Genomic DNA, 125,751 nt, shown 5'->3' on the forward strand with positions numbered 1-125,751 from the left:
TAGTGATAGAATCAGTGTTTAACACATCACAAGAAGCTCTGTGGAGGCCAAAACACATCTTTCGCGCACAGAGATATGTGTATAGGAACCTCTGCTAAGAAATTACTGTAAGGCTGTTTAAGTGACAGAAACAGGGTGTACACATTTTAAAATGCTATGTGGAGGCTAAAACAACAATCACTTCATATAAACATTGTAAGAGCTTCTGTTGTGAAACTACTGCAATGCATTTTAAGAGGCTTTTACATCAAATGATTCTTGCAGAGAAACATGGTTTTTTCAGAGCTTCTGGTAAGAAACGCTGTAACGCTATAGTGATAGAATCAGTGTTTAACACATCACAAGAAGCTCTGTGGAGGCCAAAACACATCTTTCCTGCACAGAGATATGTGTATAGGAACCTCTGCTAAGAAATTACTGTAAAGCTGTTTAAGTGACAGAAACAGGGTGTACACATTTTAAAATGCTATGTGGAGGCTAAAACAACAATCACTTCATATAAACATTGTAAGAGCTTCTGTTGTGAAACTACTGCAATGCATTTTAAGAGGCTTTTACATCAAATGATTCTTGCAGAGAAACATGTTTTTTTCAGAGCTTCTGGTAAGAAACGCTGTAACGCTATAGTGATAGAATCATTGTTTAACACATCACAAGAAGCTCTGTGGAGGCCAAAACACATCTTTCCTGCACAGAGATATGTGTATAGGAACCTCTGCTAAGAAATGACTGTAAAGCTGTTTAAGTGACAGAAACAGGGTTTACACATTTTAAAATGCTATGTGGAGGCAAAAACACATCTTTCCCGCACAGAGATATGTGTATAGGAACCTCTGCTAAGAAATGACTGTAAAGCTGTTAGTGACAGAAACAGGGTTTACACATTTTAAAATGCTATGTGGAGGCTAAAACAACAATCACTTCATATAAACATTGTAAGAGCTTCTGTTGTGAAACTACTGAAATGCATTTTAAGAGGCTTTTACATCAAATGATTCTTGCAGAGAAACATGTTTTTTTCAGAGCTTCTGGTAAGAAACGCTGTAACGCTATAGTGATAGAATCAGTGTTTAACACATCACAAGAAGCTCTGTGGAGGCCAAAACACATCTTTCCTGCACAGAGATATGTGTATAGGAACCTCTGCTAAGAAATTACTGTAAAGCTGTTTAAGTGACAGAAACAGGGTGTACACATTTTAAAATGCTATGTGGAGGCTAAAACAACAATCACTTCATATAAACATTGTAAGAGCTTCTGTTGTGAAACTACTGCAATGCATTTTAAGAGGCTTTTACATCAAATGATTCTTGCAGAGAAACATGGTTTTTTCAGAGCTTCTGGTAAGAAACGCTGTAACGCTATAGTGATAGAATCAGTGTTTAACACAGCACAAGAAGCTCTGTGGAGGCCAAAACACATCTTTCCTGCACAGAGATATGTGTATAGGAACCTCTGCTAAGAAATGACTGTAAAGCTGTTAGTGACAGAAACAGGGTTTACACATTTTAAAATGCTATGTGGAGGCTAAAACAACAATCACTTCATATAAACATTGTAAGAGCTTCTGTTGTGAAACTACTGAAATGCATTTTAAGAGGCTTTTACATCAAATGATTCTTGCAGAGAAACATGTTTTTTTCAGAGCTTCTGGTAAGAAACGCTGTAACGCTATAGTGATAGAATCAGTGTTTAACACATCACAAGAAGCTCTGTGGAGGCCAAAACAGATCTTTCCTGCACAGAGATATGTGTATAGGAACCTCTGCTAAGAAATTACTGTAAAGCTGTTTAAGTGACAGAAACAGGGTGTACACATTTTAAAATGCTATGTGGAGGCTAAAACAACAATCACTTCATATAAACATTGTAAGAGCTTCTGTTGTGAAACTACTGCAATGCATTTTAAGAGGCTTTTACATGAAATGATTCTTGCAGAGAAACATGGTTTTTTCAGAGCTTCTGGTAAGAAACGCTGTAACGCTATAGTGATAGAATCAGTGTTTAACACAGCACAAGAAGCTCTGTGGAGGCCAAAACACATCTTTCCTGCACAGAGATATGTGTATAGGAACCTCTGCTAAGAAATTACTGTAAAGCTGTTAGTGACAGAAACAGGGTTTACACATTTTAAAATGCTATGTGGAGGCTAAAACAACAATCACTTCATATAAACATTGTAAGAGATTCTGTTGTGAAACTACTGCAATGCATTTTAAGAGGCTTTTACATCAAATGATTCTTGCAGAGAAACATGTTTTTTTCAGAGCTTCTGGTAAGAAACGCTGTAACGCTATAGTGATAGAATCAGTGTTTAACACATCACAAGAAGCTCTGTGGAGGCCAAAACACATCTTTCCTGCACAGAGATATGTGTATAGGAACCTCTGCTAAGAAATTACTGTAAAGTTGTTTAAGTGACAGAAACAGGGTTTACACATTTTAAAATGCTATGTAGAGGCTAAAACAACAATCACTTCATATAAACATTGTAAGAGCTTCTGATGTGAAACTACTGCAATGCATTTTAAGAGGCTTTTACATCAAATGATTCTTGCAGAGAAACATGTTTTCAGAGCTTCTGGTAAGAAACGCTGTAACGCTATAGTTATAGAATCAGTATTTAACACATCACAAGAAGCTCTGTGGAGGCCAAAACACATCTTTCCTGCACAGAGATATGTGTATAGGAACCTCTGCTAAGAAATTACTGTACAACGCATGCGTGGTACAAATCGCACAGGGACTGAGCCCTGTTCCACGCGAGCCCAACACAGTCCAACTTTTTCCTGAATGCAGATACTTTATCATGTACCAAAAAGACATGGCACTCCTTTCGATAGATCATTTTATTATTTTTTAAATATTTCCCTGCTTTTTTCACGCCTACTACGCTAACCTTTTCTCAGAGTCTCTCTCTTTTTCCAAAGTGACAGATAAAATCTCTTACTTTTGACCCAAACAGGTGTTACTTTATGTGAATGTATACATTTTTAAATGGTTTCTTAAAAATGTCCTTGGTAACTTTGGCCCAAAGTAATCTGTGATAAACAGTATACTATGTTTCATCTGATTATTTATTATCGTCAAAATAATCCAGCATTTATGTTTCTTAGTACTCGATCGAATTCAAGATGTATAAGCTCAGATCAATGAGGCATACAGGCCATAAATAACAAATATACAAAAAATTGTATTATTCATAAGAATTTAAGTTAATAAAAACACCTAAAACAAAGAATTAATGTATTATTTAAATTTGTATGATGAGTATTAATGGAACGGTCATTTTGTCAGTCATGACAGACTGAGAAAGTAATTTGTCGCCAGGGCCTTACAACTCTACAATGCTTCACTAAAGAGGAGAGAGAGACTTCTTTCGTCTGTCTGCCTCTCCTCCCTCTCCACCACTTCCACTACCTCCTATAATAACAGTTATGTACTGACTGTCCACTGGCCCACTGTATACTGTTTACACTGTTTACTGGCTATATTAGCCCATATATGCACAATCCCTCCCTCCCTCCACCCGCCGGACTGAGGTCTAACATAACTTAATACTTGAACAATGGCTGTAACACTATTACTTCAAACCTCTAATATTGACTTTTGATCTCTTATATTGTCCATATTTAATGCTGGTCTCTAGACTTTATCCTTGCACTATTGGACCTATTTGCACTACCACCATGATGCACAATCTCATCCTGAATCACAGGGTCAGTCCCTGTCCTGTCACTGCAAGCGTCTCATCCTTATACATCCCTTAGTACATTCATGTGGATTTTTTAAATTTTTTTATTTATTTAGTATTATTATTTTTTTATTTATTTAGTATTTGTTCTTTTATTGTCCATGCTATTCATGTGAATTTGCTTTTTTTATGATCCTGTTTATAATGTATGTTGTGTGTGATGTCTTAAGCTATTGGGACTATTGGGTCTATCTATCTATTTTTGACTGGGAACAAAAAATGGTTTAACATGACTTTGAACACAACAGGATTAAATGATGAGATGGGTCTTCCCCTCTCCTACAAAAACAGATCGTGCCTTTTGTCTGTCAATGCGTGAACATGTTTATATTTAGGCTATTTCAATAGATTTTTTTCAGTGAGTTAAGCCAAATAATTGGGTGACAAAAAGCATGCATATAGACTATTAATTTTACAGGCTAACAAATACAGTGTGGGTAAAATCTTAATTTGAAAAACAATGAATGCATATCCTGCCAATCAGATTTAGCACCACCCACAGGGGAACATCGGAATATCAAGTGGTTTTTCTGATTTCTGTGCAAGAACGGGAAAACCAAAAATCAAGTCATAATTTCGTTTTTTAAAAATTACTTTGGAAAACCTAATGCATATGTTTATATGTATTGCCTCATTTATGTATTTCATGAAATGAAAATCGAATGACCAAAACATTCTAACATTATAAAACGCTTAACATGAAAAAAAAAAACACTTAACCATCACCATATTTCTCATGGCCATATCTTGTCATGAACACTTAGCCTGTCAAAAAAATAAACCGAAATTCAACGATTATAGAAGTTCTCTCATGTTAACGTTTTCTTCTTCATTGGCGCCTATGGCGAGGAAGAAGCTTAACATGGTTTAATGTACCTAAACAATGATCAAATTTCTATCTCATATTGCTCCTCATAACCACTGAAAACTGTCAAAAAAGTCCAATTATTATGAACGTTATCTGACTGATAACTGACTGATATCTGATTGATCATTGTTTAGGTAGATTAGTCAGTTATCAGTCAGATAACGTTCATAATAATTGGACTTTTTTGACAGTTTTCAGTGGTTATGAGGAGCAATATGAGATAGATAACCATGTTAAGCTTTTTCACGTTAAGCGTTAGAATGTCCCGGCTGCAGTTGAGGGAAACTGTAGCCTATAACTTCCTGAGCGACTGATCATCCATTTTTTGCCCCCCTTTACATAAATATACATAAATATGACTATGAAATAGATCATGAAATACATAAATGAGGCAATATATATGAACATACGCATTAGTCATTATAGTTCAATAGCCTAAATACATATGTTTTACTTTTATTTATTTCAGGGGACTTTTATTTATTCCGTCTATTTATATGCACGTTATATTCAAAAGAAGTTTTGTTATCTCACAGAATTCGACTAAAAGCAACTAGCAAGCCTGCCTGACATCAGTGCATCATAGCATATCACTATCTGCAAACAAAAGAAAATATGACTAAAACACGATCGCGGCAGATTCCCAGCTCAGCTAGAGCGGGTAACACCAGCACCGGGGAGTGAACCGCGGGGACCGAGGTCACAGGGCTGGAGGCTAACTGCTAGCTAGCTGCAGCAGCTAATATTAGAATATTAGACCCAGCACCGGAGGTCTGATCCCCATGATCTGATCCCGAACCCCCGGTGACTCTCTGCCAGATCAGCAAGCAACACAAAGTTTGCTGGGATTGGTAATGGTGGCTTAATGGTAACGTTACAGCCGTGAACTGAAATTCTATTTCCTCAGCTGGCCTGGTTCGACTCTCCTGCGGCGAAGTTGTCAGCTGCGGGTAGAGACAGAGAGTCAGAGGAAGGCAGGGAGAGAGGGTAATAAATAAATGTGACATTATGAAATAAAATTCCCCCCAAGCATTATCAAGAGTATGTTTCCAGAGTAATTTTAGCTTGGGCTGAAAGCAACACTGGTAGGCTACACTGGCGCTGTTGCCTTGGAAATGACAACATCCGGTCTCTGAATATGAAAATAACAGGCTTTTTTCATTTCTATTTTCGAGTGATTTTATTTTTGTTATATGAAATAGAAAATGAAAATCACAGCATATTTTTAATTTCTCCCATCCCCTTTTGACCATGAAAAGGAAAAAAAAAGCCTTGTATTTCAATTTCAAATTTTGTCTTTTAAAACAAAAATCAAATAAGCATTCGTTTTTTGTTTTTTTAATACTGTTTATGAAATGAAAATCGAATGAACGAAAAAGTACACGGACCGGAAAGGGTCAACCAATCACCCCAATATATATTATTTGGTTTATGTCAATGTGCATTACATTTATTGAAATCAATAATAAGAATTATCATTCAACTACTCTGTACACAGTTATTTACAGTTACATACATTTGTTTGTTTTATGTTTGTTTAGTACATAAAAAAGCTTAATCATTTTTTACTTTAGAGATGACCTGTGAGTTTGATTTCCTGTTGACCTCTGTGTAATCACGCGAAAAAAAAGAAACTCGAGGGAAAAAGAACAGTGGTGTAGACATAGATATAGAACAATAGATATGACATGACGTCATAACAAATGGCATAACTGTCCGCCATCTTACTAGGGTACTGTCGGTACACGATCCGTTCTGCCCATGGATGTTGTCGGTACACGATCCGTTCTGCCTGCACGATCCGTTCTGCCTGCACGATCCGTTCTGCACATGCGCAAGATAATACTGTTTTACCGAGGATACGACCTGCACGATCTGTTCCACGCTAGCCTATGGCTAGCCTCCACCATGGATGTATGGCCTCCACCGGGAAGCTGACAGCTAGATTCAGTCTAAAATAACGTTAACTCAAACGTAATGGGAAAAGCAGGCTACAGCCTAATTAAGACTTCACAGTAATAACAATAAAGACAAGTATTGAGTGATTGTATTTTAAATGAGCACAAGTAAAGTAGAACTGACGTAACAGCTGTTATATATGTTAGGTGTTTGTTATATATGTCAACGTTTATTTTCAAGTTTTATTTTGAGGGTCTTTTAAAGTTATTACATGCTGTCTCAGCTAGCAGTTAGCCAAATTAGCTGTTAGCTAAACTAACGTTAGCTTGCCTGTGGAGGCTAACGGCAGACCGCTACAATCAGCTAGCAGTTAGCCGAATTAGCTGTTAGCTAAACTAACGTTAGCTTGGCTGTCGACCGGAAGCGTGGAACAGATCGTGCAGTGTCGTAAATCCTCGTATAACCGCGCATGCGCGAACATTTTGCACATGTGCAGAACGGATCGTGCAGGCAGAACGGATCGTGTACCGACAGATGTATTACGAGAACTGGATACAGTGTTCGGTGGGAAGCCCCGTACGTTCCAATGAGAGTGCTCAAAAGCGCATAAAGCAAACATGGAGCTCGGCTCTTCCGCATTGTTGGCCCATAACGCTGGTTGGCTCACGATGGGCATGCGCACTAGCAACAATTTGTTTGCGTTGTCGTAGCAACCGGTAGCAACATGCGTGTTCATGAGCTTCTCTGTCGTGTCTCTTACTGGCGAACTCATGAACTCGCCGTTTTAATTGTCTAAAATATTCACTAACGTTAAACATTGTTTTCGTTGTTCCCTATCGTTTACATGCTTAGCTAAATAAACGATAGATGTATTTAGCTAGACAACCAAGGAGATTTAATAATTATGTTGTGCTACTAGCTAGCTACCTACTAACTAGCGCTAGCTAGCTGTTAGCCTGCAGTTTCGTGAACAGAGCTCATCCATGGCTTCAGCTCTCATCCACGTTACAAGCTTTACAGCATACAGCCCTCGGATGTATTATAAGAGAGAACCAAGGCGATGTAATCACTATGTCTGTAGTAACGTTATGTAGGCATATAGCTAGCTATGTATAGATCTTAATACAGCCATGCTAGCTACCCCTGATGTTAGCAACTAGCTAGCTAGCCGATAGCCCGCCAGTTTGGGAAACGCTAATGACGTTACATCCACGTAGCTAACAGGCTTTACAGCAGCTACATACATCCCTGGAATGTATCATGACTTCATAAGATAATACCATGGACGTATTAATAGAACACATGGTGAATTACAACCATTAGCTATATCCATTATTACAGCTAGCTACATGAGCTCGGGAGAACAGTCATGTGAGCGGGCGGGCGCAGTCCCGCGGCTCTGCTCGCGTCCACTACGCGCGTTCATCATGTCAAATTTAATAATTCTGGATTCGCTTCTAGTGAATGTTAAAAATGTTAAAAACGTAACGTTTTAAACAAGGACCCTTTCAGTGTTCGGGCTGGTAAGTTGATATACCCAGAAACAAATTATCCGCTGAAATATAGACGTTTCTTTCGCCATGCAAAGTCTATGTGAAAAGGCTTTCTAGGCCATGGGGTGCAGTACCACCGTTATCCGCTAAGCCCATGGTGGCTTTTAGACTCAGCGTTCTTCCTGGGGGCTTGGTTCTGCCAGCACGATCCGTTCTGCACATGCGCAAAATGTTCATTTACAATTGTCACCTATGGCAGCAAGTATGGTTATGAGCTGTGCAGCACCTAACTGCTTTACCAGAAGGACCGAAGAGACCCAGGAGGCTGGCATCACTTCCCACATGTCAGTAGGAGTAGATAAAGTATTTTTTCTCTTCTTTTTTTTTAACTATAAATACAGAAAAGTTGGTGAACTAGCTAGCTAGCTAGTTACGTTACCTAGCAACTGTTAACGGACCGGCTGAGATGTCAGTTATTGGTGATTGCTAGCTAGCTCTTAACAGCATTTATGAACAGCAAACATTGTTTTAGTTGATTGATTTTTTTTTTAGTTGATTGATTTTTGACCTCAAATAAGACATTTAGTAACGTTAACGTTATAACAGTTTTTTTTTAACTCGTCGTAAATATTACCCCTACATAGACTGCTGCGGCTGATTTCACTCAATCTGTGTTAAGTTTTCAATTAAATTAAAGTTAACGACAAGTACTCTTCTTTACTCCTAAATCTCATTTTATAATATCTCAAGACAAATCCAGCAAGCTAACGGTACGTTAAAGTGTAACGTTACACTAGAGTAAAGTTACGTTACACAAATCAACATTAGCCACATCCAGCAACACAGAGCCCTACCGACCAGCCGCACTTAACGTTACATTTTCACCAGCTAACGTTAGCTCCCCAAACATTAGCCATGTTCAATCCTGCTGTCACTCATCATATATTAACATCTAGTGTTGTCAGCTTACCTCATGCCTTTACACGATTTTCCTTTCAGTAAAGCAAATTAAAAGTTAATAATCCATGTCTTGATGAGGTAAAGTAACTTCAATCCAGAAAGGATTCCTACTTCAGCAGCAAAGTCTCCGCATTACTATCGTAAATGTAATTTCCATAACGTTAGCGCAAAGAAAATTGCGACAAGTCCATCAGCAGTTCTGGTGAAGTCATTATAGTCTTTATCAACAAAAACTAATTGAAGCTAGCAAGGCTCTTCAACTACTCCACTCATCATCAAAACTAACTCCATGCCGGCTGGTTGACAGGAAGAAAACAAACGCTAAACAGGAAGTAGCGGGGTTGATGGGAAATGTGGTCTTATAGTTGAGATAAAATCTACACACATAAATAAATGTATTAATAAATTACAGTTGGATGTTTCTCTCATGTGTCTTATCGTAACTACCGCTCTATAGACCATAATACTGAATCTGTTTAGGATTTCTACGTTAAAAAATATTGTTTAATGTATATTAGCCATTCAGAATACCAAAGACAGTTTTTACATATTAAGTTCAGGCAAAATTGAAAAAATTAAATTATTACCTGCAGTATAAATGCAAAATTATGAGATTATCTTTATAATCGAACAAATTACTTGTTCTCTTGGAGCTATATCAATCAAAATTCCACCAAAATCTCTATTTTTTGTTTCTTTCTAGAAAGGCACAGTTGTCTTACAGTCATTACTTTGAATTAAAACCACTATTGATGTATTGGTAGAAAAATATAAGGATTATAAAGACAACATGAGCCTCTTTCCCCATTGATTCCAATTGAAGCAATTCTAAAACTTAACCCTGGTAAGATGGCCGCCAAGTGGTTCCATCCTGGAATGGCAAGTCAGAATTACATGTCATATCTATTGTTCTATATCAATGGGTGTAGTACAGAGTCGAGCAACTGCTCTGTTCTATATGGCTCGTCTCTCACTAACTAGTGAGAGACGAGCCATATAGCCAAGCGTTTAATGTGTATTTTATATACATAGGACTGTGAACTGTTTTCCTTGTTTACACGCTACGAGTGTGAGTTGGGACTGTTTACTGCTGGCTAAGTGTGGTTTTGTTGGACTGTGAAGTTAGCCAGCTTAGCTAAAACGGAGCCATCGCCAGAGAGACAACGGTCGCATTTTTCGCCTGAGTGAGTGTTCTGCTGCTCATCGCTGCTGCGCCGACTGAGACAGGTCTGGAAAGAGGACACGGTAGAAGCTGTTCTCATTCTACACACGGCACAGGATGAATGCCTACTGCTGGCCTTTCCTTTCTTTTCTTCATGAGCTCCACTTTAACCCTCCTGTTGTCCTCCAGTTAAATTTGACCCATTTTCAAAAAGTTTCTATATACCCGAAATTTGTGTTTCTTTCAAACAAATTGTCAAAGGAAATAATGTTCCATACAACCATTATACAAGTAAAATAAATGATCAGTTCACTACTTTCATTGAATTTGGGTGTTTTATAAAATTGTATAGCAATTGATAAAAGAACACTGAAAAAGTGACACATTTTGGAAAAAGCTTCAAAAACTAGTCTAGCTCTTCGAAAATCTCTTCACACATCTAGGGCCTCCCTATCGACATACTACACCTGCCAGTTTTTGAAAATCTGTCTAAGCCTATTTTTAATGATTTTTTATTGTTACAAAATTCAATACCGTCAATGTTATTGAGTCTAGCTCTTCCAGAATCACTCCACACATCTAGGGCCTCCCTATCAACATACTACACCCACACATTTTTGGATAGCTGGCTCAGCCTATTTGTAATATATTTTTATTGGAAAAAAATTCAATAGCTTTACTGTTATTGATTCTAGTGCTTCCCAAATCACTCCACACATACAAAGCCCCCTGCTGGTTGTACTACAGCACTTAATTTTTTAAAATAGGCACATCATTTTGCGGAATATCTTGGCGAAAAACATTTAATATATGTATATTGAATTTTGTAACAATACAAAATCATTAAAAATAGGCTCAGCCAGATTTTCAAAAACTGGCAGGTGTCGTATGTTGATAGGGAGGCCCTAGATGTGTGTAGAGATTTTCGAAGAGCTAGACTCAATAGCATTGACGGTATTGAATTTTTCCCCAATAAAAATTCATTAAAAATAGACTGTGCCAGATTTTCAAAAAGTGGCGGGTGTAGTATGTTCAGAGGGGGGCCCTAGATGTGTGGAGTAAATTTGGAAGCACTAGGCTCAATAACAGTGAAGCTGTTGAATTTTCTTTTTGTATCCACTTTCGGTTTTGCACTTTGTAGACGGTCCCTAGACGCTCGGCTGAACGCAGAACGCTCACAGGGATGCATTGTATTTATCCACATATGTAGACGGTTCTTTCGGATAAAAACCAGGTTGTAGCTTGTTGTCTACCTTACTACGGTTAGATAGAGCTGCCTATTGTGTAAGTAACACGTTTCTTTTAAGATCTATTGAACCGCAAACACGCGAATCTGCCAATTTCTGTCTAACTTTACCGAAGTGACAACACAAGGGTTAAGCGCGCCAACAAAACAAGCTTGCTTAAAGAACGAACTAAAACAAAGAGTGCACTCAGGTTAACACAAACTCAAAACTAAACTGCCCTGCTCTTTCTGTTTTCTATTTTATTTTTCATATTGGGATTTCTCTGTATTGATGTGAAATAAATCGTGCAGTTAATACAAAATTGAAACTGAGATACTGAGTTTGTGTTGTTGCTCATTATACTGTAAAACTGAATGGGGTAATTAACATATTTTGAGCATTAATATTATATTTGGTTATTAAACCAGGACTCTTAGCCTCTCATTTGTTATTAAAGTCATAACGAGATTCATAGTTTAAACCCTAGACAGATTTATACAATGAGATGTCTCTTTCACCATTTTACTAAGTATGTAGTTCAAGGGGGTAACACTGTGATAATTGCATAAAGTGTTTTTTCATATTAAGAGCCTATGATGAGAGGGTTACAGTTGCATTCAAACCAACTGTGACTTCTCTGCTGGGCATCCTTCTAGCCAATGTGCAGCCGTCAGACGGTGAGCTGGGTGGCCTCCGTTCCTCTGTCGGTTTCCAGCGGGATGTTGGGAGTTGGGGTTTCCCAGAGACTTGGCTGGATCCTGGCGTGCCAGTGCTAATCAACTGGGTGACTTTTTTTCTGATGGCCACGTTCTGCTTTCTGATGGTTCATGCACAAGTTGAAGGAGCTGATGGGATTCCATTATACTGGTATTGTTCCTCGTATGATTTCATGTGACAAATACAATTGATTGAAAACAAAAAACATGTCAGTTTTAATAGAATGTGAACTAAGATAAGAAGAATTGGAACTGACCCCAGCCATTACTCTTCATGAAGGACAAAACAAATAATTTTTTACAATCACAAGTCAAGCCTAAAGTGAATAGACTTTAGGTGGAGTTCTCGGTACAGCATACTTTCATTGACACATCTGTCTTGATCTATTCTGATTATCATATCATCACACACACACACACACACAGCTTAAGTGTTGTAATATTTGGTGTGGATATTAGCGGTCACAAGAAGAGAATTCTTCTTATTTTAATGACCCCCAACTTTTCATCTGGTGCCGCAGTTAAGTCCAAAATTCTTTGATCAACATTACTAGAATATCTAAAATCTTGATTTGTATTTAAATTTAAACGGCATGTTAACATTATTGAGCATTTACGCTCTACATCGGGAAACCCTTAATATTTTAGACAGCTGTGTAGAACACTAAATCAGTGAAACAGCAAAAACTTAACCCTGGTTCTCTGAGTGACTATCTCTCTAAGGGAAATGATTCCCCTGCTGTCAGGGTACGTGGATACCTCTTAAGACAAACCGGCTTGTCCAGCCATGCACTACGATTTACCTATAATGCACCTGTGCTGGCATGGAATCACTGATAGTTTTATCAGTCTCCAAGCAGCCTAGAGCTAGAGAGATATCTCTTCACTTCGAGAACCAAGGTTACAATGTAACCACACATTCTCTATCATAAGGAGACTATCTCCACTCTAGGGCAGCAGCAACTAATCGTTTAAATTCAATCATAGATAATTATAATTAATATTAGATAATAAATAATGATTTAATCTGTCATCTCCGGCAAATTTGTGGCCGTTTTGACAGACAAACTGTTGTGTGGGAGACAGAACGGATGCCAGGCTCAGCAAAAAACAGGTTTATTAGAATCAAACTGACAAAAGGGAAGGAGGAGTGGGGAGGTGGACACCAAGGACAGGACAGAGGGCCCTGGGGCTGGGATAGGATAGTGAGGGAGCTTACTGGGATAGGATGACGAGGGACTCACTAGGATAGGATGACGAGGGACTCAATAGCATAGGGTGGAAAGGGACTCACTGGGATAGGATGACGAGGGACTCACTGGGATAGGATGACAAGGGACTCACTGGGGAGAAATGACGAGGGAGCTCGTGTTGCGGGATCCGGGGCGGTAGGACAGGGTGAAATTAAACCGGTTAAAAAACAGGGCCCACCTAGCCTGTCGGGAATTGAGTCTCTGAGCAGTTTGGATGTAGGGGAGGTTCTTATGGTCGGTCCAGACCAGGAAGGGGTATTTGGTGCCCTCCAACCAGTGCCTCCACTCCTCAAGGGCCAGTTTAACAGCTAGCAGCTCCCGGTCCCCCACGCTGTAATTACGCTCAGTGGGAGTCAGGTGGCGGGAGAAGAAGGCGCAGGGATGGAGCTTGTGGTCAGTGGGCGAGTGCTGGGACAGGGTGGCCCCAACGCCCACGTCCGAGGCGTTCACCTCCACCACGAATTGAAGGGAAGGGTCAGGGTTGGTGAGGATAGGGGCGGAGGTGAACCGAGTCTTGAGGAGGGAGAAGGCTGCAGCGGCTTCCGGAGACCAGTTAAAGGGAACTGAAGGGGAGGTGAGGCGGGTGAGAGGGGTGGCCAGGGAGCTGTAGTTATGAATAAATCGACGGTAAAAATTGGCAAAGCCCAAAAAAACACTGCAGTTGTTTAACGGAGTTGGGGTGGGCCAGTCGACCACGGCTTGGATCTTGCCTGGGTCTGCGCAGAGCCGCCCACTCTCAATAATGAAACCCAGAAAGTGTACGGATGGGACGTGAAACTCACATTTCTCTGCCTTGACGAACAGCCTGTTCTCCAGAAGCCGCTGCAGCACTAAATGGACGTGTTCGGTGTGTTGGACTGGGTCACGGGAGAAGATCAGGATGTCGTCGAGGTAGACGAAAACAAACCGAAGCAAAAAGTCTCAGAGGACATCGTTAACGAGGGCTTGAAAAAACGCAGGAGCGTTAGTGAGGCCAAAAGGCATCACCAGATATTCGTAGTGGCCTAATGGAGTGTTAAAAGCGGTTTTCCATTTGTCCCCCTCCCGGATCCGCACAAGATGGTAGGCGTTTCTAAGGTCTAGCTTAGTGAATATGGCGGACCGGGAGAGGGACTCGAACACGGAATCCATTAGGGGAAGCGGGTACTTATTCTTGACGGTTATGGCGTTGAGCCCCCGGTAATCAATGCACGGACTTATCTTTTTTTTGCCACAAAAAAGAAACCTGCGCCTAGAGGGGACGAGGAGGGACGAATAACACCGGCAGCTAGGTCCTTGATGTACCTCTCTCCGGACGCGACAGGTTGAATAGACGGCTGGACAGGAGCGGTGCGTCCGGGAGGAGGGAGGGTTGAGCAGTCGTAGGGGCGGTGGGGGGGGTAAGGACAAGGCCTGATCCTTACTAAACACCAGGGCTAGGTCATGGTACTCGGGGGGAACTAGGGTTAGATCTGGGGAAGCCGGAGGAATGACGGATTGGGTGGGCTTACCGGGGGCAGGTACTGACAATAGGCAGGACACATGACAGACAGTGATTGCTCCAATTCCTGATCTTCCCCTGCGCCCAGTCCACGTTGGGGTTGTGAGCCAGGGAAGACCAAGAACAACGGTGTTAGCCGGAGAGGGGATGAGGTGGAAGGAAATGGATTCATAATGGTTGCCAGAGGTGAGGAGACGGAGCGGGGGGGTGCGGTGAGTTATAGTAGGCAGGGGCTGGCCATCGAGACCGGTGGCGTGAAGGGGCGTGTCGAGGGGAATGTGTGGAATAGAGGGACAGGAAGATCAAACACCCTCCTCATCTCCTCCTCAAAAGAAGAGTACGAGGAAAGGAGGTGTGGCTGTCCCTCACTTACCGAGGTGAACCACGTGAGCGCCCTGGCGACGAAGCACACCTTGGCCTCATCAGAGCGGAAAGTTACTGTCTGCCTCCTAAACACCAGGGCACACTGCACAAGAAACCCCTCGCAGGTTCCCAGCACGCCGGAGAATTTATCCGGGGGAGAAACTGGGGATTCAAGGGGAGGAGAGGCGACAACGGGCGGAGCCAATGCGGAAACGGGAGACGGGGAAGTGGACTGGGAGGGATTACCAGAGGGACCGAAGGGATCAGGGTGACAGAGCTGAGAGCAAGATGCCGGACCTCCTCGGCCAGGGAGCGGAGTGACTCAGTCATGGATGTAATTGCCAAGGAATGCTGGCCGACCAACGCTCCCTGGGAGGCCACGGCGAAAGACAAATCTTGAGGCAGGGAAGTGAGAGGGCTGGAGGGGGGAGCCTGCTGAGTCCATGTTTGGCTTGATCGTTCTGTTGTGTGGGAGACAAAACGGACCCAAATGCCAGGCTCAGCAAAAACAGGATTATTAGAATCAAACTGACAAAAGCGAAGGAGTAGTGGGGAGGCGGACGCCAAGTACAGGAGAGAGGGTCCTGGGGCTGGGATAGGATGGTGAGGGAGCTTACTGGGATAGGATGACGAGGGACTCACTAGGATAAAGTGGTAAGGGACTCACTGGGATAGGATGGCGAGGGACTTACTGGGATAGGATGACGAGGGACTCAATAGCATAGGGTGGCAAGGGACTCACTGGGATAGGATGATAAGGGACTCACTGGGATAGGATGGCAAGGGACTCACTGGGGAGAAATGACGAGGGAGCTCGGGGAGCGCGGGGAAACCGGGGCCGAGGGAACCGAGGAGGAGGCACTGGGGGTCCGGGGAACAGGCGAGTTGAAGAGGGGATGGTTGGAAGCAGGAACGGAGGCAGGACGGAGCAGAAGCGGAGGCAGGGTGGAGCAGGGAGCCTTGAACTGGGGACTGAATGGTGAAGCCAGCTGACTGGAGGTAACGGAGGCGTGTGGAGAGAATGACTGTAGGGGAGAAACACAAAGAGGGTCAGCAACAGACAAGGACAGGTAAGTACGAGAATTGTATTGCGTGTCACCAGGACGACTGAAGCAACGATCAAGCAAAGATGATGAGTGGATCTGGGGTTCAAATACTGGGCTTGATTGTAGATGGCTGGCAGGTGTAGATGGCTGGCAGGTGTGAACGGCGGGAGAGGTGAATGGAATGACGAACAGGTGTGCATAATCAGCTGGCAGTAGCAGGCAGGAGCAGGCAGGAGGGGGGAAAACACAGGATACACAGAGAGAGGCAGGGCCAACAGAGAAATTGACAGTGGAAAATAAAACAAACAAACTAGGAAACTAGAAAACAAAACAAAGACTCGCAGCCAGCCGACCCCAACCATCACACAAACACACAATTACAGGTTAATTAAAAAACAAACGTAATGGACAGAAATACCTTAACTCTGTTTTCTCTCCGTTTGTCAGAGATCAATGTTGCCAATCTCCCGGTAAAGCTATTTTAAAGCTTACTTTGATAAAGCTTCTGCCCCAAAACGTAAAGTTAATTGTTATAGGGCCACCATTTGGCCAAATTGCACCACATTAGAGACTGCACTCCCCAGGAAAACCCCTGCCAAGTGTGAAGTAGATCGAATAAACACTCCTTGAGATTTTCGAAGGACAGACAGCCAGACATACACACAGTGCATTTACATGCACAGAAGTAACCGGGGTCTTACCACGGTTAGTGAATAACCGGGTTATGCCAGTTCTCCCCATATACATGAGCAGGGAAGAATGACAGGAGTAACTCTACATCCGGTACAGTAGGTGACGCTCTGCCAACGCACAACTGGCTTTTTCTTTAAGGCCCAGACACACAGAGCTGATAATCGACCGTTGGACAGTCTGGCAAGGTCAGTGACTTGAGTCTGTTCGGTGTTTTCCATGCCATTGTCCGTCCGAGGGGCCGTCATCCTTCATTTCGGCCGATTTGACATGTATAATCGGTGGGGCGGGCACTGCCGGCAGTCGGACTCAAATGACCCATCTGATTGGTAGAGTGCTAACCCGGAAACGGGGAGCGGAATGAGCGTGACTAGAGTCTCTCAAAATCTGACGAAAATCTTTTAAACTGACCTTTGTTGATCTGAAAGTCAGATTCAGCAACTGCATGGCCTATTTCTCTTGTGTTGTCTTCCCTTCAACCTTGAAAAAAACACTTTTTTTCAACATTTTTGATGCCTTTTTTTCACAGTTTGTTTTAAATTTTTCTTCTACACATTTTCAGCGCTTATTTCTACGTCCCATATTTTCTGATATAAAACAAAAATTTAAAACGGGTCAATGTGACCCGAAGTCAACACAAGGTTAAAATGTTTTCAGAAACACGTTTCGGTGAACTATTTTAATACAATATGAGATCGTATTCTGAACAAGCCGCCATGACAGCGTGTCTTTGAATTTCCAGAGAAACAAGACCCACGTGACGCGTTCGTCCAATCAGCTGCCGGTTTTCATTTTTGGGCGACAATACAGATTAGTGTCGCCTGCTGTTATGGAGACGTATTACGTCTCGTCTCTTCGGTGTGTTCTGAGGCATTTTTTTGACCAACTTGGGGAGACTGATCAGTCCAACTGCCTTTTCTGCCAACGGTTGGCCGTCACTTGTTGGGCTCATTATATCTGTAACCAGTGTCGGGTGGAATTAGCAAGCTAACTTCGTCAGCTAACTAACAATGTTAGCCAGCGGCCGCAGCGGAAATTGGGGTATTGCCTTAACCCGAATATAATCGTTTTTTTTTTAACTGCATGTAAACACACTGACTGACTGACTGACTGACTGAGGAGTTTTATTGCTTTATAGTTAGACTAGAGCAATGCCTGTTGGGAACAGGCCGGTTGATTGGCCTGGGGTATGCAGCTTTCTCGAGATACTCATCCAAACAACTTCACACTCGACACTGCGCTTCCTTGGGTCCTGCAAGGGACCTGCCATGACATAGTTGCGTCCCCTAGCAATGCTAACAGATAGCTATTTGGGGCCAGGCTATTTCCGGAAACAAGTGTTTATTCCGCAAGTTATATCTGTGATACTTGAAATGTTTGAGTTTGCTCTCTCTGGTCTCTATCTCTGGTCTGCCTTTCTTTATCTCTATTCTCTATTCTTTATTGTGTTCTACTCCTGCAAACATTCTTACCAGTGGTTGAAGTTGACTATAAAGTACTGCACTATACACTATGAGGTACTTGTACTTTACTTGAGTATTTCTATTTTATGCTACTTACTTCAACTACATCTCAGAGGCAAATATTGAACTCTTTACTCCACTCCACTTTATTTGACAGCTCTAGTTACTTTGTAGATTTAGATTACCAATACAAAATATAAATCAACTAATAAATAATGATTTATTATTATAGTTGAAGCTACCCAGCAGTATGCAACATAATTAAAATTAGCTTCACCTTTACCAGCTACAATATTAAAGTGATTAACACACAAATGCCTCAATAACTATAAATCAGTAATGTAATATGTGCGATTCACAAAATAAATAGCAACTGAACAAAAAAACTGCACACATTGTAGAATGCATCAGAGATTGCTAGCTGCTAGGATCTTGTCACGGCTTTCTTCGTACTGATGCAGCATCTTCTGGAGGTCATAGTCAGCTGGAATCACCTGCACACACATGCATTCAGACATAACAGAGTTACAGGCCAGCAGTTGCTGCAGGAGACAAAGAAATACAGATTTGAAGGTCCCTATGACACCAGGACATGCAATAACATCAGTTATACAACAAGTAGTCTCACCAGACCTTCCTCCACAGCGCTGCGGAGGAGGGTCTGGCAGCATTCCAGGATGGGAGAAAAACGTATTCTGGTTTATCGGCATTTCTTTAAACCAATCACAATCATCATGGGCGACGCTAAGCACCGGACGAACATGTGTATGTTCAAAGGTTGTTTTAGTCGCGCAACAGAAAACTCAGATTGGACAGATTGTCTGTCTGGATTTACCCTGCAGAGATCTGAGGAGCAGTTACCCATAGTCCTCATAAATTAGGGTGACCAGACGTTACAATGTATATTTGTAAACATTGTTGCAATGCCTCTTCTTATCTGTCTCGTTTTAACCATAGACAGTGAAAGGGTTTTAACCGGGCACAAATGCTCCCGTTGAGTGGATCTTTTCGCTCATGAACAACACATGGACTGATGAGAGGAACTGCATGACCATTCTCACGTTAAAGGCGCTACTTGTCACACGGGCCAATTTTGCTGACACCTGTGCACAATTTCACAGTAGGCTTTCAGCCAACAAATTGATTCTTGAGCAAATTCACTCCTCTAACAAATATGGAATGACTGTTTCCAATAGGGAAGCTATCTGCTCTATCAAATGAGATTACATTTGTGTGTGTATGTTATTGGTTAGAATAACACTGGTAACACTTTACGGTAAGGGTACAGAATTATCATGAATTCATGCATGAATTAATTGATGTATTATTATGCATTATGTAATTAATGATTTATGCATTACTGCATTCCTTAATGGTATTTATCCTAGGGGTGGAACGGCACGTGTATTTGTATTGAACCGAAACGGTACGGGCGTCTCGGTACGGTACATGAATTTACACGGAGAATACACGGTATACAAATAAATAAAACTTGCAAATTAATTAATGTAATGCGGAACTACCGTTAGACACACGGTTCTTTAGGGACACCTAATCTGTAGCCCTGCCCTGAGCTCTGAAGCTCCCGAGCTCCGCCTACATGTCGAGTCAGTCGGTCCAGTGAGTCCACACGAAGCAAACTAGTTCCTTCCATATTGACCCTTTGCACGTGACATCACGCTCCACTCGCGCGAATTATGAACGCCATGACGGACGGCGGAAGAGCTATGCTGTAGATGGACGGCAAGCTAAACTCGTACGTTTTCGTTCGTGTTTGTGTTCTCACATTCACAATCTGCAGAGTAATCCTCAACAACACAAGCATACAGAGTAATCCTCACCAACACAAGCATGTGTATGTATTGCCTTTCTGTTTTAAATGAGTGATAAATAAAATTATCCTCAACCAGCTAGCTGCCGTGCTAACCAGCTGTCCTGCTAACAGGTCCAACCCGATGATGACCCACATAACTAGCTAACATCGGTTATTCACTGACCTAGCTACACATCCAAAACAGAAAGCCGTTCCCTTGATCATTTAACTTAATACACATACAAAAAATATCGGTTTAATTAAAGATGACATGGCACGGAAACTAGCTTCAAAAACGAGTTAATTGCGGGTCTGCGGAGCTCCTACCCCGGCTAGCTGACGAGCTAGCTGCAGCTAGCTTTGGACAGCTCGCTAGCTGCTACCCATCACGTCGTAATATCCACCCGGTCAAATCTAAACACAGCCTACACAGCGAATATAATCACAGATAAGAAGATGGCTAGATATTACAGTTATGTGTGGTTACTACTGATCATAGACACTCTGTGATTTACTGCATGGATTAACGTGTGATAGATAATTAATGACTGCACTTCCCAGAGCTGGGATGCGTTCAGGCATCCATTAGATAGTTGCATTGGCACACCCAGTGAACAACGGTATGTGGGTGGCCACGACTGACCATGTCCTCTAAAAACATGGGCTACGTGTTATATAAATCTTTACTTAAGAAAAGAATAGATGTTAATACAAAATAAACCCTAGATTGATGTCTTATCTTTGCCATTATGAGGTACCTCCCCCCACCGTTAGCGTAGCATCGCGTACCTGTAACCCAACCAGCTACAAATAACTGGTTAGCATTCAGACTTTTAAAAGTTGAGATCAGCACCAGTGTATGGGGATACCCCGTTTACCACAGTGGTACAGATCATGTGGACTGAAGTTGGGCAGACTCTGTGATTTAATGAGGTCCGTGAAAACGGAGGGAGAACGAATTAAGGGTCGGTATCCAATCCTGCTATCTCCAACTTCTCCAAATACTGCTCTTTGTGAGCACCTACCAGATGCCCTACCTCGACTGATAACGGCACGACAACTTGTTGTTCAATAGAAGAAGCCATATAAAGCCATAAATACAGTTTATTTAGTGTTATGTATTTCGAACTGATTGAAACTATGAAACTTTCCGATCGTCCACTACTGTTTAGCCTGTGCTTCCGCCGTCCGTCATGGCGCTGTCACGTGGTCGTGTGACGTGTTTGCAAAGGGTCAATACAACCAAACACGGACGTAGCTGTATCCCTTCTCGCCTCGACCACAAATGGCCTCCAGGCCCGTTTGCTTCGCTGTTTGCTCCGGTATTAGCTGTTAGCTCCGCTATTAGCTGTTAGCTCCGCTGTTAGCTGTTAGCTTCGCCGTTAGCGTGTGAAGCTAACACCAAAACTCGTCAACTGCTCTGTGTAACCAAAGCTGCTCTTTTAACATCCCTGCTCTGTGCATTCACATATGAGAGCAGCGCTTGTCTCCCATATCACACTACTAGCTGATTGTCTTATTTTGTTTACAAGTTACAGATGGAGTCTGGAGATGATGCAGGGTAGCCTACTTATTGTTTATGGTTTACATCTTACTTTATACACTTCAAGCTGTTACAGCTAGCTCAGTGGACAGCCTGAGACATGCACAATAAAAAAATTGCCTTCTACATTTTTGTTTTGCTTTTCCCTCCATTGTACCGAACCGATGAACCGAACTGTGATTTCTGTTCCACCCCTAATTTATCCAGTTTGGTAAATCCCACGATCTCTACAGCTAACGTTAAACAATGAAGGACTAGAAATCCTGTTTTTGTTTTTTTTTTTTATTTGAGAGCCAACACACAATATGAATACAGTTTGATTTTAACTTTTATTTTGTTGTTAACCGCTGTCGTATAATCGCACTCGAGGGTGTGATTTAAAGTCATTATTGGCACTTGTGCAAGCACGTCGGTCCTAGCCGCACCAATGTCATGCCAATAATGAAATCACACCCTTTCGTGTAATATTGCTTAAATGACCGAAGGGATTAAGTGGAAACGCATTTGGTCATAGGTTGGCATGCTACGAGTCAGTGGAAAAGGTCCATCTTTGTGGTTACTTGAAACTAGAGATGTTCCAATACCGCCTAAAATGCTGGTATCGGTAAATACTGGAGTTCATGTGATACCACGTAATTTAGCCAAGAAGAAAATCTACTTCAAGTAGTTTATTCATGCTCTTTTTTCTGTTATGACTCACTGTCAAAGCAGATAATAAAAGAAAGTTCTATGGCATTTATTCTCTGTATGTATTTGTTTATGTTTTACAAAGGTTTTTATAGGACAATTAGCAATGATATCACATCCATGCAGGGTTAGTAGTATATACAGTAGCTGTTAAAACATAATAAAATTAGGGCTGTCAAAATAACACGTTCATTTCGATTAATTAATCTGAGAAAAAATAACGCGTTAAAAAAAAATAACGCAGATTAATCCATTCCACATTGACGTTTGACCCGGAGCCGTTCTAGCCACCATTGGACTGTAAAATGAAGGAGGGAGACGAGAATGTGCTGCCTGGATCATTGATAGGAACATTTACTTGTAAAAATCTTCTTCCTGCCAACCCTGGCTACCGAAATCTGGTGCCACTGATATGTCTGCGCTTCTCTCTGATGCTCTGAAGACGATTGTAGGCGGCAATCTTCGACTTGATCTTATCCGCCGAGAGGCTGAGCAGGGGAATAACTTGCCAGACAAGCTTTCCATTCACTATTAGGCTACAGATTTATTTTGCACTAACACAAACAAGGTTCTGCTTCCAATACATCCCATAATTGTGTTACTGGTATACGAAATTGTGTCCAAAGTCATAAACAGCATAGAAAGGCAAAAAACCAACGTGAAAACAGCGGTCAGCAAAAATGAGACTTCCCCCTTTCACCCCCTCTCTTAGTCACAAAACCAGAACAGGTGAACAGATAATATTACTTTGCTTCCTCCGCCCCCACCAGGTGCCTTGATGACCAAAAATGTCCTTTCAAAATAATAGAACTATGCCTGGCTCTAACATTCCGGCCCCTAATTATTAGTTAATACACAGTAATAATTACATATATATTACACATGCAGGGGAATACACAAAAAACGTATTTATAGTCCATCATACAAAAAGTCATCCAATCTTCTGTCTTCTCTCAGAAGCAAAAAGTCAAAAAATAGTCTAGTCAAATCAGTCAAAAGTCATGTTATCAAAGTACAGCAATCAGGAAACAGCTGACTCCTGAAGAAGGCAAATCTTGGTTACAGGCCTGCATATACAGCTGGTTTGGGTCTTGATCCGGACTTGTCTCACGAGTCCTCTTCTGTCTGGAACCACTTCTGTTATCCTTCCTATGATCCAGGAGTTGCGGGGTGCAGAATCATCCACTACAAGTATGATGTCTCCAGGAATGAAATTCCGCTTGATCTTCGTCCATTTCTGTCGTTCCTGCAGTTGTGGTAAGTACTCCTTAGTCCACCTTTTCCAAAACAGGTCAGCCATATATTGGACTTGCTTCCATCTTCGGCGTGCATACATGTCCTCCTTCCGAAACAGTCCAGGTGGTAAACATGGTTTAGTTTTGAGAAGCAGAAGGTGGTTAGGTGTTAATGCTTCCAAATCATTTAGATCCATGGATTCCTTTGTGATCGGTCTACTGTTCAGGATTGACTCAACTTCACAGAGCACTGTGTGGAGTGCTTCCTCATCTAGACTTTGTGTCCTCAAAGTAGAGTTAAGAATCTTTCTGACAGAACGGATCATTCTCTCCCATGCTCCTCCATGATGCGATCCAGTGGGAGGGTTAAAGGTCCATTTTATTCCTTTCAATGAGAGCACATCATTAATCCTTTCCATGTTCCACCCTTCAATGGCTCGCCTCAACTCTCGCTCTGCACCAACAAAGTTGGAGCCGTTGTCTGACCGTAGCTCTTTGACCTGCCCTCGTCTTGCAATGAAGCGCCGCAAGGCATTAATGCAAGAATCGGTATCCAGCGAGGTGGCAACTTCAATGTGTACTGCTCTTATTGCTAAACACGTGAAGATGACTCCATATCTCTTCACATGACTCCTCCCACGCTTGACCTCAAACGGATCAAAGTAGTCAACTCCAACATGACTAAAGGGAGGTTCTTCTGGAGAAACTCTGTCTACCGGCAAGTCAGCCATTTGCTGTTGACCTACAGCTCCATGTAGCCGACGACAGACGACACATCTTGCCGAGACTTTTCTTATTAAACCACTGGCACCAGGGATCCAGTATCTCTGGCGTAGCCTTGACAACATATGATTTCTACCTCCATGGCCAACCTCTTGATGAATATGTCGTAAGATGAGATCAGAGATATGAAGGTCTTTAGCTAGTATGGCAGGATGTTTTGACTCTTCAGGCATGGCAGCCTTACTCAGCCGTCCTCCAACTCTTAACACACCATCTTCCAGTATTGGATTTAGCTTATAGATGTGGCTGTTTCCTTTCACAGCCTCTACCTTTTGGAGATAGGAGAATTCTTCAAAGAACCTTCTTCTCTGACAGAACATGATTATTTTGATTTCAGCTTCTCTGATCTCTCCCAAAGAGAGATAACCACCACAGAGTTTATGCTTGAAATCACCCGTGCCCTTTTTCATAAGCAAAGCCTTCCATCTTAGGATCCAGCCCATCACTCTTGTTAGATGTGTCCAAGACGAGGTACGATTGATCAAACATGTCACTGCATCGTCTTCGTCCTTGACTGTAGAACATTCAATTGCAGCTGAGATCTTGATTTCAGGGTCTCCAGGTGGAAGTTCTTGCAACATGTCTGGGTTAACAGGCCATTCTTCTTCTGATTGCAAGAGAAATGCGGGACCAGATATCCAAGTTTCGTTCTTTAGGAATGGCTCCGCCCTCACACCTCTGGAGGCAAGGTCTGCAGGATTATGTACAGTGTTCACATATCTCCATTGAGATGCCTTAGAGACCTTGAGAATCTCTGAAACCCTGTTGGCCACAAAGATTCGAAATCTTGAAGTTTCATTCTTAATGTATTTTAGTACAGAGGTACTGTCTGTCCAAAAAACAGAGTGTTGAAGCTGTAGTCTTATCTCCTTTCTCCACAGTTTGTCCATGCGAGCTGCTACAACAACAGCTGTCAGCTCCATGCGTGGGATTGTAACAGGCTTTAAAGGTGCCACCCTGGATTTTCCCATTATGAAGGCACTGTGTGTCTGGGAGTGTTCATTGCGCAACAGCAGATAGGTAACAGTACCATATCCTACCTCACTTGCGTCGGAGAAATGATGCAACTGAGCAGTGGTCGCTTCTCCAAAATTCAGTGGTTTTAAACATCGTCTGACGCTGAAGCCTTCCAACTGATGTAGCTCCTTCAACCAGTCCATCCACTCCTGAGCAACCACTAGTGGTATAAAGTCATCCCATCCTAGCCGGTTCCGGCACAGGTCCTGAAGAATCCTTTTAGCTGTAAAAACCACAGGGACTAGAATCCCCAGAGGGTCATAGAAAGAGCTGACAGTTGAAAGGATCCCTCTGCGGGTCAATGGTCTCTCTTGAATGGTTATGCTGAACTTAAAGGTATCAGACTGGATGCACCAACTCACTCCCAGAGCTCTCTCAACCGGTAGTGAGTCATGGTCTAAATCCAGGTCTTTGACTTCCTTTGCTCTCTCTTCCTCAGGTATTGAAGCCAATACCTTGCGACTGTTGCTTATCCATTTTGTTAGATGAAAGCCACCTTTGGCACAGATGGTTTTAAGGTCTTTATAGAGGGACACAGCATCCTGTTCTGAAGCCACAGAAGCAAGGCAGTCATCCACATAAAAACTGTACATGATGGTCTCAAACACTTGCTGGCTAAAGAAGTCTTTGTTGTCCTCTGCGCACCTTCGGAGAGCAAAGTTAGCGCAGCTTGGAGAAGAAGTTGCCCCAAACAAATGGACAACCATCCTGTACTCCTCCATACACTGACTGAAGTCTCCACTAGACCACCAAAGAAATCTCAACAGGTCTGCGTCCTCCTCTGGAACTTGAACTTGGTGAAACATTGCCTCAATGTCAGACATCAGAACAACAGGCTCTTTCCTGAACCTGGTCAGGACTCCAATCAATGTACTAGTCAGATCAGGACCATTCAGTAGTTGTGCCTTGAAATGATGCGGCACAATCAAAGACAACTCTGATCTTTCCTTTCTTCGGATGGTATACACCGTGGTGTGGGATATACCAAACCTTTCCGTCGCTGCGTTCAAGATCTGTGGTTGGCACTCTCTCTGCATATCCACTGGATACAAGTTTATTCATGAAAGCAGTGTAGTCCTTGTGAAATAATGCATCTCTGATAAACCTTTTTTTCAGATTAAGGATGCGTTGTTCTGCAATCTTACGGTTGTTAGGCATGCTTATCGTTCTGTCCTTTAGGGGTAAAGCAATACTGTAATGGCCATCAACTAATTTCACAGTATCGTTAGCCATTTCCAAGAACTTGCAATCTTCCCTTGAAAGTCCTGGCTGTTCTTCCTGACTGCATTCTGGAAAGTCTGTCTTGAACTGTTGTTTCCAGAGTTCATCAAGTGTCACAGCAGAAATTCTGTTGATGGTAACTGCAGACTGATACACTGGTCCATCAGAACATTCTCCACCAAGTGGTCCATTTACCGTCCAACCAAGCATAGTCTTGATGGCATACGGCCCTTCATCCACACTCCGGATGACTTCAAGTGGTTCCAAAGCTCTGGGCACATTCATGCCTATCAAAAGCTCCACATCTGCATCTATCTCAGGCAAGTACACATGTTTCAAATGAGGCCATTTATGCAGATCTTTCTGTCGGGGGATGTTACTCCTATTCATAGGCATCCTACTTTGTGTGAAGATATCTGGCATTTCACAGTACCAGCCACCGTCCAATCCAGCCACTTCCAAGTCTGACACAATACTACTGTCCACAATTCTCTCTTGGCCCATGGTGCGCAAAAGAATCCTTGTTTTTCTCCCAGAGAGATTCAGTCTATCCCTCAGACCCATTGTGCAGAAGGATGCTGAACTGCCCTGGTCCAAAAAGGCATATGTTTCCACTGTCCTTTGACCTCTCCTAGATTTGACCTTGACTGGTACGATGGCGAGCTTAAAGTCTTGTTCACCGGCCCCAGTAAGACCACTGGTTTGGACTGCAACCAAAGAACTGCCCACTGCACTCTCTGAGTTGCTCCTGCCTTTGTCTGCATGTGCTCCCTTGTCCGTGCGGTGAATGTGAAGCATACTAGGGTGTCTCAAGCCACATGTTTTGCAAGAGAGACGTTTCCTACACTCCTTACTGATGTGACCAGTACGCAAACAGCCGAAACAAACTCCATTCCTTTTCAGGAATCAATCTTCTCACTTTGAGCTCTCTTTTCCAGTAGAGTACAAAACTCTAGCATGTGCCCACCCTTGCAGTACAGGCAAGTCTTTTCAGTTGAATATCCATCTTTAACCTTGTGTTCTGTTAGTGTTTTTTCAAATGTAGTAGCAGCAGTGGCAAAGCTATGTCCTGTAGATCTAAAGTGAGGTGATTTTGTCCTGCTGCCTTCTTTATTTGACACCAACATTGGAGCATCCTGTAGGTTTCCAAACACAGGATCTGTTATGATTTTCACATGGTGCTCCATAAAAGTCACAATATCAACAAACCTAGCTCTCCGGCGATGCCTTTCCTGAATGTCACATGACACTGTTCGCCACTTGTCTCTCAATTTGTAGGGCAATCTTTTAATCACAGTGATCATATTGGCAGGAGTATTCAATTCACACAGACTATACACCTCCTCCATGGCGTTACAACATCCACGCAAGAACAGACTGTATGCCCGTAAAGCCTTTCCATCTTCAGATTTTATTGCTGGCCATGAAGAGACCTTATCCAAGTACGCAGATGCAATCATGTGCTCATTTCCAAAGTGTTCTTGCAGTAAAGTCTTTGCATTTGTATAGCCTGAGCCACTCATGTGTTGACAGCTTCTGACAAGTTGTTGTGGTTGCCCCCGGGTGTACTGTTCCAAAAAATGAAGGCAATCTTCAGCATTGTCAGTCTTTTCTTCAACCAATTGTTCAAAGGTTCGCATGAAAGCATGGTACTGTAGAGGGTCCCCATCAAATATTGTGATCTCTCTCCTAGGCAGTGATGCAAGACATTGCTGATGCACCAGCATTGCTGTTATCTTATTCTGGTTTTCCATTATAGACAACATGTGGTTTTGGTCACTGTTAGTATTTGTGGAAAAGCGTGTATGGACATCTCTGTGATGAGACACTGGAGGCACTGTAGTACCAGTATTTAGAACTGTGCTCTTTCTCATAAGCTCTAGGGGCCTCTGCTGGTGATAATTGATATTGTCTGCCCTTTTTTGTTTTGGCATTCCAAGGTGTAAAACAGCATTTCCACTTGCTGATTTTTCATCTTTTCCATGTTTATGTGGAACAAAAGCATCTGCATCAATGTTAAGAACTTCAACAATGTTTTCCCTTTTCTTAAAATATGATTCCATGCCATTAGGTAGCTGAGAAGCAGCACTCCTCACACCAGATCCAGAGATCCTTAGAACATTTGCTTTTGCCACTGATGTGGCTATATCAGCTTCAAGCTGAAGTTGTTCTTTTCGTTGTCTTAATTTCTCTTCCTGTTCCTCAAGAGCATGCTTTTCTTTTAGCAACCCTTGACGGGCAAGCAAAGCAGCCGTTTCAGCCTCTGCTCTTAGACGTGCAGATGAAGTGCTAGAAACATTTGATTTTGAACCTTGTTTGTTGCTGCTTAGGTTCGATATGCTGTCAGATGACAATATGTCATCTAGATCATGTTGAAAAGATGGATGCTCTTGTCCCTTTTTCACATCCTTATGAATCCCACTTTCTTTCACTGACAGAGCTTCCTGGTGACACTCAACATCATGAGTTAGCTCTGAAAGAGGCCTGCCAGGTTTTGGAAGCCACACTTTAACATCCTCAATAAATCCTTGATTATATTCAGTGATGCTGGTGAACCATACATTTTGTTTTTCATGTTCATCAGGTGGGATTAAAGACATCAGAGAATTGTGCAATGCGGTGGCACTTTCAGATAATTGCAGCAGAACATCAAATTGTGCCTTAACTTGTGAAGCATTTTTATCATCTCTCATAAGCTCTTTGAGAGACCGTATCTGACTCCCACGCTTAATTTGTTTACTTCCTTTTTACGCTGGTTCTGAATTGAATCAATCTTGCTTGCCAGAGCCTTTTCAGTCAGAATACTTTTTCTTTTCTATTTTTTTCAGGTGAAGATGAACCAGCCCTTGATCCACTCATTTTGTACATGCAGACAGATGCAAATCACAGTATGAATCCAACGAAAAACCAACAACATCAAAAGCCACAGCAATCCCATGCAGGCACGATATAAGAACCAACACGCTGAAGTCACAACACACGCAAGCCAGCTGTCCGCTCCAAACACAGCGGACATAAACCCGATCAGCGGCAATCAACCTGCCACAACAACACCACCACCAACATCAACAAGTGGCAGAAACCCGTTCAAACTGTGTTTCAAATAAACCATAACACAGTACAAAACACAGGTTACATACCGCTGTTTGGGTGTGAAGCTGTCGGGCATCACCGTTCTCCGCTAATTACCGTGCGTCCGTGTGTGTGTGATGTCAATGGCCGATGATCCATTATCTCCGCGTATGGCCATACCACCTCGGATAAGCGCGTTTTCTTTTCTTTTATTCCATCTCATGTTTTTGCTGACAAATGTAGGCGGCAATCTTCGACTTGATCTTATCCGCCGAGAGGCTGAGCAGGGGAATAACTAGCCAGACACGCTTTCCGTTCACGATTAGGCTACAGATTTATTTTGCACTAACACAAACAAGGTTCTGCTTCCAATACATCCCATAATTGTGTTACTGGTATACGAAATTGTGTCCAAAGTCATAAACAGCATAGGCAAAAAACCAACGTGAAAACAGCGGTCAGCAAAAATGAGACTTCCCCCTTTCACCCCCTCTCTTAGTCACAAAACCAGAACAGGTGAACAGATAATATTACTTTGCTTCCTCTGCCCCCACCAGGTGCCTTGATGACCAAAAATGTCCTTTCAAAATAATAGAACTATACCTGGCTCTAACAACGATACAGGCAACACAAACACAGCTGCACGTGACGCTAGTTAACACTATACTCGACAGCAGATAACGTTAGCCTACCGCTAGCTAGTAGCTGGATTAAACACGGTTAAAATGCTGACAGCTAACGCTAAACGGTGTAAAGTTTGACTGTGTTTTACTGTAGAGGATTCAACACCGGTATGTAACAATCTGCAGCTGCCGTCGGAAAAACAACACAGACTGTGCGTTCAATGAAACTGGTAAACTACAGCGTCGTGGTGCATTTGAAGTTATTGTAAATGTCCTTTTCCCATCTGGTGGTTGTTTTTGTCGTTCAACAGCAATTTACTAGTGAAATAAGTTATTGTTATACATTATTATTAAATCATTTAATTCTGACCATATGGCCTTAGCAATAAACAATCCGTTCTTTAATGTCACCGACTGTTGTTTAGTACCCTTTTTTTTTTCTTTTCTTTTCTTTTTTTACTTTCTTAAAAAGAATCGGTTCAGGCACCATTAATTATGTATGTGATTAATTTCGATTAATTAATCACAGAGTATGTAATTAATTAGATTACATTTTTTAATCAATTGACAGCCCTAAATAAAATATATGTATTTTTTTAACACACTGGTATCAGATCGGTACTTGTTATCGGCCGTGATGCAAGTTCAGGAATCGGGAAGAAAAAAATTCTATCGGACCATTTCTTCTTGAAACTACCTGGACATATCTGTGATACCGACACAAAGCAAACCAAAGCACCTGGCTTGGATGTTAATAGTCACTCACCAGAACAGGAGCAGGAAGAGGGGAGGAGCTCTGCTTGATGAGCCAGTCCTCATACAGCTGGTGGATGGACTCCAGATACTCCTGGTGGACAGATGGAACAATAGTGACCAATACACAAAATGTTAATCTTCACTCTCTCTAGAAACCCATTAATTTCTATTTTTACGTTTTTGATTGTTTTATGTGTTCTGTGAAGTTAAACCATATGTTTGGATTTACGTCCTCACCAATGGAATGACTTTCTCCTCCTCTCTGCATCTCTGCTTCAACCTTTCATGGCAGGTCTGAGGAGACGTCTGCAGGTACACTGGAAAGGGGGAAAAAGTCACAGAACATGGTTGAGAGGTGGGTTGGGTGTAGAATTAAGGCCAATTTTAACGTTAATCTTGATCGCTATAAATATGCGAGTACAGTTGATAGAAAAAAAAAACAAGCCGAATCGTCAACACAGAGTTGCCCCCCGTGTTCTGTCAGTGGCCCGGCTGACTCCTGCCCCCCGGTGTGTTGTTGGTGGCCCGACCGACTCCTGCCCCCCATGTTTTGTCGGCGCCTGAGGGGCTCTACCTTCATCGACCTGCTCGGCCGCCAGAGGGATTCCGCCTTCGCTGCCAGCCGCCAGAGGGGTATCGCCTTCGACCGCCGGCTGCCCCTTGAGGAGGAGGTACTGTTGTGGTTATGTATGTTTCTGTTTCCTGTTTTATTTTGGTCTGTTTTCTGTTTTGTCTTACTTCCTGTCATTTAGTTTTCCCGCCCATGTGATTGTCTAATGCGTTCCACCTGTTCCCTACCCCTGGTGTCACTTGTCCCGTGTTTGCTCGTTACCTTGTGTATTTAGTCTTTGTGTTCCCCTTGTCTTGTGTCAGATCATTGTATTGTTTCAGTGTGTCAGTTCTCAGTCATGTTCAGTGCTGTCTTCTCATCCAGTTTTTTGTCCCTAGTTCCTGTTTGTTGGATTACTTTAGTTTTTTTTGGATATCCGTTTCCTTGTTTTATCCACATTCAGAAGTAAGTTTTTGCCTGCTGCATTCAGGCCTCCTTTTGTTGGTGTGAACCATGTTTTTTTGCTTAATAAATCCTCAAGCTCAAACTTTCTCCTGCCTGCTCTCTGCTTTTGGGTCCTCAAATTCCCCGAGTCATGACAGCAAAAAGTAAATGTAAAAATCGAGAATCGAATCGAACCTTAGAATCGAACATTTAATCAAATCGAGGATTTGGATTATCGTGACACCCCTAATAGTCACTGATATGGTCATAACCACTACAGTGCTCAATTACCTATTTTTAAGGGGGAATAAACTTTAAGTTTTCGTTGCGAAGGAATGACCTGTCTTTCTGGAGGACATAGCTAGAACAGCGGGCGCTCGGTGGATTGTTGTGGGGAGCGGGAGGCAACGAAGGTGGGGAGGAATCAGAAGCAAAGATGCCGGTCGGGCCTGCTAGTCCAGCTAAGGGAACTACCACACAGACCGCCACTGCCAAGCCTCCTACTCACCAACACCAGATTGATCACACACAAAATGGATGAGCTACAAATACACACGGAACTGCTGTGTGATGATTATCACAGAAGCCTGGCTGAACACAAAGCACACACAAAGAGAGATAGATACAGGGTAGGTGAATTTAAACAATGTCTGAGTTGAAAACACATCTTGTTGTCACGTAAGGGCCCTGTTCATGTTGCACAGACATTTTAATTGCATTTTGTGTCTGTTAAGAGGCACATAGGCACTCTAAAACTTGCCCCGACAACTGCCGTTTTAGCTAAGTGGAAGCTTGTAGACGTAGCTGCAGCTACTCCGTGTTGACCGCACCGATTCGGCTCGTTTTCGACTGTACTCGCATATTTATGGCAATCAAGATTAACGTAAAAATTGGCCGGAATTCTCCTTTGGGTGTGGGTCAATGCGAATTGCACATGACCAAATATTCTCTATAGTTAGCTAGTTATATTTTATTATTATTTCTAACATTTTGGCCCATCCCACATGAGATTACAAAACACCACAAACTTACTTAATTATCAAACGTCTTCCTGTCGCACATACAAATCATTCGGAGAAATACATGAATACAAATATATACATACACACACACACACACACACACACACTCTCGATAAAGAGCTTTTTTCCTCTTCTCCCAAGCTTTCTCAAGATAACTGGCTAATTTATACGTTTCATATGTGAACAGCCATCTCAGTCTTTGAGCATCATCCATATTTACCAAATCAATCTCTGCTTTTATCTTACGAAACAAAAAAATCACGCTGTTCACAATAAAAAGGACAGTAAAAAACAAAATGTAACTCATTTTCTACATCATTCAAATAACACATGGGACAGATCCGTTTTTCCTCTTCTAAATTAACATATCGTCCTGTTTCAACAGTCAAAGGCAAAAACCCAGATCTCACTTTAGCACAAAGATCTTTGCCTTTTTGACAAATTATATACAACATAATTCTCTGTGCCATATTCCGGTTTTATCATCACAAAAATACGCAATTTTGGCTTAGCCCATATATCGTCGGCCCACTGCTTTTTGTCTTAGGCAAACAGATTTTTTTAAACAAACCAATATTCAGCTTTTCATTATTTAAAAACAACTCCATAATTACAAAACAATTTGCATATATCGTTAAACCAAGGACCAAGAATGTGTTTATTCCAGAGAAATATTTTCCTCGTCCATGGACGCGAGGTTGCAGTCCATCGAAAACTCGCCCGTTTTCGTTGGGTCCGCGACCGCCGCCATCGCCGTGGCCTCCATGTCTCTGCCGGCGCACGGTTTTCCTCAGCCTGCCCCTAAAGCCCCGGGCGAAGCCAACTTTTCCCTGGCCACCTCTGCTCCGGCCCCGTTTATAGGTAGGCCTTATATTCCCGTTGCTGCTAACTCTCTGCCCGCTTGCGTGCCAAAATCCTGCAGGGCAAGGATGTCAACTTGGTGAGCCTAATTCTGCCTTCCCCGGAATGCGAGAAAAATCTGGTGTCTGGGGACAGGTTCTCTGCAGTGTTCAAGTCCGCGGACCCCAGGCTGTGGTGGATCTCGAGCTCCTCGTGATGCTCGTGGGAGGCGCGCAAGTTGTTTCTTGCTCCGCCTGCAGTGCTCCAGGCCATATGGCCTCCCTCTGCCCCATGGCGCCTTTTCGCACCTCTCAGCCCCCTCACCATGATTCCCCGCCTGGTGTGCCTACCAACCGACAACAGGTTTCTCAGAGTTACAATCCTCCCATTTGCAATAACTTTATTGAAGGTGTCCGTTCTTTTCCCAATTGCATTTTTCTCCATGTCTGCAGCGGTTGCCGGGATGCGCACCCCCGGTCGGGCTGCCCGCCCGACATTCTGACCGTGCATCCATTCACTCCATTAAATCTTTGTAATTTTGCAAATGAATTGGCTTTTCATTCTGACTCTGTGTTCGTGGATCACCTGCTCTCTGGGCTTTCTCAAGGTTTTAGAGCGGGTGTGCTCGCTGTTCCTTCCGTCTCGATCGTTGCTAGGAATCTGCTTTCCGCATTCTCCGACCCTGATACCGATTCCCGGCTGTTGGCGTTGGAGGTCGATAAGGGGTACGTCATCGGGCTGTTCAGCTCGTCGCCGTTCTCTGTGTTTCGTGTCAGTCCCATCGGCGTAGCTACTTGGAAATATTCTGGCAAAAAGCCTAATCTTTGATTTGTCGGCGCCACACAATGGGCCTGTCGCGAGCATCAATAGTCTTTTCTCTGCATTATGCCACCGTGGATAACGCCATTAGATTGATTAAGTCATATATTAAGTCACGTCATGACCGAAAGAACAAGATCCAGGGTACAAGCGGCCGAAATGGGTTTCCTCAGGAGGGTGGCTGGCGTCTCCCTTAGAGATAGGGTGAGAAGCCGTGAGGAGCTCGGAGTAGAGCCGCTGCTCCTTCGCGTCGAAAGGAGCCAGTTGAGGTGGTTCGGGCATCTGGTAAGGATGCCCCCTGGGCGCCTCCCTAGGGAGGTGTTCCAGGCACGTCCAGCTGGGAGGAGGCCTCGGGGAAGACCCAGGACTAGGTGGAGGGATTATATCTCCAACCTGGCCTGGGAACGCCTCGGGATCCCCCAGTCGGAGCTGGTTAATGTGGCTCGGGAAAGGGAAGTTTGGGGTCCCCTGCTGGAGCTGCTACCCCCGCGACCCGATACCGGATAAGCGGACGAAGATGGATGGATGGATTCTGACTCTGTGTTCGTGGATCACCTGCTCTCTGGGCTTTCTCAAGGTTTTAGAGTGGGTGTGCTCGCTGTTCCTTCCGTCTCGATCGTTGCTAGGAATCTGCTTTCCGCATTCTCCGACCCCGATACCGATTCCCGGCTGTTGGCGTTGGAGGTCGATAAGGGGTACGTCATCGGGCTGTTCAGCTCGTCGCCGTTCTGTGTTTTGTGTCAGTCCCATCGGCGTAGCTACTCGGAAATATTCTGGCAAAAAGTGCCTAATCTGTGATTTGTCGGCGCCACACAACGGGCCTGTCGCGAGCATCAATAGTCTTTTCTCTGCATTATGCCACCGTGGATAACGCCATTAGATTGATTAAGCTGGCGGGGGTTGGCGCTTGGCTCTCTAAGGCGGACATCACCGACGCATTTAAAATAGTGCCCATTCATCCTTCGCAGTGGCCCCTCTTCGACGTTAGGTGGGATTCTAAGTTCTATTTCGGGGTGCGTTTAACCTTTGGCTGCCGAAGCAGCCCGTGTATCTTTAACCACGTTTCCGAGGCCCTGTGCTGGATCCTGCTTAACAGGGTGAGGGTGCCCTCGGTGCTTCACTTGCTGGACGATTTTCTTCTCGTAGACCCCCCCCACGATGGCTCCGGCTCGTCCTTGGGCAAACTGCGGCGCTGTTTTGGTTCCCTCGGCGTTTCATCTCGGCATCACCTTAGATTCCGTCAGCATGGAAGGGTCTCTCCCGCTCGATAAATTGCTGTGCATTCGCAGCATCTCATTCTTCCACCGTTTCCATCAATAAACGTCAGTTGCTCTCCCTTCTCAGGCATCTCAATTCCGCCATGCACGTAATCCCGCAGGGGCGCTCTTTTATTTCCGGTTGCTGGACACAGCATCCTCCGTCTCTCATCTGCACAATCTCGTGTCCCTCGATGACGGGTGCCGCTCCGATTTGCGTTTTTGGTCTCATCTTCTGGAGCATTGGAATGGGGTTTCTTTCTTTTATGACGAGTTGGTGCATTCTTCTGACTCTGCGTTTTTTCACCGACGCTGCCCCTTCCGCGGGGTTTTTTTTTTTTTTTTTCCAGGACCAGTGGTTCACAGGCCACTGGCCTCCCAATTTCTCCCAGTCCAATTCCTCAGCCCTGCATGAGATCTACCCCATTGCCGTAGCCTGCCGCATCTGGCGGCATCACTGAAAGCGCAAACGCATCTCAGTCATGTGTGATAATCAAGCAGTTGTCAGTATAATCAATAGAGGGCGCTCTTCGTGTAGTTCATGAGAAGCATCACATTGTCCGCGGTAATGAATAATTTCATCATCACTGCCCGTCATGTTCCCAGGCATTTTAACAATGTGGCTGATGCGCTGTCTCGTTTTCACTTTCAGACCTTTCGAAGCCTCTGCCCGTCAGCCAGCCCCATCCCGGTAGCGCTTCCCTCTCTCCAAGAGCTAGCGCTGCATTAACTCTAAACCCCTTGCAACAACATCTAGAATCATCTAGGATGTACATGAGGAAAGGTCTAGCGGCTTCCACTCTAAAAACCTATGATTTTGCCTGGCATACATTTTCTTTAGTCTGTGTAATCATTTGTGTACCTCTCAGACCCGTTCTTGTTAAAAGCATTTGTGCATTCATCTGTTATTGTCCCGATACTCGCAACTTCAAAGTGCAGTATACTCGTGGGTTGTTTGCAGGTATACAGTTTCATGTAAAGTGTTACGATCCATCGTTTCCAAGCCTCCTTTCTAATCAGGCCATTAAATTGCTGTTGAAAGGCGTCTCTAAATCTCACCCTTCTTCCCCTGACCTCAGGCAGCCTATCACACTCGGTATTTTGCATAAACTAGTGTCGACACTCAGGATAGGCGTTTTTTTCCCCTTACATCGACACACTTCTGGAGTCCGTTTTCCGGTTAGCTTTCTATGCATTTCTCAGATGCGGTGAATTTGCTACTCCTTTCAAATCCTTCAACCCCGATAGTGATATTACTTTCTCTGATCTGGCCTGTCACGCTAATCACTATTGCCTACAACTAGAGCTGGGCAATATATCGATATTATATTGATATTGTGATATGAGACTAGATATCGTCTTAGATTTTGGATATCGTAATATCGTGATATGCCATAAGTGTTGTCTTTTCCTGGTTTTAAAGGCTGCATTACAGTAAAGTGATGTCATTTTCTGAACTTACCAGACTGTTGTAACTGTTCTATTATTTGCCTTTACCCATTTAGTCATTATATCAACATCACTGATGATTATTTATCAAAAATCTTATTGTGTAAATATTTTGTGAAAGCACCAATAGTCACCAATAAAGCACCAAAGCACCAATAGCCCGAAAAAGCTACGTGGCACCTCTCTCTCCAACCCATGGGCCCACCACCTGTGGGTTGACCCCAGCGGTTCCTCAACTGCTGGGGTCGGGTGCGCTGCCACATGGGTGGCAGTGAAGGTCAGGGGCCTCGACGGACCAGACCCGGGCAGCAGACGCTGGCTCTGGGGACGTGGAACGTCACCTCTCTGTGGGGGAAGGAACCGGAACTTGTGCGGGAGGTGGAGCGCTACCAGTTGGATCTGGTGGGGCTTACCTCTACGCACAGTCTCGGTTCTGGAACCATACTCCTGGATAGGGGTTGGACTCTTTTCTTCTCCGGAGTTGCCCAGGGTGTGAGGCGCCGGGCGGGTGTGGGGATACTCACAAGCCCCCGGCTGAGCGCCGCTACGTTGGAGTTTACCCCGGTGGACGAGAGGGTCGCCTCCCTACGCCTGCGGGTTGTGGGGGGGGAAAACTCTGACTGTTGTTTGTGCGTATGCACCAAACAAGAGCTCGGAGTATTCGGCCTTCTTGGAGACCTTGAATGGAGTCCTGTATGGGGCTCCAGTAGGGGACTCCATAGTTCTGCTGGGGGACTTCAACGCGCACGTGGGCAATGATGGAGACACATGGAGAGGCGTGATTGGGAGGAACGGCCTCCCTGATCTAAACCAGAGTGGTTGTTTGTTGTTGGACTTCTGTGCTAGTCATGGATTGTCTATAACGAACACCATGTTCGAACATAGGGATGCTCATAAGTGTACTTGGTACCAGAGCACCCTAGGCCAAAGGTCAATGATCGATTTTATAATCGTTTCATCTGATCTGAGGCCGTATGTTTTGGACACTCGGGTGAAGAGAGGGGCAGAGCTGTCAACTGATCACCATCTGGTGGTGAGTTGGGTCAGAGGGTGGGGGAAGACTCTGGACAGACCTGGTAAACCCAAACGGGTAGTGCGGGTGAACTGGGAACGTCTGGAGGAGGCCCCTGTCCGACAGACTTTCAACTCACACCTCCGGCGGAGCTTTTCGTGCATCCCTGTGGAGGCTGGGGGCATTGAACCCAAGTGGACAATGTTCAAAGTTTCCATTGCTGAAGCTGCGGCGGGGAGCTGTGGTCTTAGGGTCTTAGGTGCCTCAAGGGGCGGTAACCCACGAACACCGTGGTGGACACCGGTGGTCAGGGAAGCCGTCCGACTGAAGAAGGAGTCTTTCTGGGATATGTTATCCCAGGGGACTCCGGAGGCAGTTGCAAGGTACCGAAGGGCCCGAAGGGCTGCAGCCTCTGCCGTGAAAGAGGCAAAGCAGCGGGTGTGGGAGAAGTTCGGAGAAGACATGGAGAAGGACTTTCGGTCGGCACCAAGGTGCTTCTGGAAAACCGTTCGCCACCTCAGGAGGGGGAAGCGGGGAACCATCCAAGCTGTGTACAGTAAGGATGGGACGCTGCTGACCTCAACTGAGGAGGTAATAGGGCGGTGGAAGGAGCACTTTGAGGAACTCCTAAATCCGACTAATACGCCCTCTATGGTAGAGGCAGAGCTGGAGGATGATGGGGGATTGTCGTCAATTTCCCTGGTGGAAGTTGCTGAGGTAGTTAAACAACTCCACAGTGGCAAAGCCCCAGGGATTGATGAGATCCGTCCAGAAATGCTTAAAGCTCTGGGTGTGGAGGGTTTGTCTTGGTTGACACGCCTCTTCAACATTGCGTGGAAGTCGGGGACGGTGCCTAAGGAGTGGCAGACCGGGGTGGTGGTTCCCCTTTTCAAAAAGGGGGACCAGAGGGTGTGTGCCAATTACAGGGGTATCACACTTCTCAGCCTCCCCGGTAAAGTCTACTCCAAGGTGCTGGAAAGGAGGGTTCGGTCGATAGTCGAACCTCAGGTTGAAGAGGAACAATGCGGATTCCGTCCTGGTCGTGGAACAACGGACCAGATCTTTACTCTCGCAAGGATCCTGGAGGGAGCCTGGGAGTATGCCCAACTGGTCTACATGTGCTTTGTGGATCTGGAGAAGGCGTATGACCGGGTCCCCCGGGAGACACTGTGGGAGGTGCTGCGGGAGTATGGGGTGAGGGGGTCCCTTCTCAGGGCCATCCAATCTCTGTACGACCAAAGCGAGAGCTGTGTCCGGGTTCTCGGCAGTAAGTCGGACTCGTTTCAGGTGAGAGTTGGCCTCCGCCAGGGCTGCGCTTTGTCACCAATCCTGTTTGTAGTATTTATGGACAGGATATCGAGGCGTAGTCGGGGTGGAGAGGGGTTGCAGTTTGGTGAGCTGGGGATCTCATCGCTGCTTTTTGCAGATGATGTGGTCCTGATGGCATCGTCGGCCTGTGACCTTCAGCACTCACTGGATCGGTTCGCAGCCGAGTGTGAAGCGGCTGGGATGAGGATCAGCACCTCTAAATCTGAGGCCATGGTTCTCAGCAGGAAACCGATGGAGTGCCTTCTCCAGGTAGGGAATGAGTCTTTACCCCAAGTGAAGGAGTTCAAGTACCTTGGAGTCTTGTTCGCGAGTGAGGGAACAATGGAGCGGGAGATTGGTCGGAGAATCGGCGCAGCGGGTGCGGTATTACACTCAATTTATCGCACCGTTGTGACGAAAAGAGAGCTGAGCCAGAAGGCAAAGCTCTCAATCTACCGGTCAGTTTTCGTTCCTACCCTCACCTATGGTCATGAAGGCTGGGTCATGACCGAAAGAACGAGATCCAGGGTACAAGCGGCCGAAATGGGTTTCCTCAGGAGGGTGGCTGGCTCCCTTAGAGATAGGGTGAGAAGCTCAGTCATCCGTGAGGAGCTCGGAGTAGAGCCGCTGCTCCTTCACGTCGAAAGGAGCCAGTTGAGGTGGTTCGGGCATCTGGTAAGGATGCCCCCTGGGCGCCTCCCTAGGGAGGTTTTCCAGGCACGTCCAGCTGGGAGGAGGCCTCGGGGAAGACCCAGGACTAGGTGGAGGGATTATATCTCCAACCTGGCCTGGGAACGCCTCGGGATCCCCCAGTCGGAGCTGGTTAATGTGGCTCGGGAAAGGGAAGTTTGGGGTCCCCTGCTGGAGCTGCTACCCCCGCGACCCGTTACTGGATAAGCGGAAGAAGATGGATGGATGGATGGACCAATAGTCAACACTACAATATCGTTGCGGTATCGATATCGAGGTATTTGGTCAAAAATATCATGATATTTGATTTTCTCCATATCACCCAGCCCTACCTACAACTAAAGCATTCTATACGCGGAGGAGCATGCTCAGTTATTGTCGCCCGCACAGATACACTATTTTGCCTATTTAAATCCATGTTGAACTATCTTACAGTAAGGCCTCCTACTAACTCCCTCGCGCCTCTGTTCATTATTCTGGGGGATTTTCCCTTGTCTAAAAGGTTGGTTTAGGCAACATCTGAAGTTAGTTCTCCTCAAATCTGGCATTTCACTGCAGCATTATTCAGGGCATTCATTCAGGATAGCGGCTGCTACCACGGCGGCCAATCAAGGAATTTCTTGGACCTCGTTGCAAAGGCTGGGTCGGTGGTCTTCTTCGGCTTACTCTTCATAGATTCGTCCTGACGTCAACGTCATTCTCACAAATCAACGATCCCTAAAGCCGTAATCTGGTAAACTTCCATATAACTGGTGGTGGTGTTTTCATTTAGGCCTACAGTTGGCATGTTTCACATCTACGGATTTATCCCATTTATGTTGCAATCGAACTAGATATATAATTAAAATAGTTAAAAAGAAGATGGTTTTATTTTATGTTTACCGGCTAAATTGCCTTAACAGCGGAGATGCCTTGTTTTCTTTCATGTTTACCGGCCCGAGTTGCCGTATCGGCATATAACTGGTGGTGGTGTGTTTTCCTCAGTTTAGCCTGTCCCACTTCGACAGAATTATCCTTTTCTTATTGCACTAAAATAGATAGCCTAATCAAATTAATAGATATTTAATTAAAATTAAATACGAAAAAGCTATGTTTCATTCTATGTTTACCGGCCTAAATGGCCGTACCGGCGGAGATGCCGTGTCTCGCTGGCCTGAGTTGCCGTACCGGCAGAAATGCCGCGTTATGCGTTTCGGGTACGGATCACTGTATTTGCTTTTCTGTTTTCTGCCCACATATTTTATAAATTAATTCGTATTTAATTTCCGTGTGTTCTATTTCCTCCATGTTCCTACCCTCTAATTTCAGTCATGTTTTGGAGGGTTATATCATGGTTCCTTACCCCTATATTAAATGTATTAATATAACGATGGAGTCCAATCTCCAATACTCTGTACAGCTATATGCTCATGTACATTAAACCTTTTGCATATCTGCAAACAAAGCTCTCCTGATTGAAATGATGTTGGGAACCAGTTTGTATGGAGATCATTCAATCTTACACATGCTATGGGCATGGACAGATACAATTTTTCATTTACCCCGTATTCTATAAGTTTATATGCCAAGGGACTGTTCGTTATTTATTTAAGGGGCCACCGGAGGAGTTTTGGAACCTTTAGGCTAAAAAGACTTGACCCTCCCCTCGCCAGTAATAATTTTTCTATGACCCTATGATGATTTGAAAAAGAGGCATGACCCTCCCCTTGTGTACTAGTTTGCGCTTAGCAAAGATGTAAAGATGCCATTTGATTTTTTACAGCCATGACATACACGATTTAACCTCTGCATTCTCATCTTACACATCACACTCCTCTGTTATGGTGTAGTGGCCATTTCAGTAGATTTAGTCACTAACTTTGTTGTGGAAACACAATAAGCATGGAAACTAAATGAAATGAATAAACACACTTCCTGCATTACTTCAAATAGTAAGTTACTCCTCTAGTAAACTAGTATTCACATGAAATAAAACATTGAGACCATTCAGCAAAGGACACTGGGAAATAACAAATTCAACACTGGTTGCTATGGACTCGTCACTAGGCTTCCTCAGTCATTGTATATTTTAGCACATAGGTAAAGCTGCCAAAGCTGAACATTATATTCCAAAACATATATGTTCATTTTTAAAGCAGATTTTAAATTACATTGTAACAATTTAACAATTTGCCCTTATGAAATCCAATCGCGGCACGGCTGTCTTGGAACGCAATAGACAGACGGTGGCGGAATGCCCCGACACTTAAATTCAACTAAAATGTAACAATGAACAATCAGTGTTCGACCTACGGTCTGTTGAGATACCTATCCAAACGCAGAAACGAAGCGCAGTCACACCATAAAATGTTAAAAGATACGTTGAGAAAAAAGATCCGTATTTTGCCGTAATCCAATGACACGAAAAAAAGTAATCCACAGCAATCAGTAGATCCACAAAAAGGGTCACTGTGGCAAGGCCTATACGAGCATCACATTCACCAGCCAACTCCAAACAGGTGAACGAGGCCTCTCCACTTCGCCGTTTAAACAAAGTAAATAAATGTATAAAAGTCCAAATCTACACAAAACCCGCAATCAATTAGTAAGCTGACATCACATTTATATACATGGCATTTAGGAAACCTTTATTGCAAGGTTGGCACGGCAAGATGTCCAGACTAGTGCAACAGTAATTTTCGTTTTTTGCGTCCTGCTGCGCCCATTGTCAGCCAGGTAATATTTGTTTTACTAAAGCAGTATATGAAATCTGATGTATTACCAATGTTACCATTTACCAAATTAAAACAATGCAATTACCCGTTTCAGCCACCAGGGGGCAATGCTCCCCCTGCCCCCCAGCAAACTCATGGGTCAGACCCATCTGGTAGCGAAGGAGGGCCGAGACTAAGAGCTACATGAAAAAATATTCACCAAACAAGACACTTTGTTGCTGTTTTCATGAATACAAAAGTTGGGTTCTTTCTCTAAATACAACATGAGTCTCTCATTAAGTATTGTAGAATACAGCTTATAAACTGTGCTCATTAAACTAATCCCTCTATAATCTAAAGGCACCCTTGAATTCTCATTTTGGGATTTTGGTATCAGATTAATAATTGATTGAAGCCACATAGATGGTATTTTGCCGGATTCAAAACATCCTTTAAATAAATCACATAAAATATCAAATACTTTGGGTGATTTTAATATTTCATTTGGGATATTTTCAACCCCCGTCACTTTTCCCAATTTAGCTTTATTAAGAGCCATTTGAACTTCTTCTTTTGTAATACTCTTATTAAGATCCTCATTTATCCAATATTCCCCTTTTAAAATGTGGCCCTCTATTACATTTTTCTTGCCTTGGCCCTAGTTTATTCATTTCTGACCAAAATCTCTTAGGGTAAGACGTTTGGATTCTTTTCAGGTTTAATACCAGTCCTCTTTGATAACGTCTTTTGTAGAATCTGTATCTTTATCAAACCTATTTTGAAAGACTAGTTTCTTCCTTTATTATTTAAGCACTTCAGAAACAGATTTTCTGCTTTATGCATAGATTGCCACAATTCTTTTAACTCTTTATTCCAATAAGGTTTTGTATTGAATGGCTTTTTTGTAACATTATAGTTGTCTCCAGCTTTAATATCAGACTCCATGTCTTCTTTAATCAATTTACAAAGGCTGACATACCAGTTATCTAGATTTTCTTGTTCTCTAAAACATAATTGTACATCATTCTTCATTTTCAAAAGGGTTGATTGCTGTAAAGGATAAGAAGTTAACTGGTAAAGTCCTACTGACTTTCCTTCTTGTGGATGAATTTTGTAAACTCTCCTGATAAGCTACATGACAATGAGCCTCAGTCTTTATAAGAAATTTTAACCACAGTAAAGAATGATCTGGGACTGCTTCTTTTCTCCAGTCAAATCCATACAATTTGCCATTTTAATTAATTGATTTGAAACTAAAACTTCAAAAGAGTCACATATTTGTAAGCAGTCATATGGAACAAGTATATAATCAACCACCGCTTTACCCTTGATATATACCGATGTATAGTTATCACTTAGAGGACATATACTCCCATTAACAATACATAACTTACATTCTTTTAAGAATTCAATCATTGATTCTCCATGCTTGTTTACAGAATCATCCAAGAAGGCTCTAGGGGGCATCACATCCACTTCATTTAGGTAGTCATCAAAAGCACCTATCCTACTGTTGAAATCTCCACACACTAAAATTGCTTCAACTTCTGAACATAAATAGATCTGACTCAAAACATGATTAAAGAAAAAAGAGGCGTCCTTTTCCCATACTGACGTTTCAGGTGGCAGGTAACAGGTAAAAACAACAAAACTATAACCTGATTTCAAATGCACACATTTTAAACCTAGAACACCATCCACCTGTTTGTCTACAACATCAATTTTGTATAATTCCACCAGGTTATTTTTAACAAAAACCCAACCCCACCGGAGCCTTTAGGTGCTTTAAAATGTTTTGTTCTGTTATAACCAAAACATGTATAACCTTCCAGGTTGATTACTTTGTCATCAAATAAATGCGTCTCATTCAGCGAAATAATATCCGGATTTAAAGTATTCAGAATAACACTTCTTAATTTACAGTTACCTACAGTCCATCCATTAACGTTCCAGTGTACTAAAGAAATGGAATCTTGAGCATGGTGGGTCCAAGAAACAGTTCATCTTCCAGTATCTGGTGTGCGTCGCTGTTGCTCCTCATCGCATTTCACAATGCGTCCATTCCCTGTTACAAAAAAATCTTTCCCCGATGGGATCTCCTTCAAAACGGCACGAAAGTTCAAATCCAAAAGCCTCTCCGCGTGTGATTTTGCCAATCGGATATATACCTTGTTGTATCGATCATCATCCCTTAGCTTGTATTTCCTTCTCAGGAGCGCAACTTTGTCTACGACTGAAGCCAACTGGATCCTGACCGGGCCCGGTCTGTGACTTCTAGGCTTCAGCCCCTCCACTGCCACCAAGCTGGGTACGGAATCGCACCGCAGCCCCTACAACATTAACCTGGACACTGTCTGCGTCACCTGTTAACCTTCCTCGAAGGGCAGGCCAAAAACCATTATTCCGGTTTCTGGGTTGAAATCTGTTGCAGCTGTTTTCTTGATATTTTGCTCAATCTGTTCCATGCGAGCTGCCATGATTCCAATTTCCATATCTAGGCTATTCTGCACTTCACTGGCCTTTTTTTCCAATTTCTACTTTTAGAGCATCTTGATTATCTTTTACAATTTTTATCATCGAGTCACAGAAACTGTCAAATTTACTATTAAAGTTCTTGTCCAGGGATACATGTAGACTTCTGATTTTTTCATCAAGCATCTTCTCCAAGTTATCATTCATTCCTGCAATGCGCTCACTCAATTTTCGTAGCTCTTGTGTGATAGCCTGATTCTCGCTTGTTTCCGTGTTTTTGTCAGCATTGCTTCTCAGTGTCTTTCCCCCTTTCTCACTCATTGTTGTTTATGGTTGATGTTTCCTCAACACGTTAACCAAGCTGGATACAAAATTATCCTTCCGTGTACTTTTTTGTCTTAAAGTTTGTTGTCTGTTGTTTGTTTGTCATATATTTTTATCGGAAAAAACTCCGACGTATACACAACTCCACATGCTCCATAACTAAAAATAGCACATTACACACTGCCCCAATAGTATGACATGGTACACACTTCCTGTCTCCTAAGTAGGCATGGACACATTTGTAAGTGTGGTGAATACCCAAAAAAGTTGTATATGCATAATGTATTTATATTTTCTTTTGCTAACATTAGATATTTACACAGCTAAAAGCCATATTTAGCATTAGCACACATTAGTTGATTTAAGCCTATTCATGTTGCCAGATTTCGCATGATTTTGTTTCTGAGACAGAAACAGGTCTCGAACTAAGTTCATTTTCTTGTCCTTTGTCGGCCAGAAAATGCCATTTTAGTGTCAGAAAATGGGTTCAATGTTTACCTTGATACTATACGGCAAAAGAATCTGTCATAATCTGGGTTCACGTTCACTTCTGCCATTGAAATCAATACACTCAGGCAGGGTTTTCCTGCCTTGAAAGTTTGGAACTGCTCCGCCGTCCGTCAATACCCACTAGGTCCGGATTTGTTGCGGAACGGCTGCGGCCATGACTGACAGCTGTAGTCACGAGGACCCACAAGACCTCACGAATTCACGTAGAATAGAACCACAAAACCAACAACAGTTTGTTTCCATCCAGAGAAGTAGAGGGGAAACAACTCTGTGCTGTGTTTTCAAGGTACAGTGCAAGGAAATATGATCCGCCGTGAGCACGGTGAATTTAATTTTGAAAATTAACCGAATGTTTATTTTGTTTCTGTGCTCGACTTCCTGTCCCGCACTATCTGCCGTGTGCTGATTTGCTGCGGAGCTCTCTGGCATCCGGCAAAAATAGAAGGTCTGCGTATCTGCTCCGGAGGGCTGCGGGTCGCCGGAGCTGTGCTGGAGTCGGACCGCAGCCGTTCTGCAGTCAGTGGAAATACACACATTGACTTTAATGGAAACCTAATGACTCCGCCACCGTTCTGGAGCGGATACGCAGCTGTTACGCAGCTGGTGGAAATTGGGGGTGATTTTCAGCAGCCAGCCTCCCTCTTATCCACAGCTGCTATATTTTACATATGCTGCTGGCGCTGATAAGACAGCTAAGCTGCATTGTTTTGACTGGAACTGAACGCTCCGCTGTGAAGCTAGTGCGTACAGGATCTTGGTTTGCAGAGTTCAGGCTGTACCGGACTCTCCAGGTGATCATGCTGCTCTGCGGACCGCTGCTGATGGGCGCAGAGCTTCGCCGGAGCTCCGACTGCTGTCTTATCTGCCCATTATATTTTATATTTTGAATTGTTACCTGCCACTAGAATTGTTTGTTTTGTGTTCCTTGACATAAATACAGAAATGTATCAGAATGCAGGAAATTAAGTCTTTGACTAGCATACAGACAGCAGTTAACTAAAATAAGTTTTTTTGTTTTGTTTTCAAGAGCTCCATGGGAAGAAATCAACAACAGAAATCATCGCTCGTGTGGCCGGGTTAGCTCAGTTCGTAGAGCAGGCGCACATATAGAGGTTTACTCCTCGACGCAGTGGCCGCGGGTTTGACTCCGACCTGCGGCCCTTTGCTGCATGTCATTCCCCCTCTCTCTACCCTTTCATGGCTTCATCTGTCCTATGGAAATAAAGGCCTAAAATGCCCGAAAAAATTATCTTAAAAAAAAAAAGAAATCCTTGCTCACCCATCAGAAAATGTCCGTAAAGATGTGATGTTTGCCCAGTATCGTATTACAATTGAATATGTGAGTAGCAGCTATACGTTCAGTAATACTTGCCCTGGTTGTTGCTATCATTTTGATACATAAAAAATTTAAGTTGAGTGAAATTCAATCTCTGCCTTTAACCAGTCCTAAATATTAGGAGCAATGGACAGCTACATACAGCGTCCGGGGAGCAACTTGGGGTTCAGTGTCTTGCTCAAGGACACTTTGACATGTGGCCGGAAGAGCCTGGGATCGAACCACCAATCTTGTTGTTGAGGGCCGACCCACTCTACCTCTGAGACAGATCCACCCCCAATAAAATACATTAAATATGTTTGTGTCTCTGCTTTGTGTATTCTCACCAATCAGATCAACAGGAATGGAAATGTTAGTTGTGAGCCAATCGAACCACTCACTGAGAACGGCATAGTCCACTTCTGGCATTTTCCCACTAAAAAAAAACCAAACAGAAACAAAATTGTAGGCAATATGACAACATAAACCATCAAAGTTTGCCAACCATTACATATTTTTTACATATGTTTATGATTCCTTTAATATTTCTGTCTGTATTAGGTAATTTTGGGCATTGCTAGTACCTTAATTTTACAGGTATTACAGTATATTCACTGTATAAGCCACGAAAACAGATATTCAGCCTATTTTATAAACAGTGTCTCTACTAAGGTACGAGACCATTTTATATATTGTGATATAAAATTAGTAAAACATGATAAAAGGGTTAATACACATTGCCCACCTCCACTGTGTTGTTTTCTAGCATAAATGGTCTCATCCTGACAGAAAGCAGCTCAGCTCCAAGAGGTATTAAATGTAGACTAAAACCTTCTGTTCTGTTCTGTAACAGAATCCATCAAACCAGCATGAGAGTTTAGCTGAAATTGTACGCTGTATACAGTAGATCTATTCATCTACTCTCCTGGGGTCTCATTTTTAAAACATAGGATCCTTACTAAAAGTGTAGGTACCCCCAAAAGACAAAATTGCCTACGGCTAAAAAAAAATCAGATTTATAAAACCGTGCATACGCACATCTGTAAGCAATGTTCCCTTTATAAATGACAGATTACCCACAAGTGTGCGCACGTGAATCAGCCTCTTATCCCGCCCTGTACACGCCCATTTTTAACCATAAACAGCAGAGCAAAGCATTAATGCTGATCAGTATGTTAATGACCCTGGCAGTTGTTCTCTCGTTACGCCGATTCATGACAACTGGCGGGGAAAAAGCAAAAAACTTCTCAGACACTGGTGAATTGCTGCAAATTGAATCATAATTTTCGGCCTGTTCTCGCATAGTATAGGGAAACCTGATCTATAGACTACCTATATTAATAATACTGTCCAAAACGGCAAGCATTCCGGCACTCTGGGACAGCTTCGATATACCAGACCTATATGATAAGATTTAACAGAACTATATATTATATCCAAAAAAGCCTTAGTGATAAAGTTGAAGATTATAATATTTATATAAAACACTTCGCTGTCTGCCATTTCCCTCAGGCCAGTTGCACCCAGAGTGGCAAGGACCTGTATTTGGACAGGGATGGCACGGTTCCGGCACGTTGCCCTCTCTACTTGGAACTGAAATCGGCATATTAGCCAGTCATTGTTGTGGTCCATGAAGTCTCTTTCTCTCCTGATTCTTCCATTGGCATAGCCAGCGCATGTAGCATTTCACACGGGGGTCACCGCAGTATGTATATGTTTACAACAATTTGTGATCAACTGGTGGTATCCCTCACCCCAAGATACAATTTGAAGACGAAAGTCTAATAGGCAAACACACTTTTCTTCATGCAGGTTTGGTCACGAACAGTATTAAAGTTCGGACCGATAATGAGGACATTAAGTATAACAATTACGCTTAACGTCTGTTTTTCAGACTTTGACATTTGATGATATATGCACAGTTTTAAAAACAGATATTTAGTTATTTACACTGTGTTCTGCAGTTATCTAATGCTAGGGTATTTGATGCTATCCTGTATTCCATGCAGTCGGGCCATCTCATCCTCCTGCGCTCCGTAGCGGACTCTGTGACGGTGAGACAGCGTCGATTAAATATTAAGAAGAAATTTTTATTTAAGATTTGAGTTGGATTTTACAAGGTGTTTATGGAACAATTATCACTCAGTACAAGCGCAAATAACACTGCTGGATTTACTCTTCATGATAACGTGGATGATATGGAGTGAAAAAATGTGCGTGAGGCATCAATACTTGAAAATATTACAAGTATACGTTTTTCCCACATTTACTTTCTGCAGTCTGACTTCAGTTCACCACTTCATCATCTGCGTCGTCAATTCCCATTGTCTCCAAAATGTACATACGCAGGGGTCAGAGTTTGCGTGGAGGACCGCACATTCTCCGGTCAAGTTTTTTTATAAATAACAACCTTTGCGTGGGAAGTGGCATGCGCACATTTTCAGCCATCTTTATAAATGAGACACCAGGTCTGATCCAGACGTGGACGTTTGTCAAACCACAGATACCTTTTGAAGAGATTCTCCACAAAGATGTACTTGGCACTGAAGATGGACCTCTCCATCATCCTGACAGGGGATGACTGGAAACAAAAAGAAACATTAAGTACATACAGCTGATTGCCTGATGAGGTCATATGTTTGCATCCCCAGTCCATGGCTACCAATGTGTTTGTCAGCGTTGCAGGTTGACATAGTGTATTTGAAAGGGTAATTTAGTTTTTTCTTTTTCAACGTGGACCCTATTTACCCATGCATTGGTGTCTAAGTGACTAATGTGAAAAAAAATCTTTGAAATTGGTCCAGTATTGACCGAGATTGCTGTAACTGGCAGGTGCGAACCTGCAATGTAATCCAAAAGGGCAAATGTGCCTCGTTTATTTCGTCCACTAAAAGTGCTGTTTCTGCGACTGACAGGCTCAGGTTGTTATTAGTGTCTGACAACATTATGGAAAGGATCCTTACAGAGTAAGATCCTATTTGTTTAACCAGAAACAGCTCAGAAAACCCTGCCGCTCAACCCACCAGACTATTTAAATAAACAGTAATTTTAGCCTGTATAGAGCCAGCATATTTTCACATGTAAATGTGAAAATTAAGGGTTTATTTCAACCAAACCAGAGTGATGATTGTTGATACAGCGGAAAGACAAACTAAAACAGCTTTGGATAGTTTTGTTTCTGTCGACTTTGAATGAAGTGTATTTTACGATGATAAAATTACTATTTGTTTAAATGGAATCTGGTGGGTTTGGCAATAGCGATTTAGGGGAAGTTTCATGTTAAACAAAAGGGATCTTACTATTTAACAAAAAGGTCTCTCAGTAGGAATCCTTTCCATGATGTTGTCAGACACTAATAATGTGAGCATGTCAGTGGCAAAAACAGCACTTTTAGTGGAAGTAAATAGAAGGTTCAATTGCCCAATAACTTTGTATAACTATGTAATTACAGTGATTTTGCTTAATACTGGACCAATTTTAAAGATTGTTGTTCCCATCAGTCGCTTAGACACAAAATCATAGGAAAATAGAAAAAAACAAAGTTACTCTTTAACTAGTATACGATAAGATGGCTGCATTTCTAGCGAACAGTACACTTACTATGGCTAGCATGTGCCTGTCCAGCATGGTGAGTTGAACATATGTCTGCAGAGTGATGCCCCAGCGCTCAGGATCCTGGTACATCAGAGCCTGCGGGGACAGAAACAAACAGCTGACACAACTGGAAGCATTTCCACAAGGTTTAAGCTGGATAATCATGGTGTCCAGAGAACGGATTCTAATAGTTTTTTGTGGCTTTTGTGAACATAGTGCCACCATTAGGCTAAAATTCACATGCACATACAGTACACAGGATATATCCAAATCAACTAAGTAGGTCAACTAAGGGTCAGTTCACAAAAGGGTCAGAAAACAAATGTTCTCTCTTCCCTCTACTGATATCTAACCATTTAGGTAGTTTGTCTGTCTCTGAGTCTTGCAACAAACAATGTAGCCCCTCCAGTAGGTCTGCACATCTTTAGTTTGTTCATTAAAACCTATTCTCAATAATTTTATGTCCGACCCGATTTTAAAAGTCGGATGTCAGGTCAACACGATGACAAAATGATAATATGTACTAGGGGTGCAACGGATCACAAAACGTACGGTTCGGATCACGGATCGTATTAATTTTTGGATTACCACAAAAAAGGAGGGAATTCAAATAAGTTATTAAAAATGTAATAACAATAACTTAACAATAATAACTTCTTTCACCAGTAAATTGCTGTTAAAAGACAAAAACAGATGAGAAAAGGGTATTTTACAATAACTTTGAGTACAACATCAAAGCACAAGATGGGGGAGGAGCAGCAAAGTGTGCCTGCTCCGCACTGTGGCAGGAGCGGCATTTGAAAGCAGCGGCACTTACACCGCCAGCCAGGTCGCCTTTTTGATGAAACTGCAGCAGCGCATACTCGAGAGAAACTGAAACTGAAGTATCAATTTCATTACACTGGTATTGATCAATATCAATACCAACGTTGGTATCAATATTTGGATCGATCTGCCCACCACTACTTTTAGCTCATAGCTTTAGCGGCAGACTGTTGTACGTCCCGGTGTTGGAATCCTCTACAGTAAAATACAGTCACACTACACCATTAAACTGTCAGCATTTTAACCGTGTTTAATCCAGCTACTAGCTAACAGTAGGCTAACATCAACGGCTGCTGCCAAGTGTAACTTTAGTGTTAAGTAGCGTGATATGCGGCGATGCTTCTGTTGCTACGAACGTCTGTTTCGGAGCATCAGAGAGCAACGCAGACATTTAAGTGGCACCGAAATCCGTGTTGCTATTCCGTCCGGTAGGCAGCAACAGTAAAAATGTATTTCACACCATTATTATGGTTAAACTTTGCAATTGATCCGCGGTTCACATGCATTCTGAACCATGAGTGTTGATCTGTACGGACCACGGACCAACTATGGTCCGTTACACCACTAATATGTATTATACCAGAGGGTTGTGTCCACGGACATTCCTCCATTTAGAGACTGGTTCTGTAAGGACCTGGAACAAAAAAAAAAAAAGGAGAATCGTTAATGAACATTTCCAATGTCCAGGATTGTGCTTTCATGACTCAACAGTAGGGGTGTAACGGTACGCAAAAATCACAGTTTTGGTACGTAGCTCGGTTTTAAAGTCACGGTTCGGTTCATTTTCGGTACAGTAAGGGAAAGAAATGCAAACATTAAACTGCAGGTTGTTTATTACTATAAACTTTTTTTTAACAATTTGTTTACACTTTTTTAAACACTTTTTAATGAAATATAATAAAAATATATATAAAATAAAAAAGAATAAGAAATAAAATACTGCTGCAAAGTTCTCCATTAAATAAAATACTCTCAGTCTCAAACCACTATCACGTAATAAAATATAATGAAAAATAGAAATAAATAACTATGGATTACAGTGTAGCATTACCAATCCCAGCTTGTAGGCCTGCTCATATTAAAAAAATATATATAACTTTTCCAAAGTGTAAAGTGCACAATCAACAGTTTCAGTTCACACTCACGTGATGCCTTTTCAAGTGCGTTAACAAGTTTGAAGTGTTGCCAGAAACATACCCGATCATTCCTGAGCAATGTCGGCACACTGCTTTCATCTTATCGACTAGTCTTTGTCCGTTGACGTATTTCACTGGGAAACCGAAGTGTTCCCGGGAGACCTTAATGATATGGGTGGCTCTTCAAGCGCCGGCTTGTCCATACTGTCTATGGGCTTGTCTGCATTGGCAATGACGCTAGCTAGCGAGAGGCTGGGCTAAAGCGTGCCGTGTATGTTGTTGTACAGCACGCGGTGTGTGATTTTTATTTTTTTCCCCAAACCACTTCAGCGGAAATCCCACCCTGCAGTCGATTTCATTGGTTTAGGTTACAGTGACGGCGGGTAGGTTTAGAGATCAGTGTTTGGTGTAGGCAATCTGTACAGTGATTGACATATTGACATGACCAATGAAAACTTTAGAATTAGCTGCAGGGCGGGATTTGCGCTGAACGCGGAGACTTCCGCCACTTAATATGTTCGTGTGGAAATACGAAAATTGACCTATGTTCCGCACACAAAAGATTGCATTCGGTGCACGTGTACACCGTACCGAAAGCCCTGTACCGAAACGGTCCGGTACGTACCGTTACACCCCTACTCAACAGTAACATTGCTAACAACTTGCTGCGCTGAAACAATGGATTTTAGAATTTAATGTTCATCTGAATGTGAAACTGAGACCACACTTGGTCTTTTCATTTTGACTTTCAATTCTTATTTTTTCCCACATTTTTTGACTGCCCTAATTACAAAAGGAGGGAATGGAAGTCAAAGGATTGAGGCAAAGGAGGGACGTATACAAGGTGTAAAAAGCTAAAATAGTATTTTATTATAAAGCTTGTAACCCAAAGTCCGACCATGCCCCTCGTGTCAAACAGCAGCCATGTTACAACTCGAATTTGGGTAACAACTAGAGTGATACTTTCTGTTGGGAGCACATGCACAGCTTTGCTGTATAAGGACTTTGATTTGTTGTACCTCTATATTGCTAGTTTTGCCGAAATACTCCAGACATGTCGTCTTCCCACTGGCAATGTTCCCCTCAATGCAGATCTGAAAACAGTGACAGAGAGACAGATATTAAAGGGGAACTATGCAGTTTTTTAGCTTAATTTACCTTAACTGAACAGCTTCAGAGTCACTGGATGGTTATATGACTTTTTTTGGGTTGAATGGTGGTCGTCTCGTTTCCCCCTAGCGCCTGTGGGAGGAAAAACTACCCTTGCAACTCAGTGTCAGGAAGTATCGCGTGATATTAGGTCTTGCGATGTAACAAATTGCTTCACGGCACTGCACACATACGCCCATTCAGGAACCGGCTAACAAGGTAGCGATGGAGTTTTTCACACTATCGTCATGGCTGAGCCGGCAAAAAAAGAAGCAGAAAGCTAGGAAAGCATTGTCGGAGGAACAGAGAAAGAGGAAACAGCAGACCGAGGAGTCAGACACAAGTAAACATAGGAGCTGCCAAATATCTATTCCGAAGCTGTAGGGGGAGCTCTATAGAGAGACGTGCGAGCAAAAAGCGTAGAAATGGCCAAAACTGCATAGCGCCCCTTTAACAGGCAAGTCCACAGAAATGATGTAGAAAAAAGACATTACTATGATATGAGGTATGAGCTTGTATTTTAGCATGTGAAGCATGAGGATTAGGGCTGTGCAATTAATCAAATTTAATTGCGATTGCGATTTCGGCTCCTAACGATTTCTGGTCCTAGCGATCACAAAAACAGAGAAATCGAGAAAAACAATTATTTTGCACATTAGGTTTTGCAAGTAAACTCTTATTTTGTCTTGTGTTCTGAAGGGGAATTTAAAAAGTTCAAACATGAAAAGTATTAAAGGAAATTTCACAGTTCAAGGTTTTTTCACTGTTGATTTGTTTAAACTGTTTCACTGTTTTTTAAAGTTCAATAAATGCAACTTCTTTCCAAAAGTCACTGAGTAATCGTGTTAAATTATCATGATTTCAATATTGACAAAAATAATCATGATTATGATTTTTTTCCACAATCAAAAACAGCCCTAATGAGGATTAGTATTTTAATAACTGTAAAATAGTAAATAATTGAAAACCACACTAGAAACTGCAGTCAGCATTATGAGATCATCTTCAGTATGTACCGTACTGTGAGCAATGTATGGGGAAAAGAAAGCTTCGATTACAGATCATATGGCGGAGACTTACCACCGCTGCTTTATTATCCACTCCATTCCGCACCAGCTTCCCTTGGAAGGAAGACAACATAGTGAGACAAGACTTCACTTCCCACAACTCCCAGTGCTGCCCTCTCTCAGGTCAGTAGGCTAGAGCGAGGTCAGAGGGACAGAAATATGTTAAAATACACAACAGATACAGTACAATGCAAGTATCAGAAAGAAACCTTATGGTGATAGGTTTGATCTGGCTCTGTGTTCCAGGGCATCGGATTGGAAATCAGTCCCTCCAGGATTTCGCGGCCTTTTTTTGAGATTGTTGCAGCCCAAAATGCCTGATTTCGCGGGAGCTTTTGTAAAGAAATTGTATATAAAAGTTGTGATGTCTTTGTCTGTTTGTTGCAATGAAGTTGCGGGAGACAGTGAAAGTTGCGATTTTTTTTTTTGTATAGTTCTTTAAAAATAAAAAGGAAACATGTTTTGGGGAGAATAAAACTATCCTGGGCTGAGTTTTCCTAGTAACCTTACCAAAAAGACTCAGATATCTGTAAATGTTGGTATAATATGAAAATGGCTGGTGGATTTAAGACAAAAAAATAATAATTTATTGAATGAATCAAATTTGAACATGTCTGTCAGTAGCTTGTTGATCTTTACATTGTTAGTTAATTTCCTATCCTGGCCTGGGACACACATTCATACGGTTTGATAAAGTACTGACTTTAACTTATCATTGCACTTACAATAACGAGCGCAGCTGTCCTCAATTTAGGTCATTGTGTCGTCTCATCTCCTTTTTCTCCTGCATCCACCGTGTGTGTTGTTTGTGTGTGTGTCTGTGTGTGTGCAAGCGTCAGTCGCGGGGGGTATGGAGCAGTAGCCCCACCCGCTGCAGCTGACAGCCAGGATGGAAACGGCAGCAACTTCAGCAACTTTTAAATCGTTACAGTCTACATTGATGTTAAAATGTATACAGGTTGGCAGGACGGTCTGAAATGTTTTGCACGGTCTTTCGCTGTACGTTTTGTTGGTAAATGAGTCACACACACACGTCTCGTCTCGTCTTCATATCAAAAACAAGGAAATTATCAATCCCGTTCTCACTCCCGCTTGGTCATTGGCTCTCAGAGTGCACGTGGGACTGCTGTGATTGGTTGAAGTCGCGGAAACTTCAGGTTATTGGTCAAATGTGCGGAAAAGTTGCGGTGATTGGTCAAAATTGCGAGTCGCACCAAATTCGCGGTGATTGGTTGAATTTGCGTGAATTGGCGCGATCGCGACATCGCAAAATCCTGGAGGGACTGGGAAATGAAACAATGACTGAGTTTTACATCTTACAATATGATGAACCGTGTACAAGTTGTTTCCCTTTTTCTTCACCCAATATGGATGTAAAGAACCCCAAAACACAAGTATGCACTTTACTGTCGATTAATCTGTCTATTATTTTCTCGATTAATCATTCTAATCATTAGCTGTTTGGTCCATAACATGTCAGAAAATTAGGGGTGTGAATCTTCACTGGTCTCACGATTCAATTTGATTACAATTATCATGTCAACGATTTGAATCCATATCACAATGCATCACGATGCGTCACCTCCTCAATATTATTATATATAACTACTAGGGGTGTAACGGTACGCAAAAATCACGGTTCGGTACGTACCTCGGTTTTAAAGCCAGGTTCGGTTCATTTTCAGTACAGTAAGGGAAAGAAATGCAAACATTAAACTGCAGGTTGTTTATTACTATAAACTTTTTTTTAACAATTTGTTTGCACTTTTTTAAACACTTTTTAATGAAATATAATAAAATATATATAAAATAAAAAAGAATAAGAAATAAAATACTGCTGCAAAGTTCTCCACTAAATAAAATACTCTGTCTCAAACCACTATCACGTAATAAAATATAATGAAAAATATAAATAAATAACTATGGATTACAGTGTAGCATTACCAATCCCAGCTTGTAGGCCTGCTCATATTAAAAAAATATATATAACTTTTCCAAAGTGTAAAGTGCAGAATCAACAGTTTCAGTTCACACTCGCATGATGCCTTTTCAAGTGCGTTAACAAGTTTGAAGTGTTGCCAGAAACATACCCGATCATTCCTGAGCAACGTCGGCACACTGCTTTCGTCTTATCGACTAGTCTTTGTCCGTTGACGTATTTCACTGGGAAACCGAAGTGTTCCCGGGAGACCTTAATGATATGGGTGGCTCTTCAAGCTCCGGTTTGTCCATACTGTCTATGGGCTTGTCTGCATTGGCCATGACGCTAGCTAGCGAGAGGTTTCCCCAAACCACTTCAGCGGAAATCCCGCCCTGCAGTCGATTTCATTGGTTTAGGTTACAGTGACGGCGGGTAGGTTTAGAGATCAGTGTTTGGTGTAGGCCAGGGGTTCTCAACCTTTTGCAAGCTGGGCCCCCCCAAAGCTGGTTCATTGCAGTTGGGCTCCCCTTTCCCGGCGCCACCCCCACTACACCACCTTCCATTGATAGATAGATAGCCCTAGGCTAGGCTATTATTTTTAGGCCCACACTATTATTATTATTATTATTATTATTATTATTATTATTATTGTCATCAGTAGCGGTAGGTATTGTTATAATTGGCAGTAGCACCAGACTTCTAATGTGAGCTTGCAGGCATTATTATTATTATTATTATTATTATTATGAGTAGTAGTAGGCCTATTATCATTACTAGGCTATTGCTATAATTGGGATTTGGCACCAGACCTCTGATATGAATTCATGCTTTATTACTGTTATTACTAGGCCTAACAGTAGGCATATCATCTGCATTTTTGACAGAAGCTTGCAGGTAGGTGATGTTAATGTGAGACCTGAGCCAGGTATGCTTCAGTGTACCTTCAAAGCTTTTTTGCAGCTGGTGGTGCGTCGGTTGCCTTGTTGGTCCTCACTAGAAATCTCTCCATTTTGTTTGGTTTTGAAATAATTTGGATGTGGATTAGTTGTGTTTTCAATAAGTTGAGGCTATGATGTAACGATGTGTGCGTGTGTGCAGCCTGGACGCGGAGTGGTGTGTGTCTCCTCTCTGCTCTGACTGCAGGCTGGGACTGCTGCGCGAGGCTACTGAGAGACTGACCGCCTGAGAGCTTTTGGACAGGGGAGGGGCTCACGGCAGCACCCGCTGCTCGTTGAGCACATAACTGCAGAGTGATACGTGTTTTCGAGTCTCCAAACACCACAAAAGTCTCCAATAACACCAGTAAAAGTCGCTAGATTTGTCGCTAGTCGCTTTTAACAAAAAAAGTCGCCAGGAGGATGACTTGTTTTACAGTTGTGCGGAGGCTCCACACAGAGCTTTCTCCGTAGCCTACGTAAGTGGCCTGATGTTTATACTTGTGCACTGGTGTGTGCGTGAGCCGGCATGTGTGTGTGTGGGGAATGTGTGGTAGAGGGAGAAGTGAGAGAGTGACGGCGTTTAGCTTTAGAGCGAGTACCGACTCTAGAGTTATAGTGAGAGAAACAAAGTGTCTCCTCTGTTCTTTCTGACCACGGTGGGAAATCTGGAGCAGGAAAAGTTAATTATCTCCTTGAGTTCATGTTGTTTATGGAGAAGGAGAACCAGGAAATGAGTCGGGGAGGAAATGCAACGCTACCCAACCACGACCAAGCGACGTGTAGTTACATTACATTACGTGATTTTTATTTATTTTTTTTCTCCCATCCTGTAGCCTACTTGCGCCCCCCCAGGAGAGTGTCCGCGCCCCCCCAGGGGGGCGGGCCCCACCGGTTGAGAACCACTGGTGTAGGCAATCTGTACAGTGATTGACATATTGACATGACCAATGAAAACTTTAGAATCAGCTGCAGGGCGGGATTTGCGCTGAACGCGGAGACTTCCGCCACTTAATATGTTCGTGTGGAAACACGAAAATTGACCTATTGACCTAAATTGGCACACAAAAGATTGCATTCGGTGCACATGTACACCGTACCGAAAGCCCTGTACCGAAACGGTCCAGTGCGAATACACGTACCGTTACACCCCTAATAACTACACATGGTTTTCAATGACAAATTCAAGCAGTCAGGCATATGAAATCCCATTTTTATTGTATCTGCTCTTGAAAAAGACACTTCTGATTGTAGTGGCGTCTGAACACAACAGACAAAAGGCAGAAACAAAAAAAGCAGCAAGCGGAAAATCAACAAGGCAGTAGGCAATAATCGATTATGGTCTGTATGCAATGATTCATTTCAACGCCCCTACAGAAAATGGTGAAAAATGTCCGAATGCCCAAAGCCCTAGAGGACGTCTTCAAATGTTTTGTTTTGTCCACAACTCAAAGATATTCAGTTTACTGTCACAGAGGAGAGAAGAAACTACAAAATATTCACATTTAACAAGCTGGAATCAGAGTTTTTACTTTTTTTTCACAAAAAATTACTCAAACCGATTATCAAAAACTTTTGTGATTAATTTGATAGTTGACAACTAATCGATTAATTGATTAATCTTTGGAGCTCTACACTTTAACGCCATAGTCACTGTCATTTCATGCCCAATTTGCTGATGTATAAAACAAAACAATAACAAGAATAATACTTACAGACTGCACTGTAACCGGATATATCGCCAAAGAAAAGACGCTCAGAGGAATATATGGCGAGAAGAAGAGAGATTGAGAAGGAGCGAACGAAGACCCAGATTTACATTGGGGAATCGATCCAAAGGTGGCAAGAACTCCGCCGGCAGAAGGGCTTCCAGTCCGATGCAGAGGTGGCTAAGTTCTTACTGGGGCCCGTTTCAGAAAGCAGGTTTAGTGAAAACTCTTGAGTTTGTTAACCCTGAGATGAGGGAAACTCTGGGTTTTCTGTTTCATAAAGAGAGGTAACTTAACCTCAGAGGTACCTGAGCCTGTGAACCTAACCTGGTCGGGAGCAGGTTTTCTTCAATAAACCTCAAGTTTCTCTCAGTCTCCTCCCTCTGACACAGCGCTCTTTCGTTTCCTCATTCATTCATTCAGTATGTATCAGGCGCATTTTAGTGCAGTTTATCTGCATGAATAAAATAAACAGGGTTGGTTTATTAACCACGTTAGGCAGACTATAAAACTTTTTTTTCTCAAAACATGGCATTTCCTTTTTTGACGATCCCGCTGATGAAGAAGCTGTATTCTTTGCAGGGAGTTAAACATACGTCGGGAGATGATGTTGAGGCCCCGACTATAGATACTAGCCTACCTATTTGAGCGGTATCGTTTTTCTTCCCAGTCTATCAGTTATGTAGCCTACATAACCTTATCCGTCCTCATATCACTAACGTCACCCATCGTTGACATGCTCTACATCCCAGCACATTCTTTGTGTCGCACTACGTTTTTTTGCAAACGGCAGTTTTCTTTACAACATTGGTGATGCGGAGTGTATTAGTAAAGCCACTGTAGCAAAGCGCCGTCAGAAGAATGTGACTTGCTCTGAAACGTTTTTTTAAACGTTTTTGAAGTGTTCCCTGGACACAAACCATTAAGAGCCATTAAAAAGGAGTTCCACAGTATTGCAGGTGAATGATGTAAACCCTTTAAAATAAAAGATTATGAATTATAATTCTGTTAATGATGGTGCTGCAGCCTCAGAATGGGATTAGTAGGCCTAGTACTTTTATAGATTATAGGTTCAATACCATTTCACCAGTAATACTATATACTATATACTTATCTATATTGGAACTTACGCATTTACTCTTGCAGCAATTTTCTCCCACGCAAATTCTCTCTCTTTTGCAGCAGCCGCTGTTTTGCTTTTTTAATGAAATACATTCACTGTATGTGCGCATGAGTATTTCCACCGACCAGTTTGTTTGTGGTTGTTACCATGGTGAATCGTAGTATCATGGTTCCATTCATGCTGCCTGAGTGAACCTACTCTGAGTTGATTGAACCAACTCAATCAACTCTGAGTAGGTTGACTCAGAGCTAAGCGCGTGCACCACCACCATAAAAAGGCAGCATGAATAGAGCCATGATACTACGATTCACTATGGTAACAACCAAAAACAAACTGGTCGGCAGAAATACTCATGTGCACATACAGCGAGTTTGAACATGTATTTAGTTTTAAAAAAGCAACAAAGTGGCTGCTGCAAAAGAGAGAATTGGTGTGGGAGAACATTGCTGCTCGAGTCAATGCTTAAGTTATTAAGTGTGTATTAATTTCATATTTAATCACAAGGTAACCTATAATATTACAGGTGAAAACTGGAATGGTATTACACTTATAATTTCATTTAGGTGCAATCCTGCAGGTGAAAAAGTAAGCTAATCCCATTCTGAGCCTGCAGCACCATGATCATTAACAGAACTATAATTTCAAATTAATTTAATTCTTTTTAATGGCTCTCACTGGTTTGTGTCCAGGGAACACTACAAAAAAAGTTTAAAAAAACATTTCAGAGCGAGTCTCACTCTTCTGACGGCTCTGCATACAGTGGCTTTACTAATATGATCCGCATCACCAATGTTGTAAAGAAAACTACCGTTTGCAAAAAACGTAATGTGACACAAAGAATCTGCTGGGATGTAGCATGTCCACGATGGTGGATGTTAGTGATATGAGGACGGATAAGTTATATATCTGATCGACTGTGAGGAAAATACCTCTCAACTCAGTAATGTGGAAATGAAAATACATCTAGTCGGGACCAAGGTTATAATCGTTAACGAAAACGAACGAAATAACGAAAACTAGGTGGGAAAAAACATTGTCGTTAACTGAAATAAAAATAAAAACGAGGCATTACAAAAAAACGATAACTAAACTAAAAGTGTAATGTCTGTTTGCAACTAATTAAAATAAAATAATTGAGTAAATGTCCTTAGTTTTCGTCTTTGTCGATGTCTTTCATAGAGCAAATGACGTTATATCTTTCCGACCATGACATTTCCCGTAGACATGTATAGTTTCTGACTGGGAACCCAGAAATCCCAACATTCCACGTCAAATTGAACACAACATAGTCCATGCCCCTCGCCTGGCATCATAGCGGTACCGAAAGTCGGAAGAAAGCGGCACCTATTTGATTATAACTGTGTCAGATAAAAGCAGGTGCCTTGCAGTGGAAGGTGGTAAAATATGTGGACAATTTATTACGGGGAAAAATCCCAACGAATTTGAAAGTACATTTGAGAAGCGCACAAAAGCTAGGAGGCTAACCTAGCTTACCTTAACAAGGTAAAGGAGAAAACAAAGCACCCTTTCCCAGAAACAGAAGCTAATCCCGGTACAGGGCATGGATGTATGGATACAGGGCCAGGCAGCATGACAGAGACAACAGCAGGACAGAGAACACTACAGGAAGGCTTTCACCGGCGACCCGATAGCTGCTGGTTAGTACATATGCAGGAATACCAAAAGCGGGAGGAAGCGGGAGTTAAAATGTGTATTGATACAGTCTACACAACTGTGTGTGACTCAATTGACTTCAAAAAGTTCGCTACTTTACTTGAACCAAAGTTCAAAGCACCTATTCATGTATGTCTTCTTTAGTCTGTTGGCTATTTAGGTTTTTTTCCTGGAACACATCACTTACACATTTTGCACTTAATGCGGCGTCTTGTGTAGACTGTTTACATATTTATGACCATATGTAGACTACATTTTATGTACTGTGTTATTGTTGAATACATATTTCTAAAATTGTATGATGTTTTTGTTGAGTTATTATTACACAATACGTTTTGTGACCTGTTTGAATCCCCTGACAAATAACCCATATTACAAAAAAAGACTAAAACTAATAAAAACTAAACTAAAACTAAGCATTTTCAAAAAATAAAAAATAAACTAAACAAGCAAACCCGCTTTAAAAACTAATTAAAACTAAACTGAATTTAAAAATAAAAAGTCAAAACAAAATAACAATAAAAAATAATGAAAAATGCAAAACTATAATAACCTTGGTCGGGACTCAATATCATCTCCCGACGTAAACTCTCTGTCGGGATCGTCAACAAAAGGACATGCAATGTTTGAGAAAAAAACGTTTTATAATCTGCCATAAACCAATACGTTTTTTTATTCATGCAGATAACAGACTGCGCTAAAATGCGCCTGATACAGACTGAATGAATGAGGAAATGAAAGCACGCTGTGTCAGAGGGAGGAGACTGAGAGAAACTCAAGGTTTCTTGAAGAAAATCTGCTCCTGACCAGGTTAGGTTCACAGGCTCAGTTACCATAGTAACTGACTCTAAGGTTAAGTTACCTCTCTTTCTGAAACGGGCTGGAGCTACCCCTTTCTCTCAGGTTTGATTAACCTCCCTTTCTGAAACAGAAAACTCAGAGTTTCCCTCATCTCAGGGTTAACAAACTCTGAGTTTTCACTAAACCTGCTTTCTGAAACAGACCCCTGGACAGGTAGGTAAAGTCAAGATTGGTTGTTGTAAATGCATGCACACTTGAGCCCTCGTGCCAATAAAAAGTCATTCTTTTCCAAAGTTATCCCATGAGAGCGAACCTAACTACAACCCGTAACTATACGGGTTGTACTGGCTAAGGTAGTTATTATCGAGCTAGGTTACTAGCAGCTAACTTTGAAGTGCATCCAACGTTCATGACAGTTACGGAAACATGGGGGGGAGGGGCGAGCTTGCTCTGTTTTGTTTGGTATTTACTTGGTATTTACTTGGTTGGTCAACAGAAGTGACATCATGCAGGAACTCATAGTGCACCTTTAACTCTTATTTCATCTTTTGTTCTGAAGGGGAATTCAAAAAGTTCAACAGGTATTAAGGGAAATTTCACAGTTCAAGGTGTTTTCATTGTTGATTTGTTTAACTGTTTCACAGTTCAATAAATGCAACATCTTTCCGAAAGTCAATGAGTAATCATGTTTTGTCTAGGGCTGTCATTCGATTAAAAAATTGAATCTAATTAATTACATACTCTGTGATTAATTAATCGAAATGAATCTCATACATAATTAACGGTGCCTGAACCGATACTTTTTAAGAAAGTAAAAAAAGAAAAGAAAAAAAAAAGGGTACTAAACAACAGAATGGCTTGTTTATTGCTAAGGCCATATGGTCAAAATTAAATGATTTAATAATAATGTATAACAATAACTTATTTCACTAGTAAATTGCTGTTGAATGACAAAAACAACCTCCAGATGGGAAAAAGACATTTACAATAACTTTAAATGCACCACGAGGCTGTAGTTTACCAGTTTCACAGGCCTAAAGATTTTGAGGCATTCTATTATCAAGGATGGGCTGAGGCCAGAGTTTGGGCTGAGGCCTGAATGCTTGGTATGTATGGCTCCGCCCCTGATATTCACACTGTCAATAGTTTTTTTCCTTCTTTTTATTATTATTGTAAGTCAATAAGTCACAATCACAATGGGATTGTGCAATTGTTGAAAAGTGTTGCCAGCTCTGAGGTAGCGACACAATATATAACAAAACATAACAAATAAAAAAAAATAAAAGATACTGGGGGTCTTTTTAATCAAGTACGGAATGTAAGTCCAACAAAGAAAAGAGTCTCTTGGCGTTTTCCTTAGTCATACATTAAAAAGATGTAAGTTCATTTTTCCAACCGTTGATGTGGAGTTTGACCTTAAGTACTTACACCTATGAATAAAATGTTTACAATGTTCAATCAAGTTATTTATACAGAACTCTAAAAATAAAATTCCTTTAAAAGTGTTCCAGTTTTTAATTGACATTTCATTTAACGGGTGCAGCAGTATACCTTTACATTGAAGCCAGCTTTGAAAAGACAGCCAAACATTTTTAATCGGTTCACACTGAAAGAAAATCCGTCCTTCAACCGTCTGTATAATACACACGAGTTATTATCCCAATTGAATTTTACATGTTAGAAGTGATTATTTATCATTTTATATTTTAAATGTCACTTCTTTGGCTTTTGGTGGGATAGGATAGGATAAGTATCGTTTCCTAATCTTTCTTGCTTCTTCCTCACTAGTCTCGGGCACAAAGCCATATCTCGCTTTCGATTTGAGTTTGTTTGACAGATAGGCACCTTGCCAAAGCATCGGCGCAAAATAACGTTGGAGACATTACTTTTTTTTTTACTCAATAACGGATGAAATTTAAAATGTATCAAAGTACAATACTTCAAACAAAACATACTTGAGTAAAAGTAAAATGACAGATTTGAAAAAAACTACTTTAAAAAGTAAAAGAAACAAGAAACAATTCAGTTACAGTATCGCGAGTAATTGTAATTTGTTCATTTGCACGTCTGATAAAAAAAAGCTTCTAATAAACTTTGTCAATATGGGTACCCAAGCTTTTCACCAAACACAAATATAATCCTCTGCGCCACTGACCTGTAGTGTCGTGCTGCGTACCGCTGCGTGCTCCACTCTGGATCAGCCTGACGCTTCCAGCAGGTAGCTCTATCCCTCTATTATGTCTAACAGCACCGAATAATGACGGAGCCACCGCACATTTAGCGAATACGGGTCGAACACATCTGAACAATAACGTCACACGACCAGCAGCTACCAACATCTCGCAGCACATACACCTATAGGCAGACCTCTTGTAACCATGGATGTAGGGTTCATAGACAGTAAAAGAAAGGTAGGCAATCCATGACCGCTTGTATCAAACAGGAAGAACCGCGACTTCTTCTTCGAATTAAATTTAGTAACACAACAGGCGCACACCGCCATCTACTGTAGGCCTATATATTGCACTTTGATTCAATTCAAGTCAAAGGGGCTTTATTGGCATTGGAAATTACATTGCCAAAGCAAGCGTGAAATAAAAACAAAAATGTACATAGTACAGATCTAGACTAGCTCTCTAACATAGCAACACTGTGGTCAAATAGGCCTATACAAATGAAAATAGATAAAGTTGAACTAATACATACAAATAGGCCTATATACTGTAACTGATATACACACAGTAAAGTAAAGATAACTTAAGATAAAAATAGAAAAGTGTAGACATTTAAAAAATATGAATACAAATAGGTGAGAACTGTGTCAAGGTATTTCGAGGTGTTCTGTATGTATGTAGGCTATAAGGGGTGAAAAAAAATGTTGCTACAAATTTTAAAATTGATTCTTTTTCCTAGAATCAATATTTTTATTAATGTTTTTACCAGTGTTTCACTTAAATATTTTCTGTTTAAGCGGTACAGCTGATGGCAACTACATCATATCCATTTTCAGCAAAACAGTGCGAAAGCAGAAAATGCAGAAAATAAATGTTATGTAAATAAATAATGTCTGACTGACATGTGATGTACTTTCTTTTTAGAAAACAATTCGTTTTTAAAAATGTCTCATGATATATTGTCTCTAGAAGAGTATTATTCAACTTTGTTTTTGTTAAATAAAAAAAAGAAAATCGCAATACTCAATACTATCGAATCGCAATACTTCTAGAATCACAATAAATGAAAATTGCAATACAAATTGAATCGGCACCCATGTATCGTGAAAGAATTGAATCGAAAGAAAAGCATATTGTCCTAGCCCTAGTATGTACAGTGTGTCTATTTACGGAGATCGGCACAGATGGTCAGTGCAGGAATACAGAGATGACTGACAGTCTTCATGGTGGTTTTTATTCCTTTGTTTTCCTTTATTCCAATGTTGCAGCTGTGTTTGCACATTGCTGTATTTAACTCAGCAGGTGTGGAGGTTTATTGGTATTAGTCATGTTTTCAAAACCTTTTTTATGTGTTTGTATTGTGTGGAAAATAAATATCTCTGATATCTTGGAACTGTTGGCAGGTAGTTTCCACCTCATGTTGTCTGTTCTCTTTAGGAAGCCAGGGGTGCCTGTGGCGACCTCTCTCGATGGCGAGGCTGTGCTCACTGAGCCTGTACAGAGTCAAGAATTTCCTTAGTTTTGGATTGGTCACAGTGCTCAGGTATTCTACCACTGTGTATTCTCTGTTTAGGACCAAATAACATTGCAATTATTGCAGACCTCACAACCATAAACAGAAAAAGGGTTCTATAACAGAGTCCAAAAAACAAAAGTAATCTTCACAGAAAAGAAGATTAGAGAAAATACTCAATTGAAACTGTATGTAAATAAGGGAAAGACAGTTGGGACATTTTGTTTTTTAGGAGTATATTTTGACTCCAGATTATCATGGAGAGATCCAATTAAAAATATTGTGCATAAGTGTAAAAAAGTTATAAATGTAATGAAATGCCTTGTAGGGTTGGACTGGGGAGCCGGTATTGCATCCTTGAAATATGTAGCTCCAATTAAATTAGCTCTAGAATAAGGTACGTTTATAAGAGTGTAGTTAATAGATTTGCATCAAAAACTGTATTTGGAGGATTAGATGTGTATAGGAGCAGTAAAAACGTCACCTGTGTGTGTGCCCTACAAGTTGAGAAAGCAGCTCCTATACTATTGGATGCATTTGAGAGGTCATGGAGATAGTCACCCAACCCAAAAAGTGTTACATGCCTTTTAATGGCTTTAACAAAACAAAACAAACCAAGTCTAGTCGGTAGTGATTCAGTCTCTGCTCTGTATAGTCGCTGTAGGAGTTAACTAACACCAGAAGATGGCGGCAATGCATCGCTAAGAATGCCAGCTGCCGGTAAACCTCAAAGAAAAAGAAGAAGAAGAAGAAGAAGACAGGATGCACACGTGTTCATTTCCCGGGGTCAGCAGTGTCTTCCGTCTTCACGCAGTACTACCTTACTTTTTATATACAGTCTATGGTACTTACACTTACCCATGCTTCACGCTGCCAGACCGTAAACACAGGTTACCATCAGTTTAACAGAAGAATTGGCGATGTGGTGGTGTTTTTGTTGAGGTAAGTAACCACATGTCACGTTAAAGCTGGCTGTTTTTGTTTGACTTAAACTACTGGGCGTGCGTGCGCGTGTGTGTGTGTGTGTGTGTGTGTGTGTGTGTGTGTGTGTGTGTGTGTGTGTGTGTGTGTGTGCGCGTGTGTGTGCGTGCGTGTGTGTGTGTGCGTGCGTGCGTGTGTGTGTGTGTGTGTGTGTGTGTGTGTGTGTGTGTTTATTCTTGTTATTTATATATGAAATATGTGTGTTTATTCCAATTGTTTAGACGTTAAGATGAGAAAATTAGCAGTTACGCATAATCAAATACAAAGGAAAGGAGAAATGGTAGAAGCAGTGCTTTTACTGTCCATATTATATTTCTTGATATCTCCCCATTAAGCTGTTGTGCAGTTATATTTGGTTGCATATCAGACTATCCTGTTGCTAAACCAAAATCGGTGTGCTGCTAACATCTGAATCCAGAGGATATTATGCGATATGCACTTGTGATGACTGTTTGATTTGTTCTTGTTTTGTGTTTTCTTTTGTACATATACATCTGTCTTTTGTGTAGCCTAACTGTTTTGTTCAACCTGTGTGTATATTCCTCAACAGATGGATGCAAAATGAATTTCAGTGTAAACTGACAGGAAAGTTATCATATTTAGGCAGGTTCATGCTGTGATTACATTCCTCATTTTAGTCTCTCTCTTGTTGTGAATGTCTGTCTCGCTGCAGGCTCACATAAGCACCGACATGAAGAACAGAAGTGGTGGCTGTCTGGACAGTCGTCTCAGACAGAGAGTGGAGCAGGTACAAATCCATGTCCTCATTCTCCCGGGGCTGTATGTTATGAGTTCAGTGGTATTAATGTAAGAAATAAGCCTAGAAGATTGTCTAATCTCACAATTCAGTAAAAACAGATAAGCAGTTTCTCCTTTACTGTACTGCATCATCTCTGTACACACACACACACACACACACACCTGAGTTTCCGTTGTCCGGTAATTACCGGTCTTTGACCGAAAGAAAATTCCTATTGTCTTCGGTCAGAATGACCAGTGGAAATAATTGCTTTTGCACTATTTTAATTGTGTTAAAATAGGCTACAGTGATTTTCATATTTTTCGTTCTATTAAAACAATGAAAAATCATGTTTAAAAAAATGACTGTACACTGCAGCATATGCGATAAAGGAAAACACCAGCTCTGATTAAATGCAGTAGAATACCGTATGTTTACAAACGGCGACAAGCAAGCGGGAAAGTCCCAAGCCGTGGCGAAACAGGGAAATATTGCGAATAGCCTACATAAAACACAGTTGTTTTGGCTGTAGCAAGTAGCCTACATTTCAATAAAAATAGTATAGGCCAAAATCCACATGCCTTGATGATATCATTCTTTATATAGCCTGCCTATCAATAGGTTTTAAAGCAGCCATATTATGCTCATTTTCAGGTTCATAATTGTATTTTAAGGTTGTTCCAGAATAGGTTTACATGGTTTAATTTTCAAAAAACACCATATTTTTGTTGTACTGCACCGCTCTCTCTCACTGCTGCAGATCCTCTTTTCAGCTGGTCTCTGTTTTAGCTACAGAGTGAGACCTCTTTTCTTCTTCTTCTTCTGTACTATCTTTGATTGCACTTGCACATGTGCAGTAGCTCAGATGTAGATCATGTCAGCTAGCTAGCTCCATAGACAGTAAAAGAAAGGCTGTTTCTACAACTTCGGTCAGTTACAAGGCAGGATTAGCTGGGAGACTTCTAAATGAGGGCGCACATGTAAGTAGTTCTTTTGTAGATTATAGTGAACTTGTGTGTGTTGAGCAGTGCTTTGCTATTGAGAACGAGGTAGCATGCTAGCGTTAGCATGCTAGCGTTAGCGTTAGCCTGCTAAGGCTAACGCTACGAGCTAATGGTTGCGGTTAGCCTGCTCGTTTCGGCTTGTGACGTCACAAGCCGTGCCGATTTTGAACAGCTCACCCAGAGACTGAAGACAGGACACATTCAGAAACTGTATCTCACTCTAAACAGCATGGATGGATTTTTTTCAAAGTTTGTATGTGTGTGGAAGCACCAGAGACACAACATAACACCCCAAATCCCAGAAAAAGTGATTTTTTTCATAATATGGGCACTTTAAGCGCAATAAACACAAAATATTTGACCGAACTTTTTCCCATTTTGACCGGTAAAATGAAACCTTACAGGTCACATGACCGGCACCAATTTTTTTCTAGTGGAAACAGTGACACACAAGCAAAGTTATAATAGCAATAATAAAATGAATGTATACAGCATTTATCTCAACCCCTAACTAAACAGGAGACAAGGATAAATGGTCTAAATCTTAAAGGATGGGACAGTATGGTAACCGTCGAGCCAACAGAGGACATCATGAGGGAGACAAAAGCAGTGATATCACATAAATGTAATGTCCTGGCCTGGGTCTGCTCTTGTTCTGGCATAAATTTCATGCGATGTGATTAGAGACTGGGTCTGAATTTCTTTTGTTGGTGTCCGTCATCCTCACCCTGTTTGATGTTGAATTTTGTCTTCAGTATTTGGCGACCTGCACCAGTGAATATGTGGACCTTTCAGCCATGGCCCTGGAACTTCAAAAACTGTACAGGCAAGTGCATCAGACTCAAACTCAGTCAAAGGTGGTGACTGTGCCTAATGTTGCTTCAATCTGTACTACACCAAGGACATTTCCTGTAGTCAGGAAATCATCCAATAAGTTGTATGTTTATCAAAATATATATTAAAATGTATAGTAGAAGTACTCTTTCTTTTACGATGTTCACTTACATTACCGTACCCTCATTGATATGCATGAGGTGAAACCCTACAAATGAGCATACAGTTGAACCAACATCTCTCAAAAAGAGCTAGGACAAAAACTGCATAAAAAGCAACTCCATAACGGTGTGAGTTATTGCAAGGCATGTGGACAAGACTGCATTTGTTTAAACTAACCTGGACACTGAGTGTACATTGATGTGCATGTCTGCAAATTAACAGTGTTTGGTTTATATTGTATCTTTAGAATGGAGTATGGCAGAAGAAACAGGACAGCCTTCAGGATTCAAGTAGAGAAAGGTAAGGCTGAGGCAAATGTAGATTGATGCCATTTTACGCTGCAATAGTAGTTTGGCTTCCATGTGTTTTCAGGGTGATTATTTTAAACTGTAAATTCACACTGGAGTCCATTCTAATGGACGTGGGGACAGGACAAGGGTGACGATGAGTTTTGATTTGGTTTAAGTCATGATAATGGAATTAATGTCATGTTTTCAGAGAAAACTCCTTATGTCAAGCTAAAATACATATTCTTTAATCTGATTACACACATGACCTCTGCAGCCCCTGTGTACCGTCCAATCCATTCCAGTGATCAAACTCTTCTTTTGGAATATGAACTGTATGGGGTTCTGATTTGTCTTTTCCATCTGCCTCTCCTAGTGTACGAAGCAATCATGAAGGAGTCTGGGCTGAATGATCTGGAGAGCAAACACTTGGCTAAGAGAGCCAAGCACAGCCACAATGACACCGGGTAAAGGACGCTCTCTGCTTACTGCCTGGTTTCGACCAGTAAGATTGTCTTACCCCTCAGGGCTCTAACCAGCCCTTCTCTCAAATGTACTCTCTTTTTAAATGTGCAACTAATGCCATATAAAACTGTGTGTTCACAGGGATGGCAGCAGCAGCTCAGAGGAGTCCTCTGACAGTGATGACCCCATTCTGGAGAACACTGTAAGAAATAATGTAAAGGTTAAATCTGAGGAATTATAGTTGAAGCATGTTGGTCATAGAGTTTTGACTGGGGGAAGCTTATATTTAGATCTGCAAAGATAAATTGATTAGTTGTTCTAATAAACTCAACTATTTAATTCATTGGCAATTATTTTTAAATCGGTTTAAGTAACTTAAAGTGGCTGTATGTAACTCCTGGACTGAACGCACAGAGATGAAATTGACATCATCCACTCATCTGACTCTGGGCTAGATGGCTACCAAGCACATTTCCCAAATGTTCGGCTACTCCATGAAATCAGAATCGGAAAAGGTTTTATTGCCACAATAAGTACACTATGTGGAATTTGCCTTGGTGAAAGGTGCATACATGAACAAACAAACAATCAAACATATTCAACATTAATATAAAATAATCAATAAATACAGACAGCACTTTTTGACAGTGAGATCTAACCATTCTTTGTTGCTGCTTTTTGCCTTCCACAGCCCACCAACCACATGAACAGCTCTCTTACATCCTTGTACCGGAAGGGCCACCCTGACTCTGGCACCTGCTCACCCAGGAGAGATCAGCCTGCTGCCAGCAGTCCTGCCAGCACAGCCAACCTCCCTCCCAGTGCAGGGACACTGGTCTCCACAGGAGGCTGGTTCATCGACCGAGGCAGAGGCCCCGAGAAGAGCAGCATCCTCATCGACCTGTGTGAAGAGGAGCCAACGAATACAATGTCCAGTGTATGTTCCACAGTGTTACAGTGGAACCCTTTCCCTGGACTGAGGGAGGATATTTATATTCAGTGTAGGGGTGTAAATCACTATACAATATTATATTGATTCTTTGGACAGCGATACGATATTTACTGGTATCACAAAGTCTGCCATGATACAATTTTGATTCAATTCAGAGGCCTGCGGTCGATATGAGACAATATAATATGGCCATTTAACTCAATCAGTTACATTAATATCAACTAACAAAAAAGCAACTAAAATATGGTTTGGCAATTTTATTACTGAGCTCTTCCAGAAAAGTGGGAATTTCAAAATAAAGGCGCAAAGATGACATGTGTCCAGATCAATGTATTGTTACAAGTGGTGCATAAACTGGCCTTGGGAGTAAGATTTAGTGCAGGACACATGTATCCAGTGTTGGAACTTTGATGTCCAGGTGAGCTTTTTTCTAATTAGCACTGAATCGGCAGCGATACTTTGGATGTAAAAATGTTTGGATGTTAAATTAATTTATCAATCTCCCTGCCTCAAATGTGAAACGGGTCAAATACGGAGCTTGTTATAAATGTATGTGGTTGTTGTGTTGAGTGGATTTGAAGCTCATTTCTCTGCTCAATATGGAGAGGTTAATCTGCTGCATTTGTCGTTTAGGATTGTGAAGCTCATCCGGCTCAAACATAAGCTTTATGGCAGTGAGATTCCTTTGTTATCTTCACCAATGTATGCTATGTTTCTGTGTCGACAAGGTTGCTTTACAATTTGCGATTTGTTGTTGTGTAAAATTTTGAGACCATTTATATAACTGCTATGGTGTTCCTGATTTAGTTTTGCATATATAATATAGAGAAACTCCCTCCTCCACCCTGGAGTCTGGACTCCTGTAAGTTACTTAAAATGCCTGCTTGTACAGTGCATCACATGTGGGTGTGTATATATGATTTGCCCTTGCGTGAATGGGAGGGGCTCCAGCTGTAGGGGAGGAGTTTTTTCATTGCCCACAAAAAGGTTTACCTTTTTTCTTTTTAATTTTTAAATACAGTAACAAAATATTGAGTAATGAGCACATAGAGGTTAGTGTGGCCACCTGACAGAAGGCAGCTGGCATTGCTTGACTCATGCACTTAACTGCTGTATATTTCTGTCCCCAGCAGACGGATGTGTCCATGCTGGAACCTAAGAAATCTGCCAAAAAGTCCAAAAAAAGGAGGAAGACCTCCACTGAAACTACTGAATCTCGCAGCCAGAATAAGAAAGGTACTACATTGTTCAGTTTGCCAGTCTAGCTAAAGAAGTACAGATTCTAAAACTACGGTTGAACACCACACAACAATGTCATTCATATTAAGCTTGTCAAGCATTGCCTGTAGGGCTGCAACTAATAATTATTTTGTAATTAAAGAATATATTTGTTATTTTGTTTATTGTGTAATGTTTATTTAGGTTGTTGAATTGATTGTCTATTATTTTGACAAAAATGACACATCTTTGACAAGCTACCACAGTCCACTGTGATGGCTGTGACATTCCACTACTATGATTTTTCAGTAAAGTCACCAGAGCTGCAGTATCCCACTTTGAAGTTTGAAGATGTAGGAGGTAATGAAGAGACGCTAACGGTTAGTACCTTTTAACCTTGCTGCTTTGTTTGTTGCTGTGCCATTTCTTCTTCTATTTTAAAATGAGGATGGCTGCACTCACCAAAGGTTTCACTGGCAATGATTTGACATTGTTGCAGGAGGTGTGTAAGCTGCTGATCCACATGCGTCACCCAGAGGTATACCAGCAGCTGGGAATGGTTCCTCCGAGGGGCTTCCTTCTCCACGGACCTCCTGGCTGTGGAAAGACCCTGCTGGCCCAGGCTGTGGCTGGGGTAAGTCATGCACTCTGACTTGAAGAAGTTTCAGGAGACATTGATGACTTGCAGTGACAACGTTTTTTGACTCTTGAACAAGGAGCATCAGGATTAAGCGTGATTTATGCTCCTGCGTTAAATCGACACCGTGGCTACGTACGTAGGTACGTGGAAACATGGACCCTATGCCGTAGCCTGACATGCACCTCTCGAAAAATTGAACTACATGTTGCGGGGACGCAGACCGCAGATCACAACTGTGATTGGTCAGTTTGGCCGTGGCTTGGTGGCGTTGCATTTCCCCCTACTCATTTCCTGGTTCTCCTTCTCCGTAAAAACATGAAATCAAGGAGAGGGTTAACTTTACCTGCTACAGATTTCCGACCGTGGACAGAAAGCACAGGGGAGACACTTTGCTTCTCTCACTATAGCCCTCATTTATGAAACGTGCGTATGACCTAAAACAGGTGTAGGATGGGCGTACGCCGATTCCTGCGCAAAGCAAGGCATTTATCAATTTGAACGTGAGCGTAGGCTGCGATAAAATCTCACGTCTGGTCTGAACTCGTGTACGCAAGTTTTCGAGTCAGTGTGGACTTGCGGTGCAGCATATAATCAATTTAACAGGAGAATGAGAAGTCATCAGTTGATCACTTATCAGCATTGGCAGATCTGGCTGTTTTAGAGGACCTCTATTCGCCGGTACAACAGTGCACACGTACGCGCACTGGCCACGGTGGAGCGCTCCATCGGATTGATTGGGCAGATGGCTCTGTCTTGCATCAGTGGGGGGGACCCTACTATACACGGCAGAAAATGTCTGCAATATTGTTTTAGCCTGTGGGCTTCTGCACAACATCGCGCAGGAAAACAGGGTGCCGTAAATGTAGTGATGGAGCCAGATGATCCGATGCCCAGAGAGCAGTGTCAAGCACAGCCCCAACTGGGGGCTATACGAATGAGACAGGATATTATTCCTCGCTTTTAAAAGGTGTGATGTCACGAGAGGCTGTGTCCTGGAGGGACGTTACATTCCTCTGAGATGGCTGCAATCACAAACAGCTGTGGCTCCATCTGCTGGTGTAGTCGGGAACTCCACCCCTCAAGACACTACATTCCCACACAGCTGAGACTGATCAGATCCTGATGAGCTGAAGAGCTTTTTAAGACCTAGAGACACACTCGTGTGTGTGTGTGTGTGTGTGTGTGTGTGTGTGGGTGTGTGGGGCTTTGGAGAGACAAACTCCAAGCTGTGCTCTCTGCAGAGGACCAGACCGCTCCAGTATTGTTTCCAAGAGGAATACGAAAGGTGGGGAATACTTACCAGACGTTGGAAGGACTTACAGGCTGGATTGGCCACGGGCTGCAACTTGGATTGAAGTAAGGCTGAAAGGATTGTTTTTACCTGAGGGAATCAAGATTATGATTTAATAACCAGAAGAGACATTATTTGAAGTTTTGACCCTTGAAGATCAACCGGATCCTACTTGTGAAGTTGGAATGCTGTGTTTTTGTTAATTCCCAAGAACTATAATAAAATCCTTGTTTTGTTTGAACTTTGTGTCCTCGCACTACTTGAGCTGTCCCCCTGAGAGCGGTGTAGCCTCTCATGACGTCACAAAGGTATAGTGTTATGTTTGGCAATGATACTCAATACAGGAAACATGACGATGCACAACATTTTTATTTATTCTACAGGTTTTCGTTTCTCTTTTAAAGTGTTAATGATCACAAGTGAACGATGAAAAAACAAGAGTAAAATAAAAGACACTGCATAAACTCTGCTACTGTGTGTTTATTTAAATATAGGTACACCTAAGAGATTGCAATATAAGCCTGTATATTACTATTAAGACTATAGCATACGTCAAGGATGTATAAATTAAATAAGCTTCAGCTGGAGTCCGATTTACCACGGCAACACTGTTGACTGCATCAGTGATCTCTTTCCATTCCCCATTCTTTCTACAGCCTTTAATAATAGTTTTCAGGCTGCCAAATAGTACATACGTTAGTGCAAATGAACCTGAGACATCAGGGTTTCAATCTCCACCTCCTGAAAAGTGCCACTTCTTAGCCGGATTACATCTTGCCATGTCGTAAATTGTAGGGGCGAGGCCTCAAAACCGAGAATATATTGGGGCGTGAAATTTAAATTAGGATTGTTTCCAGCAGCTTCATTTATCAATGTACGACCATTCTTACGCTCTGATTGGTGTGATACGAACGTTTCATGAATCACACGTGAAGACTATCATAAGATTTCTGCGCTCATATCTGCGCTGGTTTCTACGTTAAGTTGATAAATGAGGGCCTATGACTCTAGAGTCGTCACTCTCTCACTCGCTCTAGCACACACTCCCCACACACACACACATGCCGGCCCTGCTATTCTCTTAAAGAGATCGACACACACACCAACACACAAGTATAAACTTCAGGCCACTATTGTAGGCTACGGCGAAAGCTCTGCGTGGAGCCTCAGCAGAGGCATAAATCCAGCTAAAAACTAACTTTTTGGGCTAGGTCTGTGTAAGTGGGACATCAATAAAGTGATGTGATTCTGTGTTTCAGGAGATGCAGCTGCCCATGTTGAAGGTGTCTGCTCCGGAGCTGGTGTCTGGAGTGTCCGGGGAGTCTGAACAGAAGCTCAGAGAGCTGTTTGACCTGGCTGTGGTTAGTACTGGTTTTCTTCCTTTTATGTTTTAATCTAGAGGTCTCAACAAAAGACTATAGACTGGAGGAGGCAGGGCTTAGTTTGTGCCGTATCCTGTCAGAACATGATCCTGGATCTCCCAAATTGGGACCAGTACCTTTTTGATTGGATCCAGTGCCTCCTTTGTCACTATTAAAATCTATAAATAGATTTTCTGTAATATTTAACGTTATCTGTTCTGTCATTCTTTTTTTCCATTGAAGTTTCACGTAGCTTGTTTGCCTATTTTGGATGCATTGTAAATGACGCCAGGCGGTCCGGCAAAAAACGCAGGTCTTTCCATTGATTTTGAACGTGGGTAGTGTATTTAGGCTGCGGCGAGGGGCACAAGGGAGCCAAAAAAAAACGTTGAGGCAGAATTAACTTTCTAAGAAACGCAACCCGACGTCACGCTGCGGTTGGCAATCATGTAACTGTCAGTTTTAAGGGGGTGTGGCAGTCCCGTACAGGAAACATGTAACCTCACTTCCTCATCGGCAATTGCACTCAATATCAAATCAACAGAGTACAAATGCAAAAAAGTAAAATAATATTAGGAATTACATGGGTTGTTTACAAAGACATTCAAATGGGATAACATTGCACAGACGAAAACAAACCTTTAATAGCTTTCTAAAAATTGCACAGGTGTTAGCTTTAAAAAAAATCTGATTGCAAAGCATTCCATATCACTGAACCTCGCTAATTTAAACCAAACTGAAGTTGAGTTGTCCGACAGATAGGCCTGAGTTTTTATTTATTTCAAGTGGCATGATTATGAAGTTGGTAACAGTAAAAATAGAGGTCATTATAGAATGAAGGAAATATCTTGTTTAGATTGTGTTTATTATTTCATGGTTTCAGTAGAGCAGCGCCTGTTGTCTGTGCACCAGGCACTATGGTTTTGATGCGTTCCACATGTGTTGGCAGTACTGTATCAATCTTTTATTTATAATATAAATTGCACATGAGAATTTAATGTTTTGTTACTAGGATAATACAATCAATTGTTTTTCAGTCCACTAGATGCTGCAGTTGAGTTTTTTGGCAAACTGTGAAATTTATATTTTTAGATAAAACAAATGTTGACAAAGATTTATTTTGGGGACATAATTTGAAGTTGGAAAATACAAAAAAATTGCAATACAGTATATCGCAGAATATATATATATATTATAAAATAGCAATAATATTGTATCGTGAAATAAGTATTGATTGACGTATTGATTCTCACCACTACAAGATACCCAAGTGATGTTACCCTGGTACTGCTACAGTACAACTGGTATTTTGGTTATATGATAAAAGATGTTGTCATTGGCTCTTTCCCCTTGCAGAGCTCCTCCCCATGTATCCTGTTCATAGATGAGATAGACGCCATCACACCGAAGAGAGAAGTGGCTTCTAAAGACATGGAGAGGAGGATTGTAGCCCAGCTGCTAACTTGCATGGACGGTAGGATACACTGCCTTCAGAGTGACATGTCATTTCCCTGAAGAAACAATGTCATGCTGACAGGAACAAGCAGACTCGCACTAAAGTCTAGGTGATATTTCAACTTTTGCTGTCACCTAACGTTGATTAATCAGCAGAGGTCATATTCATGGACCAAATGGAGTACCACTTACTGTTGAGTCACTGCAGTACAGTTCTATGGATGTGAACTTAACATGGATGAAAAATTGATTGTCAGTGCCTGACTTCCCTGAAGTGTAACATGACATACATTTCTTCACAGGAACCGTTCCCTGTCATTCTTCCACTAACGTCTGAACCTTTTTATAGACAAATGAAAATAAAAACATATGTTTTTTTTTTTTATTTATATGAAAAAAAAAATCTATATTATAGATTGGAATAAGTGTAACATATTAAACTTGTCTGGTAAAGAGCTGAACGTGCAAATTGCAGCAGATGCAAACAGAATACTATGAAATCTGCACCGTGAGTTTATGTCATGCCAGTGTTGCATCCTGCAAACACCTAGAGGCGACGGGTCACTTAGGGTAGGCAAAGCCCCACATACTGGCAGCAGAAAAGAAAAAAACTGGTTTAAGTGGTACTGAGTAATTTATAAATTATTGGAATTCTGGATAAATGCAAGATAAACATAAGGAATCCTTGGTTGCTGCTTCTATTTGTCATTATTTTACAATTGAACGGTCAGTGTATGGCTAGAATTGTTTTTAAAATAGTGTTTTTAAATTCGCTTGGCTCTGGAGGCCGCTATGTGGCCTCACGCTTGCAATGTCAGGTGCCCCGAAGTAAGGGAAAACAACAATACGCATGCCCAAACCATAGCCTTCGGAAATGAAAGCAGCTTGCACAAATTTGATGCCAGCCAGATGGGGATGATTGCCCGTTGCCCCACTGTGATTTGATTGGCTATTTGCGAAGTACGGTTGTTTGCTTGTAGTTATCAGGAGTTAGTATTTCTTTTAATGGAGATAGTACAGTCCCTCCAGGATTTCGCGATGTCGCGATCGCGCCAATTCACGCAAATTCAACCAATCACCGCGACTTTGGTGCAACTGGCAATTTTGACCAATCACCGCAACTTTTCCGCAAATTTGACCAATAACTGGAGTTTCCGCGACTTCAACCAATCCCAGCAGTCCCACGTGCCAGACTTTGCATCAGTATGTGACTCTGAGAGCCAGTGACCAAGCAGGAGTGAGAACGGGTTGACGTCACACGTACGTTGCCAAATTCATTTCCTTGTAAGACAAGATGTGTGTGACTCGAACATCTCACATTTACCAACAAAACGTACAGCGAAAGACCGTGCAAAACATTTGAGACCGTCCTGCCAACTTGTATACATTTTAACATCAACTACGCTGTAACGTTTTTTCACTCTAAAGTCGCTGAAAGCGGCTGCTGTTTCCCCCCGCGACTGACACACACACGCACACACACACAATCACACGGTGGAGGCAGGAAAAAACGGAGATGAGACGTACAGGATGACCTAAATTGAGGACAACTACGCTCGTTATTGTAAGTGCAATGATAAGTTAAAGTCCAATAAGTACTTTATCAAACCGTGTGAATGTGTCCCAGCCCAGGATAGGAAATTAACTAACAATGTAATGGTCAACAAGCCACTGACCAATATGTTCAAATTTGATTCATTCAATACATTATTTTTTGTCTTAAATCCACCAGCCATTTTCATATTATACCAATATTTGCAGCATCCTGAGCCTTTTTGGTAAGGTTACTAGGAAAACTCAGCCCAGAGTAGTTTTATTCTCCCCGAAACAAGTTTCCTTTTTATTTTTAAAGAACTATACAAAAAAGAAATCGCAACTTTTTTTACAACTTTCTCCGTCTGGCACGCAACTTAATTGCAACAAACATACAAAAGACATCACAACTTTTATCGCAATTTTTTACAAAAGCTCCTGCAAAATCAGGCATTTTGGGCCACAACAATCTCAAAGAAAGGCTGCGAAATCCTGGAGGGACTGATAGTAACTGTGCTCACCATAGCAATGTGGATTATCTTCCACAGCACAAATGTGAAAGATTAATACAGGTGCCCACCAGTATATTGTTGTAAACCAAACCGCTGGCAAGAATAATCCGATTTAATGAGGGGTGGTTGTCCAGAAAAAAATGACCAACCGCTAGCTTGTCAGAGAAGACACTTTTTTGCGTGTGTGTTATTCATAGGGAATGGTACCTGGTCAAGAACAGGCTTTCATGACCTCAAGCCTCGTTCTGAGAGGATTACCACACAGCCAAACTGACAGCGCATACAAACGAGGAATTGAGCAGTATAACAAGAAATTGAAGAGAATGGATATATACCCAGTCAAAAAAAATTGGTGGGGAAATGTGAAATAGTGCATTATATCAAATTGTGTAATTTTCTGGTTTTGCATCTGTACAAAGTAGTTGTTACATCACTATTTTTTCCACCTAAATAAGCCACTGCACAGACAAACGTGCTGCAGATACTGCCCTCGTGCAGACTTAAATTCACAGAATCAGGTGTAGGTAGCATCACTGTCACTCATCCCCAATCTGATACCACTAAATTAGGCTGGTTGAGGAGCTGGTGGATATGTCATATTAAGCAAAAGGTAACGTGACTGTCAATACTTGGAAAATAGAAGAAAAATGCCTAATATGACTTCCACAGGTGAAATGACATTTTCCTGGTGCTTGCCTCCTGACAGACTTGAACAGTCTGACAGAGACGGCTCAGGTCCTGGTCATCGGCGCCACCAACAGGCCAGACTCCCTGGACCCGGCCCTCCGCCGAGCCGGGCGCTTCGACAGAGAGATCTGCCTGGGTATCCCTGATGAAGCAGCTCGTCTCAGGTCAGCCTTTCATGATTATAGAGAAATGAGGATATTGTGCTAATTATGGTAGCTGTGATAATGTAGATTATGAATCTAAAAAGATCACTCCTAGTTGCACTTTCTAGTCCTCTACTTCAGAGGTTTTTAATGTTTTTTAAAGGAACACGCCGACTTATTGGAACTTTAGCTTATTCACCGTATCCCCCAGAGTTAGATAAGTCCATACATACCCTTCTCATCTCTGTGCGTGTCGTAACTCAGTGTCGTAAGCCCAGATCCTGGAGGTAACCGGCTCCATCTAGCCTACTGCTCCCAATAATAACGCCAACTTTTCCTATTTACATGTTTGATTTGTATAGTCACAGCGTGTACAAATAACAAGGTCACATGAGATAAGATAGACTTTATTAATCCCACACTGGGGAAATTCCTGTGCTACAGCAGCTCAAAAGAAAAATGTACACATCAGAATAGCACAAATACACATTAATTAGACATAGGAGAAAAAATATACATAAACTATAGGAAATGGAAAAATAGAATAGAATTTGTTATAATGGTAATAAAACAACCGTATTTACACAATAAATAACCTTATATAAACAGACAGTATATAAACACAGATATACAGATGAGTAAGGTGCGAATGAATAGAGATGACATATTGCACAGTTGGAGGTGACACAGAGTAATAAATAGATAAATGTGCATAGTCCAGAGTATTGTCCAGTGATGGCTCATATTGCAGAAACAGCTAGCAGTGCTACATTATGTTGTTGTTACATCCATGCCCTGTATCCATACATCCATGCCCTGTACCAGGGTTAGCTTCTGTGTTGTCCCAGAAATTATTGCGATAAACGATAATATTGTTGCTGAGAGATCGTTTTCATCTAATATAATGATAATGGCATAATAATGCAGGTACACCTTTTCAATCTTTTATTTCTAAAGAATATTTAACACTGGAATTGGAAGACATTGTAAATATCCACAATAAATGAACAAAACAACCAAAAACAATAAATAAAATGGACTCTCAGTCTCTGTTAACAAAAAATGTACTTGAATAAAAACCAAACACAACCAAAAACAATAAATAAAATGGACTCTCATTCTCTTAACAAAAAATGCACTGGAATAAAAACCAAACACAATCAAAACATTAACGTTACCTGAAAACTGCATGTAGTTTCTTTTTAGCATCTCACATCACACTTTCAGTCACTATGACCACTACTATGGTCAGAAAAATTGTGCCAAAATGTGAACCATAACGTCGCTGTTGTGGTGTCTTAAATAGTAATGCTGTGATGCTGTATGAAGAGGAATCCGCCGACACTGTTCTTGATTATAAAAAGGTTTATTACAAGCAAAGATTCAGCATCAATTTTACAAACTCCTGCAGAGAGCTTGGAGAACGACCAACCCAAATTCTTCCAAAAAGTCGTTCTCTCTTTTCTTTGTGTGAACAACGTATATATCCTATGCATTGTATCAACATAGGACGTAATTTTGTAAGTATATCATTGGATCAGGTAACTAGCCAATCAATGCCTGTTATCTGGCACAACTCCAAAAAAGGTCTCTTCTGTCTTGGGGAGACCTCTACTCATGTTAACAATTTCCAGATGTTCTCAGTAAATGTAGAGTAAAGTTCATGCATCCTCCTTATACCAACTCTTAAGTCAAAGTGTATAGAATGTTATAGAATGTCAATATACCACATTTCCCCCCTTCGAGACTTAATAAAGTCTCGAAAAACAAGAAGAGTAGGAATAACATTTCTCATTATAACATGTTCCTTATAATATAACTTTTGGAGTGTAAACAAATTTATAGAGTGTAACAAAATTTAATTTATGGAGTGCGAGAGCGAAAAACCCATCTGGCAGCTGTCTTTTCAAGTAACCATCAATCAATCAAGATAGGAAAACTCTCTCACGGTCCCTCTGCCCTAGGCGACCACCTTAGTACTCCAGATCAATTAGAAAATAAATCTTTATCAATTTATGTAGAATTATGGTTTAAGCAAATAAATGTGAAAACCTCAGAAAATGAAATAAAATCAAAACAATGTCCAAATTCAGGCAGGTCGACCCTTCGGATCTGAAAAAAGGACTTCTATTTCCTGCCTAGACCCCATTTCCCTAAGCGTCGAGAAAAAAGAAAAACATCTGAGGTCTCCATATATTCACTTCATGATAGAAAACATCATTCTTCAAACAATCAATGCAAGAATATTATACAAAGTATGTATTACTCTGCAAACGTGTATATATATCAGACAACCACAGGAATGTAGTCCACTACATTGCAGCTTCTCAGCAATGTTGATGTGGTGAAATCTGAACAGATCCACACCATCCTGGTTCAGAAGTCTCCTAGTTCCTTCATATTGTCCATATTTGTATCTGAATCTCCCTCTGCACATTACCCCATATGCTCTGGAAGAAAAGAAAACACTGACCAGTATCGTTTGCAAAACAACACATGAAAATTAAAAACATCAAATAAGAATAAAAAATAACAATATCAAAAATAATATATGATAATATGAATCACATTCCATTTCCCCCCTTCGACTAATAAGAAGACACTAAATACCCCTACAAAATCCAAAGAAATGTGAAAAAAGCATACAGTAAACCAAACCCTTATTTATAAACAAAATTTCTAATTCCCTCTTTGCCGACCATTGATAGTCAGCAACAAAAGTTATCATTTCTGAAAAAATAAATAACTCTTATCCTGATGCATCAATCACACCTTCAACAAATTAAATCAAACAAATCATAAACACCCCTTTTTAACACGTCTTGGTGTAGTCAAGTGGGGATTAGAGAAGACCAAATTTATTTTAAGATCCAATCATTTTGTTGCATGCAATTACTCGCTTTTTACAAATTACCACACAAAGTCTCTCTTCGCTGTTTGGTTACCAGATAGTGGGTGTAATAAATCTCCTTATGTTCAACTCTGTCAACCTCATCTATGTGACATTCCTGTTTAAATTAGACACAAGAAAAACCAAGTCTGCTTGCTAATGTAATATGCAGAACAATCGTTCTCTCCATTAAATTGTTTCAGTAATTAATAAGCCAAAATTGTAATCAATATCAAAATTCAATGAATTGCACAGCTTCACTCTGGAGTTTTTGTAAGTTATTTTACCTTTTAACTCTACAGACTTCATTAACACCACTGCAACTTATGCAGACTAGTGAAATTCAAATCAGATTTCTAAACCGCTATATAAATGACAAAAGATGCTGGTCCATCATTGGGCTATAATAACTGATTTCCGTTCGCGAATCTATACTTAGAGAGAAATCATGAACACATGACTGGTACACTATAAACAACAAATTAACCAATGCAAACAACTTTTCATTTAACTAAAATATATCTGTGATTGGGAGTTAATGTCAGGCTATTTAGCTTATAATCACACAATTGTTCTAAGCTTATTTTTAACCAAATTCTAAGAACAGCACTCTCAATCTGCTGTTTGTAACAACTTTACATCAATCCAATTCAAATTCATACATGAGATCACTTCCCAATAAATTATCTGGGCAACACTCAAATAATAGAAACATCTTCAAAAGTTGCCTATGTCATTAGAGCACAAAAATAAAACAGTGAAATGTTCTTTTAACATTTCCTGACACAGCAACCAAAGTACCATATTTGTCACTAGTCTTGTTAGAAGCTGTCACAGGAAAGTCATTACAAATTTAACAGAATAGATTTCATCAGATACTGACAAAATGTAAGGTTTTCATACCAAGTTGCTTAATTTAGATGTCTGTCTCAACCCTTCACATAGGTGTATTCACATAGGAGTAACTCTATTTTAAAAGCAAAAATAATTACTTCTTTAGAGTAATTGTATTTTCAAATTGTGTGTTTGTTGGTGCATTACCTCCTTTTTATGTGTTGATGCATCAATGCGTCGATGCGTCAGAGCAAATCCGATCTCTCTCACTCCTCCCTCCTTCTACGGTCAGTCTGCTGATGTCAACGCTCATCTGTGCAGATCTGTACCAACTTGTGACTGTCCTGATCCTCAATTGTTGGATCTCTTTCTGGTCCTGATGACACCAGCTGACACCCCCCTTTCAGATCTTCTGGGCATCTCTAGAATCCTGGTTCCAGACTCCTATAAGGGTTCACCGGTCCTCCTCTGTAATTTCCTCTGGAGTTTCTTCCTGGTCTATTACACTCACGGGCAAAGTGTCCATCCTGTCCACAATTAAAACACACTTGTGGTGGTTGCATAGAGTATGAATCAAATCTTCTTCCTCTTCCTCTTCCTCTGCCTAAGCTTCCTCTTCCTCTTCCTCTCCAGTTCTGTATCTGTCCACAAACTGGCTGTGGATATAAAACAACTGGAACCACGAATGGTGGTTGGGGCAACTGGCTTGACTGGAATTGTGGCGGTGATTGTTGATTTGGTGGGCATTGATTCTGCACAACCAAAACCTGCTTCTTGTCCTTCTTATTCTCCACCAGCTGCATTTGATTGAGTTTTCTAAGAGTTTCTCGGTCCTGTTCTTTCACTTTTTGGGACCCTTTTTTCAGCAATTTGTCCCTCTGTATCTTCAGCTTCTCCAAGTATGACACACATCGCTCCATGTCTCTTTCAATCTCTTCTATGCTAGACGCTGCAGGATGAAATCCTGTAGCTCCTCTGCTCTCTAAATCTTCATCGCTGTCTCCATCTTCACTTTCATAACACTCTTCTGAATCACTCTGATCATCATCATCATCCTTTGTCTTGCTAAACCTCAGTCTGCCCTTAGTTTCCAGATGTTTCATTTTCTTCTTACTTTTGGAGCTTGGATTCATCTTTATGGTTGTTTCAGCTTGTCCTCTCTCAATTATTGTTCATCTGTGAATGTTTCACCAAAGTACTTTGTAGGCATGTGTAACGTTACTTCTTTAATGTCAGTCTCTGGTAATGCCCTGAGAGCCATCTGGGTGTCCAATTCAGTCACTTAATCATGGACAGTTGCTAATCTGTTGCCCCTCCTTCTCTGCTGCTCCAGCTCCAGATGCAGTTTCTGGTGCAAGTGGGTGGGGGATGGGGCCAAAGTTGACTACCAAATCAGCTTGTAGAGGAGTAAGACAGGTCTGCTCTGACATCCATCGAGGCACACTGAATAAACACAAAACACAACACCGACGAGAAGCATTACTTGTACTTTTAATCATACTCATTTTAGTTTTCTTGCTTATAACCTATGACATCATTGATTCAAAATGTTGCTACAAAAATATTACCTAAGTAAGAAAAGTATCATAAAATATGTACTTAAAGTATCAAAAGTAACAACACAGAAAATACTCAATAGTATAATAGTAGATCAATAGTCCTGTCAACTAACTAAGTATTTAAACAGCTAATCATTTCAACTGGACTTATAGACCTATATATTTGTTGAACAGTCTAACAACAATAAAACATCATATTTTATAAACATATGTTTGTTCTACACAAATCCTAATTCATTTTTTATGATATGTCAGATTACAATAATATCCAAATATCAAAAATCTTGAATTACCACTAGTCATTCCTGAAAATTACATAATTTCTCTTTTTCCCTAAGTTTTGTGCTTGTGGTATAGCAGTTTTTACTATTCTCATCTAAACATTTACCCTCCTGTAGATTATAACCCCAATGCTACAGTTGTCTCTGTAACAACGATATTAGTATGAACTCCAGTATCCTAATTCAAAAGTACATTTATCTCTTTCTCTGTCTTTCTGTCACTTTCACAATACTCTCTTTCTGTCTTTAACCACCTTAGTACCTTATTGTACCCTTAACTTTCCCTTAAAGTCATGCCTTTTTTTCCCTTGTCCCATAAAACTTTCTTTTCCCTTTCTACAGCATACACTTAACATCTTCTCTCAGCTTTCCTGACCATCTTTTGTAACAATAGTTACCCATTATTAACTCAGTCTGTTGTTTTCATTAGGATTGAATTGACTCGCTGTTTCTTCACAGGAATCAGATTCATTAATTCTGTTTTCCACCTTCACAAATGTCACTAATTTCCTTGGTGCAATGACATAACCACATGTGACAGTGGGGAACTTTAGCAAAATCAAAAACCTTATAGTATTATCAAATTTTGAATTGTTTTATTCAAAGTAAAATCATTTTAGATGCCTCGCCACTCAAAACAAGTGGTCCAACATTTTAAAATGGCAGAGGTGACAATCCTGAAGCCCATCAATCAGTCCTCTCATCTCTTACTTTCAATAGAGGTATAGAGGCTGGAATTTTCTTAATCCAGGGTGATCAATCACTGATTTGAGTTCCAGCAAATCACCTATGCCAGCTATTAATCTCTCTTTTTCCTTTTTCTTTCAGGCCTGAGCCTTATTTATCCTACTTTTGTCCTCAAATCTTTCTCCCAATTTTTCTTTTCATGCTTCAGAAGCAAGCATAGTTAAGGCTTCCTAATTAGAAGGACATTTTAAATTCTTATGCCATTTCTCTAGGTGTTTTATGACATTAAATGATGATATCCATCAACATAACTCTCATTTATAAATTGAATGGATCTTAATCGCATAGTTTCATAGTCAAGCAACAGCCACTTTAATGTTTTACTGGGCTGCACTCAACCCCCCTTCTCCTTTAGCCGCTCCGTCTCTGCCCTTTAGTGCAGGTAAGGAGTGGCCTAAACTTTCTGTGAAAACTTGAATTCCTAGCATTCTTGGGCATGCGCAGATCAGTCAGCAGTGTGATTTCACAGTGAGAGGAACTCCAGAGCACCTAGGCTCACACTCAACCAAGAAGAATAACTAAAGAATCACTCAGCTTACTTCAACATAGAATTTCTTAATCTTACTAGTTTCAAAGCGGCAGATAATGCAAATAGCAATATGCTATCACAAAGCAGTTTAAACGATCTCAAAAAAATCAGAGAGGACTTAATGATTCTTACAAATTCTCTCAACAGACAGACCTATTGTCTCTCCATTTTTCCCTTCAACAGACCACATTTATAAAACAACAGTGACACGAGACAAAATGAACAAACCAACACAAAACATAAAACACAAATACTAATTTGAAGCTTCTTAATTTTACTATAGTCTAGTCTATTTTCACATCCTCCAAAAGGGGACTCATAAGTTTTTATGTTTTTGAAAACGTTCTCCTTTGAAGAAGACTCATAAGATTATTAAACAAAAGTCCTCCCAAAGAAGGCTCATACATTTTAACACTTTAGAAAACGTTCTCTTCAAAAAGAGACTCATATTTTTAGCCATAATGAACAGAATATCTTTCCTTACAGATAACTAAGACTCCTGTTCTCAACCAAAACATATATATATATATATATATATATATATATATATATATATATATATATATATATATATATATATATATCTAATATAGGATCATAAATCACGTATGTAGGCCTACAGCCTTTTCACACACAGCAGAAACACCACTGCTCATACACACACCGCTGTTCACACACACTCTCTCTCATACACACAAAAGTCGACATAATTCATGCATGTAATTCCTAAAAAGAGCCTGCTTTCCACCGTATTGTTCTTTTCTTTTTTCTTTTTTTCTTGTTTCTTTTTCCTTATTATTTTGCTACCTAAATAAGCTATAGAATTCCAATGGGATGTCTGCCTCGGACACTATTCGTCAACAATGTATCGATTTGGCACACATTCCATAGCCTACTTCAGTTCCTTGAACTGGCTTCAACTTTTATCTAGTAAAAGAACTTCAACTTTTCTCTAGTAAAAGTTCAAGACTACGGCCCATCCTAAGATCGCCTTTTTTCAAAGGGCTTTTTATCAGATTAACGGTGTTATCCTTTATTCTTTGTTTCTGTTATTTTCTCTTTATTCTTCCTGTTATTTTCTGTATTCCTTTTATTTTCTCTTATTTCCTTTTATCTTCTCCTTATTTCCAATTTCCCTGGCCAGGGTTATCAACTGTTTCTTTAATCCAATTTGCCTATTCCTTAAAGCCTTTTCACATTGTCTATGTGAATATTCCTTAATCCCTTACTTTTTTCTTTTTCTCTATTTCTTCACTTAAATTTCCTTTTCCTCTGTTTCTCTAACTTTTGTTTTCCTCTTATCTCTCATATGTTAACTCACACTTCCCCCTGTCTGCGTTGATTTTAACGCAAATAAATTTAGGACGAACCTCCCCCTCACACAGCAAACTACACAAAACACACACAGGTTCGACACGGTGCAATCCCTCAACGCACACACAGAGCCACACACGAACTGACCAGCGCCCAAATTGTGAGAAAGCTCACCTCATAGTCGACCAATGAAGCGGGAGTCAGTCCCTGGGTGCCCATGATGGAAATTATCGGCTGGAAAAATTATCGAGCTCATTTTTATCATGCGATTAATTGATTTATTGACTATCGCGACAGGCCTAACTGGGAACTATATTCTCAGCAGGCGCACTGCAACTTCTGCTACTTGGGCAGAGTGATATGCTCCAGCACCTGAGAAGCCCCGTGGTGACGCAGAGTAACAACGGTGCTTTTCAGGTGTTGCGCTAATCACTCCGCCCAAGTAGCAGTGCTTCGCCTTCTGAGAATATAGTTCCCAGAAATCTTCGATTAATCGTCCAGCCCTAAGTTAGCCTATCATCAGTGGGGATTTATATTTGCTAATAGTATGTTGGATTCATGTTAAGACTTTTTAATTTTTGAAAAAACTGTAAAAAAAAATTAACAATTATTTGGAGGCCCGCCTGCATTGACTTTTGAGGACCCCCTAGGGCGGTCCGGGACCCCTTGTTGAAGATCTCTGCTCTACTTGCTAGATTTGTCATAACTAAATCTCCAGATTTCCTCTAACATCGACATCAACAGTGAGCTGGGAGAAAAGATGTTACTAAGCTTGTTTGTTATGCTGCCTGCTTTTCGATTTAACTTCAATTTCAATCACAGTGCTGCAAATCATCTGATAGCGTACATACTTCATTTATTCAACATCATATATTGTATACTTGTACGTCTTTGATATTCAGTATCTATTCATGTCAACAAATACTAACAAGTCTGCAGGGGTTTGGTTTATGCTTAGAATTGCAGCAATTTCAATAAGAAGCTTTAAGATATTTCTACCTTCAAAATTACAGTTCAAGTTTATTTACATCAGAGCTAAAAATGTAAAGTTGGTCCTGAGGACAGAGTGACAGGAAAATTCATAAGGTGAACAAAATGGAAATAGTTCATCCTCTGGGGGAGCATGAATGTGCTCAGGAAATGTCATTGTAATCTGCCTGTTTGATTTCTTTATGTATTTATATTTCTGTGTACAGAAAGGTCAGGGGTAGCGCCGCAACCATAGATATAGAACATCTATGGCCGCAACTAAAGGTTATTTTCATAGTCGATGAATCTGTCAATAATCTTCTGGTCTATAAAATGTCAGAAAATGGTGAAAAATGCCGATCAGTGTTTCCCAAAGCCCAAGATGACGTCCTCAAATGTCTTGTTTTGTCCACGACTCATATTCAGTTTACTGTCAGAGGAATTTTTACTTGTTTTCTCAAAAAATGACTCAAACTGATTAATCAATTATCAAATTGTAACAGTTGAGTAGATTCGTTCATTTTAATAGATGACAACTAATCGATTAATCTTCGCAGCTCTAGTCTGTGCACAAAAAGTAAAATAAGTTAGTGACACCTGCATATTTTATCTATTTAATAAGACTATGTCCAGTGGAATTGCATTCAAATCATGTTTCATGAAGATTTCTTCCTTCTTTGAAGTGAACACAGGGATTAGGGATAGATGGATTATCGGCCCTGGCCGATTCTCGGGCCATTTTTTGGCAGTTTGCAGATGATCTGTATCTGCCTTTTATTTGCCTGATAAACGATAAAGTTAATTAATTAAAAAGTGCGCTACTTTGGCTCGGCTACAGCTCTGTATCTGTCCCTCTGCTTCGGTTTCACTCACCACTGAGTCTGACTTAATGTCCCACCCACAACACTATCTGACCATCTTTTGGGTACTATGTTGAAAAGTTTATAATTTATTAAATAATTGCTTAAAGTATTTAAACAAAGTTTTGTGTTGGAGTTTGTAACATTCCAAAATCTTACTACTAATCTAACTACTAATAATCGGTATCGGCCTTGAAAAAACAGTATCGGTCGATCCCTAACAAGAATATTTGCAAATCGTTAGGATTCAGGCATTTGCCAAATTATCACAGTTTTTTGACTGATGATATTCAAACCGTTTGAATACTGAAACCGAATGCTCTGTGTTTTGTCAGGATCTTGAAGACGTTGTGTCGAAAGCTGAAGCTGCCGGAGGACTTTGACTACCAGCAGCTGGCCCGGCTCACCCCCGGCTACGTGGGTGCAGACCTCATGGCTCTGTGCCGCGAAGCTGCCATGAGTGCTGTCCACAGGGTTCTGCTGGAGATAAGAGGACAAAGCCGGAGCGCCACTGAAGAGCTGTTAACAAGCAGAGATCTGGCTGAGGCTGCTGCGAGCGACGGAGAGGTCCGAGAGCAACAGACAAACGACACAGACCCAGTACCTGAGGAAGAGTCAGGACAGGATCCCCTGCAGGTAGGAGGAGCTCCAACAATACACCTCACACACCTTTCACTCAGTATCCTACTGTACTTCTTGCTCAGTCATAAGATAATGTATGTTTTCTGAAAAGATGCAGGCAGTTAATGTTTTATATGCTTCATGTTGCTGGCCGACGTTCATAAAAACTGGCTTGCACTGGTGTTATGCATAACTTTTTTTATATTAATAAATGTCCCTTACATTCAAGCCATTGCCAAATGAGTTGATAGAAAGCTGATTAAGACTGTCAGCTCCACACAACTCTCTCTGTATTTCTTAGTATGGCTATGTTCAGAAGATTGTGTCGTCCGGCGACTTTCCCGCGCAGAAACTCGAGTGAGGGTAATTACCTCTTCTGAAGAGTCCATGTTTTTTTAATACTCCATGTCCTCCTTGGCAAATAGCAACTGTGTGGGGGTGGTGTGCCTTCCTTCACGGAAGGCTTGCGTCATGTGGACGCACCAACAGTTTTGTTGTCGTTACTTAGAAAACTCATCGGGGAGACAGAAAATATGCACTATAGCTTTAATAGCAGCTCTATGCGGCGCCATTTGTGCCTGAACACCGTCCTTTACTGCGACGTAACGCCAGTGTGCGTCTGTTTACACTTTGTTTTTTATATTTCAATCACATTTTTCCCACTTTATCGAGTACAAAAGTTTTGAACAGACATCAGTGTTTCCCACAGATTAGAAAGCAATTTGTGGCGGGGGGGAAGAATACTTATTTTCGTACTTATCACTAGGGCTGCAACTAACGATTATTTTAATAATCGATTAATCTGTCGATTATTTTTTCGATTAATCGATGAATTGGATAAAAAAAACAAAACAAAAAAGCATTAATTTACTAACTCAACTCAATACATACTTACATACATACTTGTTGTTTTAGTTAATAGTTGTGTAAAGGTAAGTAACCCAAAGAGCAGATACAGACCACACACACACACACACACACACACACACACACACACACACACACACACACACGTTCACTTGAAGCTTATTCATTAAAGTATTACCATAATTGTAGTAATTGCAAGTTAAGTTCATTTGTACACCACATTTAAACACAGCTTAAGATGCCCAAGTGCTATAAAAGAACTTTAAAATGAAATTAAAAAGTACAACACACACAAATATATTTGTCAACAATAACTGATATGGGACAAAGCACAGAATATATACATGACAATAGATTGAAAAATGAATGGGCCAAAAAAGGCGAGTGAATAAAAACGTGTCTTTAGTCTTGCAAATCATACCACCCCTGCTTTACTACTGTTATTAACGAGCTAACGCTAGCTTGTCATGCTTCTCAAGCTGGATAACGAGTAAATACCACACCAGCACCACTGGAGGGACGTTGCGTTCCTCACTTCAAAACGGAACAAAAGTAGGATTCTGTAGTGACTTTACCCTGCTGTTGAACTCCCTTCCTCCTCATCACGGACTCCAACATGTTTACGTTTTAGGTGCTGAATCATCACCGTGGTGTGCCTGTGCCATGCTGTGTTGCTTTTGCTTATCTTGCAATTAACACGTTTTCGATTTATTTAGTGTGAAATGCTCCCACACGTTGGATGACTTAGGTCGTACTGATTTCTCTGCCTCCGCCATGTGTTTCAGAACAACGTTACGGGTCTCTCTGGTCTCTCTCCGTATTTCCTCTCCACCCGCTCTGCTCTTTTTTCTTTTCTTTCGCTCCGCGCCGCTCCGCACGGCACTCAACTCAATTGCTTTTATCTCCGCGACTGAGTGCCGTGTTGCGCGACACAACGAATCGATAATGAAATTCGTTGCCAACTTTTTAAATAATCGAATTTTATCGATTTTATCGATTCGTTGTTGCAGCCCTACTTATCACGCTGTTGGATGCTGTCCTCCTCTGCTACTTCAATGCCTAATGAATCTATCTCTCTATCCTGACCCTGTCTTTCACTGGTTGAAGCCTGAAAATATTGTAAGCAAAGTAATAACATAACTAATTACACTGGTCAGACTGTTCAGCTCTGTTTCAGACTGATACCTCCGGTTCAGGCTGGTCCTCATCCTCAACACGTGCCTTTTTCAGTCGCGGAAAATACTTTTCAATACTCATCTGGATTGAAGCAGCAAACATTTAGTGTAAGAGTAAAAAATGACATAACATTAATACGTTTATTTGATTCACAACTGCTACATAGTGTTTTGACCTCGACAACCCAACTGCATTTTACCGCAAACTTGCGACTAGTTAACTTTCTAAAGCAGGCGCAATCGCTTGTTTGCTAAGAGTCGGGTTGGGAATTTCGCCAGCCGTCTTCTCTCCTTATGGAGACAGACGCTGTGTGCACGGTGGGAGGAGCTGTGTGTGTGTATGTGAGCGAGACGCAAGTGACAGAGAGACGGAGGAGAGCAGGGAGAGGAAATCCAGCTGAACATGTTTTTAAATAGCGTTTAAAAAAAAAAAAAATTTTAATAACAAACGCAATGTGCGGCGGCCGGTGTTGATAGTGAGGCGCACCGCCACACGTTAGTCTGTGTGGGAAACACTGGACATCTGTAGAATATGTTAGTACATTACAATCCATCTGAGAACATGACTGCCACAAATAGCACTGATAAAAGCAAATAATTTAAATTAGGAAGTGAAATAATCAAATTGTATAAAAAAAAAAGGATAGGCTGTCTTATAAAAGAGTCTTGTAAAAGTGTGTAAGAGAGGATTACTTAGAATAATTTTTTTGAAATGCTTTAAAATGGGAGGAGATCTACTTTTTTTTGTAAATAATATTTTGCCAGCAGAATTAAATTGTTTTACAAGATATTCAGTACATTAATATTTGTGGTCATGTTCTCAGTCTCAAATATGGCTTAACATGTAATGTGATACTTTAGTACATTTTAGGAACAAATATTACTGGGCATTTACTTTGAAGCCCTCTGCAACATTTTTTTAACAGATCATTTGCATTTTGTCCCTATTGTTTGTCTTTGTTTCTGTAACTGGAAGCTCATTCTGAGCTGTGCTCCTATTAACAGAAGCTCCTTTTACAGCTAAGAAAATAACAACTCTTGGATGTGTGCCAACCTAAAGTCTGTGTAAAAATATGTTTAAAAACTCTATTTTCATTGTGAAAACTTGGCCATGTCATTTGGTCATACATAATAATGTAGGTGTGTTGCCCTGCTGTGTTTCATCAGAAAACATTAATAAAACTATAGTGCACAATTGTTTTTATTTTTTTAAGCAACTAAAAACTCTATTTGAGCTTCCATTGCTTGTATGTTTTATTAATTAATTTGCAAATCAAGACCAAAAACAAAATACATACAAAACACAGTTCATTATTAGTTACTGAAGCATATTCCCCTCTCAAAGGCAGAGCTCCTTCTTGTGAAATAATTCTAGTCAAAACACAGAGGGCTCAGCCCAGTTAACTTTAAAAGAGACAATCAAATACCTTAGAGTGAGCTGTGCCTAATTATATACACAGCATATGCTATATAAATATACTATATACATAGCATATAGTCTAAAAGGACAAAACAGAAATGAACAAAACAAAAACACCAGCAACAAAAAATAAATATATAAAAAAGATATACAAAATCATAATGTTGCACGTGATTAGATTTTTTTTCCCTAGGACATAAACACTACAAGATAAAGTGTTGTTAGTTGTTGTCATTACTTAGAATTCCTCATGGGGGCGGCAGAAACTACGCACTATAATGTAATTTTTGTTCCTGTCAGTTAGTCTGAGAGTGATAGCAGTTTCGAGTTCTGTGTTTTGAATTTTGGTACTGCGTTTTTTTTTTAAATTGGCTTCTATTTCCTGCTTCCCTGTGTCATTCTAATGAGTTGTGTTATGGGTCCAGCAGGGGGAGCTCTGGCACCTGCTGCATTTGCTGAAAAGCACCGAGACACTGTCGGAGGAAGAGCTGGCCGGCCTGTGCATCCTCATGTCAGACTTCAAGGCCTCTCTGGCCAGTATCCAGCCTTCAGCCAAGAGGGAGGGCTTCGCCACCGTGCCCGATGTCACCTGGGAGGATGTGGGAGCCCTGCAGGACATCAGAGAGGAGCTCACCATGGCCATACTGGTAAACACACAGCAGGCACCTTCATGTTTAACATTCATCATCCAGACTGAAAGAAGCTGCATCCTTGACTCTGGGATCTTTACCTTTTTGTCAAACTTTAAAAAAGTTATTGATTAAACTCCCTGAGATGAGCTTTCTCATTTTCATATCATTTGTTACACAGAGACCCTCTCACCTGCATTTTTTATCATATCAGAAATCTTGATCTTTAAAATCTTTTTTTGCCGTCATCTTTTTATCTTGTTAATTTGTACTTTGTTTGACCCATCCTTTGTCACATGCAAATGATCTGCTGGGACCATTGAGTCCTGCAGGATAAAGAATAAGGGAGAGAGCTCTCTCCTGTGTGGTCACATATTATTCAGGATCAGTAACGGGCTGTTTTGTGGTAAACCTTGTCAGTGTATCCATAGATTGTCATGTTGAGTTATTCCATGACTTAAGACATCGTCCCTTTAGGGTAATTTCGATATTTTTTTACCTGGATCCTATTTTCACATGAATTGTTGTCTAAGTGACTAATGTGAAGAACACTGTAACCGGCAGCTGCGAACCGGGCTGCAATGTAATTATATATGGCAAATGTGAACCGTCTATTTCCGAGTGCTGTTTTTGACACTGACTCACTGGCTCAGATTGTTATTCTTTTTTTAAAGATAATTTTTTGGGCATTTCTGCCTTTAATGAATGGGAGAACTCACATATGAAAGGGGAGAGAGATGGGGAAGACATGCAGGATACCTTTACAGTTCGGAATTGAACTCTGGACCTTCTGCTTTGAGGAATAAACCTATATATATATATATATATATATATATATATATATATATGTATATGTGTATATATATATATGTGTATATATATATATATATATATATATGTATATATGTATGTATATATATATATATATATATATATATATATATATATATATATATATATATATATATATATATATATATATATATATATATATATATATATATATATATATATATATATGTATGTGTGTGTATATATGTATGTATGTGTGTGTATATATATATATATGTATGTGTGTGTATATATGTATGTATGTGTGTGTATATATATATATATGTATGTATGTATATATATGTATGTATGTGTGTGTATATATGTGTGTATATATATGTATATGTATATATGTGTGTGTGTATATATATATATATATATATAATATATATATATATATGTGTGTGTATATATATATATGTGTGTGTGTATATATATATATGTGTGTGTGTGTGTATATATATATATATATATATAATATATATATATATATGTGTGTGTATATATATATATGTGTTCTATTGGAACTATTCTATGGAGTACAGTGGTGGACTGGCCCTGGTGTGATCTGTGTGTGTGTCTGTCCCCTGCAGGCCCCGGTGCGGTCTCCAGAGCAGTTCAGAGCTCTGGGGCTCAGTGCTCCATCTGGTGTGCTGCTGGCTGGACCTCCAGGATGTGGAAAAACACTGCTGGCCAAGGTTCCCCACCACACCAACACAAATATACCCAGTAGTTAGCGGAGTACCACAGCACTCTTATATCTTTGAACAGTTGTACTCTATCTAGTATTCTGTAATTGTCTTTCAGCTTATCACAAATTTCACAAATAATTTTTAATCAAAATACAGTTAGGTTTGGAAATATTTGGACAGTGAAACAATTTTCATAATTTTGGCCCTGTGCGCTAACTCAATGGATTTGAAATGAAATCATCGAGATGGAATTGTAGTGCAGACTTTCAGCTTTAATTTGAGGGTATTTACATCAAAATTGGAGAAAGGGTTTAGGAATTGCAAACATTTTCATACATAGTCCCCTCATTTCAAGGCACTTAAAGTAATTGGACAGTTGAGTCAAATGCTGTTTCATCCGTCAGAGAGATAGCAGAAACATTAGGAGTGGCCAAATCAACAGTTTGGTACATTTTGAGAAAAAAGGAACACACCGGTGAGCTCAGCAATACAAAAAGGCCCGGACGTCCATGAAAGACAACAGTGGTTGATGATCGCAGAATCCTTTCCATGGTAAAGAAGAACCCCTTCACAACATCTAGTGAAGTGAAGAAGACTCTCCAGGAATTAGGCGTATCATTATCCAAGTCTACCATAAAGAGAAGACTTCACAAGAGCAAATACAGAGGGTTCACCACAAGGTGCAAACCATTCATAAGCCTCAAGAATAGAAAAGCCAGATTAGAGTTTGCCAGAAGACCTCTAAAAAAGCCAGCCCAGTTCTGGACCAGCATTCTTTGGACTGATGAAACTAAGATCAACCTGTACCAGAATGATGGGAAGAGAAAAGTATGGAGAAGGCTTGGGATGGCTCTTGATCCGAAGCACACCACATCATCTATAAAACATGGTGGAGGCACTGTAATGGCATGGGCATGCATGGCTTCCAGTGGCACTGAGTCACTAGTTTTTATTGATGATATGACAGAAGATGGAAGCAGCCGCATGAATTCTGAATAGAGATGCACCGATTACAATGTTATAACCCTAACATAGCTCTCTTCCACTTCGCCTGACAACTCTTCTACAAAACAAACAGCTCTGACATAACAGATCTCAGACCATAGCTACACTCACTCAAAGCAGATAGTATGCATGAAATAAAAACAGGACACGTAATTTCACTGTAGTGTTTAACTACGCTAACTAACCGTAATAGCGTGTAATGATGAAAAAAACAGACAACGGCTGTGTCTCAAAGATCGGGCAACAGCTGGGACGTTGAGAATCCACGCGCGAGAGGTGATGGATAGTTCCAGTTCGTCATGTATTCACTTCGTTGAAACAAGAGAAGAAAGCCTCACTGATGTGAAGAACAGGACAGAGATACATATATAAATGCTCTCTGCCTGCCATATGCCAATGCTCCGGTAAGTCCACTCTCTGCCCCAGCTGCCTGCACATTTGTTGACAAACTCCCACAAACGACTACGCACGCAACGGTGAAATGGCGATTTATCCCTTTAAATGTGAATAGACAACATATTGCTCCTCATAACCACTGAAAACTGTCAAAAATATCAAAGTCCAATTATTATGGACGCTATCTGACATTAAGTGTTTCTGCTTCACATTTTCAGCAGGGCAGCGGAGCGGCTGTGGGTTGACTCCACGGTTGTCATGTGCTTTATAAGTTCTAACGTGAAAAAGCTTAATGTGGTTTAATGTACCTAAACAACGATCAGTTATCACCAAATTTCTCTCTCATATTGCTCCTCATAACCACTGAAAACTGTCAAAAAATCTAACCCAAAGTCCAATTATTATGGACGTTATCTGGCATTAAGCGTTTCTGCTTCATTAGATTTAGATCATTCACTTTTTTTTTTTTTTAAGGCCATCTTAACTGCAAAGTGCTGCGGGAAACCCTGTCGTTGGTATGATTGGTAGAAGGACCAATTGATCCAATTGCGCCCAGAGGCATTTGAGCAGCGTCCGTTGGAAATGGGCTGTGAATGAACCTTCCCCAGACCCACTCTGTTACAACTGAGAAGGGTCTAGTGTAGGTCTGTCACTATAACAAATTTTGGTGGATGATAAATTGTCCCAGAAATTATTGCGATAAACGATAATATTGTCGCTGAGAGATCGTTTTCATCTAATATAATGATAATGGCATAATAATGCAGGTACACCTTTTCAGTCTTTTATTTCTAAAGAATATTTAACACTGGAATTGGAAGACATTGTAAATATCCACAATAAATGAACAAAACAACCAAAAACAATAAATAAAATGGACTCTCATTCTCTTAACAAAAAATGCACTGGAATAAAAACCAAACACACGTGCGTGTAGTTTCTTTTTAGCATCTCACATTACACTTTCAGTGTGATGACGTCCTGTCACTGTTCCAGTTGCTCACCCTAAAGGGGAGAGAGAGCGGATGACAGTTCGCTTGATTTCAGTAGAGCAGACGGCTCTGCAGAGTCGTGTAGTTACGACTTTATGACTTTTCATAAACGGCTGAAGGAGTGGCGGTGCGCAGTGTACATAGCGAAAACCCTGTTGTGCGTCTGCCCTATTTCTGATACCGTGGTGGCGGAGGAAAACAAACAAGCATGCAAATGGTAATTATCGGCCGGAAAAATTATCGAGCTCATTTTTATTTATCATGCGATTAATTGATTTATTGACTATCGCAACAGGCCTAGTCTAGTGTCAACCAGGCTAGTAAATACCCTCAAAATAAAGCTGAAAGTCTGCACTACAATATCACCTTGATGATTTCATTTCAAATCCATTGTGTTAGCGCACAGGGCCAAAATTATGAAAATTGTGTCACTGTCCAAATATTTCCGAAACCTAACTGTAGATCCTGAATGATCAGTTTAGTCTGATGTCTGTTGGAGGCCTGTATATACAGTATCAAGTATCTCAGAACCAGTCCTAGGAATGGCCAGGAAAATCTGACCAGGACTAAAACCGCTTCAGTCTTCAGAGAGCTGAGAGTAGGACTTGCCCAGGGATTCCACCAGGCACAGATGTGCCGCATTCTGGCCACGCTGTGGTTTTGTTCTGTCATCCACCATGCATCATTCCACACGGGATGCGTCCCAAGAGTGGGGCGTTTTGCCTGCCCAGCTCGCAGATTTAGTTGTTTTGGTCATTTTTCCCAAATGTTTGTGCCTCTACCATAAAAGTAAGTAGTCTCCATAATTAAACGACTTCTTCCATTTACTCCAGTTATGAACAACATGGATCAAAGATTTGTGGCTGTGTATTAGTTGTTTAAATAATGTAGTGATATGATATACGGTGGGGATTCTTCACAGGCTGTTTATTCTGAAAATTGACCAGATGCTCTAGCCACTTCCTGTGCAACGCCCCTCGGCTCTGCAAAAATTAGACGTAGCGCATATTTTTTGTTGCGACTGGTGGAATCTCAGGCATTGTTTTGAGTGGCTGCGATTGTTCCGGTGGCCTGGTGGAATGTAGGGGTCACGTATTCATTCATTTAACTTCTTGCACCTGCAAGAGTGTTTAATGATAAATCTTTTGCATTTTGACACAAAATCAAGTATCGTTCATGCATATGTTAGAACATTTAGTAATAACATTTTGTTTCTACAAAGAGCAAGGCTGGTCATTGTCTCACTGTGTCTCACTGCTGGTTTCTGTGTTGTCTCCTGACAGGCAGTGGCCAATGAGTCAGGCCTCAACTTCATATCTGTCAAGGGTCCAGAGCTGCTCAACATGGTGAGTCACTGAGCTGCAGGGACATGTTGATGTCCTAGAGGCTGCCTGTGCATTGTTGTGGCGTTCGTACAGCCAACAGACTCTCGTTTATCAACCTTTAACCACATCTCTGAGAGGCTCATTCAGTTTGTTCTGCTAGCATCGCATCAATGTGCAGCAGTAGCCGGCGTTTCTGTTTAACGTGATGATTTGCTCCAACCTTTTATTAATGTGTTCCTTTTTGCCAGCCTTTTTTTCATGATATCCTGCTGGTTTGTGTTGTTCTCTTCAAAGTAACCCTCGCACACAATATTGTAAAAGATCTTGGTGCAGTAGTGCTCAACAGTGACTGCCCACGTTTTGAACGGCTCTGGTTCCTAGGGCTGCCACCTCTTAGTCGATTAGTCGGCTAATCGGTCGTTTTGGTCTTAGTCAACTAAGATTTCTTTAGTTGATGACGCATTTTTTATGCTTATTCATGCTTAATTACTCATTTCCAAGAAACGTATGAGCACATTTCTGGTAAACACAAGATTTAAAGTGGTGCTTTTGCAGGATTAATTGTGGAGAAACTCAGTTTTACAGATGGTTAATTAACTACATTTATATTGTGCTTTTCTAGTCTTAACCATCTCTCAAAGAGCACAGCTCTGTCGATTACATCAACTAATCGATTAATCGACAAAATCATGTAAGTGTTAGTCGACTAAGAATTTCTTTAGTCGAGGACAGCCCTACTGGTTCCGGAAGTGATTTTCCTCGTTCAATTGCTCCATTGACTTTTCATTTCATAACTTTTCCATTGAAGATGCTCAGCGGGGAAAATAAGTATTGAACGCGTCAACATTTTTCTCAGTAAAGATATTTCTGATGGGGCTATCGGTATGAAATTTTCACCAGATGTCGGTAACAAGATATCAAAATAAATAAATCCATACATTAAGTTGTGTGTAATAAAGTGAAATGACACAGGGAAAAAGTATTGAACACAATTGCTGTAATTTATTTATTACTTAGTAGAAAAGCCTTGGACAGCTTCAAGACACCTCCTGTATGAAGAAACTAGTCTCACACATTGCTCAGCTGTGATTTTTGCCCATTCTTCCACACAAACTGTCTTCAAATCTTGAAGGTTCCGGGGGCATCTTCTAGGAACTCTGATCTTCAGTTCTTTTCAGAGGTTTTCAATTGGATTCAAGTCGGGTGATTGACTTGGCCATTCTACCAGCTTGATTTTCTTTCTCTGAAACCAATTGAGAGTTTCCTTGGCTGTGTGTTTGGGATCATTGTCTTGCTGAAATGTTGACCCTCATTTCATCTTCAGCATCCTGGTGGATGGCAGCAGATTCTTATCAAGAATGTCACGGTACATTTCTCCATTCATCCTTCCTTCAATTATATGAAGTCTGCCAGTGCCAGATGCTGAAAATCAGCCCCACACCATGATGCTCCCACCTCCAAACTTCACTGTTGGTATGGTGTTTCCCAGTATGTGATTGGCTTGTCCAGATGTTGTGCAGCAAACTTTAAGTGAGCTTCCACATGCCTTTTCTTGAACAGTGGTGCCTTGCATGGTGTGCGTGCATAGAGGCCATGGCGGTTGAGAGCAATACTAATTGTTTTCTTTGAAACAACTGTACCCGTTTCGTCCAGGTCTTTCTGAAGATCTCTGCAAGTGGGCCTTGGTTCTATGACAACTCTTCTAAGTATTCTATGGACTCCTCTGTCAGAAATCTTGCGAGGAGCACCTGGTCGTGGCCGGTTAATGGTGAAATGATGTTCTTTCCACTTCCGGATAATGGCCCCAACAGTGCTCACTGGAACTTTCAGAAGTTTAGATATTCATCTGTAAGCAGTGTCATCCGTATGTTTTTCTACAATAAGCTTGCGAAGGTATTGGGACAGCTCTTTGCTTTTTCCCATCATGAAATGCTTTTTGAGTGACACCTAGGTAATATGAAACCTTTTTATAGGCCCTCAATTAGGACTAATCCAGCTGATATTAATTTGCACTAATAGGGGGCAGGATTGCTTCCTAAATACTGACAGATTTCAGCTGGTTTATTGGCTTCCCATGCCTTTTTACACCCCTTTTTCTTCATGTGTTGAATATTTATTCCCATTATCATTCCACTTTATTATACATAACTTTTGTCATGGACATACATGTTTTGATTTCTTTGTATGTGTGGATTACTTGGGTTGTTACTGATATCTGGTGAAAATTTCATTCCAATTGCCCCATCGAAAAATATATTTACTGGGAAAAATGTTGACGCGTTCAATACTTATTTTCCCCGATGTATATAAAGAGTTTTAGGCCTGGAACCAAGCCAACCAGCTACGAGATGAATCCAGATCATAAAACAATTTGAAAACGGTTAAAAAGGCAAAGGTACGACACTGTGTACATAAACAATTGATACCAGTTTTATAAAATGTATTTAATTTAACAAACACTACACATATGCACACATCTTTTTATACATTTTTTCAGCTCCTACTACGAGTTTTTCCTGCATGCCTCTACGAGGAGTAACATTAAACAGCCAATCAGCAGCATTATTAGATCTTGGTAGAAGCATGCTGCATGCTTATTGGCTCACTAACGCTGATGAGATTTACTCCTTAGGTATTGAAATTGGGTATTGAATGGTGAGGCATATTTTGATACTCGATACTATGGAGGCAATTCGGTCGGTGCCTAAAAAGTATTGAATTTGTTACCCAGCCCTAGTTTAGACATTATGACTAATAATCAAAATCCTTATGGAGGAAATGAATGGGATTTTCACTTCCGCAACCACACAGTTGAGCTCTATAAGTCATCCCTGTTGTCCTTATCTATTGCACCATGAGTCGAAGAGGGCTGATGTTAAAACCACCTGGTTGCACTAACTGATGGATCTCTGTTTGCAGTATGTGGGAGAAAGTGAGCGCGCCGTCAGACAGGTATTTCAGAGAGGACGCAACTCTGCTCCTTGTGTCATATTCTTTGATGAGATCGATGCTCTGTGTCCTCGGCGCTCAGGCCATGAGGTGAGAGGGATGGGCATCCTGACTTGAAACGAATCCATGAGTATCATGTTCAAACTATCAGATTCTACAATGCAACACAGCAGCTGCGTTGTGTGGAGCGTCCGGTTAGTGGATGCCGTTGCAAACACTAGGTGTATCATAAAGACAGCGCAAGCAGTCAGGGTACAGCAGCAGAGGGGTCGGGGTGCATTTCCTTTGTGGAGAGTTGATGCACATCCACCTTGTGAAATATAATATAGTGGGATTTCCAAACAACTTCAATAACTGCAAACAATGTGTTCAGGTGTTGCATGTCATCTGCCGTCAGTTGTTACTAAGCGTTTATTCTTAAAACAAAAGAGTGAGGACTAGAGCTGCAAAGATTATGTGGTTAGTTGATCAGTTGTCAACTATTAAATTAATCCAACTTTTTTGATCATGGATAAATTGGTTTAAGTCATTAGACATTTTGTAGACAAAACAAAACATTTGAGGATGTCATCTTGGGCTTTGGGAAACACTGACATTTTATAGACCAAACAACGAATAGATTAATCGACAGATTAATCAACAATGAAAATATTTGTTGGTTGCAGCCCTAGTGAGGACTCTTTAAATGCTCATATATTTACTCTATATTTATTGATCATTTTTGTAGGAGTGGAAATCTCTCTAAACTATGACTGGAATAACTAAAAGTAGAAAATTCTGACACTTTTACATAATTGTAAAAAAAAAAATGGGACCAAAAGTACTAAAACTGCAGATTTGAGACTGTTTCATGCGTAACTAGAAGACTGCTTTTAAACAGACAAAAAAGGTTGACTATCTTCTAAATATAAAAAAAATCACATTTCTTATAGCTGTAATAGGAACCCATTTATTGATTTCTACATGATCTGCTGTATACCTATTGTTTATAGTGTGTGTGTGTGTGTGTGTGTGTGTGTGTGTGTGTGTGTGTGTAGTCAGGAGCCAGTGTGCGGGTGGTCAACCAGTTGCTCACAGAGATGGACGGCTTAGAGACTCGACGGCAGGTCTTCATCATGGCTGCAACCAACAGACCAGGTACACATCCAGTCCGACCCTAGTCTCTCATTGCCAGGCCTATCTCCAAAGCACTGTGGCTACATCACACATACATTGTGGGATAGGAGAAAAAACCGCAAAACAAAACACCACATACAATGAGTACAGAATACAGTAACGTGAGCTATTTAAATTAGCTGGATACATGGTTAAACCTCATTTGCTCTTACCAGTGTATTGCCATGTGTGCTTCATCCACAGCAATCCCACCAATCGGTCCCAAAACGTCCCAATTAGAGAGTAAATGCCTTAAACATATTATTTGTAAATCTTTACAATCATCCCCCGAAAGAACCAAGCAGTTGTGCCACGTTGCATGATCCAAGTGTTGTTCAAAACTTGCCATTTTCAGCATGTAGCTTGCTAGCTCAAAGTTTGTTGTTGTTTTCCGAAGTGAGTTTAAGAACGGCAACACACAGAGAGAGGAAGGTGAGGGACATGCGCCGTATGTCAGGCAATTATTCTGGAAATGTTGATCCAGACTAGTCAGACCTGAACCCGTCAGCGTAGACATGCTGAAGTTTGATCCAAGCTGAGGTGGTACCAGTTTCCTGGTACATCAGAATGGGAGGACTGCTGGAAGAATTGTATTACTGCACTAAGTACATTTTTGATGTACTTACTTACTTTTTACACCAATACATTTATCACTCAGATAAAGAAAACGTATACGCTTAAAAAATACATTACATTGTTAAAGATTAAACCAGTGGTTCTCAGTGGCGTAAGGTAGTTAGGACGGGGCTCCAATGCATGCTATTATGACTAGTTATGAAACACACACACACACACCCACACACACACCATTAGGTGTATTTATATATTGAATTTTACAGTCAAATGAGTTATGAGTTAGGCTATTGTAAGCAAAGTAGAAGAGGAAGCTATCAGAACCATGGTTGTCTGTGGACTGGAGACTGAAAAAGCCAAATGCTTTGCTACCTTCTCCTCCTGTTCTTTTTTCTCTGGTCTTTTTTTCTAGAGCCACTTTTATGTTTGAAAGGCATTCTCAGCTTGACAGGCTCTTACTGTTACCGATTTTGCACCTAAACTAGCAAGTAGAGCTTAGATCGGCCCAAAAAATCAAGCCCGAACCTGCCCGAGCACGTTGCGTCCGAGCCCGGCCCGACACATTAACTGTAATTATGAGCCCGAGCCCGATTTAAACCCGACAATTTTTTAATACGTGGGCCTTTATGACTGACGTTCTCAACTACAATTCAGAGTTGTTTGAACTACAGAAATGTGTTTAGAATAATACAACAAGGACGAAGCATGTAAACTGCGCTATTTGTTTAGAATGGAACGGATCGCAAATGGATCTGAATGAAGAAACGTAAAAAAAAAAAAAAGAAACAATGATGAACAACATATTGTTGTCATTGCCCACGACTTGTTTAAACTGCTTCCATACCTCCGACTTTCCTCCACACTTGCTCAAAGTTAATTCTCCTGTTTTTCTTTTTTTCTTTACATCTTCAAGCTCCCGGTGTGATGCGTGCGAGAGGAGGAGACTCCGCGCATGAAGTGCTGCATTTTGTAACTGCAGCCTAACTTTTGTAGGCTACACATTTGTTACTTTTATATATATATATATATAATATTTCTGATTATGGCATAGCTTTCTCCCCACCCAAATAGGATAATAAGGTAATGGATAAAAAAAAAAATTGCTTGATCAAGGGCCCGGCCCGCCCCGAGGATGTGGCGGAAAATAACGAGAATCTAAACTCTACTAGCAAGTACTGTAGCTACCATATGTCATATAGTCTTGTCATGTGATCAGATATACTTAGACATTAGACAACATCAACATACATATTACCCAGAGATCATCACTGCATATCTGTATATGACAAAATACCAAAGAAAATACATATTATTCATTTAATTGAATAGTTATTATAGTTTATTTATAGCTTTTATAGTTTATGTAGAATAGGCACATATATAGGCATGTCATGTGATCAAATATACTTAGACATTAGACAACATCAACATACATATTACCCAGAGATCATCACTGCATATCTGTATATGACAAAATACCAAAGAAAATAAATATTATTCATTTAATTGAATAGTTATTATAGTTTATTTATAGCTGTTATAGTTTATGTAGAATAGGCATATACTTTTGTAGTTATTGATTGCTACTGACCTTTTTTACCAAAAAAAACATGCGGAGACGGGGTTGCCTTTTTGAGGGGGGTATATATATATATATATATATATATATATATATATATATATATATATACATACATACATACATACATACATACATACATACAGTACTGTGCAAAAGTTTTAGGCAGGTATGAAAAAAATGCTGTAAACTAAGAATGCTTTCAAAAATGGAAGTGTTAATAGTTTATTTTCATCAATTAACAAAGTGCAGTGAATGAACAGAAGAGAAAACTAAATCAAATCAATATTTGGTGTGACCACCCTTTGCCTTCAAGACAGCATCAATTCTTCTAGGTACACTTGCACAAAGTTTTTGAAGGAACTCGGCAGGTAGGTTATTCCAAACATCTTGGAGAACTAACCACAGATCTTCTTTGGATGTAGGCTTTCTCAAATCCTTCTGTCTCTTCATGTTATCCCAGACAGACTTGATGATGCTGAGATCAGGGCTCTGTGGGGGCCATGCCATCACTTCCAGGACTGAATATAGTTCTTAATGACCTTGGCTGTATGTTTGGGGTCGTTGTCCTGCTGCAGAATAAATTTGGGGCCAATCATACGCCTCCCTGATGGTATTGCATGATGGATAAGTATCTGCCTCTATTTCTCAGCATTGAGGACACCATTAATCCTGACCAAATCTCCAACTCCATTTGCAGAAATGCAGCCCCAAACTTGCAAGGAACCTCCACCATGCTTCACTCATTATTGTACTGCTCTACAGCCCTTCGGCGAACAACCTGCCTTCTGCTACAGCCAAATATTTCAATATTCAATATTTTGACTCATCAGTCCAGAGCACCTGCTGCCATTTTTCTGCACCCCAGTTCCTATGTTTTCGTGCATAGTTGAGTCGCTTGGCCTTGTTTCTATGTCGGAGGTATGGCTTTTTGGCTGCAACTTTACCATGAAGACCACTTCTGGCCAGACTTCTCCGGACAGTAGATGGGTGTATCTGGGTCCCACTGGTTTCTGCCAGTTCTGAGCTGATGGCACTGCTGGACATCTTCCGATTTCGAAGGGAAATAAGCTTGATGTGTTTTTCATCTGCTACACTAAGTTTCCTTGGCCGACAACTACGATCCTCAACGTTGCCCGTTTCTTTGTGCTTTTTCAAAAGAGCTTGAACAGCACATCTTGAAACACCAGTCTGCTTTGAAATATTTGTCTGGGAGAGACCTTGCTGATGCAGTATAACTACCTATATACTATAATTGGTTGACCATACACCTGACTACAATCCTACAAAAACCCTGACTTTTTGCAAATACCTAATAAGAATTTATGCTGGTTTGAAGGCAAAGGGTAGTAACACCAAATATTGATGTGATTTAGATTTTTCTTTTGTTCGCTCACTTTGCATTTTGTAAATTGATAAAAATAAACAATGATTATTTATATTTTTGAAAGCATTCTTAGTTTACAGCATTTTTTCACACCTGCGTAAGACTTTTGCACAGTACTATATATATATATATATATATATATATATATATATATATATATATATATATATATATATATATCTCTCTCTCTCTCAAATGGGCATATATCTCTCAAATGGGCGTATGTGTGTGTATATATATATATATATATATATATATATATATATATATATATATATATATATATCTCTCAAATGGGCATATATGTAGCAAATGGGACTATGTTAACTTAAAAGTGTGTTCCTTTCTGTTCTTCTTTGGACACTGGCGTATACCAGAGGTGGCTATCTGAAACAGTTGCAAGGGCCCGTCCAACACATTGTTGAAGGGCCAACTCTCTCTACGGGGCCCCCGACCACACGGGCCTCTGCACTGTCTATATTTATGGTTCTAAACCTTTATGGCTTCTGACCGTTGTGTGTAGTTGTTACCCCTTCTTTCACCTCCCATTCATTATCTTAACACCCGATTTACGGAACAACACTCACGGTTTGGAATGCATGTGAACCACGGATCAGTTGCAAAGTTTAACCATAATAATAGTGTGAAATAAATGTTTACTGTTGAGTAGGCTGATAAATCTATATGGAGGATTGCTGTGAAAAGATACAGGCAACACATATTAAAAACCAGTGCTAATAGAAACCTGACGTTAGAGGCAACAGAAGCAATACTGCGTGTTACGCTTGTTAACACTAAAGTTACACTTAGCAGCAGGTAATGTTGAAGTTAGCCTACCGTTAGCTAGTAGCTGGATTAAATACGGTTAAAATGCTGAAAGCTAAACGGTGTAAAAGTGTGACTGTATTTCACTGTAGAGGATTCCAACAGTGGGACAGTGTGCCGCTAAAGCTATGAACTAAAAGACACAAACTAGCACTATGGTCACTGCTGTTGTCCGAAAAACTAAAGGTTGCGTTTACTTAAAACCTTGTGGTGCATTCAAAGTTATTGTAAAATACCCTTTCTCATCTGTTTTTGTCATTTAACACAATTTACTGGTGAAAGAAGTTATTATTGTTAAAAGTTATTACATTTTTATTAAATCATTTAAATTCCCCCCTTTTTTGTGCTGATCCGAAAATTGACACAATCCCTGACTCAAAACCGTGATCCGAACCGTGAGTTTTATGATCCGTTGCAGCCCTAGTATATAAAGTAGTTCAAACTAGCTCCACCTTTACAATCTACAACAGTCAAATGCTGCTTAATGTTGTATATCTAGTACAGGAGACATTTTTCTGTGGAGAAATTTGACTTTTGACACTTATAATTATACTGAAAATACATCTGTACTTTTACAGATGTAGAATTTTAAATGCAGGACTTTAAACAATTTTTACATTGCTGTATTGGTACCTTTAATCATTGTCAGATGTATTTGTCATCTTCTTTCCAGATATCATCGACCCTGCAATCCTGAGGCCAGGTCGTCTAGATAAAACCTTGTATGTGGGTCTGCCACCTCCTGCAGACCGCCATGCCATCCTGCTTACCATTACTAAGGTACATGTTAACCAGAGATACCAGACAGGGCCCCAAAGTACACAGATACAAGTAAAATTAAAGCTGCAAGCAGCGTTGGACGGGCCCTCGCGCCTCTGCGCCTCGGGGTTACTGGTGGACACTGCTCCTTGCGATCATGCATTTGCGCGGCACTCAGACACTGCAAATCGTCACCATTGAAAAGGTAACTCTCTGTTGAGATCAATGATACCTCACACAATAATGTACAAGAAACGGGTCATTAGTTATTAAAGGGGGCGTGGCTTGATCATATGGGGCGGGGCAAACCATCACCAATTAAAAAGGAACTCTTTGCTGAGTTCAATGATACCTCACACAATAGTCTACATAAAACAGGTCACCAGTTATAAAAGGGGGCGTGGCTAAAGCTTAGGGGGCGGGTCAAACCATCACCAATGAAGAAGAACTCTCTGTTGAGTTCAATGACACCTCACACAAGACTCTACCTTAAACGGTTCAAATGTTATGAAAGGGGGCGTGGCCTGAGTAATTGGGCGTGGTTAAAGTATAGGGGGCGGCTCAGTATCACATGTCAACCACACATAAGTTTCATGTAAATTGGATGATGTGTTCATAAGGCTGATTTCCTGTTGCCAGCGGGGGGCGCTATGACCAAAAGTCAATATTGGCCTCTAGATGTCCTCAGGCCTGCACTCTTGTTGATTGTGGCAAATTTTAAGCAGATATGACAATGTACTCTGTAGTTACAGCCACTTTCTCGTTCATCGCTAAACACTCAAAATGGCCACCACGCCACACCCACACCGTTTGACGAAAAGTTTTTCTTTTAATAACTTTTCATCTTTAAGGTGTTGAGATGGTACAGACCAAATTTGAAGTCCATTGGATGAAATCTCTAGGAGGAGTTCGTTAAAGTATAGCACCTTGACTTTTAGGCCTACTTCCTGTTGCCACTAGAGGGCGCTATGACTTTGAGCCAATATCGGACTGTAAATGTCGTCAGGGTTGGACTCTTATGAATCCTGAAAAGTTTCGAGCCAGTTGGACAATGTACACTCAAGTTACACCCACTTCCTGTTTCAATGGCGAAACGCACAAAATGGCCGCCCCGCCACGGCCATGCCCTGTGACAAAAAGTTTTTCTTTTAACAACTTTTCATCTTTAACGTCTTAACAAGGTACGGACCAAATTTGAAGTCGATTGGATGAAATCTCTAGGAGGAGTTTGTTAAAGTACGACATGTGGAAATGGCCAAAATCGCACTAATTTTGAACTTTCAATAAGGAATGGCAGACTTCTTGTTGGGTTTAGGGTATGGCTCCAATGAGCTTTTTTGTACATCCTGACATGATACGAATGTGTACTAAGATTTGTGAGTGTACGTTAAACGTACTGCAACGGCTCAATTTTTTTAACATTTTAGGGGGCGCTAGCGAGCCATTTTTGTGCGCCTATTCCCAAAACCCTTTTAAAATATGTAAATTTTCACCATCAGTTTCAATAGGGCCTTCGCCATTGTTGGCGCTCGGGCCCTAATTACCAATAATGTAACCTTATGTAGCTAGAAAGGTTAAAAAAAAATAATTCTTTTTTAGGCTTACTCCTTTCACTGTCACCTATAATAGATGGCAGTGGAATCTCACATGATGTTTGAATTACATTTATTTCCACTGCGCTGTGATGATTACAAAAGTTTTCTTTAAGGTTTTAACTGTGCCAGCTGAAAATAGTTAAACCTTAATGAAAACAAGCCAAACGATGATTTGTAATCATCACAGCGCAGTAGAAATAAATGTAATGCAAAGTGCAAGTGTGTTTGATGTGTTTACGAGACACTTGACCACAACAGGTCTTTTGAGCCACAAATTGTTGCTTTGGCTCGTCATGCTGTGGTCAATTCTGAAGCAGCCAGCAGAAAAACAACTCTAAAATCCAACTGACCTGGGCGCCCAGATAGCTCAGTTGGTAGAGTGGGCGCCCATATATAGAGGTGTACTCCTCGACGCAGCGGGCCCGGGTTTGGACCTTTGCTGCATGTCATTCCCCCCCTCTCTCCCCTTTCATGTCTTCAGCTGTCCTGTCAAAAATAAAGGCCGAAAATGCCCTAAAAAATAATCTAAAAAAAAAAAAAAAAAAATCAAACTGACCTGTACACTGGGAAGTGTTAAGGCATAGTTTATTTCACTTTTGAAGGGGCTGGGATACCAGTTTCCCCCTGCTTGCAGTCTTTGTACTAAGCTAGGCTAACTACATATCTGACCCACATCTTTGAATGCTCAGAGGTAAACTAGCTGTTGATCTTCTGTAGGGAGGTACCAAACCTCAGCTGGAGCACGATGTCTGCCTTGAAGAGGTCGCCTTCGACGAGCGCTGTGATTGCTTCAGGTAAGTCCCAGCGGGAAACCCCTGCTGCCCTCTCCTCCTTTTAGTGTGAAAATGAACTTAAACTTTAACAGTGGTTGAGGCAGCGATGTTCTTTTTCTCAAGTTGCAATGTCTGTTTAAATGTAGAACCACTGATCCATAAATCGTGTGTGTGTTCCAGTGGTGCTGACATCACTGCTTTAGTGAGGGAAGCATCTGTTAATGCCCTGAGGATCTACCTGAAGTCCCAGCCTTCCTCTGGTAACTTTAATCCTACCTCTGCATACCCGTACAGTGTTTAGTTTTGTGTAAACTAACTGTAATAGGATATGGAACAGAAAGTAGTGACTGGAAAGATTCCCATGGTTTCACTTTACTGTTGAGTTCTGCTTGTGTTATAGGCAGAGTTTGACATGTGGGAGTAATAATTGTGTAAATGTACCTGAAAAGAATCCATGTACGATTTATTTGCATATTTATTGCATACTTGTGGTTTTTATTTTTCAGATGTTTGATGATCATGTTGATAAAATGGTACAGTCCTGTTTTTTAGCAACTTAGATTAAGAACTAGAGTTTCACCACTTAAGTCTAAAGCAGACATAAGTCTCCACTTTAGTCTAAAGCAGTTTTAAGATCCAGTCAAGGCCAAGTCCACGTTAGGGTCAAGTCTGAGTCCAGACCAAGACAACAGAACATTCTTTTTTTTTTGCATCTAATTTTTTTCTTTTTGTTTATTGTGAACTGTGGAAAAATGGCAATCACTCAGTACAGCCCTTTGGATTTTAAAAAAAAAAGTCTGAATGTGGAAAGAACAACTCGGAAAAAATATATATTAGAAACAGAAAATTCCTGCACAATGTTACAAATTATGAAAGTCTGATATATTCGCACAGATTTAGCTGCATTCTAAAATGAGGAATGTTTAGTTATTACATGAACAAAGACACACAAAGAAGAACAAGCAGTAGCTGAACTAAATGAGTGCAGAACAGTTAATGTTCTGACCTCCAGTTGGTTAGATCAGACTCCCTATTTTTCCTCATAGGGTTAGCATAGGGTTTCCTCCCTATGCTAACAAGCCTGTTAGCATCCAAGTGCTAATTACAATGTACAACTGTGAATCGTTTTCCCTTTTCAGTGGCACAGCAGTTCTCGTCACTCTGTTAGCCAACAGAGTGACGAGAACTGGGGAAAACAAGAACTGGGGAAAACGATTCACAGTTGTACATTGTAATTAGCACTTGGATGCTAACATGAGTGGAAAGGGCAAGTTAAAAAATGGTAACTACCGTAACTTTGACATGACAGAAAGCAACATAAACCAGACAGGACTGTGTCTCATGCCCAGGTGACTGTTTGTGTTCATTGTTCCACACAGGTCACACATACTCCTCTGGCTCTGTCGCTGACATCAGAGTGAGCAAACAGAACTTTGATGATGCCTTCAAGAAAGTTCGACCATCTGTGTCCAAAAAGGTAAGAAAGTGTAAACTTTCTTTCTTTCATTTATTATACAGGAAAGTTAAAATTAACATTAAGTTACAATATAAACGGGCCTGACTCAGTTTAAAAACAGGTTTCCAGCAGGTTCCTGTTCTGCAGAAAAATAAAACATTAAACACAACTTACAGTACATAAGGACATAAACATTTGTACAGGACATCTGCATGGACTAGACAGATACGGACAGCTAAAACAACAATTCAGTTACAGCACATGAGGACAAAAACATAGGTACAGGACATTAGTATGGGCTAGCCAGATACAGACAACGAAAAACAACAATATAAACATTGCAAACAATGTGTGCAAGTTTAACTGTCGAGAAGAAATAGTTTGTGCCTTTTTGAAATATGTGATGATGGTAGTGCTCTAATGTGATGGGGAATGTCATTCCAAATTTTGGTCTATCTATAAAAAAAGGATTTCTGGCCATAGTTGTTTTTGTATGAGGGAACTGGAATGAATGCCTGTGAGACTGACCTAGTGATGTACTGGTCTCATATTGTGTGTTGGGAGAAGTGCAGCAAGTGCTGGTAAGGTGCTATTTTGAATCTAAAAATAAAATGCAATAGCGTGGCTGTTTGTGTAGTTCTGGTAAGTCAGAGCGTTTGAGCGTGCAAGTGCGATGCAATGGTGAGACCACTTTGGGAGATTACTGTGGATCTTAAGAGCTTGACTGTATAGTCGTGCTATTGGTTCAGTAATTTCCTTAGTGGTAAGAGACCAAATAGGAAGACAGTAGGACATTGTAGAAAACACAATTGCATGTAGGTAGGTTTCAGAAACAGAAAAGGAAAGATATGATCTTATTTTGTTATACACATAAAGTTTCTGATTCAACTTTCTTGTTAAGTTAGAAACGTGTTCCCGATATGTAAGGTGTGAGTCAAGTAGCACACCAAGATATTTGTAAGTCTTTGTGATGACAAGATCTTGGTTTGCAAAGGTAATAGAATCAGTAAAAGATACTTTTTCTGGGTGAGTGGAAATACATACATTCAGTTTTCTTTACACTGATGGTCAAGTGGTTCATGTAGGAAGATGATAACTTTGAGTTTATGACATCAGGATTTGAGTCAGAGAGAAAAATCACAGAACGGTACAGTCCTGTCCTGTGACACCTCAACAGAATTGTTTTTGTTTTGTTTAGGTTTTCATTTTTAATCTTTTATTTTTATTTTGGTCTAACCTGTGAGCTACAACACATTTGTCAGTTTTTTACAAATCTTGGACATGATGTTCGTACAGTGACAATCGTCTTTACATGTTGGTCCCTGGCCTTAGACTATCACAGAAAAGCAGGCAAACTGAATTGTGTTTACATGACCAACAGTTCACACTCCATTTTTTGGTTTATACTTCATTGCTATAACCTAATTTGAATCCCTAAACAAATTTAGAGATGTGCGCAGTGACTCAGAGGTCTGAAACTAAGCTAGCCTCTGTGGGGCCAGACCTAGTCTATATCCACAACGTTCCACTTCCGGGATTGCTAGAGTGCTGTCGGAAATTCTGCCGGATGTCCATCACCTTCCACTTTCTTTGTGTTGGAATTTTAAACTGTGGTGGATTTATGAGGACTCTGGTTAACTGCTCCTCAGATCTCTGCAGGGTAAATCCAGACAGCTAGCTAGACTGAGATCTGTCCAGTCTAAGTTTTCTGTTGAACGACTACATGTTGAACGACTACACTACTACATGTTCCTTCCCGAGGCTATTTGGCAGCGGCACCGTGCAACCGGCAACGCGACCAGATAACGGCCAAAGTCAGACAAGAGGTTGAAGACGCATGCAGACGCGTAAAGAAAGTTGGGTGGGGGAAAACGATGTAGACAGCAGTTCCAGTTCGGCTGCTTTCTCCGTGTCATACAGGCTGTGTATGCGTGAAACTACTGTCCCCCTTGACAACTTTTTAAAAGTAAACTTTCCATTCAGAATCTTATTGGCATCCATTTCGGCGTCTCGCGCTCGCCATCCACTCAAAACATAACGTTAGCCTACTACTCTTTGGCCGGCTCGCAAGCCCAAACAAGTGTGTGCGCAGTGTTGTTTTGTTTCCGGTCTAGCTAGATCTGGTGTGGTGTTGTAGTTTTTCTAACGTTACTAGTTGTTGCAACAGCATGTGAAAAAAACTACAAAGTTTGCTAGGCCAAAAAGAACGTTAATCTTGCGATAAAAAATTGACGCCGTTAAAATGGATTTGTGTTAACGCCGTTAATAACGCGTTTAACTGACAGCACTAGTTTTTTATTTAGTTTGATAGCTCACCGTGTACAGCAGTGGTTCTCTGGCAGTGTTCCAGATGCTCTACAGCAGTGGTTCATTACTCTGGCAGTGTTCCAGATGCTGCAGATGCATACAGACTGTTTATCACTGCAGTCTGTCAGATCTCTGTCCCAGAACCTCCCTGCTATCAAGTGATCAGGAGAACCAGTCCGACTTGTCCCACACTTCACCCTGCAACATTCAGACTTCCTTCACACTGTCAGAAAATAATAATTTAAGTGTTCCGGGAAAAGGGCTGGGTATCTTTAAAAAGAATACCAGTACCGATGCCTATACCGTGAATTTGATTCCAGTTCCTAAACTATACTTTTTTCAATACCAATTTTATAAAATCTATTTTAACAAAAAGAAATTACAACATTACGGCACACGTTTTTATTCATTTTTCAGCTCCTATTACGTGAGCCCCGTCTCTGTGTGTAACGTAGAGTTTTTCCCGCGTCTCTACGACATGTAACGTTAGACAGCCAATCAGCAGCATTATTAGATTTTAGATGCTGTGTGCTTATTTGCTCACTGATGCTGATGAGATTTACTCCTTTAGGTATTGAAATTGGGTGTTGTGGTGGAAGTTCTAATACATACAGATCTGAAATAAAGCTTCAATCAACAATGTCTTTTAAGTATTTATTATTTGCGCAAAGAAGGTTCAGTTCATCAGGAGAGTCTGAGAGAATGAACAAAGAATGTTGGGAGAGCAGCATCCTTATCTAGTTTCTACGAGGCTGAAAGTAAAGGGAGGGAGGGAAAGTCTGGTCTGAACCAGTTCCTGTCTATCAGGAAATGGCAACTTGGGAATTCCGAAGTCAAGGAGCAATAACACATCTACTTTGAAACATTTGTGCTAAAGGTAGAAACTATGAAATGTTTAAGCAATAGAACAAACCTGTAATTTACCATTAATAAAACAATAAAAATGTAAATTACCATTACAGTATTGAATGATGAGGCATTTTTCAATACTCAATACTATGGAGGCAATTCGGTCGGTGCCTAAAGGAATTGAATTCGGTACCCAGCCTTATGCAGGAAACACTTAAACACTAGCAACAAAAAGAGCTTGGACTGTAGATGTATGGACTGTGTCAGATGGAAAGCTCTCTGCTTCCTCACCTCTGACTGACCGACTGACTCACTGATTGTTTTGAGGAGTGCCAGGAAGAGAGGCAGGGCTCACACATCCTTCTTTAGGTCCTATTTGAGACGGCGCTGACTCAGCTTTTATTTCCATGTGTGAAAACCACAAAAATACAGTGACTGTGCCTGTGTGTTCCCTGTGCAGGACCAGAGGATGTACGAGCAGCTGAGAGAGTCCCTCAGCAGATAACTACGAGACCGGAGCCTCAGACGACTTTAGTTATAATTGTAGTTATAAAATTAGGAATAATTGTGTAATGTATATATACACATTTTATTATGGTTGAATCATAATACTGATTCCTGCTTTTATAATAAAAATGGTGTGTAAAAAAAAAAAAGACGTGTGTGCACATTCATTTATCTTTTATCCAAAGCAACTTAACAAATGGTACATTCAACCATGTAGATACAGGGGCTTGCAAAAGTATTCCTACCCCTTGAACTTTTCCACATTTTGTCACGTTACAACTACAAATGTAAATGTATTTCATTGGGATTTTATGTGATAGACCAACACAAAGCAGTGCATAATTGTGAAGTGGAAGGAAATTGATACATGGTTTTCAAATTTTTTTACAAATAAAAAACGGAAAAGTGTGCCGTGCAAAAGTATTCAGCCCCCTTTACTCGGATACCCCTAAATAAAATCCAATGCAACCAATTGCGTTCTGAAGTCACCTAATTAGTAAATAGAGTCCACCTGTGTGTAATCTAATTTCAGTATAAATACAGCTGTTCTGTGAAGGCCTCAGAGGTCTGTTAGAGTGAACATTAGTGAACAAACGGCATCATGAAGCCCAGGGAACATACCAGACAGGTCAGGGATAAAGTTGTGGAGAAGTTTAAAGCAGGGTTAGGTTATAAAAAAATATCCCAAGCTTTGAACATCTCACAGAGCACTGTTCAATCCATCATCCGAAAATGGAAAGAGTATGGCACAACTGCAAACCTACCAAGACATGGCCATCCACCTAAACTGACAGGCATTGATCAGAGAAGCAGCCAAGAGGCTCATGGTAACTGGAGGAGCTGCAGAGATCCACAGCTCAGGTGGGAGGATCTGTCCACAGGACAACTATTAGTTGTGCACTCCAAAAATCGGGCCTTTATGGAAGAGTGGCAAGAAGAACACCATTTTTTAAACAAAGCCATAAGAAGTCCTGTTTGCAGTTTGCCACAAGCCATGTGGGGGACACAGCAAACATGTGGAGGAAGGTGTTCTGGTTTTTGGCCTAAATGCTAAACGCTACGTGTGGCGGAAAACACACTGTACATCACCCTGAACGCACCATCCCCACCGTAAAACATGGTGGCAGCATCATGCTGTGGGGATGCTTTTCTTCAGCAGGGACAGGGAAGCTGGTCAGAGTTGATGGAAAGATGGATGGAGCCAAATACAGGGCAATCTTAGAAGAAAACCTGTAAGAGTCTGCAAAAGATTTGAGACTGGGGCGGAGGTTCACCTTCCAGCAGGACAACAACCGTAAACATACAGACAGAGCTACAATGGAATGGTTTAGATCAAAGCATATTCATGTTAGAATGGCCCAGTCAAAGTCCAGACCTAAATCCAATTGAGAATCTCTGGCAAGACTTGAAAATTGCTGTTGACAGACGCTTTCCATCCAATCTGACTGAGCTTGTGCCATTTTGCAAAGAAGAATGGGCAAAAAGTTCAGTCTCTAGATGTGCAAAGCTGGTAGAGACATACCCCAAAAGACTTGCAGCTGTAATTGCAGTGAAAGGTGTTTCTACAAAGTATTGACTCAGGGGGGCATAATACTTTTGCACACCACACTTTGCAGTTTTTTATTTGTAAAAAAATTTGAAAACCATGTGTCATTTTCTTTCCACTTCACAATTATGCGCCGCTTTGTGTTGGTCTATCACATAAAATCCCAGTAAAACACATTAACATTTGTGGTTGTAACATGATAAAATGTGGAAAAGTTCAAGGGGTAGGAATACTTTTGCAAGCCTTTGTCCAAAAAGTTTTACGTGAAATGCTTAAATCTTAAGGTTGCCACTTTGGCTATCCTTAAGATTTCAGTCCTGGTTGCTTTAGAATTTCTGTTTGAGTGAAAACAATGAAATTGTGCAGAGTGAGAGAGAGTGTAGCAGTCTGAAGCCTAGAAATAGAATGCATATTTATATTTCTATGGTCTGGAGTCTTGTTGTTGGTAGACAAGCTTCAAGTTATGAGAAATGTGTGCATAGTTTAAAAAAAAAAAGAAGAAAAAAAAACGAATTTATGGACATGTTATACACCCAGTTCTTAATACTGCATATACAGTTGTGTTCAAAATAATAGCAGTCCAACATCACTAACCTCATAAATCAAATTTTTTTTGGTAGAAGTGATATTTCTACATGGCAAATAATTTACATAGTAAGTGTTGTAGAGTCATAGAAAACCAACAGTCGTGACATGCATGCTGCACATTCTGTGTAATTGAATCTGTAATTGAAAGGGGCATGTTCAAAATAATAGCAGTGTTGTGTTCAATTAGTGATGTGATTGATTCTGTGAAGAAACAGGTGTCAATTATGCATAGACAGTATATAAGAAGATAGTATATAAGAATGGACCAACAGATCCCGTTGCTCTGGACGGAGACCAGTGAAGGCTATTAGAAGCACTTTTCCGGTGAGCGCCGAGCGTTACTGCGCAGCCTCCAACTGAGAGACGACGTAAATGTGATGTGAGCAACCTGTCTGAAAGTTGTAAGTCTTCTGGTAGCTGTGCCAAGAGAAATCTCAATCATTCCGAATATTGCAGAGACGGAGAGCGTAGGTATATGTAAGGAGATAACATAGGCACAGGCTAATTATTGCTAACTAAAATGCTAGTTAACATTTGTAATTAAACTTAAACAGCTAATGTGAGTCGAAACTGCCTGCGAGCTTCTCCTGTACTATACGGTAATTCCTCTACTATGCGACAGTAAGTCCCGTGGTTATGACACAATCGTTAGCCTATTTTTACAAAAACGTCTGCTACGGAGCCGAAACGTGAGGTACAAGGTAATGGAGCCTTTTATACATTGTCGTGTTTCTTTAGAAATAAACAATGGACAAAGTCTTTAAACGCTTCAGATGTGAAGTTATTTGCTGTCAAAGTGACGTCAAAATGAATGGCAGTCAATGGGATGCTAACGGGGGGTGAGTGCTTATTAGCATCAAAATGGCGCCATAGGAGGTATGCGTTGTGAGGAGAAGCTTACCCCCTTGCAATTATGGCCCATATTTAAGGAAGGAAGGAAGCAAATGTTGTGCATGCTGGTTATAGTGCATTTCTACGGTGGCCGACAGGGGCAGACGCCCTGCAACTTAAGAAAACACACGCAAATAGACAAAACACAAGCAAATTAAGAAAACAACTTAATTAATTTGACAACACGTGCAGCATTCAGCAAACGCACTGCAAATACACACAACACAACCAAATACATAAACGCACTGCAAATACACACAACACAACCAAATAGATAAACGCGCTGCAAATATGAAACGATGCAAAAAGAAAAGCACACAAACCCAGAAAACAAATGCAACAAAAAAACGCTGCATCCAGATTACACAACGGAAGTTCTCCAGGCCTCTAGAGGGAGCAGCTAGTGGAACAGCTGGATTTTCGACCCCACGGGGAGAGAGGGAGGGAGGTAGGGAGAGAGAGAGAGAGAGAGAGACAAGGGGGTAAGCTTCGCCTCAGAGCTCGAATCTCCTATGGTGCCATTTTGATGCTACAAAGCGATCACCCGACGTTAGCATCCCACTGACTGCCATTCATTTTGACGTCACTTTGACAGCGAATAACTTTACATCTGAAGCGTTTAAAGACTTTATTTGTCCATTGTTTATTTCTAAAGAAACACGACAATGTATAAAAGGCTCCATTACCTTGTACCTCACGTTATGGCTCCGTAGCAGACGTTTTTATAAAAATAGACTAACGATTGTGTCATAACCACGCGACTTACTGTCGCATAGTAGAGGAATTACCGTATAGTACAGGAGAAGCTCGCAGGCAGTTTGGACTTCCATCAGTCTCTGCAAGATTCGGAATGATTGAGATTTCTCTTGGCACAGCTACCAGAAGACTTACAACTTTCAGACACGTTGCTCACGTCACATGTACGTCGTTTCTCTCAGTTGGAGGCTGCGCAGTAACGCTCAGCGCTCACCGGAAAAGTGCTTCTAAAGGCCTTCACTGGTCTCCGTCCAGAGCAACGGGATCTGTTGGTCCATTCTTATATACAGTCTATGGAGAGAGAGAGAGAGAGAAACTGCATAGACTGTAAATATTAAATCTATGTTTGAGATATGTTTTCTCTCGTTTGGTGGGTGTGTCTCGGCTCAGGTCACAGGTGATACTCAATCAGCAGAGACGTCTGTAAACTCGTGGTGATAAAACATTTAAAACTGCATCAGCGTTTAACGTTGACGTTTGTTTAAGCCACATGAGAGAGTTTAATTTCGAGGTCCGAAATTACTGAAGTGTAGGCCTCCTCAAGTGTAATATTGTGATTATACAACAACGGTTACCAACAAAATAAGTGATCAATCTGTATTCATATTGTGGAGCAATTCGCTCTTGAAACACAAAAAACAGACAGGATTTATAGTCCCTCCCTGTTAGTAAACCAGCCAATTTATCGTGGGATTTATCAAACTGAATAAATCCCGCTCGCACATATAAACACAAAACTGCTTTGCTAACTCCAACGTGTTGTAAGTAAGACATCTGCTGAAAAAGTTATTGTATTCATTAGCATGATTGCCGTACTGTTTAGTTCACAAACATCCAACACACCAAAGTACAAACACATAGCGGACCAGACGTGAGCTTTTATTTTGAAAAGCCGAAGCTCGGGGACAGCACCAGCTGGGAGGGCATGAGACGGGAGCATAGACTGTATATTAATAATATATTATGTTATTAATAATAATAATAATATTAATTTAATATCGGTTAATAACAGTTGAAAATCCAGCTGTTCCACTTAGCTGCTCCCTCTAGGCCTGGAGAACTTCCGTTGTGTAATCTGGATGCAGCGTTTTTTTGTTGCATTTGTTTTCTGGGTTTGTGTGCTTTTCTTTTTGCATCGTTTCATATTTGCAGCGCGTTTATCTATTTGGTTGTGTTGTGTGTATTTGCAGTGCGTTTATGTATTTGGTTGTGTTGTGTGTATTTGCAGTGCGTTTATGTATTTGGTTGTGTTGTGATATTTGCAGTGCGTTTGCTGAATGCCGCGCATGTGTTGTCAAATTAATGAAGTTGTTTTTCTTTTTGCATCGCTTCTTTTTTCGAGGTTTGCGTGCTTTTCTTTTTGCATCGTTTTTTATTTGCAGTGCGTTTATCTATTTGGTTGTGTTGGGTGTATTTGCAGTGCGTTTGCTGAATGCTGCACGTGTTGTCAAATTAATGAAGTTGTTTTCTTAATTTGCTTGTGTTTTGTCTATTTGCTAAAGTGACTGAAATACTCAGCAAAATGGGTCATTCCAGACATGGCTCTGAGGAACAGCGGACTTTGATTAAAAAATTGATTGGAGAGGGGAAAACATAAAGAAGTGCAGAAAAGTATATGCTTGCACAGCCAAAATGATTTAAAATGCCTTGAAATGGCATCCAAAGCCTGAACGACGTGGAAAAAAACGATTCAATTTCAATACATCAAAATACTTGAAGAGGTCATGTTGCCTTATGCTGAAGAGGAAATGCCTTTGAAATGGGTCTTTCAACAAGACATTGACCCAGAACACACCAGTAAGCGAGCAAAGTCTTGATTGATGTTATGGAGTGGCCAGCCCAATCCCCAGACCTCAATCCCATAGAAAACTTGTGGGGTGACATCAAAAATGCTGTTTCTGAGGTAAAACCCAGTAATGCAGAGGAATTGTGGAATGTAGGCTAGTTCAATTGTCCTGGGCTGGAATACCTGTTCACAGGTGCCAGAAGTTGGTCGGCTCCATGCAACACAGCTGTGAAGCAGTTCTCAGAAATAATGGTTACGCAACTAAATATTAGTACAGTGATTCAAAGTAAAGCAAACCCTTGAGACATTTTTCAGTTTATACAGTAAATGTTTGTAAAGAAAACAGAACAGCCTAATATTCTTTTTTCTTTACTTTCTGTAAAGGTATAACACAAACTTGATAAATTTTGGTCATGTTTTGATTTGGAATTGAATGTGCAGTGTTCCCAATGCATTGATATTAGGGGTGTAACGGTACGTGTATTCGTACCGGACCGTTTCGGTACAGGGCTTTCGGTAAGGTGCACGTGTGCACCGAACGGCCGAACGCAATCTTTTGTGTGCGGAACATAGGTCAATTTTCGTGTTTCCACACGAACATATTAAGTGGTGGAAGTCTCCGCGTTCAGCGCAAATCTCGCCCTGCAGCTGATTCTAAAGTTTTCATTGGTCATGTCAATATGTCAATCACTGTACAGATTGCCTACACCAAACACTGATCTCTAAACCTACCCGCCGTCACTGTAACCTAAACCAATGAAATCGACTGCAGGGCGGGATTTCCGCTGAAGTGGTTTGGGGAAAAAAATAAAAATCACACACCGCGTGTTGTACAACCACATACACGGCACGCTTTAGCCCAGCCTCTCGCTAGCTAGCGTTATGGCCAATACAGACAAGCCCATAGACAGTACGGACAAGCCGGAGCTTGAAGAGCCACCCGTATCATTAAGGTCTCCTGTTTGGGAACGCTTCGGTTTCCCAGTGAAATACGTCAACGGACAAAGACTAGTCGATAAGACGAAAGCAGTGTGCCGACGTTGCTAATGCACTTGAAAAGGCATCACGCGAGTGTGAACATCACTACTACAATAGGGTGACCAGACGTCCCCGGTTTCCGTGGACAGTCACCGGTTTCGGTGACCTGTCCCCGGCTGGAAATGTCCCCGGTTTTCACTGTGACTGACAGACCCGAAATTGGAATGAAATAGTCGGGCACCCTACACGCACAGGCTCAAGACAGCCAGAGCAAGCCTCAGAGGTGTTCTAGAATGCCCATTTTACGATGCTAAAATTACTGTTTATTTACATGGAGTCTGGTGGGTTTAGCGAACGCAATTTCGCCGACTTTATATTTAAAAAAGGATCTTACTCTTTAACAAAAAGATCGACCTCCTTAGAAATCCTTTCCATAATGTTGTCAGACACTTAGAATATTAATCTGAGTCTGTCAGTGGCAAAACGAGCACTTTTTTGAACGTAAATACAAGCGGCACAATTGACGTCCTATTAACTTACATTATAGCTTGTTTCGCCGTTGCCGACTGCAGCGATCTCGTTTAATACTGGACCAATGTCAAATGAAAATATTTCCTCAATAGTTTTAATTGTATCTGATACTCAATGAGCTGTTGCAGAAACAAGCCCAGCGTGAAGCAATAGTCAGATAAATGTAGTGCAGTAAACATTACAACATTTCCCTCTGAGGTGTAGTGGAGTACAAGTATGAAGTAGCAGCAGGGGCGATTCTAGGATCAGACCTTTAGGGGGGCTCAGCCCCTAATGAGAATGTGACACGGATATAATGCATGCAAAAGTGTTA

General features: G+C 41.0%; 3 protein-coding genes across 8 annotated transcripts; 1 reads left to right on the forward strand and 2 right to left on the reverse strand.

The window, feature by feature from the left end:
- Positions 1 to 14,217: 14,217 nt before the first annotated feature.
- On the reverse strand, positions 14,218 to 17,158 carry LOC118493238. Its single transcript, XM_035992472.1, has 4 exons — positions 17,108 to 17,158; positions 15,967 to 16,199; positions 15,185 to 15,260; positions 14,218 to 15,098 (listed from the first exon to the last, which is right to left on the reverse strand). Exons 1-4 carry the CDS (start codon positions 17,156 to 17,158, stop codon positions 14,253 to 14,255), a joined length of 1,206 nt encoding a protein of 401 aa, XP_035848365.1. The 3' UTR covers positions 14,218 to 14,252.
- A 1,337-nt stretch (positions 17,159 to 18,495) lies between these two features.
- Positions 18,496 to 66,218, reverse strand: tk2 (thymidine kinase 2). 2 transcript variants are annotated; one of them, XM_031321589.1, is made up of 10 exons: positions 65,917 to 66,218; positions 55,612 to 55,652; positions 54,402 to 54,476; positions 52,827 to 52,880; positions 51,428 to 51,517; positions 50,335 to 50,408; positions 48,175 to 48,263; positions 31,361 to 31,440; positions 31,134 to 31,214; positions 18,496 to 18,867 (listed from the first exon to the last, which is right to left on the reverse strand). In XM_031321589.1, the coding sequence occupies exons 1-10, from the start codon at positions 66,110 to 66,112 to the stop codon at positions 18,781 to 18,783; spliced, it is 867 nt and encodes a 288-aa protein (XP_031177449.1). In that variant the 5' UTR covers positions 66,113 to 66,218; the 3' UTR covers positions 18,496 to 18,780. The 2 variants fall into 2 exon arrangements, with proteins under 2 accessions (XP_031177449.1, XP_031177450.1); XM_031321590.2 differs by having other exon boundaries at positions 55,612 to 55,730; positions 65,917 to 66,215.
- Positions 66,219 to 68,300: 2,082 nt separating this feature from the next.
- On the forward strand, positions 68,301 to 118,498 carry nvl (nuclear VCP like). 5 transcript variants are annotated; one of them, XM_031321585.2, is made up of 24 exons: positions 68,301 to 68,390; positions 69,103 to 69,177; positions 70,928 to 70,998; positions 71,416 to 71,468; positions 71,832 to 71,922; positions 72,062 to 72,134; positions 72,612 to 72,857; positions 74,003 to 74,108; positions 74,400 to 74,470; positions 74,590 to 74,724; positions 77,281 to 77,382; positions 78,739 to 78,856; positions 81,589 to 81,733; positions 92,031 to 92,331; positions 96,204 to 96,425; positions 97,832 to 97,936; positions 101,607 to 101,669; positions 104,568 to 104,687; positions 105,635 to 105,734; positions 110,790 to 110,896; positions 113,188 to 113,264; positions 113,424 to 113,503; positions 114,623 to 114,720; positions 118,316 to 118,498. In XM_031321585.2, exons 2-24 carry the CDS (start codon positions 69,121 to 69,123, stop codon positions 118,358 to 118,360), a joined length of 2,586 nt encoding a protein of 861 aa, XP_031177445.1. In that variant the 5' UTR covers positions 68,301 to 68,390; positions 69,103 to 69,120; the 3' UTR covers positions 118,361 to 118,498. The 5 variants fall into 5 exon arrangements, with proteins under 5 accessions (XP_031177445.1, XP_031177443.1, XP_031177442.1 ...); XM_031321583.2 differs by having other exon boundaries at positions 96,207 to 96,425; positions 113,424 to 113,523; positions 114,622 to 114,720; XM_031321582.2 differs by having other exon boundaries at positions 74,006 to 74,108; positions 113,424 to 113,523; positions 114,622 to 114,720.
- The last annotated feature ends 7,253 nt before the right edge of the window (positions 118,499 to 125,751 follow it).

Source organism: Sander lucioperca, chromosome 15, assembly GCF_008315115.2.
Source record: "Sander lucioperca isolate FBNREF2018 chromosome 15, SLUC_FBN_1.2, whole genome shotgun sequence".
NCBI classification, from domain to species: Eukaryota; Metazoa; Chordata; class Actinopteri; order Perciformes; family Percidae; genus Sander; species Sander lucioperca.

What these genes read in the sequence shown, in the direction of transcription:
- tk2 (XM_031321589.1), bottom strand. Translation starts at nt 66,112, where the DNA reads ATGTGCTGCGAGATGTTGGTAGCTGCTGGTCGTGTGACGTTATTGTTC. An exon ending in AGGAGAAAGTCATTCCATTG is followed by an intron (nt 31,215 to 31,360) that starts GTGAGGACGTAA and finishes TCTGTCCACCAG; the next exon opens with GAGTATCTGGAGTCCATCCA. An exon ending in CTCTTCCTGCTCCTGTTCTG is followed by an intron (nt 18,868 to 31,133) that starts GTGAGTGACTAT and finishes ATGTGTGTGCAG; the next exon opens with GTGATTCCAGCTGACTATGA.
- LOC118493238 (XM_035992472.1), bottom strand. Translation starts at nt 17,158, where the DNA reads ATGACGGCCCCTCGGACGGACAATGGCATGGAAAACACCGAACAGACT. An exon ending in AAAACACCGAACAGACTCAA is followed by an intron (nt 16,200 to 17,107) that starts GTCACTGACCTT and finishes TCTCCCCTACAG; the next exon opens with TCATTCTCTCCACACGCCTC. An exon ending in CGCTCACGTGGTTCACCTCG is followed by an intron (nt 15,099 to 15,184) that starts GTAAGTGAGGGA and finishes TCCTGTCCCTCT; the next exon opens with ATTCCACACATTCCCCTCGA.
- nvl (XM_031321583.2), top strand. Translation starts at nt 69,121, where the DNA reads ATGAAGAACAGAAGTGGTGGCTGTCTGGACAGTCGTCTCAGACAGAGA. An exon ending in GATGAAGCAGCTCGTCTCAG is followed by an intron (nt 81,734 to 92,030) that starts GTCAGCCTTTCA and finishes GTGTTTTGTCAG; the next exon opens with GATCTTGAAGACGTTGTGTC. An exon ending in CAGGACAGGATCCCCTGCAG is followed by an intron (nt 92,332 to 96,206) that starts GTAGGAGGAGCT and finishes TGGGTCCAGCAG; the next exon opens with GGGGAGCTCTGGCACCTGCT.